Source organism: Acanthaster planci, linkage group LG04 (genome assembly GCF_054643075.1).
Source record: "Acanthaster planci isolate LZ-2023a linkage group LG04, COTS_SCS, whole genome shotgun sequence".
Taxonomy (NCBI): domain Eukaryota; kingdom Metazoa; phylum Echinodermata; class Asteroidea; order Valvatida; family Acanthasteridae; genus Acanthaster; species Acanthaster planci.
Genome location: NC_141780.1, coordinates 23358791 through 23502969, shown reverse-complemented (window position 1 = coordinate 23502969; position 144179 = coordinate 23358791). Strand labels below are relative to the sequence as shown.

General features: G+C 38.5%; 4 protein-coding genes across 18 annotated transcripts in view; 2 read left to right on the top strand and 2 right to left on the bottom strand.

Moving 5' to 3' along the window:
• The window catches only part of LOC110983007 (uncharacterized), a 55497-nt gene extending 32380 nt beyond the window's left edge, over nucleotides 1-23117 (bottom strand). For 3 of the 4 annotated variants that reach the window (XR_015425000.1, XM_022241861.2, XM_087135633.1), the window contains exons 1-24: nucleotides 22902-23117; nucleotides 21475-21644; nucleotides 19960-20358; nucleotides 18871-18959; nucleotides 18339-18508; nucleotides 17917-18210; nucleotides 16592-16832; nucleotides 15454-15637; nucleotides 14443-14651; nucleotides 13872-13995; nucleotides 12890-13047; nucleotides 11693-11864; nucleotides 11100-11229; nucleotides 7888-8140; nucleotides 7312-7436; nucleotides 6887-7090; nucleotides 5301-5494; nucleotides 4680-4805; nucleotides 4204-4360; nucleotides 3633-3776; nucleotides 2927-3224; nucleotides 2346-2484; nucleotides 1188-1362; nucleotides 416-609 (exon numbers count right to left, since the gene is read on the bottom strand). Coding sequence is in view for 3 of the 4 variants with exons in the window: in XM_022241861.2 (XP_022097553.2) it covers nucleotides 416-609; nucleotides 1188-1362; nucleotides 2346-2484; nucleotides 2927-3224; nucleotides 3633-3776; nucleotides 4204-4360; nucleotides 4680-4805; nucleotides 5301-5494; nucleotides 6887-7090; nucleotides 7312-7436; nucleotides 7888-8140; nucleotides 11100-11229; nucleotides 11693-11864; nucleotides 12890-13047; nucleotides 13872-13995; nucleotides 14443-14651; nucleotides 15454-15637; nucleotides 16592-16832; nucleotides 17917-18210; nucleotides 18339-18508; nucleotides 18871-18959; nucleotides 19960-20358; nucleotides 21475-21624 (4329 nt within the window). In the remaining variant the exon portion in view is untranslated. The remainder of the gene's footprint in view (nucleotides 1-415; nucleotides 610-1187; nucleotides 1363-2345; nucleotides 2485-2926; nucleotides 3225-3632; nucleotides 3777-4203; nucleotides 4361-4679; nucleotides 4806-5300; nucleotides 5495-6886; nucleotides 7091-7311; nucleotides 7437-7887; nucleotides 8141-11099; nucleotides 11230-11692; nucleotides 11865-12889; nucleotides 13048-13871; nucleotides 13996-14442; nucleotides 14652-15453; nucleotides 15638-16591; nucleotides 16833-17916; nucleotides 18211-18338; nucleotides 18509-18870; nucleotides 18960-19959; nucleotides 20359-21474; nucleotides 21645-22901) is intronic. The other variant, XM_087135632.1, reaches the window with a different exon arrangement.
• A 2608-nt stretch (nucleotides 23118-25725) lies between these two features.
• Nucleotides 25726-46506, top strand: LOC110983255 (host cell factor 2-like). The gene is made up of 20 exons (XM_022242377.2): nucleotides 25726-25920; nucleotides 27815-28124; nucleotides 28698-28906; nucleotides 29476-29560; nucleotides 29754-29860; nucleotides 31514-31659; nucleotides 32871-32988; nucleotides 33227-33349; nucleotides 33672-33778; nucleotides 34498-34917; nucleotides 35109-35558; nucleotides 35920-36445; nucleotides 36820-37224; nucleotides 37510-37758; nucleotides 38494-38615; nucleotides 39944-40081; nucleotides 40815-41003; nucleotides 41396-41667; nucleotides 41865-41948; nucleotides 42451-46506. The coding sequence occupies exons 1-20, from the start codon at nucleotides 25761-25763 to the stop codon at nucleotides 42521-42523; spliced, it is 4293 nt and encodes a 1430-aa protein (XP_022098069.1). The 5' UTR covers nucleotides 25726-25760; the 3' UTR covers nucleotides 42524-46506.
• A 456-nt stretch (nucleotides 46507-46962) lies between these two features.
• Nucleotides 46963-118084, bottom strand: LOC110983263 (uncharacterized). Of its 9 annotated transcripts, none has more exons than XM_087135511.1 (18): nucleotides 117840-118084; nucleotides 111328-111393; nucleotides 102817-102911; nucleotides 96446-96623; nucleotides 92551-92630; nucleotides 90600-90749; nucleotides 65358-65502; nucleotides 64878-64954; nucleotides 63961-64059; nucleotides 62799-62937; nucleotides 61092-61248; nucleotides 60400-60539; nucleotides 59678-59809; nucleotides 59036-59179; nucleotides 56960-58707; nucleotides 54756-54833; nucleotides 51020-51210; nucleotides 46963-50560 (listed from the first exon to the last, which is right to left on the bottom strand). In XM_087135511.1, the coding sequence occupies exons 2-17, from the start codon at nucleotides 111391-111393 to the stop codon at nucleotides 51063-51065; spliced, it is 3576 nt and encodes a 1191-aa protein (XP_086991637.1). In that variant the 5' UTR covers nucleotides 117840-118084; the 3' UTR covers nucleotides 46963-50560; nucleotides 51020-51062. The 9 variants fall into 9 exon arrangements, with proteins under 9 accessions (XP_086991637.1, XP_022098089.1, XP_086991638.1 ...); XM_022242397.2 differs by lacking the exon at nucleotides 117840-118084 and adding an exon at nucleotides 112965-113280; XM_022242414.2 differs by lacking the exons at nucleotides 46963-50560; nucleotides 117840-118084 and adding exons at nucleotides 53697-53767; nucleotides 112965-113285 and having other exon boundaries at nucleotides 51043-51210.
• A 6135-nt stretch (nucleotides 118085-124219) lies between these two features.
• LOC110983514 (transcription cofactor vestigial-like protein 4) overlaps nucleotides 124220-144179 on the top strand; it is a 27856-nt gene continuing 7896 nt past the window's right edge. The window contains exon 1 of one of the 4 annotated variants that reach the window (XM_022242838.2): nucleotides 124220-124626. In XM_022242838.2, coding sequence (XP_022098530.1) covers nucleotides 124563-124626 — 64 coding nt within the window. In that variant the 5' untranslated portion in view covers nucleotides 124220-124562. Of the gene's footprint in view, nucleotides 124630-133258; nucleotides 133455-137053; nucleotides 137476-144179 lie in introns of those variants that run through there. The other 3 variants (XM_022242830.2, XM_087135520.1, XM_022242822.2) reach the window with 3 other exon arrangements.

Sequence of the window (144179 nt, the reverse complement as noted above, 5' to 3'; positions counted from 1 at the left end):
TTATTTTAATATTACAGAAATTTATTTTAATATTTTGACCTGAAGTGTTGTTTCATTTCACACTCTTTAAATGAATGCTACGTTTAATAAAACTTGCAAGCCAGGAATCAGGCCGGAAATGTAACACACAGCTGTCAGTTAGGACAGCTCCTCATATTCATTATAAATCATTGCTATTGTCAACACTGTATACTCTAAGCAATAACCACAGATGGGAATGTGTAATCACATGAGTAAATTACTTTAGATCTGTTAGTGTTGGATGAGTGTCACCGTATAGATCAATTACAAAACCCTGGAAAATTACCATAATACTCAAAAGATGCAACAGAGACAGCATGACAGAGTTCACTGTTTCTGAGTACTGCACTGGTTAAAATGGTGGCCACATGTCACAAATGAACGAGCTCAATACCTTATCAGGGAGTTGACTAAGCAGAGCTTCACACTCTCTGGCTTGTTGTTGTTGCAGGTCAGCCATGATGGTTACTACCACATCATCCTTGCTTATGGAAGTCCTGGTAGTCTCCTTTTCAAGTATTTTTTTTCGTCCTGCCATCTTCACAATTGATGCTTCACTCAAAATAACTTGATTCTCTTGTTTTTTGCCTGAAAGACCAAATGCCACAGAATAAGATTTCATCGAGATTATCAACAACAAAATGGCTACCAACAAAATGAACACTCCCTATCAACATGGCTCTTTTTTAACTGGTGAGGGGATGCTTCTGCTTAAGATGGACTGAAGACAAACTAGACAAGTTTTTTCAGCCACGATTTTTTGAGCCCGTAATTACTTATTGATTGAGAATGTGTTTTGTATGTGCACTGACGACATGGGGACAGTTATGACTGGCATAACATGAGCATGTGGGTGTTATGAACATGGAATTGATTGCTGTCACTTGACTGCATCATACATCATGACAAAATGTTTTATTAAAAAATTCACAGCATTTTGCTGTTGAAGAAAGAGGCACACAAGTTCAATACATTACTCAAAACCATGAAAACAATCACACTTTCTCAGGCAAAAGATATCTATCCAACGAGTGACTGTGTATGTCCATTGTCCATGCACATAGGAACATCCTGTGCTTTATTGCTTTATGCAAGACAGACATAAGCTGCACTTGACCATTGAAATCAATCAAGGCTCCCCTTGTGAATTGTGAATAATATCCTACCAACATCCATGGCTCGTCTTCTTTCCATTAGTTCTTGTAGGATGTCTTGCCGTTGCTCTTGAGTCATGTGTTCTGCAATCAGAATCTCATCTTCCCCATACTTTGCATGAAGGAGATCATACAGTGTTTCTCTTTCCAGGTTGTGTTTCTTCTCAAGGGTTCTGATTACTGCATCCTGGATACAATTTAAGACATTGGTAAAAGGTATTTTTGTACAGGTACCGAAAACAGTTTTCACACTCATATTTAGATAAATGCAACATGTGGACTAACCCAAGGAGACACTTCTGTGGTAGCACCACACTCACATCAGCATTCTTAAACTAAGGGCACAGATGCATGAGGAAAATCAGAACATCCTTTAAGTCAACAAGGTTTTCAATGGCATTTGTGATGTTGCTACAGTAAAAGCTACTGACTCTGGTTGATATACATGGATAAGCCTACATGTATACTTATGCGCTGAAAAAAGGTTTAATGAAAAACATGTGGAAACTTCTGACTTTAGTTTTTAGCTCCACAGACAACTGTTGTGTCACAAAATGTCTCCTCACACTTAAACTTACTGTGCAATTATTTATATCTTATATTATTTATATCTCTCATGTAATGTATTTTGATGTTTTTAGGTTGTGCCTCTTGTATGTAGTTTGCGTATTTTTGTATGTCTTTTTATCTGGCAAATAAATGAAATTAAATGAACTTCAATTCATTTATTACAGCTTTTGGGGAATATTCACAAATACAAACAAAGAATTGACCTGTAAAATAATGACTTCTTGCTTTGTTTACATGTGCACTTTCCTACGGCAGTGAGGTGGGATGTAATCCATCGTGTTGTCATAGGAAGTGTGCGTATGTAAACAAAGCATGAGATCAATGAGTTACAGGTCTATTAATAAGACAACTTTTAAAAAGATAGAAAACAATTAACTATTATTATTTAAAGGCAACACCAGCACAAAATTATTAGATTTTAAAACGTCAATAATATTAAAAATCAATTCATTTTCAATCATTCAGCTTCCAGCAATGAAAGCAGCAGGATGCTGTGTTAAGAAAAGCCTATATCCATATTAATCGTCTTCATCCTGGATATCGATGGGGGCAGAATGGTTTATCATCCCTTCAACTAATGAACAAACTGAGTTACATTACCTGCATTGAGTTCCTATCGTCATTATCAGTCACTGTATCTTCAGTCTCCTCTTGGATAGTTCCCAAAGCTCGTTTTCTTCTCATGGCTTCAATCCGCTGCTTGGCAAGGGATTCTTGTCGCTGCCTGTCATGCTTAAGTCTAAAAATAATAGCAAGTAAAGCACTTCCTGTGTAATACACTGCACATGATATACTGTACATGCATACGAAGTACTGTACACACTACACTATGTTGCACTTGTATTTATACAAAGATGTTGCAGTTGCACAAAACATTGAAGTACATTGTAACTGGTATTCATGGTGGCTTGTTTTGAAGTGTATTTCAGTACTTAACACAATGTTGTTTTGGGTTCAGGTTTTCTTGAGTGTTGAGTAAATGATTTTGCTCTATGCTGTAGCACTCGCAAAGAGTTTAACACAAAAGTGTAAAAATCAAACTTTTCATGCTCCTCAAAACAGGTTCACACTCAGTCTTCCAGAGTAAAGGAGGGAATCTAATGCAAAGCCAAGCATAGACATGTAGATACTTTTTAATGAGAAATTTTAGTGCAAAATTCATTTTGTAACTAAGAATGAACCTTTGGGATGTGGTTGCTTGGTTGCGTTCAGCGAGCCCCATCACTAGTGCTGCAGCAATGAAGTTGTCCTCTCCTCTTGCTTTACGTAATTCTAGTCTAAGTCGAATCAGTTCTGCCTGTCGTTCCTTCTCACTCATGTATTCAGCCTCTGAACTGTTCAATCTCATGAGAATTGCCTCCCGTTCACTATCATAACGCCTCTGCAGGTCCTCTAGGGGGCTTGAGCCTTTGGAGGAAGAGTCTTGAGAATCACCTTCCTCTTCTGACAGTTCTTCTTCTATGTCATCCAGGTTTCCACCTTCATCAAAAAATAAGATTGTAACTTTGTGCTCACTTTGAAAAATGACGGTTCCAAAACAAAGTATTTTGTTTTAAAAGGCAAGCATGCAGCTAACAAGTCTGAACAGTTACAACACTGAATATGGAAACATTCTGAATATGGAAACATTCTTAATTCACTGCAAATAAAGGGAGCATTTACTGCATACTTTTATGAACAACCTACGGCCAAACAAGACCAATCACGAAAGTATACATGTATTTCTCTACATTTAATCAAATCAGGGAGAGCCATATACATGTATAGCGTAGAATATGCATTGCAATGTATACAACAGGTTGACATCAACCAAGGAGACAAATTGTATTTCTGGTTATTCATTTTTTTAAATATTATTCCAACGTTATAGATGGATATCTTTCTTACCTTCAGCAATTTTCTTTTTCCTTCTCTCAATTCTCATCTTCAGTTTCTCCTGGTAGTCAGTTCGGCTGTCCCCCATCAGTTTCTTAAGGTCTGCCTGCGTCTTGGCATGATTTCCTAGGAGAGCAGCTAGGGCATCCATTTTGCCTAAGGTCAATCAAAAGAACACTATTTAATGTCAAATTAATAATGGATGTTGAACACACAAAATTCATTGAAGTAAGATTGAACCCTGCAAACTTCAAAGCCAAAGGTACTTGTAAAGTTGCTTAACCGCCTGAGCTAACTGTACCAGCCCATTTTTTTGCAGTCTTCAAAGCTGCCAATGTTTTTTTCAAGGAGCACTAGGGAGTACCATTATACTTAACAATTGCTGACTACTGTGATGTGGGAATTCATGTTTTGAACACCTGAGGGACGCATCCTGCTCCAAGGCGAAGCTGAAGATGCTATGCATGCCCCAGGCCACGATTATTTATCACCATAGTCATTTATCCCTTGGATATGGAAGCTCCAACAACAGCAGAATACCTGAACCTACAGTAACTCCTACAGAAAGACATCTGTATGATACCTTCTTTGCGTAGTCTTCTTTCTTCTTGTCTTAGGTCCAAGAGCTTCTTCTGTCTATCTTGCTCCTTCATTCTAGCCCACTCTTTCTCTCCTAAATGACTCCGCAATATGTCAATGAGCAGCTTGTCTTTCAAAGCATCATACTTCTTGTCCAGAGCCTTTAGGGAATGAACAATGAAGGCAACAACAGAAAAGCACACGAATTGTTATTAAAAGAATGCTGACACTATTTCAAAGGAATCTTGAAGCCTGATCCAGAACCAGGCAGTGTTTTAGTGCTCCAAACCAATCCAAATTACAAGTTTTGTGCACTGACAAAATTTGATAAATATGAAACGCAGACTTTCAGACAATGCATGTTTGCATACCATAATTTCACAGGTAATTGCTTTAACAACTGCAAAGCCTCTGTAATGAGGCCTGCCCAGGGATGCATACAGTGTCAATGAAAATTACTGGGTTGATCAAAACTCTAACCTTTAAGATGGCATCGTCTTCAGCTGCTCCTTCATATTGGGTGAAGACATTCAGAACATTCTTGCCAATGCCCATCTTAACCTCCCATATCTGCTTTATACGCATCTTGGACAACTCTTCCTCACTCTACACGAGTATGACCATAAGAACTATAAAATTAAGGTACTGTTTCACAGAAAATAATTTTGGTAAATAAAGAATAAAAAAAGAATACCACATCAAGTATCTGCTGTTTGTAAAAGGTAAAGTGACATTTTGGCTGATCATATGCTGTCCATTAAAATCCTTTCTGTGTTAAGGAAATTGGTATCATACGATGTCCATTCAAAGTGATTCGCAAGTGATTAAACTTTGGAAATATAATATACAATGTGGTTATTCATCTGTTATTCATTGTTTACATGTGGTAATATATCCAACCCTAAACAAGCCCCTTACAGTAAAAACCAGATGCAAAGACAAAATACAACTAAATACCAAACGTACAAATATATGCTGAAGCTGGGGTTCTTGATCAAGTGCAAAATGAGTACCATCTTGTAAAAATGGATATTAACACTTTCATGTCATTATCTATAAATAATACATAATTTGTGCCTTTAACCGGCTTCAGATCTATACCATGGAGACAAGGCCAGCCATAACCACTTCACTCTCTCTTTCTTGTTCCTCTTGGAGGTCAGCTAAAATACTAGCGTGGACTTCATCCATTTCAACCTTTTGACCATGTCTCTTGGTTGTTAGACTTATGGTCCTCAGAATGCTCTTGATGGCACCAGCTTCTTCAAGAATGTCTCGATGACCCTCTTTCTCTTCTGCAATATATTACAAACAGCTGTCACAACAACAAATAGCCTTAATTTGAACAAGTCTAATTCTGTTTGATTTACACTGCATTCACACATGACTATTTCTGGCTGATGTGACTATTTCTGGCTGATGGGACCATTTCTGGTAAATATAAGTTTAGGTTTCCAGCCTACAGTTATTTTTGGCCATACATTTGAGTATGTTGCTTATATTAACATCAGTGCAACACTCAGCACAGTAATGTCAGAGGTATAGACCTCCTAACATTGGCTATTAAGAATTCGGAATCCTTCTCCCCAAAATTCAGAAGTTTTCATGAAGAATCAGAATATTCCCAGTATTACCATGAACAAGTAAAAATCGGTGCTGCATTGTACAAGAGTCCAATCCGTGTCCGTGATGATGTACAGTACCACACGCACTCACCTCTTCCATAAAATTTTGATTTCAACAAGAGTTTACATCATCTGAAATGGTCCACAATAATTTTTCATCTCCTGAATATGTTGATTCACTGCAAAATTCTGTGAAAAATTCACCACGTGGTGCTCGCACACTTGACATGATCATGGTTGATTTCACAGCAGTGCTTAGTCTTGGATCCAACTGTTCTTAGCTGTGGTTCCACGCAAAGCCAGGCACCGCACGACGCATAGAGTGTTAGTTATAATGTAGCTTGTCGATACAGGGTGTTTTTGTCCATGGACAATTTTGGTATCATGTCCATCTTGTTCATGCCTACTACTACAATATTTCTAGAAGTCGATTAAATTTGTGTACTTTGTAAACAGACACTTTTTTCTGTTTGTGAAAATGCTAAAATTGATGTGACTTTTGTCTCTTTGGGAAAACGGCACACATGCCAGGTGCAAATTGTTAATTTGTATAAATTTCCAGTGTCAAATTTGTCTCATCAAAGCAGCGAAGAGACTTTGCCCTTTATTACTAATGCTATATCTATGAAAAACAATTTTGTCTCTCTGTGAAAATGACAAATACTATTTAGTTGAATTTTGCCTCTCAGATATCATCTTTATTTGGCTGATTTCAGTAAATTTGGTAAGAATGATTACACCAAGATGTAGGCATCACATAGCCTAGTTGATTTGGAAAAAAAAAAAAAAAAGGAAATTTGATATAAAAAATTATTTGGGACCACTTTGTCTCTTCCTGAAAATTGTAACAAATTGTACAATGCAACAGATTTATGCATTTCAGATGTGTAATACTCAAGTGAATGCTGTGCCATATTTGAATCAACAAATATCCTCAAATAATACTGGTTACATTACAAAGTATCCTTTTTCGTCCCTCTACCAAGGTTATGGAACACAATCATCACTCTATAGAGTTAACTTCAAAGTGCCTTGGATTCTTTGTTTTGTGATCCACATTACCTTTCTTGTCAGGGTTAAGTTTTTCTGCCTCTTCTTTGAGTTCCTGCAACCTCTCTTGCCTGGCTTTCTGTACCATCTGTCTGGCTGCATCTCTTAACTCCTCACTGCCTTCATCAGTCAGGATAGTCAGTAGAAGTTCCCTCTCCAGGATATGCTTACGGTCCAGCTCCTTGAGGACAGTCTCACGCCAACCATTAATATCACCTGTAATTCCAGTCATATTTTGTGACAGTCTAATATATGTACTCACAAAGAACTGATGGAGTTCTAAAACTTGAATTGTCTTTATTGTAGCTAAATTCCCCGTAAAAGAACTTATTTTCCTCTTTTCATAAGTATAAGCTTCAGGAAGTTCCAAGAAATCCGAAGAAGCAAAATTTTCCTTATAGCTAGCATCTAAAGTTTGAGCTAAATGTTAAATTAACCTTCAGCAGGTACAGAAAGTTCCTCATAGTTGCCAATTTCTTCTTTCCCTTCAGTTCGACGACGCTGACGGTTTCCTAAACGTTCTCTTGCTAACAGCAACTGACGTTCTCGATCAGCTTTCATCCTGAAAGGTTACAATGCAAATATACAATTCACATTAACACATACATGTAGGGGCCTAATGGACTAGAACATCTCTGCATGTATTACATTAGAGTTAAATGGGTAATTAAACCACAGGCTTGTCTAAACATTTAGTTTCTCTACTGGTTATGTGAAAATCAACCCTCAATTTAGTTGGTAAATTTAAAAAGTAAAATATTTGGAATCAAGTTTTGCAATTTCATATTTGAATCTACATAGGTTGCCTGCCATCCTCACTAGTAAGCTTGAGGCTTTGGGCTAGAATCCAACCAGAGAATGCCAATGGTTTTTCTTATGAGATTCCATTGAAGCCCAAAGTATGCATAACTTCTCAGTGAACTGTGACATGCCAGATTACTGTCACAGTGACAGACAAGATTCTTGTCCATAAAACTTGTCATAATTATTGCAGGTTGTACTTCAGTACTAACCTTTCTTCCATATTGAGTTTGTTCCTCTCAGCCAAGCCAAGGAGAAGTGCTGCCTCATCAAAGTTATCCTCCATGGCTGCCCGTCTCTTCTCCCTCCTCAATCGGAGTAGTAATGCCTGTCTCTCCCTTTCACTCATTTCGTTGCCCTGTTGACGTCGCAGCAAAGCCATCAAGGCATCCATGTCTTCATTATAACGAGACTGAAGGTCCAGTAATAAATTATGGCCAGCAGTAGTACCTGCTTCCTCTGAATCTACGTACACAAAGCAAAAATACAAGTTGTTAACATAGATATAATAATAAAGATACATTTAATCAAAAATTTAATCATTGTTTTAATCACTGTTAAACCTGGATGATTAAAAAAATGACATCTTTCTCAACATAGCCACTTGAAAACTGAGCTTCAAAACCGCGATACCTTCAGTGTCTAGTGTCCTTTTCATTTTTTAATAATTCAGTATTCGAATATTTAAAACTGCATTCGACTTATAATGTTCAAATATTTAAAACTCACTGATCATCTTTTTATGCACCAGTTTAAACTGCATACAGTACTAGCTAAAAGTTGCAGGAAAAGCTTGTAAATGTTTTGCAGAGCAATAACTGGTATTACAAAGCACTGGTTGATATTATTCTTCATGTGTATTCGTGGTACAAAGATTATCACAGATACATTGATAAAGTTTTTGCAGGAATTGACTTGCTGGTTTACTACTGTAAATAGTGGCTTTTGATATATTATGCATGTGACTCACTTTTATCACCAGACAGATTTCGATTTTTTTCACAATGTTTCCAATAATGAGATAACTTGAAATTCAGTTGCGAGTGCTTTGGGTAAAGTATTAATATGATAATAAATGTTCACACACTATCGGTGATGAACCATTTCACTCAATGTACCCGCAAATCAATTATTTTCATGTGGCAAGGTTCATGACAGGCCTATAACATTTAGAAACAAAATAAATTTGTAATTTTAAATTACGCGAGCAGGCACAGTTCTCATGGCCGTTAAAAACTGCACCCTTAAGACCAATAACTCATTTTGCTGTTTTTTTCTATAGACAATCCTTCAACACTGAGATCAGCGTAATTCCCTGCAACAAAAGGGGCAAGACAGCTGACTTCTTCATACCAGTTCCCATATAATAAAGAGATCAAAAAATTAGAAAAGGGTTAAAAGAAAGGCAGTAATCTGAAAGAACCCAATATCACGACCCCTGCACCACAATAAAATTCATTCGCTTCCTCCGATACAAGAACACACCCCACATACCTGGTAAGTTAGCTCTTTTCAACCTCTTTTAGTTAGTTTCTAGGAAAGAAAAGGTAGATCTACTCCAGCCCCAAGGTCAAAATAATATCAGAACAATAAATGATCTTTACAGTAGGAACCCAACAGGAACGGATAAACCAATCACTGAATTATTCATATCAAAAAGAATTATTAGTAAAAAAAACACACATGCCTGCCTTCCCACCAATGAGCTTGTGCACTCACATCTACATGCACTCAATACATCTACATTTTGAAGACACAACTATCCAATCACAATGAACCTTTATAACATCGTACTCCTTCAGCAACATCTCATGGGGGTGATAAACTCAAAAATCAATCAATCATGGTTGTTCAACTAATCAAAAATTAAATGCTAGACAGACAGTAAAATAGAAATGAAACAATTTGTACAAGAAAGATTACTAATGGGGGGATTCATTTGACCATGCAGATCAAAATGATGCTTTTATTTCCTTTATTCGTCTCAAATGTACATACATTGAAGTTTATTATTTCAAAGTGTTTACACCGGATTTGATTAATTAAACATAAATATTATATTATATTTTGGCATCATGCACATTCATGTCGGTGCATGTAAAAAATGAGATTTAAGCATCGGAATCCACTGCACTGCGTACACCAAATTATGGTGGAATGGACCTTTTTAATGGGTCCTGTGAATTTGGTAATAAGAAGAGTTAACTATATTTTTTCTCAAATATTCAAACCAGCCCAGCAAATTGCTATTGAATATTTGGTTGGAGATCAAATGTTAGAAACTTTGATTTATTTGAAACAGCATTATCAGAGTCTTGATTGGAATGCAAAACTTCTCCGTTTCAAACGCCGAACAAAACTGGTTACTTCCCATTTCTATCTATGTCAGTTTTTCTGCCATTTTTAGTCTAGGTTCCAGGACCTTTGTGCCTTTTTTATTGCTTTCCCCTTCTTCTCTTCATAAAAGCATAATAGTGTTTGGGCCAACACATCTCTGTAATTCTCTCCCAGTATTCCTGGGGATCAAATCGATACCTAAGTTTGAGCATAATTCGTGTTAGTTTGTGACATCATTCTACCAAAACCAAATGGCATACCAATTCTGAAGTCCAAAATTTTCATTTAAAATGCTGTGTAGTGTTGTAAGATGTCTTTGAGATACACTCACTAGGAAGATCTAACAAAAGAAATATGGTGCAACAACGGGCACTCATTGTAATTGTGCACTGCAGATGTTCATATTGACTGCTACATCATTTTCATCATGACTACTGATCATGTTCAGTTTCTTGGTCAGCATTCACATTTCATTTTCCAGTCAGAGGGAGAAATAGGCCTATAAACCGATTGCACCAGTTACATGTAGATCACATGACCTAAAGTAGGTATCAACCCCAAAGCAACATGTGTTAGAGTGTTGTTTACAAACAATAAAGCCAATTTATAGTACTGTACCTAGCACATCAGTAATCTGAGTGGGGTACCTACTGTCAGCTTTATTTTAGGTAAATGATACTTGTGAAACACTTTAGTTTTGGTGGACTCCCTGTTTGATGATGCATGTAATTAATATCCACTATAGGTCATGTGACTTAGCGGGCGCATTTGGTCTATTCCTAGTGGTAAAGTGAACAGACAAGCAGAGACACTGCACATCAACAAACTGTATTTTGAGTGGCTCACTGCTCACTACAGATACAGGACTCATCATCCTGTAAATTGCGTCCTCTGTCAATTCAAATTCCTTCTCTTAGCACAACAGTGTCAATACATGCACGGGCAATAAAATCAAAGTGGTACCGTCTAGGGCCAAGCTACCATTTTCATCACAGTTTGTGTTGTCCAAAGAGTGCTACAAGAGGAAATTAAAAAAACCACAAAAAGCAAAATGTTATATTAGATACAAACAAAGCATCTCACTAACCTGACTCATCTGATTCATCTGAGTCCAGCCCCATGGCCCGACGACGCTCCCTACGAGCAAGACGTGCAGCTAGTTGTTTCTCATATTCTTCACGGTTTTTTCCCATCAGTTTCTGGAGATGTTTACTATCCTGGTATGAAAATTTCAAATGACTTTATAGAAAAACCTGAAATTTTCAAATTAATATGTAAAGCCTGTACATTTGTAAAATCATTTGCTTAATGAAGGGGAAATCCAAGTCACGTCCCCGAAACTGCAAGTGCTTATGACAAATTGCCCAGTTGTAAAATATTATTAAAAGTCAATAGTTTGACTTGGGTATACCATAAACAATGTAAACAGGTGGCTTGGGGGGGTCGAATGGCAGAATGCAATCGGCTGGTTTAGGAACCAAACTGGGGTTGCAAACAGACTACTAATGTAAAATAAGGATGGTGAAATAAATTACAAATACAAAACTGGATGGTTAAAATAGACAATGAAGAATTACGTTACACTTTGTCACAAGAAAATTCACAAGCTGAAAGTAAACTTACTATATCTTCATAGCATAATTTTGTAAGACAACGTAAATGAAAAATGAATGAACGAACCTTATCAGCACCACTGATGAGACGTGCCAGCTCATCCATTTTGCCTTCTCGTCTAAGCTGCCGCTCTTCCATCTTCTTCTTAATCAGGAGTCGCTGACGCTCCTGCTCAGACATCATCAACCACTGAGACTCTCCAAACTCTCTCATCAGTTGGTCTGTCAGTATTTTCTCCCTGTTCAAACCGATTAAAATTAGTTGTAATCAACATGTGCTTGAGTAGATCAGCAGCAGTCAGGATTTTTTTAGCTGAGGCCAATTGGCTCCAGTACCTTGAAGAGTACTTAAACCACGTACTTAACCACTTGCTGCTGGGTGCTTTTTAAATGCAGTGTACACATACAGGAGATTTTCAAGATTTTCAGTTTTCAAAATTCTCCAAAAATTCATCATTTCATTTAATGGACGTTTACACCCACACAAATGACTGTTTGGTAGCTACTCAAAGCTGACAGGTAACCTTCATTGGCTCCTGAATATTTCAGCCAGGCCTGCCGCCCTGTAAAGAGAGCCCAGAATTGTGAGGTGTTGCATAATTTCCTTTTTCTCCAGTGAATGCGAGTGGTGTCTTTTCAAACATGGCTGAATTAGCATGCAGCAGTGCTGTGTCACTCATCAATGCACTATGCCCAAAACAGTGGTATACTGTTTAAAAAGAGTGACGGATTACCTTCGAAAAATGCAAGCCGAAAAATGATGTCAATTCCCAGCAGCAGGTCTTTTGTTCCAAGTACGGTCTTTAGTTACATGGACCAGCTCTTTTGTCCCATTCCAAGCCCCCCGGCTCCACATATAAGACCATGGTGCTCGAAATGGGGTTCCCCGGCAGCAAGTGGTTAATAGATTACAGGCAACGCAAATTTTCTTAAGTACAATGGGCAATCTCAAGCAATTCGCTCTTTGCCCTGAATTAAAGTATACCTTCAATGGCAAAAAAGGAAGCTGGCAGGAGAGCAATTTTCAAATGTGGTTTGCGCACACACCTGGTGCAAAAGCAAAGACCATACATTCAAACAGAAATTGATCATACCAACTCAACTGTTCCAAGCCAAATGTGCAGGAACCTGTGCTAGCACACATTTAGTTCTGACCAAAAGACAGTCATTTCCAGATAAAAAACGGCCTCTCTCATGTCTGCTTGCAGCAAATAGGGAATCAACTTTGCACGATTTCAAAATCATAAAGTGACTATCCACAAACCTCAAAACATCATATTTTGCCTCCAGTGCTTCTACCAATTCTTTGTCTTCTTCAGTGAGTTCAATTGTTGATAAAATGACAGCTGATACATTGTCCAACCATTCCTCAGTCCTTGAACGGTGTTCACGCCTCCATAATTCCTTCAGAATGTCAGCAGTCTTACAAAGAAAAATGTAGACTAAAGAGTTAGTATATTTAATCACATGAAGCAAGATATGAGACAGACAGGACCCCCCTGCTTTGTGTTCGTCATTGTTTCACTGGAATTTGAGGAATTCTTTTCAAACACTGAGGGGGGATGTGTTTGGTAACAATATTGTATAGTGTGTGTAACAATTGGACATGTTGGGGGTACCCTTCAGTCTCATTTCTTGCTGGATATATATTCAAAAGTGCATAATTGAAACAACATGTGACAGCTTCATGATGCATGAAAATACTTTGTAAGGATTTGTTTTAGCACAAACAAAACTTGTGCAAGTCACTCATTTGATAATCCCCCCCCCACTTTTTATGACAAAAACATCTTTCAGGTAAAAAGGTGGATTATGACTAGTCGATCACAAAGCGAAGTGCTCTTGACAGTGGAGACTCATTATTAAAGTCTCCTGTTTTTTTTTTCCATACTTGTTGAGATTGTTTGATGGCTATTTTTTTGGAATGGCTTCAGATAAACATCAGGATGAGCAGATGTCGCAGTGTGGGCATTTAAAATTACAAAGGTATTTTGGTGCATAAAAGCCTATTCTTTTGGTGGGAATAAAGTACACGTAAGTCTTTGAGATAAAATGAGTTTAGACTTAACCACCTTTGAGTTATCAAAATTTTACTGTATTATAACCAGTTACATACATATTATTTTTAACAATCAATTTGTGCATTGATCCGCCTGCAGAAATTGGACAGATGTTGTCTACACTAAAATCAGCTTTGAAAAAAGGGACAGATTAAATTGCTTGGAGGTCCACAGCATTTATCTCACCATTGTCTGCATCTCTACCACAACCTTCTCTACCTCTTGTGCTTGTTTTTGCTGCAAGTCAGCTAGCACACAGGCAGAGACTTGATTATCAGTGAAGTTGTGCCCTCCACGAATCTCAGTACGTCTGCATATAGAAAGAATAGACCTGAATATCAAGACAACTGACAACTATGTTGATGATTGGTGAGATAAAGACCAATTCAAATACAACTCTCATATCACATAACAAAAGATGTACATTTCAACATCACACAAACTTCTAGGTCTAAAAATACTGCATGCAAGTGCAACAATTACTTACTCTGTAATTCCCATTCAAATTGATAGGAATGGATTAACTTAAGTATAAAGGTGCACATAATGGTTCAGTCACATGTCCACCTCCATTATTGCTCATCAACAATCAGACTTTTTCACAAGATTTTTGTCTACTTCAAACACTGTTTAAGCACTCTGGACTGCTCCTGTCTTTAGCAAGATCATGGCACATGTTAGAAATGAAAACCACTGGAAGAGCCGGAAGATAACTGGAGTGACAACGTGTGATTTGGGGTTCCAATTCACAGTGTACCTGTTTTCATGATAGAGACCTGTGCCTTCTAACAATATCTTGAGATGTACAGTCCTTTTAGAGACCAAGTGCTCTTTGGAGCCTTGACGCCAGTTGGAACGCTGTAGTCGCAACGCTTTTAATCTGTCTTCACGATGTTCCTGGCTCTTCCGTCGGGCAACAGAGAGCCAAGTGGCACTTTCTTTGCCTTGCAGGAGATAGATCATAACCTAAAGACCAATCAAAAATCAACACACTTAAATACATGTATACCAAATAATTATGAATACAATCATAATCTTGGGATTCAGACTGAAGGGGAAATCAATACGTCATAAAAGATTAAATAAGGAAGTTGTAATCACAGCAGCCTTCTTTAAGCTCTCTTTGAATTATCTGCACATCATTAACTCTTGGCAGATTATTCAGAAATGTCTATAAGCGGACTTTGATATTTATGCCTCAGATATCAGGCATACAGGACAGGTTAACATGAAAGGTGTCAGTAAGTTATCAATAATTTTTAAAGCCTAAAATAGATCTTTGAGTCTCAAGTTTGCTCAAAGATAACGGAGGAAATGGTAATGCACGACTGTATAGAAAAGTGAAACTTAATGATGACCATTATCAGCAGAATGCTTTAAAGCAGCAGTTGCTTTGAAGAATTTTCAAGCCTCACTTACATGTAGATGTACACTTGCAAACATAACTTACTTTATACATGTACCATTTTGTATCATTTTGAAGTACATGTATGACATTTTGGTAGGCTCTGTGTGAAAACTATTGGTGACACTGTGTGACCTAATCATGACAGGCAAGCAAAGTAAGGTCAAGATAAATGTAGCAAATGCATCACTGATCGAAAATTACTAATACCCTTACACGTAAAGAAGCATTTGTATCCATACATGTAGATACAAGGTCTTCATGCACACATAACCACAATAACTCATATTCCTTACACACCATCTGCCAACCAAAACACGGTAAGTGATGAGACAATCCAAATTATTATTTCTCGGTCTGTACCTCGCATTCATGGCTGTGTTTCTTCAAGAGTTGTCTGACTACCTCCACCTGCCAGGCTACAATGCCTCGATTCTTGCCTATCAGATGGCCATCATCATCAATCACTTTGGGAGGTCTGCGTCCTTTCATCCGATGCAGTCTCTCCAAAGCAAGCAGCTCATTTAAATCTCGATCGCTGTCAAATCTAAGAGAGCATAATTTCATTCACCATCTTAAGCTCTTTATATATGTCATAAGCAAAAAATTTTCAAAACTGTCTTGATTTGTTCTTAAGCTGCTTCAATGCCAATATGTCTGATCATTATCATCTATTCCAACCCCAAACAAGAACTAATTTGGCAATAAGCAGATAAATTTACTGAAGCCCCAGGTGGGTTAAAGTTTGTTCCTGAGAATGGTGGTGGTAAGTTGGCTAATTGCAGAGGGAGAACAAACCCACAGACTTCCAATAATGCATTTTCAACAGAAAAATCATGAAAAAATTAACATGTTTTTCCTGACTGTTTTTAGTGTTTAGAAAAGAATTATCTGAAATAACTTTTTTATCCTCTGACCCTAGATGAGTTAATTGTATGGGGAAAACAGAACTTTAGAGTTTTATTTTGTAAAATTTTTTTCCGTCCTCAGACCATGCGAAATTTCCTGCTACATGTATGTTCATAATCCAATAAATAACAAAATGCTGTCCAAAAAGCAAGATACATGTACAACTGCAAGACAAGTTACACACTTCCACCTGTTGCAAAATCAGCAAGTTATGTGCACCTAATTTACATCAGTCTCACAAAACATTTTCAACAACATTTAACACACTTTCACACACAAAAACCACAATAGAAAATATAGAAGATAAATCCTATGTGTTAGCTAGGCCACTTTTCCCTCCAACGTGGCTCTACGTGGACTCTATGGCATCTGCCATCAAAAACTTGGATCAAAGGTGAGCGCAAATTCCAATGACTATGGAAGTTTCTTAACATGAGGGAAACCCCAGTGTCGTTACAGAGTAGCAACATTTAAAATTTACAAGCAGCACTTAGCGTAAGTAGACCATTTGCAACTATGCTTCAGAACAGCACTTTTTCAATGACTTTTATTAAGTTCTGCAACTCTGTAAAGATGCTTTACAATAACTCACCCTGGGCACATGTACTGCTGTGGGCGTTCAGCAAGTCCCGTTGCCATTGAAGAATACTCAAATGACTCGCCCTCGTAGGAGGCAATCAGCTGCTGTGCAGCAAGGGATGCATACTCAGTAATCATCTCAGCAGAGGTCAATGCCCTACGGTTCCCCATCTTGAGTACAGACAGAAGAAACTCACGCTCTTTCATGTAGCGCTTGTGAAGATCAATAAGGAGCTGCCCACATGTTGTTACTCCTAACAAAAAAGTGAAATTGCTTTGCTCTAAAGCTTGGTATGTCAAAGGTTTCAGAGGTTTAATCTGAGGTGCAGTAGCCTTGAGGTAGAACAAGTAAACACCACCTGTGACAACATGGTACATAAACATGGAAGTTACTGAAGCCAACACAGTAGTTTTTACAGCATGGGGGCTTGAAAACTACAGAGGCCTACCAGGTAGCTACAGAGACCAATATGGTAGCTATATTTATCTGAAAAGGTAGCTCCAATACCCCAAATGGAGGCTATACAGCAGCCAACATGGTCTCTGCTGTATGTAGGAGCATGGCAGCTCAGTGGCTAGTATGGTAAGAGTAGTAACCAACATGGCGGCTACAGCATTGGGGGGCATAAAAACTGCCGAAGCCAAAATAGAAGCTAGAGTAACCAATACGGTAGTATACAAACACAGCATGGTTTGAGGGGAAGTAGTGGGAATCACTTGTCCCGAGGTGTACGTCAGTTTGACTCCCTCCCTCCGTGAAACTGACTTACACCTCGGGACCAGTAATTCCCACTATTTTCCCAAAATAAACCATGCTGTATTTGTTTTACTACACTTCATAAATAATTCAAACAGAAATCTCACGCCACTGTTTTTTCTTAGCTGCTAAATTTCCATGTAATGATAGTGGAGTGTAGATGTGCATTGAAACAGGACTTCAACAGTCTGGTGCTGACATACGTTTGGGGTCTTTACTGTAATAGTTATTAGGATGCAACTCCAGACTGGTTCCGTAAAGACTACATGACACAGACTACATATATAAGCAGCAGGTTCAAGAGGGATTTTTTGATGCTACCAGAAAAAACTACCGCACAGCAGTGAGGTGGATACTCACCACTATGACGTCACCTAGTCGCGTATCATTCTACTTCCCTGATGCAAGGTGGAATTGGCCAATGACGTGCTCCAATTTGCTCATGAATATTTATGAGGTATAGTAACTACAATTAGCTGCCATGATAGTTACAATAGCTCAGTGGCTAATATGGTAGCTACAGTAAAAAATATAGTAGTTACAGGTACAGTAACAGAAGTGGAAGAAATGTTGATTAATACCTTGCACTCTCTGAGCATACTCATTAGCAAATATCTCGTAAATCTGATCCTCTGTCTTTCCCTCATTCAGCAGTACAGCAACTTTGCTTTGATGGTCCATGGACTGACGTTCAAACTCACTGCGCAGGCATCCTATCATAGCTTCCAGCCTAGAGTCATAATGCTGGTAAGAGATGACCAGGCGTGAGATCTGATCTAGGTCACTGCTTCGTCGCAATTGATGCTCTTTCATCTGGACACGGAGGACTTGTTCCTGCTGCTCTCCCTCTGACATGGAGGACCAAATAGGATCCCCTAGATAAATTTGAAAAAAGGGTAGCATCAAAAACATATTCCAACAAAACAATGAGCTTTTATTGATTTCAATCAGTATTATCATTTTCTAAAACTAAAGTTTACAGTAAAAGATCCTAACTTCTTACCAATATGTTTTTTAACAGCTTCCCAAAGCAGCTTCTCTCTAAGGATATCATATTTTTGTTCCAGTGCCTCTAACAGATCCTGGACAGTAACACGATTCCGCATCCTGTAGTCAACCTCATAGTCCTTGCCATCATCAAAGATCAGTGCCTCCACACCAAGATTTACCCAACTGGGACAAATCAAGCAGAAAAAAATCTTGAAACATCTCATCACCTCCCCTAACACGGAAATATCTAATACATGAGCTATGTATTTTTCTGAGACCTATTCTACCTCCAAAATTTGTTTCTTAGTACTTTTGAGTAATTTTTTAAATTCATAATTTGAAAAACTCTACAATGCCAACCAGAAAAAGTTTAAATTTATAAAAGACACAACTATAACTGAAAAATGGTCAAAAAAGCAAAGTCGTCAAAATAAAACAGATCGTTAGATAAAACAAAACTCCAGGTTGAATAAAAGCAAGTCAAACTACGCAAAAATAGCACTCAAGTTAAGTATAAAAAGGCTTACTTATGATGAAACACTCACCGGTTGAGCTTGCGCTTTGCCTTGCTACGGAATTTATTTTGATAGTACTGTCTATCTTGTGCGTCCACAGTCTGTGACAACTCATCCTCCTGTTGATAAGAATTGTTAAAAACAATCCCCCAAACAACTTTTACAATTAAAAAGTCTGGGTATGCTTCAAAAATGCTTATCTGGGCAACTTCACACAAGATTTTGACAGAAAATGGTGTTTAAGATTTCTCAATAACACTGTACAGTCGACTCTCGTTAACACAAGGCCCTTGGGACTTACTAATTAGCTTGTATTATGGTACCCAACACCAGAACTGCCCTTGTTGCACATAAAAATGTGAGGAAACTAGCTATTGGTGGTGTGTACAGCAGAAGGGCAGTTTTTAGGGCCAGGTGTTTGGTTACAGAACACAATTTTTATTAGTTTCCTGTGGGGACTTTGGTCTTAGGGAATTTTTTAAGGGGTGGGGAAATCAAACAAAAGATTTCTTTTGTTCACCACTATCCTAAATATTGTAGCACTTTTGGGTGGGTACGGGAACTGCAAACGTCCATTGTTCGTCTCTCTTGCAGCACTGGACACAAATGGCTTGATTCAGTGAGGGAAAACCGCAGTGCTGTTCTACTGTATACACATAAATTACGGAAGTGCCTTTCAAAATTGAATGGACTGGCTGATTGACAAGTTGCCTTCAAAAAAGCTTGTGATAAGTAGACAGAAAACAATAGATTTGCACTCAGCTGGTGTGCAAGAAATGCTCCTCTTAACCGAAATTTTGTAACATCCGAGCTTGTATTACACATTTTTTCCCTCACAGGAATGTGCACAATTCAGTCAGGACTGGTAAATATGCTCGTCTAAACCAGAGTCTTGTCTTACCCGAGCTCGTATTACCGAGAGTCGACTGTATTTAAGATGGCTTGATTACTAATAGTTTAGGTAATGTTGCTTCTGGTTGCCAACTCATTATTCCTGTTACAAAGAAATCTGTAATCATTACATGTACCTCTGAGAGCTACCAGCTCCAGGAAAGTCCCTGACAAAGTTACTGGACTAATGCAACTTATCACAGGGTTATGTGTACTGGATAATATTACCTGTAAAACCAAAAACTCCTTATGCTCCTGATAATCCAATGTTCTCTTTTCTCTGTCCAGCTTCTCTCCCTCTGCAGTGATATCTTCCATCTCCCATTCCTCCCCACTTTGTAAAGGAGGATTACAGAGCCACATCCTTATCTCGTTAAAAGTTACATCTTCATTGGCAGATACATCACGAGACTTTAGGAATGCCTGCCAGGTCTGGGTAGTGAAGTGTTCCTGGTGGGTGGCTTTCATCAGGATCAAGGCTTCCCGAGGAGTGATGCGGTGGTTGCCTCGACTATCCAAGGCCTGGAAGTCCCACCATGCCCGCTCTTCCACAGTTCGGCGTCTCTCCAGCTCCAAAAGAACATCAAGGAAACAGAACTTTGGACACCTGTTTCCTCCACTGCACACCTAAGAAATAACATAGTTTATGTGTAGGTATTTTAACAGACATTTGTTTAGCCTATTCACATGTTTTTATTGCCATGTTAATCTATCGTACACCGCTGGTGGTGCTGAGGGCCGCCGGCGGAGTGCCCTGACCTGTTTCTTTTGTACAGGGTGCGCACTGGAAATTGGCTTCTATTTTAGGATGCTTGTGGTTTGGGAGGCGCGGGAGGGAATTAGGCAAAATGTCTAGGCGGCCTAAAGAATTGTTATACAATGTTATACATTGCTTGACATGTGTTTTTTTTTTTTAGAGCTTGAGTGTCATGTACCCAGCTGTTGTTCTGACAGCAGTGCGGAAAGTTGTCCGCTGAGTTTGTGTAGTGAATAAATTCAGTTTTTCTAGTTGGAAAACCTGTGTCTGCTCCCTCTTCCTGTTAAGCAGTCGTGAGGGATAAGAACCAATGAGTCCACGCTACAGTATGTTTCAGAAAGTGTTTTTGTTTTTCAAACTTGTCACAGTCGAAAAGATTACTTTCTTTTATTTATTTATTCATTTACTTATTTATTTACCACATCCAACAGCAGAGGGATCGCCAGTTACAGGAATGGGATAAACATAATATATATAACATTCTAAATCTGTGCATTGATACATTATTCAAAACAAAACAAGAGTTAAATAATATATATATGTACATATATAATCAACAATCAGACAGACTAAAAATTAGATATGTAGATAAAGACAAAATGGAAAAAAGAACTAAATAACAATCAAAACAAGAGTACACACTTGATTGTAAGCATTCAAAAATGAAATAGCACACACTTAATATGAAAAGCAACGTTTACAAAAACAACTACATGTATAACCCACGAGAAAATACAAAAACATACATTGAGACTGGGAACTGACTGAACGGAGTAAGCATAGTGAGACGGTAAGAAAGGAAACCATAAGGATGTAAATGTACATGTACCGATAGAATTCAACCTAAGAGAGCATGGTAAACTTGTTTGCGAAAAGAAGTAAGGGAAGGTGCACCAAACACATCACATTTCCCATGGAAATAGTGTGTAGAAAGATGCAAAAGAAGATAATGAACTTAGAAGCATTATCTAGAACCTTAAGAATACCTGACTGATGGCAGCATCTATTTGATCAGCATTTATTGATGTGTAGTGAAATGCTTTGTGAAACTCCTGCAGTTGGTTTGCATCCACAAAACCCCGGCATGTAGGATCGAGAAGGTCAAAAATGGCCTCAAAGTCTTCTTTCGTCCCCATGGTAATATCTCAGTGGACTTCTGGGAAGGTGAAAAAAAATGTAGCACTTGTTCAGTAAATGCAAACTTATGAAATTTAGATCTGCTAAAATTTAGATCATCAGTAAATGCTATATCATGACATACAAAATAATTTATTTATACCCACTGTAAATATTAAAAGGCCGTGGAAGCAGTTACGCAGTTTAGGTATGGATAGTAGTAACATGATATACATGTACATCTACTGTACATGTATGTACATGTCTACAGGATGTGCCTGCATCTGTTTCCAAGTAACTCATGGGTACCTAGTGGGTTTGTATTTTCAGCTGAAGCAAATTTTTCAAATACAGAAGATTTATAAAAATGTGAATCAACACATTTGAAGCTGAGTCCTTTTGTAACATTTGAAAATGATCATGTTATGTTACAAAAAGGCAAACATAGAATCCTATTTACAATGTATTATACTTGCATTGTAGCTAGTAAAGGTGGTATAGGTCGAGGCCAGCCAAACTGCACTGCTACTATTTGGGGATTGTAAATTTGGGGACCCTGTTCCATAATAGAAGGGAGAGCTACTTTTTAACTTTTGAATTCATCCTGGGAGATGACTGTGAGATCATGCTAAATAACTGTAAGGATATTGTTGTTAAAAAAAGGGTAGGGTTTTGAGTTTTGAGGGAAATTTTGAGGAGAAACTGTGAGTATTTTAACACATGACACATGGATTCAAATTTGCACGGTTAGTTTATCAGTAAGAAAGTCACATTTTCTCACAATTGACAATTCGAAATTTTCCAAAAAATAGGGTCAGCACAATAAACAGAGTGTTGCCTTTTTTTGGGGGGGGACTTACCAGTTTTACAAGATTAAACTGGGGGGTCTCTAAAAAGTCTAAGTAGGCCTATACAATCCCCACGGTTTGGACTGTCCTGGCCTGGATTGAGCGCTCCAGCTACACACGAACATCACTTGTCACACGACAGAGTTCTGTTCAATGTTGAACCGTTATTTTGTTCTAGGGCTAGGCTAAGTTCTGTACCTGTGTCATAAAGTTTGGCAAAGCATCCCGGGAGAAACATCACACCAACCATGCAGCAACTTGTGCATCCCAATAAGAAAGGCCTAATTAAGTTGCCTACTCTGATAAGGCCTGACGTTACTCAATACTCGTTAGTTACTCGTTAGGAACTAGTTACTTGTGTTTTATTCCTCCATGATTCAACAAGTGAAGCCTACGCTTATGTCTGAGTATTCTTCTGACTATCCAGCTGATCAAAATAGATTACTTACCGTTGACCATCATTAGCGTTTTTGGAAAAAGGAACGTGAAGTTGAGACCGCAAATATAGGCATAAGGGGAGTAAAACTAGGGCCTAGCCATACTTATCCCGCGTACAAAGACTGGTAAGTGGTAGCCTGGCCGGGTGGGCTCGCCGCATGTAAAACACGTACCGCGTACCGCGACCATATTACCACTGCACCGTCACGCAATATATTAACAGTGTTCATCAGCTCGCCACTGACAAGGGACTGACGTCATCCTCACCCGGCAACGTTAAACAAATTTATTAATATTGTCCCGATGTTTAGTTGCTCCTCTCTCGGATCGCACTCACGCGGAACTCAAGTTCCAAAACAAAGTTTTTATATTATGCCGCTAAATTGGGTTATCAACGTCTACTTTCCATCAGGCAGAATTACTAAAACAAAGTTCTAAAACTAAACCCCAATCGCTGGTCGAGAACTGATATTAGACCATCCACTGGGGGTTTAAAAAAAACGCGAACCGTCACGGTGACTGAACTGCCGTTCGCTCATATTAACAACGCGCACATCAGTATGCGTTCCACACAATGTCGATGGCACAAATGGTTGGAGGTTAAATAGTACATGATACGCCTCCGATGGAACATTTCACCTCATGGAATTATTCTTACCATTGCAATAAATGTAAAACATTCATAATTTGTTTTATACAATCCTCATCGTTATTATCTTCTCTTAGGAAAACAAACAGTCATTTTCGTCCACAGATTCGAGTCTGCATCGTGCAATGTTAGACTGATTCCGCCCCTACATTATTTTCCTCTTTCTTATGGGCATGAAATAAATTAAATGGGGGGGGGGAAGCAAGTGAAATGAAGTTGTATTCAATGTGTACCGTTGAATAGAATGAATTCAATAAAAGTGTGATTAACCATCCACCAATCAGATGACGAGGATTTCTGGAGGTATTGCTATTACGGGCCTCACCACAGACATCCGTCCGCATCTTAATTGGCCGAGAGCCAGTCACATCATTGTCACAACTTTACCCGTTAAGTTGCAAGCAAAGTGCTTTACCCTTTACTAAGCAACCAACGAACTAAACGCGTGACGACCGACATCGTGTGCAAACTCGCATACTGAAAGCAGAAAACTTATGTGCAAAATGCATACTGGTGTGCGTTGCGAGTCACGCTCATTCCAAAGAGCTAACGCTACTGGGCTCAAACATTAAGATGTACATGTACTTTGAAGTGCTGGAAAATTTTCAACAAATTTCTTATTCAGATTGTATTAAGGTGTTATAAAAAATGGTATAGGGCCTACGTTGCCTGCCGCCAGTCATCCAACTTTGCGATGTAAACCCACCAAAATCAAATTATAGATGTCAATGAGTATGAAGTAAAAAAAAAAGTTAACCGCAGTCACAAATAAAAACACTTCGTGAAGATCTTTAAAGTAATGTTTGAAATAAAACGCTGTCCCTGGCCGTTGGTGGCTTCTGCCTTCCTCATTTCCCGGGCACTGAGTCCGTGGATCCAAGCAGGGTTAGTCCGCTTATAGTGGCCTAGTTTTAGTGTGCAACCTCAGGCCCGGCCTAACCTGCGGCACTGGGATGAATTGACATCTTAATCTTTTAAATTTACGGATTTTACCATTTGTTCAACTTTCCACCCGTCAATTTAATAGAATCTGCATAGTCTAGTGGCGGTGCTATAGCAGGCATGGGAGATATTTTTCCTTCTCTTTCTTTTTGTATCCACCGCCCACACACACCCACACAAAATTAATTAACTTAACTAGCATTAGAATTTCCTATCCGGGTTCAATTGAAATTAACTTCAAAACTAATCATCATAATTTTAACTGAACACGGATAGGAAATTGTAATTCTGTGCACCAGACAAAAAAAACTGCCATGGGTGCCCGCCACTGATGTTCATTGCCCCAAACAAGAAAAATAAAAACAAAAATTTTCTTCACTCCCTCACCCATTGACCCGACTTGTAGCAGGTATCGAGAAGATTGGGTTGTCCACTTTTGTGCTCCATACCGCAGGCTAGTAGATGTACGCCTGTACATGAGTTTTTATAAGTCCAGTCTCGAGTAAATGTCACGCAGTTCATTTGTGGTTTAAAATGACATCCCAGCTGTGCTACATAGAACAAATTAGAAATAGAACATGATCATGAAGCACACACGTACTTCAAATAAACTGTAGGTTATTTCGAAGGAAATTACAATATCATAACGAGGCTTAAGTTACGATCAATATTATATAAATTGCTGTTACCCCTAATACCAATTATAACAACGGAGTTCATTAGTACGTGTTCCCAATAAATTTTTAAAAAAATGTCATTGAGGCGTAAAAATTCTCTGAAACTAACATGTTTTAGTAAGAGGCTCATTTTTTTCTTTTTCCAGTTTTTATCCTTTAATTTTGACCTTTTTGCTTTTCAGTTTGTTTATCCTTAATGTACCAACATCCGTCCCCCTCCAGAGCCACAATGAACTCGCCCAAGTCAATTCGAAGTGCGATTGGCTTTGGGGTTTTTTTTTATTTATTTTGACAGGAGCCCGCGCTCGTCCAAGCTAATTGCACGCACATTTGAAGCTGGTACTCAAAGACGGTTACTGGATACCAGTGACGTAAGTTTCAAATGTAACGACACTAATAAATAGAAAAATTGCTCATATTCTGAGAATAAAAATCTTTTTTTACAACTTTTCAATATGTTTTAATAAATTGCTTTTTTATCTCAATTCTAATATTTGTTAATTACATTTTAAAAAATAAACATACCGAAAGAGGCAATTTTGCACTGTTTACAGCATCCGGGTACTTTCAAGTGAAGTGTGGCATTGTGGGTAAGGGACAAGATGGCGGCACCCATACTAAAGTGGAAGCGTGTAACAGATACGACAGGTCCCTGTCCAAGACCACGACATGGACATCGAGCTGTGGCTATTAAAGACCTTATGGTAGTGTTTGGCGGAGGGAACGAAGGGATTGTGGATGAGTTGCACGTTTACAACACAGGTAAGCTCAGTGTTTTTGACGGGTGTCCGCCAAATCCAAGATGGCGCCCCATTGTTGTCATTTGAAGAAAAAACGACGCTACCTAACTTTCTGGTCGATTTCAGGGACTGTATTGTCGGTCATTAAGTTTGATAGTCTGATTTTGTATCATAGTAGTTGAATATATAACAAATTATCAATTCAAGGTACGTCATTTTGCATTTAAGAATGTTATAAAAATTCAAAATGGCGGCGCCCGTTGTTTATTATAACGTTACATATGCATAGTTGCGCTGTAGAATTATTTTCAGGGGGGAGTAGACTGAAATTAACTCTACAGTTGTTCATCCTATTTACAGCAATAAGTCACCCCTTTACATAATAAAGGTATGTGCTTAATAACATTTGGAATTTTTTGAATTTTGAAAAGCATTGAGGGCAAGGCATGCTAGGCTAAACTGCCAGCATCATGGCCGTGGATCAGGTACATGTACTTGATGCCTCACCATGGTCATGCACTTAATGGGTTTGGATTTAAAAGACTTCACACTTAACACCCTGTGCACAAACACTAAGTTAGGCCTATGAGACTAGTCTGAAAAGGGTAAGACTTCCATGGTCATGCTATTTAGCGTCAAGTAGTGTCAACAAGGTATTCAAGTAGGCCTATGTTTATTAAAAACCACTTATATGTACAATATTAATTGGCAATCTACATATATCTCGTTTATCGAAAATGATATCTGAGTGAGTGAAGAAATTTGAGCAACAAAGTCAATTCTGCTTGTGCAGCCAAACCGGTGCCATATTTTTTTTGCGTGGACGGCAGAGAAAAGAAAGACAGCGGCCCCCTCACATTATGAAAAATTTTCATTTTCCTGCATGAATCTCATTCTGGAAAATTTTAAGTGTTTTCTAAGTAAATGATTTAATACTTTCACAGCTAAAATCAAGTTTTGCGGCATGTTGTCACTTTCTGATGGCTTATAAATGGAAATTCCTCACAAATCACTGCCAGGGAAAATAAGTGATGTCCATATACATGTATGGAACTCTTACTTACAAATTTCACCATCAGTGACCATGAGAAATTTTCATCTGTCATGTTTGTTGTCATTCATTTAATTATACTGCAGAGGCAGAGCCATAAATATCAAAATGAAAATGAAGTATAGGCCTGCCGCAATTCAACTTAAGATTGAGTTACAAACAGTACAGGATAATAAATGGTATTGCAACTTTTAGGGGCAGAAAAACAAAATGGCAACCACTTTGTAGTACCTGTATTTTCAAAATTGACTATACATTTACCACAGGCTCACTCACTTCAAATGATTAGTGATCCCAAATCTGGTTCACACTATCCATTAGGTATGTTAGGCAGGTTCTGGTGTAAGTGAACCAACATAGGATCATTGGTCAAAATCCAGATCCATGTGAAACAAACAGGCTCTATGGTCAGCACAATCTGAAATCTTACGCAAATTTATTTTACTCCATCCTGAATTGATTTGCCTTTTGAAGAAATCCATTTATTGGATAATCATATCATGTGTGAGAACAACAAATATGCATAAGAGTCAAGATTATGCTGATCATCTACCATCAGGAGTGTGATTTCAAGCATACATTTGCATTTTCCCCACCATATTGGCAGCCACAAAGCTACATCGTACAGTACCCTAAAAGATGCATTTGAAATTTGTCTGCAAACTTGTGATGCATGGAATGCTAGGGTGGCACCCATGCATTGCAGTTATTGACCACATGCTGCATCATGATGCTAGTGGTAAACTACATTTTGAAGTTTTTCCTTTTTTCCACAAAAAGTGCAGTCATGCATGTATCCTTTGTGTTCGAAATCAATTAATTGCAGGATTTGTCAATATTTCCCTGATTTTTTCTTCATACACAGCTACCAATCAGTGGTTTGTCCCAGCAGTTCGGGGTGATATTCCACCAGGATGTGCAGCATATGGCTTTGTCTGTGATGGTACCCGCCTGTTTATCTTTGGCGGCATGGTTGAGTATGGGAAATATTCCAACGAGCTGTATGAACTTCAGGCTAGTCGTTGGGAATGGCGGCGGTTGAAACCCAAGCCTCCCAAAAATGCACCACTGCCATGCCCACGACTGGGCCACACTTTCACCTTGCATGGTAGCAAAGCTTACCTCTTTGGTGGATTGGCCAATGATAGTGATGATCCAAAGAACAATATACCCAGGTGAGACAGGGTGGAGATCACAAACCGGTTGAATGAAACTAAGTGGAAAAATTACCAAATCAATGTACACAGTGTCTGTTCTAAAGAGACATACCCTTACAAACTGGGCTGAATCAATGAATAAGGAGTAGGAAATAAATGGAAATTTATCTTTTTTGGGGGGCAACTTTTTTGGTTGACATTAATAGTTACACAGCTCCTGTCATCTTCTTTTCTTTGTGTATTTTTGTATTGCCCTTTGTGATGATGACAAATAAAATAATAATAAAAATAATAATAACAATTCCTTGTTGGTCCCTTCTCATAAAATTTATGGCATAATCTTAACTAAGTTGTAAAAACTCTTGAATAAAATGGACTCTTAATGCTGGAGGGCTGAGGGGCTTAGTACATGTATGTGATAAGTTAAAGATTCTCCTTGACGCCCATGCTGTAAATCTGTTTCTTTTTGGAAAGATCACTCTTCAGATCTGCACACAATCGTTGCCAAATGCAGGATGTGACAGGAATGGAAGGCATCCATGAAGAACCATGTTGAACTTGTGTTTTTCTTTCATTTTACCACTCATGCAGATACCTGAATGACCTGTACTCCTTGGAACTGCGTTCTGGCTACAGCAACATGGTCTGGGAGGTGCCAATTACTTATGGGGCAGCACCCCCACCCCGCGAATCACACACTTGCGTCTCTTATACTGACAGAAAGGGTCATGCTGGACGACTCATTATTTATGGCGGTATGAGTGGCTGTAGGTTAGGTGACCTCTGGCAACTCAGTCTTGGTAGGTAACACTTTTCTGGCCTTGTGTTTAGTAAAAAAAAAGAGCCTTTTTCATTGACTTTTGGAACATTATAAAATCCAACTATATATATCTTTTCCCAAAAACTTGTTTCAGGGTAAATATTAAACCAGTTTAATTTTCAAGGTCTGCTAATTTTTGAAACCTAACATTTCTCCTAGACTCCTACCCTACTCTCAAAAAAGCCCACAAATATAGGAACGCCATGGGATGGAAAAGATAAGGAATTACAAAAAGAAACGAATCATCAGGAATTGTAATGCTGTCTAAGATAATTTAAGTGAGGATCGTAAATGTAAAAAAATAGAACGTAATAATTACCTGGAACAAGGAGAAACAAAAATCTACAATGTTACTCTGATTAATGGATTAATGAGTTAGTGCCTATCAGATGTTTTGGGCACTTGGATAATTTGAATTTAAATAAGGACATGTGAATAAGGTTAAACCAAGAAGTAACAAGTGTATCTTCACTATTACATATAGAATGACCGTCATGCTGTGTTCATATTGATATGATTCACATTAGTTTTGGCCTTCTTTTCTGACAGAAAATATGACCTGGATTAAACCAGAACTGAACGGCCAATGCCCTCTCCCACGGAGTCTGCACTCTGCAACTGTGATTGGCCATAAGTAAGTTCCAATACCATTGTAATGTAAAGTAGGATCCACTTCATTCTAAATTCAAACATTGACATTTAAAGTGTTTAAAATGTAGTCACCTATGCATTACTTTGAACAGTGACTATTTATTTTACCATCCTCCTGAGTGGTTACCTTGTGGGCAAGGTCCTCCTTGACTCGATTTTACCATTTATGTTTGTAGAATGTATGTATTTGGAGGCTGGGTACCTCTTGTGATGGATGACGTCAAAGTGGCTACACATGAAAAAGAGTGGAAGTGCACTAGTACACTGGCTTCTCTTAATCTAGGTAAGAACTTTTTTAAGATAGAAAAAAGCAAGGTAGCCAATTGACAGTAATTTAAATTTACATGCTCTGTGAATTGGAGTTCATTACTGTTGGTGTAGTTTATACAACTGTTATGCCATTTTTTAAGTTGTGTTGCAATTTCTATTGCATTTAGATTTTTTAAATACGTGTACATGTATGTCCTATGTCATGAAGCAAGAAAGCAGCAATCTTTCTTCAGTACCTCATTTCTGGGGTGGATGTCATTTTTGCCAAGTTTAATGTATATTATTTAACATTTAAATGTTGACTTTCTGTTAATTTTACAAGTTTACTTTGTACCACTTGTGGGAATTTACAATCAGTTTTTCCTTGGCCTTGACCTTCTCTCAAAATCTTGGTCCTGTCTTCGTCTCAGACAATCAGCTTTTTTCTTGGCTTTTGCTTTCACTCCTCCAACTCTCTTAGCTCAGTCTTCATCTCAGACATCAAATTGTTGAGTTTTTCTTGTCTTGAAATTTTAGACTAGTGAAAAACTATAATACCCAGTAAATAATCTCATGTGGGATTGGATATGATGACCTACAATTAGTTTAAATCTATTACATTGTGGAACCCGGAGTGCAAAGATTGCTTATAATAAAGAAAAGGGGAGTATTTTCATATATTTTGTACTTTTAATGTTTTTAAATGTTAACTGAATAATAAATATGAGACAGTGTGTTCAAACATGGGAATCATGCAGGCTGCACCAACAGCAGACACTTCTTTTAGCTTATCTATTTAAGTCCCTAAACCAAGGGTTTTTGTGGATGTATGCACTGTTTAACAACTCAGCAAGAGCTTTTAGGAGACTGGTTTGTATTGAGGTCATGTGAGCTGTGTGAGTCAGGCAAAGGAGAGACTTCCTGTTATGGGTGTATTGCATCTTCCTATGAAGAGATCCATGTTTGTGCTCAAGGGAGATGGGGACCTGTGATTAGTTTCCTGTAACTTGCAATGAATTAGAGGATTTTATCATTACAGTTGCTCATTGGTACCAAAAATGCAAATAATGTTTCATTTGTTTATGTTTGCAGATGATAGATTGACTGTGTTTATTCCTAATGAAAAGCATTTTGAAGGGAAGCACAATTGAATTATGTATGACATTTCTATTTTTGAAATGTTAAACTGGAGTTCTGCTTTTTTCTGCTGATGTTTAAAATGGTGTCAAAGTGCAGCTGTATCATGGAAAAACATTTGCATGATAGACACATCTTTACATACACAAATAAGCTTGAATCAGCATTTTTGTTCTTACATGATAATATTTATGTTGACAGCGACAGATATTAAAAATTGTTACATTGTTTACCATCAATCTTAAAACAGGAAGGAATTAAAAACAACTGAAGGGATCTATATATACATGTATGCTGAAGAATTTTTAATATCTAATTAGAGAATGTACATGTACATGCCAGCAATTGTTAGCAGTCATAAATTCTATTTTGAAAAGAGAACATTGAAGATTTTTTGAGTCAAATTCAGCAATGTCTAGACACACATCTGCAATCACATCATGTAATGTATGTCGAAAATTTAAATTTCCACTGCAGAAAATGAATACCAAATGGGCACTATAACAACCATTACATAAATAGTTAGCTTCAGATTTCTCTTCTTTAACAGAGACTATGACATGGGAGCCATTGGCGATGGAGGTGTTTGAGGATAATGTTCCAAGGGCAAGAGCTGGCCACTGCTCTGTAGCAATTCACTCTAGGCTTTATGTGTGGAGTGGTAGGGATGGATATCGCAAAGCTTGGAATAATCAGGTACATACTCCTTTCTAGAATTGGCCAATTTTCACCACTGCGTAGGAACTTAACAGCTCATTCTGTTTACTGAGCAAATAGGAAACATGGCCCTCATGAAGTCATCTTGCTCATCTGTCTAAAGTTAAATCTGTCAAGATCCAGCAAACCAGTTTGTATATTTTGGAGGATAATGGTTAATGTACGATGGGATACTCTAACTTACATAGAAACTTGCAAAGTTAAGGAGAAGTATGACTTTTGGCATACATGTTTAGTACAATGCTGCTGTACCAAACAATTAGGTAAACCAAACATTGCCTTTTGCTCCTGAATTTGGCTTATACTTTTAGCAAACATTGAAAGTTACTTTGCATAAAAGAAATATATTTAGGACTGATGATAGTAATTTGAGAGTTAAGAAAGATGTTACTTATAAAGGAACAAAAACCAAACTCTGTATACATTACATGTATACATGTATTACATGCATATGCAAAGCCAAGTAAACAAGCCCCCAAGTGTATGCAACATGGACCCCTATCTGGAAAATCTTAATAAAAAAAGGGCAAGATTTTTACGCCAAAGAAAAATTCATCGAAACCGACAGTATATAGGCTGACAGACAGATTAATTGATGTGACTAAACTATTAGAAATATTAGTTAAATATTTAGGTAGTTTTGATCATTTTCAGTGATGCTTGTGTGAACTAGCATTTATTAAGTTACTGACTTCAGGCATGAACCATTGCTGCTCCAGTTTGGGTTCCCAGTCCATGTATTATACTTCCAATGTAGTAGTGGGAAGCCCTGTAACCATACTCTGTGTCACATGCAAGTTGGAAGCATTGAGTCAGGGAAAAATTCACTTCACTTTAAGCAGTTGGGCTGCCAGTGATGCCTACCTACAAGGTAAAGTATAGAAACAAGAACAACAAACAAAATGTTTTGTTTCATTTTAAGTTGGAAGTGTAGGCCAAACTTCTTTACACAGACACATTCATAAGGCAGGTTGTGTAAGGAATGGGTACACTGAAAATGACAAATCGCAATACCAAAAGATCATTGTACCAAATAATAGTGGTGTTGTACTGTACTCATTATTTAACTTCATATCATAACAGAAAAAGATTTGCAGTGCCTTGTCCTTGTCAATTTTTGTCTAATATGTTCTTAGAATTTTGTTTCCAGACTCAACAGTTGACAAATACAGTCCTTCATTTTTGCACAGGTGTGTTGCAAAGACTTGTGGTTCTTGGAGACAGAGAAGCCACCTGCCCCTTCCAGAGTCCAACTAGTGCGAGCAAGCACTAACACTCTGGAAGTGTCTTGGGGATCAGTTCCCATTGGTGAGTTAATCATTAATTATTCACAGACACTTGGACTTTATGGAATTGTTGCAGCCGTACCTCTTTTTTTTCCTTTAAAACCTCATCTTATTCAAAATAAAGTGTTAGCCCATATTTAAGTATGCCGTTCCTAACAGCACAATAGTCAAGCTGATCAAGATTAGCCAGACTCAGCAACAGACTTCTGTCTGTAACTAAGATAGCATTTTATATAAAAAACTATGTTCCTCAATTTTAGCGGACGCCTACTTGCTGCAGTTACAGAAGTATGATATGCCCCCAACGCCATCATCCCCTATGACTGGTACGACTACCTCACCCCTACGTGCAGCTATCACAGGGGCTCAGCCGCAGACACAAGGTTGGTCAGATTAGAACAGTAACATTTTACCTTTTCCAATTTGACTACAAATTTTTGCCAATTTTGGTGACAATTCTTTTAGCATGGGAGACTTTTCAGAAGCTTGGTGGAAGCAAACTCAACAGTCCTTTTCTATTTGTCTCATTTGGACTGATGTGCACATGCGCAAAATGACATCAAAAGTAGAAAAGTTCCATTTTATTTGCCGTCATTAAGTATTTTGTTGTCGAAGTACAAGTATTGGACATTTCAAAAGCAAACGGAAGGACTATTTGTATGTTTGTCAGTTTGCCTATATTTTCTATCCCTTCTCACTTGTCAGGACGCTTGACTCCTAAGAGCCCATTGGTTGTCAACACTAGTGGCAGCCCGGTCACTCTCAAGCTAGCCGTGCCGGGAACTACAACATCTAAACTTATTACAACCCAGGTGAGAAAAAAGTTGCATTTGACTTTGTCTTTAGTCAAAGAGCTCTATTTGAGTGGTTATAATATCAGACAACATTTCAATGAGACAGTGGTGATGCACATGAACCAGTGTGATAAAGGTTCCAAGATTACATTTAGTGCCTACTAGTTATCACTACACTGGCGTAACAAAGCAGGAGCCGAGGGGGCAAAATTCAGATTGACAGCAATGACAAAGCATCTTGTTTATGTACGACTGGACGATTTCTTCCAAATGGCAAGATTGATGATGTGCTCTGCTCGTGGAATATCATTGAGTACCTAGGTACAGTCTTCGTAGCGCACAGAACAGGATGATCCTTAGTCATCCCTATCGTAGAACTAAGGCAGCTTTTGGAGACCGTGCATATATTTATGCTGCTCCTAGGCTTTGGAACAACCTGCCCTTTCATGTAAGAAATGCTAAATCTGTCGACACATTCAAGATTGTTCTAAAAACTCATCTCTTTCATGAAACTTTTTCCAACACCTGATTTTCATCTTTGCTAGTGAAGGGTACTGTTATGCGCAGTTGAGTATATTTGTATAGTATCTGTGCAATATAAGTGTTCATTACTATCATTATTATTATATTCCATCATGTGTTAGTCTGATTACTAATGGGAAAGGATAACCAATATGCATGATTGTAAAGGGGGCAATGGTGTAAAGTCTTTCTCTGTATATTTTTGTTTTGTTCAGCCCACAAGTGCTGGATCAGCACTGAGTGGAATTGTGGCACTAGCTGAAGCAGCCTCCGCTACGCAGAAGATGCAGCAGCAACAACGCATGTCACTCAGTGTCACCAGGGGGACTCCCACCACCCCAACCAAGTCCATTTTCTCCCCATTGTCAGGCTCTGGCCTGACCATTGTCTCTCGAGCCCTTACTACCACCTCTGGGGGCGTGGCCACTATCACCCTTCCCCAAGGGATGAAGTTGGCTACTACAGGAGCCCTTGGTCAAGGGTTGAAGGTGGCACCTGGCACCAACATCCTGAAGACACTGACGGCATCTGGTAAGCCCATCATAACCGTGCAGAAGTCTGGAGCAGCAACCCAGAGCGTGGTATCTGCAGTAGTGACTGGCAACTCCAAGACCGTGACTCTTGTCAAAAACACAGTGAGTTTCAGAAATGCCTTGGATTAATACTAAATGATTACTGTGACGTAATGATTTTTGGTTGTGTGTTTTTTAAACTTGACTTTGATTGCACCAAATGATATAACTGAATTAATTCAAGCTGACCTATATCCCTTCACTTTTAGAACCCTGCCCAATTCATTTCTTCATTGTCTTGTTTGCAAATACAGCAAATTCCTAAAGCTACCGTAATCCAAACCAAGCCAGTTCAAACAGTTGCCACGTCAGGAGCTGTCCTGGTCAACACAGCTGGCCAACCCATCTCTAAGTCTGCCATTCCTGGTAGCACCATTGTCAAGCTGATCACAACCAGCCAGGCAGTAGGTAAACCCACAACTATCATCAGTCCCAGTACCCAGGTTGGTGCTGGTGGAGCTAGTGCAGCAGGCAAGGCACAACCCACCATCCTAGGTATCAGCAGCATCACACAGCAAGGCAAGAGTATCATCAAGACTATTCCCATCGCTGGCGTTTCCAAAGTGGGTGGAACGGGTACCATGACAGGCAAGCAGCCTACCATCGTCACAGTGACCAGCAAAGTGCTGGCTGGAAGTACGGGCACCCCAACCAAGTTCATTACAACTGGGGGAGCCAAACCCAAGATCATGCTGACAAATCAGGTGAAGTTGGGCTTTTTCACTTGGTTAAAAGAAGCATCATTTGGAAACATTTGGAAAGGATGCTTTTCAGAGATTTAAAGGATCCAGGAAATAATTTTTTCTTAGAATCACTTTTTGTGTATCTCTGTACTCTTCTTCCATGTATGAATGGAAAATGAAGTTGAAACCCAAAGATGCAATTTCAATGGTTTTTAGTAAAATTTATAAAAATGTTTCTTTTTCCTGGTTCTTTTAATTTTCTCTTTATAAGTATGCATTACAGTAAGTCTTCAAGTTTCAAGGAAGTTGTCTTAAAATTAACATTTGCTAAATGCATTACTTTTGATTCACTCTCTGATTCGATCTTTCCTGGTTATCCTAGGCTGGTCAGGTTATCTCCGGAATCAAAACCTCCATCCCTGGAGGAACACCCTCCTCTCCAATTACCATCATTCGGGCTGTCAACCCTCAAACTGGTCAGATCACTACTCAGAGTGGTAACACTATCCAGATTATTACCAAGTCCAACCTACGACCCAGTGGTAGTAGCACAGCTGGCCAACTAGGAACCACAACCACCACAGTGCTCAAGACTCCAGCTGTAAGTGGCAGTTCTACTGGGGTAGGTGTGGCAGCTAACCCAGGTGTTACCACCAAGTACATCACCATTCCAGTCTCAGCTGCAGGGAATCTATTGAACCTGGCTTCAGGCACTGCTGTGTCCCAGATAGTAGCAAACACAGCCAAGATATCAGCAGTCTCAACAGCAGCAGCAACAGTGGTTCCTGTCCAAGCCCCTGCTCCTACAACCCTAGTGGCTACTACTATGAGCAAACCAGTGCTAAGCACTATGCCATCTGGATCAGGTGACCCCATAACAGCAGCCACCTCAGCAACTATAGTCACAGGTTGGTTTATTTACAGTCCAACATTGGCAGTACTTGTATCAACTAAACCCATCAAAGTATTACTTTTAGAACTTGTTAAATTAAGTGGATAGTTACTGCAGTTACATGTTCTTTATCTTTATGTGTTAGGTTTTGGCAAAATTAAATACGAAGATTTACCATAGAAAATTATTCCCTATCAAGTACAAATGAAAACCAAATTATCAAGTTATGTTACTGTTTATTTCTGTTATGGTTTTTTTTTTGGCTTCATTTTGCTCAAAGCAGCTCATTTTTTTAGTGTTGGAGACTAGTTAGCATGTCTTTGGTGTTAAGAACATCCAAGAGTTTGTTATGTACCAACTCACTCATGTTCTTGAATTGTTTTTCTCCAGCAACCACCACAGCCCCATCCTCATCTGGTGATGCAACACCAGAAGGAGGAGGAGGGGAAGCTGCGGCTGTTAATCCCAATCTTCAAGTAGACCTTCAGCTTCATGACATCCCTGTCAATCCAAATTGCGAAAACCCTCCCTGTGAGAAGTTTGAAACCCCAGCTGTTAATACACCTGCTACTGAATCTACAGCCAGTGGCACTGGAGAGACAACAGAAACCACCTCATCTGTGACAGGGCCCATTTCATCCACAGGAACTGCTGAAGCACCATCGAGCAGCACTGCAGGTGGAGATGAAGGGACTGTAGCACCGGGGGAGAGTTCTAAACTTGGTGAAGCTGAGGCACAACCTGCTGAGGAGGCAGAGTCAAAAACTGCTGATGAATCAACCAAACTTGACACTGGTAAATATGCCTCTGTGTATTAATTTATGTTACAAGACTTCAGGATAGGAAACCAAAGTCCATCAGTAAGCTTTGAAACTTTGCATGGTGGAGGCTAGACTGAGAGGGAGACACTTTCCTGAGAACAACTAGAGCACCCTGGTTGAAATGTCAAGTTCACACTCAGAACCACCACTCTCAGAAAAGAAATTGATTCCACACGCTGTACCCACAAACGTCTTAGCAAAATCCATGATGTCGCTTATTTACTTGTGCTCGCTGACTAATCTATATGAATCATTCCAGAAGCAAAAGAAGAAACCCCAATGGAGACAGAACCAACCTCCTCAGTCGATACAGAGAAACTGTCAACGGAGGGAGAAGCAGTAGATGCTGCAACAGCCAAAGAATCTGAGGCCACACCCACAGAGACTGAACCATCAGAGGAAGCTAAACCTGTTGCTATGGAAACAGGTGAAGCAGAAGGTGAGGCTGCGGTGACAAACGGTGAACCAACTATCAAGGGAGACTTACAAGATGACAAGACCAAAACAGGTGGGTGTATTAACCTTAACTACCCCAAACCTGCCATACTCCAACAGCAGGTTTGTGAGGTTTAGACAGATTTGGTACCGTACCTGATGAACGTGTTGAATTTTGTGAGATTTGGGATGAAAGGCCCAGGGAGATGGTGTTGGATTCTGTGTGAGTTGGGATACACAGGGTTCGTTGTGTACAGTGTCTGCCTTGCTGTGCCAATTGTTGAACAATGCTTGATTTTGTCAGGTTTGGTATTGTTCAGTGCACGTCATCCTATACTGCATAGACCCATCCATACCATATCACTCAAAACTCCAACGAGCTCATTCTGTTTGGTAAAGTGACCCGCATGTACAAATACATAGACAAGTACATGCACCTGTTGGATTTTGTGAGGTTCAGTATACTTTCTAGTGCAGGAGCCTTGGGGGTAGGGTTAAAGATAATGTAGTTAAAAGAAAGATGACAAAGGGACAGCCTCTCCCAAACTTGTCTGGGTGGTAGGAAAGTTGATAGCCTATGTGTTACTCACATTGCTGTGAATGGATGTTTCTTTTTAATTCGGCCATTGGCACTAACAAACATTCTTTTCACAAAAAGTAGCTCTAATTGAATTACTTGACTTTTTAAAAACATGGATGTACACCAGTTGATACATGTACCTGTTAGTTTCTTCTTGTACAACTTTCAAACTTATCCAGGTTTTCATATTTCCCCTGCTGTTTCTGTTGTCCTCTCTGTGAACCCTAGATGTAGATGCCAACTCCATTGCCATGACAATAGCTTCCCTGGCGACCTCTGGCATTCAACCTTCATCTACCTCTAGCAAGCCTGATGCAGTTCCTAATGGCCTGGACACACAAGAACAAAAGGTATGCAAGAGTCTTTACTAAATTAGCTTGTATTATCCAGACCTCGTTTACGTGAAAGCTGCCGTCCTGCTTGATGTATGTATCACCAGTTGACCGTAGGTAAAGCATACGTGTATACAAGTATGCATAGCTTTTTTTTAAATGCATGTTTATCGTTGTATGAATTCGATTTCAAAAAGTTTTTTATGAAAGGGAGATGTATATGTGCAGTGAAATGAGTAAAGGCTTGTAATAAAGAATAATTATAAAATGTAAGAACAGAGGAAGCGGAATTTCCACCAGTCATGTCGATTCGGAGCAATGCTGTACACATGTCCCTGGCCCCGCACGCCGTGATGAGATCCACATGCACACACGTAATGTATTACATTAACATTTTAGTTGGTAACCAACACCAGAGCTGCACTTGTTGCACATAAAAATAGGAAGAAACCAGCTATTGGTGGTGTGCCCAGTAGAGGGCGAATATTGGATTTTACTTTGGAAAGGCGTGTGGGTTTGGTGAAAAATTATTAGCGAGGTATGCACTTTTTCTTCAAAACTTGTGGATGTTATTTTGTTAAATATTTTTGAACTGAAACCCACAGTTTAGAGTTTGTTATTTGAGAATTTGTAACATTTCAAAATCGGATGGGGCAATATTTTGTGTTACTGTGGAGAGCACGTAACTTTTATTGACAGGGGTGGGCATTTTTTGGGGCCGGGTTTTTGGTTATGGAACACAAGTTTCCTGGGGGACTTTGGTCTTAGGGGATTTTTGGGGGGCAGGGAAATCAAACAAAAGATTTCGTTTATTCACCACTGTCCTAAATAAAATATCATAGCACTTTTGGCAGCACTCGCTTGTGTTCAGGCGGCACGAGAGCCGCCACAAAGAATTTCTGTGTTGGGTACAGGAACCACAAACCCCCATTGTTTGTCTCTCTTGCAGCACCGAACACAAACAGCTTGATTCGGTGACGGAAAATTGCAGCGCTGTACTATTTTACTTGAATGAATTACGGAAGCATCTTTCAAAATTGAATGGGCTGGCTGATTGACAAGTTGCCTTCAAAAAAGCTTGTGCTAAATAGACAGATAACAGTAGATTTGCACTCAGCCAGTGCGCAAAAAATGCTAGTCTCAACCGAAATCTCATAACACCAACCTCTTATTACACATTTTTCCCCACAAGGGAATGTGCACAATTCCGTCGGGACTGGCAAAATATGCTCGTCTAAACCAGAGTCTCATCTTATCCAAGCTCGTATTACCGAAAGTCGACTGTACTTCTTCAGAAAGTAATTATTATGGTTTATGCTTTGATTTTTGTTTGATTACTTTCATAGATTAAAACAGCAGCTGCAGTTAAACCAGTGCAGAAGAAAGACATGAACCAGTGGTATGATGTAGGAATCATCAAGGCAACCCACAGTATTGTATCCTACTATTACTTACCATCTGAGGCTGGTCAGAGGACTGAAGATGTAAGTCATGGAGGTGGCATTAGCAAGATTGTACTGTCCAAGCAAATTGCATATTCCTATTGCTCTGAAGCACATGCAGTCTTGAAGTTATCATTACAATGAGTACAAACTGTTATTTTACACAGGAGGATTTTGAATGGTTAATTATTCCAGAAGTGTGGTTTTTACGTAGGGAATAAATACGTACGTTTAAGATCGGCTAAGGAGAATGGATGTGACTAATGCCGAAGAGGACGAGGGCATTATCAGCATTCAGTCTCCTGAGCCAGTCTTAAACGTTAGATTAAGACCAGCCAAGCACATGTTTATTCCCATTCATAAATTCCTTTTTAGTCAGTGTCAAAAGAAGTCAATATATGACGGAATTCCAACAATTTTGTTGCAGAATTTTACTTCTATTTTCCTGAACATCCCTGTTCATTTTATTTTATAGTTGTCCAAAAGAATCTCCATATATGGACTATGTGTGCGTACAGACTCTCAACCAACCAGAATCAATTAAACTGTCTCGTATCCAGGTGCCAGTGCATGATTTACACAGCGGGCATTATCACTTCTCAGCAGGCACTATCAAATGTTAATGCTTAGTCAAGTTGCATGTTGTTGAATAGGGAGATTGTCTGAGGTATTTATGAATTATTTGATGTGGGGAGTCACAGAGGTTCTTAGTTGCTCTCCTGCTCTGTTTGAATCAGTCTTATTTTGCAATTTAATCTGACAACCTCCACCACAGGACATTGATGTTGTCAGCATACCAGATCATAGCATCTTAAAGAAGCAAGATCTCCAGGCAGGCACAGCTTACAAGTTCCGTGTGGCTGGTATCAATGCCTGTGGTAGGGGACCGTGGAGTGAGATCTCTGCATTCAAAACATGCTTGCCAGGCTTCCCTGGTGCCCCATCCGCTATTAGGATCAGCAAGGTAAAGACTTGTTGGTTATGCTTTTGACTTTGAAGTTTTGTGCTTGTGTTTTATTATGAGAGTGTGCAGTACAGTACATAATTTGGCACAAAAGAGGTGAGCTTTTTCAAACAGTCATCCTTCCATTGTAGTATTTTGGTTGTTGTTGATGGATCTTTGATTTTTTTCCTGCAGATTGTGAGTCAGAATCAGGCCAGTGGGATTGCACAACATGTGTCTAATAGATGAAATACTTTGTCCAAGGTTGATTTCCTCCTGTAAATTACAGAGTAGACGTCCTGTGAGAGCAGGGATTGTCATTGACCAGCTAACCAAAGACCTCTCAGATTTACCCTTCGTTTCAGCCTGGTTATCTTTTACTTCTTTCTCCATTTCTTATTGTTAATTTCTAGAGTGCTGAAGGAGCCCATCTGTCTTGGGAGGCACCCACCAACACAGCTGGTGATATCTTGGAGTACTCTGTCTACTTGGCAGTGCGGAGTGGTCTGTCTACAACTAGCTCCGACCAGAAGCCCCAGACACCAGCTCAGCTAGCTTTTGTCCGAGTCTACTGCGGTCCCAAGCCTTCCTGTGTAGTCAGTTCTACCAGCCTAACAACGGCTCACATTGACTACAGCAGCAAGCCTGCCATCATCTTCCGTATCGCTGCCAGGAATGAGAAGGGGTAGGTCAAGCCCACTCAAGGTCACTAAATATGATGCACTCTTACTGTCCATCCTATTTCAATATTTTGAATTATGTTCAAGTTAAGGAGCAGTTTTACTTAATGAGCTCGGAACATACTGATTATTTGAAAATGATTGAAGTACTTGTATAAAATGCATTCCAATTTTGATCACATCCATTGCCTTCCTTACCCAGCTATGGACCTGCCACCCAGGTTAGATGGCTCCAGGATAGTCAGGCCTCATCCAAACTCACAGCTGCCAAGCGTACTGCAGAAGGGTAAGGCACCAGACAAGCAGATAGGAATAAGAGATTGTTTGACTGAAGTCTGTCTATGCCGTTTATCTGACAGCTATGACCTCATCGTTGCCATTCACACTAAGCTATGAGATGTAGAGTAATATCAAATTATGGCCTCGGAACCAGCCCAGTTCTTGTGGAGCAGCTAGCCTAACAAATTGTTTTGTCAGGTTATTTGGCATGATTAGTTTTTTTATATCAGTGGAGCAGCTAGCCTAACAAATTGTTTTGTCAGGTTATTTGGCATGATTAGTTTCTTTATATCAGATCGCTCTGAGGAAACAAGAAAAGGGCAGTTGATGTAATAGAGAGGCATATAAACATAATATGGGGATTGCCGCTTGAACAAGAGAGGCTGGATGCAAAAGAAGATAAACTTCTTATCAGAGACATATATATATTAAACATTGGAGGGAACTAATGGTAAATGAATGTCAGATAAATCCCCATTATTTGGTTTCTTTTTTTTTTTGTTACATAGTCAACAGCCTCCACAATCGGCAGCCAAAAAGGCAAAGTCTGAAGATGGTAGTGACTCCAAATCTGCTGTGTAAGGTCACAGCTAAAGCCATCCTTGCTTCTGACAAACCATGGACAGAAGAATCTTCACCATCCTGTAAGGGTTTGTAAACACTGGGCTGTTTACTACAACCATCAGTCATTTCCTCATGCTGTATTATTGTTATTAATCTGATGTTATTCAACCTTTTTAAGGAGGATTTTTAATGTTTAAAAGAAGTTGACAAATTCTGTACAGTTTTTGACTTTTTTCTTCTTCATTTTGATTTCAGAAGTAAGGAGAGGAGATTACTGTTACTGTTCTGTTATTTATGAGTTGGAGTAGAGTGTAATAGTCCATTGTTGCTTGTGAAGGCTTGATGAGTTTAACATGGATGTTTCAAGTACGATAGGCAAATTAAGATTGGCTTCCACCATTTGTACTTTGGGCACTTACATGATCTTCATCTTAACAGTTTGAAGTAAACATATTGCAGATAATTTGAACATCAGCTTGTCCTGTCAAAACATCCATCATCATCGTCATAGATCTGAATCTTTGTGAGAATATTCCACAACTTCAGATGTTTTTGAGAAGAAAAATAATTCAGAAATCATTTTGAGTACAGACATTCAACTTTGACTTGTACCTATGGATTTACTCTGGACTGTTCACCTTATGCAAAGTATAATTCATCTGATTGTTGCATATGGATAAAGCACCAACTACATGTACATGTGAAAGACATTGCTGTGTAAGTTGCTGTTGGTTGTGGTTTGGCTGTCATAATAGTGGACCTGACAGTGATATTAGATGGAATGACGGTTTTTGGAATTAAGAAGGCTGTATATATAATAAAACAGGTTTATTAGTGAGTGGTTCTCTGATAGACATGTGACTGGCTACAAGACTTCATCACAAACAATTGGAAATTTCATCTGTTCGAACTTTAAGAACAAGTATTAATAGTTTTTGAAAGTGAATGGCTGGAAGGAATCTTGAGTAAGCTGCATATCATCTTCCTGACCTTTACCTTTTTTTACTGTTGACGTAAAGAATTTTTTTGACTCGAGACCAAAGTTGCGCCTGTCTATTGCCAGTATATTTTGTAAGTTGTCAGCTTGAAATGAAAACAAAAGCAGGGTAAACACAGCAATCACATGCTTTTATTGCAAGTTTTAATTAACACATTCAGAAAGGAAGACAATAGAAAAGTGGTGCTGGCAACAGAAGCAAGTGCACAAATTCATAAATAATTTCCCCATTGTGTTACCAATATGGAAAGACAGGTATGATGTTACCGTACCATTACTTTCACATTCTAGGTGTTTCATTGTTCTTATAGTAAAATCTAAAATTAATCTGCCATTTTGTCGAAAAGTAGAGGGTTTTATTCAATTTTTTTTTTTTAATATATTCAAAATGAGGTTATGGGGACTTAACTTTTAATTTAGGCACCGTGCTGTTTGTTGGATTTTATGTGAGACATTTAATGGGAACCTGCAACATGGCAGATGATACATTGTAATGAATGGGTATTTGCATATTGAAATTTCCTGTCACAGAAATGAAATACTTTTTATAAGATGTCAGTGAAACATGTAATCCCTCTTGTGAAGCCGTCAGTCTCAAATGTAAATTTCCTTATTCGTATTGTGCAGTAAAAAAAAAGGAACTTGAAGTAACAATGTCCAGTCTGCCACACTGTATAGAAAATCAAGACAGATTGCATGTGTGCCAAGTTGTTGAGGAAAACTCTCTAGATTTCTATCTTTGTAAGTTTTAGACATGAAAAAATAAAGAATCATAAGGAAAATACTAAGGGTTGTAAGTCTTTTTGTAAAAAAAAGTAAACCAACAACATTGTACAATACCTTTTCCTGTATTTTTGGTTGTGTTTTTGCATGCTGATAGGATCTTTTTTGTGGTATCTAACATCAACTATTGCTCTGTCATAGTTATCTCTGTTGTGGTCATAAAATGATTTTTTTCTTTTTAATGTAGCATAGATTTGGGGAGCTAGTAGTTAGCATTTATAATTTACGAGCTACTGTGAGATTTGTTGCAAAATAATTCAGTATTGAGGTTACTGAATGTCATCAAAAATATATGAGCAAATTGTCATTACATGTATGCCCCCCCACAGGCCAGTCATTGTGTATATCAAGGACGTATTTATTTTTTTATTTTTTTGTTTGCCTTGAAATAAAACTGAAGTTAATGTGATGTGGTAATAGTTACACTCCCCCAAAGCATAATTTGGTGTAGGCTATTTTCCGTGTAACACACAAACTATTAAAAGATAATATAACAAAACACAAGGATGTACATGATAACTGAGAGTACTTGAAATTAGTTATTGGAGCTTCCCATAAATGTTGGCGAAAATTATTTGTTTCAGAAAGTCATAGTTTAAAATGTGATTTATTTACCCCATAGTGCAGTGTAGCCCCCCTCTTAAGCAAGAATAGGATTTATTACAGAAAATGAGATTTAGTCTATGTGTGTTTGTGAGTGGACATATGTAAATAACTCCTGGTTCATTTCTGATAGCTTGTAGTTTCTTTCACATTAAGTGGTTTTCTTTTTTGCCATTTTGAGACAAAAGAACAGGATTTTCTGGGGGGAGGGTTACATTTAGATGATTTAGATTTCTTGTACAAATATGGTCAGGATGAACAAATCAGTGTCACTTTTACATGAATAATGAGAACTGCATACTGTAATTACCAGCTGGGATTCAGGACAAGATATGAACCGATAATATCAGAGTGGTGTTGCGCAACTTGGCTTGGAAAGTAAGTGTTTATTACTAAGACTTAGAAGACAAACAAACAGGCTACAAGGCAGAATAAATTGGAATACTTTTGCCAAATTATACTTTACTTCTTACCACCATTTTCCTAAAATGAAGGGTTGAAGGTTTTCTTTTGTAAGAAACAAACCAGTACTGGGTTACTTGTGGCATGGAATGATAGCTCGTTTGAATGTACATGTACTTTGTTGATAGATGAACACAGTAATTGAACTTGCAAAGTTAGATTGAAATGTCACTGGAATGACATACATTTTCTTAGTACACATCAGCATTGACAGGATTCATTTGCCAAACTTATCATTACAGCAGTGTGTGCAGTTGGGCTCAGTAAAGTACAATACCTGCCATGTTGTTTGCAAATGGTTCTCTGCTTTGCTTAACACAGAATTTTGCTATGCAGTAAGTTCAGCTTTTCTTTTCAATACCCGTTCCACCAAATGAGCTTATTTATGTGACCCACATTGGGTCCTATTTAATACTTCAAGATAGCCTTGGCCAAGTTTTGTAGAGCCTCTAAGGTGAACACATTGCCTAGAAAATTTTCTTTCCCAAGCAAAATATCCGAGAACTAATGACAGTGAACTTCAACTGGCTTGTAGTACTTGTGTTTGAGACATCAACTTTGTGGCAGTGTAGAATAGTGGAGTCAGTGGTGATTTGAAAGGTGTATGTATGCCCTTTTCATAGGTTTTGGTTGCATTACTGAAATTGGCTTCCACATTCACAAATTTAATCTCTTTAGCGAAAGAAATGAAACCCTGATATCTTAGGGCAATGGTGACTATTAAATGTAAGTCTCAAGGGCAAATGCATCTGAGAAAGTAGGCTTAGTATTCCTAATTTCTGCTTTTGTGTGGGCTCATCAGTGAAGACTAGCTGTGTTTTTAAAAATAATGGACTGCTAGTCACGTTACTTTAAAAACTCAATCTTTAAAGTTGCAGAAACAAATGTACTGATGCTGCAAAAGTTATCTGTTTGACTTCACTATGACCAAGAAAGTTGCAGAGAAGTGTAATGCTTTATTTCAAGAACGTTTCTGTTAAAGAATTGAATGGAAAAAGAGTTTTTAATGAGCGATGGAAAAATCCAGGTTTTCTGAATGGGAAGCGTAACTGTAAATTCAGTGTCTCCTATGACCATGCACATTATACATTCTTCGTGATGGTAGAAAATTGATATTGTGTCATCGTAATAAAAACAATGCTTTTTAAACTGTAAAGCATTTCCTCTGTATGATTTGTGCATTTCTGTGTTCACAGACCACAAGTTTTACCCACTTGATGCACAAGTAGAAGTTTTGAACAATTAATAATTATGTACTACTGACAGAGATATATTGCTGTGGAAAGCAATTGATTCTGTCTGTGGCTTACCCAAACATATTTCGAACGCAGTTATCCTTTTTCATCATACAGTCCCAAGCAAGGCCCTTTTAAGAGTCAGGCAACTTTTTACATTGTAAAAGTAGATAAATGCTTGAATTTGTGACACAATCATTTCCTCTGAACAGAGCACGCAAAACACAACGTTGTAAATGATCCTTTCTCTATAATTTATATCACTTGACCATCATGTCACACATACTTATTGTTGAACTTTTATGAAGTGTACTTTGTAGTAGTTAAGCAGTAACGTTATGCAAGATGGAATCAAGAATAAGACAAGGCCCAAACCATTCAGTCAGATCTTTGGATATTTATTCTTAAAATCACATTTAGACAATAAGTTCCAGATTCATTCCCTAGTTTTCAAATATAAAACAAGCTTTTCAATACTTTTTGATATATTAACACCATTCTTATTTCCAGGGATTTGGACAGTCAACAATACTGCAACAAAATCCATAATTAAATTGTTTTAAATTAAACAATGGCATTTTGAATACTTCAAATATGAAAAGTTATGAATCCCACATGGCAATCAACAAACAAACAACTAATGCATTTTTCAAATAGAGCTTAAAATTAATGGACTGAAACAATATCTTGACCTACATGTATGTATACTTAGTGACAACTATGAAGTATGTTATTTGTGGCAGTTCACAATCTGTCAGTCACAGCTATCAATTATTAAGAACCAACTAGTTTGGGAGGAATCTGATGTTTCACTTCATAAAACAATTATTGAAAAAATAAACAGGTAGGGAGGCACTGTAACGCTGGTAACATTCCAAAATTCTTTAATTTTCAACACTTCTGGAAACTACATGTATAAATTTTACTTCTTGTACCTACTACCGAGCAGATACAATTTGTTCTGACAAACATGTCTGAAAACACAAATATTGCACTTGTATTTTTACAGTCAATTTTGTTTTTTGTGGGCCAATCTGTACCCTAGGCTGGCATCCTGGAGTGCATAAAGTTTACTTGTGCCACTACGGTATTTAACTCTCTGTTAACATTTTTATCTCAAAGAATGAAATGTAAAATTAAAGGCAAACATGGTGCTTATTTAAGTACCGGTACAACCACCCTTTACATCAAACTCAAGTTAGATCACGCCATTTTAAACTACTTTTTTCTTTTACTTTTGATCACATACAATCAGTGAACATTATAATCACATCAGTTCTTGGCCACTCATCTTGAGGTGGACACATTTGTTGGTGATCGTGCAGTTTTTAACTGACATAATCACTTTCTATGAGAAAAAGTGGAAACAAAGTCACTTCACACTTTACTGTAAGAGATCAAATTTGACAAAAAGGCACAAATATTTATACTACTGAAAGTTGGATCACCATCATACAACTTTCAATTTTCAATGTTATACATGTACCAGGGTTTGAGGTTAACACCATTTACCAATGACAACATTTTACCTTCAATGAAGTCTTTGAAATCGCTAATGATTTTTGACCGACAAGAACTGTCAAGATCATGGACAAGGTAGGTGAATGGTATATTCATATATTCACATAATAATTGAGTATCAAAGTCTGATAATGAACAATACCCATGACCATTTCGATCACCTCAGTACACAATGTCTGCACTTTTTATCCATCTGGAAAAAAGCTGGCATAAGGTTAGTCCACCAATACAATGCAGTGTACTGTTCCCAGAGTCATCTCAAATGTACATGACGAACAAGTTTGTTGGCTTGTTTCTCTGTGTGGGTTTGGGTAATTCGTGGTTGGGTTTTATCTTTTACCTTTTTTTTATTGTTCATGTGGTCTATTTCATGGACAGGCACTTGCAACCACCTTCAATGGGTTTTTAGCCTATTTTAATAATATGGTTGTTTCTGATCCTTTCTTGTAATGTCTTTTTCTTTTCATTTGTTTTTGCAAATTTGTACTGATGCAGTCGAAGAGCCTCTCGGTAAGCCTTAATTCGGCTTTCTGGGCAATCCTGCGGCCTGCATATGGCACATTTTTGTTGATCTGGGATTGCGCTTTTCGACAGGTTTTCCTAAAGTTTCTCGTCTTTGCTGTATATATTTATATGATTTTGTTTGTGCAGTCTCAAATCGTTGGCTTTATCTTATAATTTGTAATATTTAGAAATGTATTGTCATCTGTCCATGTTTCTTGCCCGAAAAATTATCTAAATAAAATTTAAAAAAAACCTTTCCCACCAGAAGCTTACACTGCACAGTGTACATGAACAAGTACTTCTTACACAATAACTTAAAAAAACAAGACACTAACTAAACCAACACAATGATACTCACTTCTGCAGAACAGGACAGATGATTAATGTCAAAGCATTAGTCCAAAATGTTTACACCCAAAAAATGAAGACTACAAACCTAGAGACCCTTCCTACAAGAGGTACACGTACATGCAGAGTGAGGAGACAAATATCCCTCAATGTGAACATTTCAAGTAGTTAAAGTTTTTGGGACTATTCCTCTGATGTGCAGACACAAATGTGCCTGTTCAAGTGTTAAAATAGACTACCCAAAAGACATGTATATGTACATGTATCATAAAATTCGCCTTCAAAGTTGTAGTTTGGACCAACTGTGCAACCAAGCTACACAAAGGGTCCAAGATAACACGTCACATTCCAGAAAACACTTCAATACATTGCTCAAACCATTTTTGTTTAAGCGAATGGAATTAGAATCAGCCAGTCTAAATCAGAATTATTCATTCTTTGAAATTACGAAATGTAAAAAAAAACTTGATCTGGTCGACTGGTTATTTTTGTGGAATCAGAGAAATGTTTGTTTATTCATTTTAAGATGACAGACCTGACATTGAAACAATTTGCTGAAAAGACAATGTTTTCAGTCTTCAAGCATACAGGTTCACCATCTATTTCTTCTTGTTTATATCAGTTATGATCTAAGTCACTTTCACCTGATTTTACAGCACAGCAAAAACAAGCTAAGAAAATACCTTTCTAGCAAGCATCATCAAAGGTTGATTTAAAGGTCAGCATCAAAGGTCACTCATTGTAGCAATATTTGAAGGATTGATCAAGGCATGGGGGATAAGGAGTTTTGCCATAAAGTCAAACATTCACACAAAGTCAAGTCTACAACTATTGTACACCTGACAAGGACAAATTATCAAGCTCCAAATTCGTAACATTTTCAAAGAGTAATTGTTTTGTTGAAGTAATATCATATGCACCGATGAACTAATAATTTGAGTTAATCATTCCCTGACCGATTTGCATACTCCACTTAGGGGTGTAAGTACATAGGTCATTAAAACACAAACATACCATTAAAATACTTTCAAGGTTCATGACTTAAAGTTACCTGTAACAATTTCAAAACCACTAGATCTGTATTTCAATAAAGGTTCTGTAAAATTATCGATAAAAAGGTTTGTAAATAAGAATGAGAAGAATTGTTGATGTTTTACTTCGAGGGTTTCGGTGAATGTCTGATTTCAAAATTGAAATATTGAAAAAAACTAAAAAATGAGACCAACATACAAATTTCAAACAGATGCAACTTTGGTACGAGTTCAGAAAAACCATACATTCTAAAATCAGCCAATTAAAAAATGCAAAATAGTAAACATAAAAATATAACTTATAGTCATTGTTTATTAACATTTGTTATCCCAACAATTAAATAATACATATGTACAATCTACTTGATAGGACAGTAATAATTTACACAGAGATATTTACAGCTAGCTAAATCATTCACACATTGGTATGGCCACAGACTCATCCATCTTACATTCTGAGCTAAAGTCTAACCAGTCATGGAGTTGTACAAACTGATACCATTCTGCCAGCAGAAATAATCATCATCAGTCAGGAAATGTTGGGAAGCCAGGCCATGAAGGAAGAAACTCTCTGCAAAACAGTAAATAAAATCCTTAGAAGAAAGGTAAGTGAAAGTTGAGAGCATAGAGGATAATCACAATTGAATATCGTACAGCAAGCCAAATGGGGAAAGCATTGTTTGAGTGCCCAGTCAAAAAAAGCATGAAATTGTGCACTTATGTCACTACATTGGGAATTAACAATTCCTCATCACCTGCAAGCAAAAAAATCCAATACTGCACTACCTAACATCCTGGGTATCACTTTTAAATTACTCACATTAATAAGCCAGGACTGGTGAAATGGCTTCTTCACAAGGACAGATAGGCTACGTCTACAAAACTCCAAGTTGTTGAGTTGGCTTCAATGGAGCTGCCCCGGCCAGCAAGGCACAGCCCTTTGACAGCACTAACATTACACTATGCCAATAGTATTTGCCCAATACATGTACTTGTTCCCCTTACCTAAGTCTGATCAATGTTCCCTTACCTCCGTGCATTCAGATTCTGCCCGTCTAGCTGTGATGTCTGTATTAAACTAATGTTCCTGATTGTGGATTTCCCTCATGTTTCTCCAGCCATGTCAACATCTCCTCACTGAAGCTATCTGCCAAAGATTCCCCAGCATCCCCACGATATGTTAAATCTTCTAATGATGCGGAGAAAGAGTCACGTGAAACCCTGTAGAAGGCAATACAAACAGTTGATTATCAAAACACATAATTGACATTTACCTCCCAGCACAAGTCCTTTGTATAAAACTCTTCAGCTGGTTAACTGTAAGTGTTCTTTTGGATAATATTCACTCAACAAAAACATGTATTGCACATTTTCGGCATTGATTACAGAATGTTAAACATATTTGTATTCATATTCTAGCTCTTTCCAACAGTTTCCACTGCCAATGACAGCAGATCAACAGCATGTACATTGTACATGTACTGGTAGAACTGGTAACCTCTTGACTTCTTCAGATATACCTTAGATTTACTGATAAACATGATAAAAATGCCTTGTGCATTGCAGCTGAGTGAAAATGGGTCCATCAAAAAGCCACAAACTATTCAATTCATTTGCAAAGTAAACCATCCATATCAACAAAATTTGGTTAACTTCACAATTTATCAATAACAAATACATGCACTGCTTTCTACATGTATACCAAATTTGACATTTTCCTTAAAACATCTTTAAAACTTTTGTAAAATGCGCTTCGTCTTCTTTGACATTTGTTTCTAGGATGATGAATAACAATGTATATGCATTAGTGCCACACCCTCCTGACAATATAAAGAAGATTGATCGAGAATCCTTGAGCAGTGACTGTGGGAAGGAAACAGTCACTCCAGCCAATCAAATCAGAGAACTGGACCCAGACTGAGATCAATGACCAGACTATCAGCAGGTGTGTGTCTAACATCAAGTCTACTTCTCTTTGTCCACCTGCACCAAGAGGAAATGATTCAGAAGACGCAACATAAACAAGACTATCTCGGGCACAGAAAATGAAATCAGGCCACCTTTTTTTAAGCACCTTATAAGTTGAACACCAAGAAAAGCGAGCGTCAATACAATACTGTGACCTTTAGAAAAGCAACTAAACAAACTCCCATAGGAACCAAAGAGGACGTCATATAAGAGATTTACACAGAAATGAGATGACACACCCAAATATAAAAAATGGAACATGTCGCATACAACAAGGATAAATGCACTGCTTCTCTACCATTCCCTTGCAGCTTTGCAGTGGTCTGCTACAGTGTCTCAATATACATTGTAAATCATGTGTATTTTACTCTTCTACACACAGCAAATGTAATTCACACAGCAAATACACAGGCCAACAGGCGTTTTAGAGGATAGTATCAAATGAATTTATCATGGAAATGATAATGCATTCCACAGCAAATTCCAGTGTACAATCCATCTCGTGAAAACACTCAGAATAACATGTCATTCTCATGAGTAAAATGTTCAAATTTCTCCTGATAATCTTGAAGGTTGCATGAACACCTAAATGAGTGAATTCTAGATGATACACATAGGGATCTCATCAAGTGGACTAAGTAGAATTGTTGAAAGGTATGGATCTACACTTGTCCTTCAGGCTTTTGCACAGATGCTCATCCAACCTACTTGTAGGACATTTAACGCTGCTTGTATCTCCAAATGTGTCACCACAGTATGCTCAAGTTAACTGGTCAAAAGTAATGAAGCTACAAAAACACCTTTCTGTTTTACTGCTGTAACAAAGCCAAATAGGAATACCTAGGACTCAAAAATAAATATTTTAATTCATTACACAAACTTCAATCTCACAGAAACTGGGCTAATCTAACTTCATGGAAGACCTCAGGGAAAGAAAAAGCATTTCCTGCAATTTGTTTGAGTTTGTCCGGTTGATTTAATAAATACATGTACCAATTGTATCCTTGAGCAGTTAAGGGATAAGAATTGTCAGAGATCTAGGGCAATCATTCTGCAGCATTATTTTTTGTGCTTGCGGCCTGAAGATTTCCCTTTCTGGACATTCCCCAATGACGAGGTACATGTAATACATGTACATGTATCTGTCACCTGCCTTAGGTAACCCAAAGGTTTGAAAAGAATGCATAAATACATGTACAGATCCAAAAAAAAAAGGAGAATGCCCAGAGACAAGTCTGGTAGCCAAGTACGACTTTCCTGATACAACCTGAACCAATCACTGCTAAAGCCTGCCGTCGGGATTAAATTTTATTCTCAACAAAACTTCTGGGGAAGAATCCAACTTGAGAGACCATGTTTCGATTTAATCCAGACAGCCAGATTTCTGGGGTCAAATGCAATTAAAGCCATGCACATCCTACCGGCAACAGTCAGCACAAAATGCATTGTGCAGGGTAACTTATGTCATTTCCTCGCACTCATGCTGCAGAGGAAAAACATTATCAAATCTTTCAAGGGTTTTTTAATACAATCAAACCTTTTAAGGTCATGCATCGCAGTAATAACAACAAGCACTGGCAAAGTTCAACAGGCTGTTCTTCCCATCAGTATCTCTTAATTTCATTTTTTTATGATCATGCATCATTTGATTACAGTTAATTCATTTCCATTTGACCATTTCTCTTTTGGAGGTTGGTTACCATGGCAACAAGCTGCAGGCAGAAGGCCAGCCATCTTACCTTGCGCCGTTACCGTGGTGGCACCCTGGCCTAGATCAGTGCAGCGGATTTTCATTCGGACTTGAAAAGGTCTGGTGGAGGATCAACTCAGAGGTCAAGGGTCAAATTCTCGGACAAAGCCCTCTCCAACATATTCAGTTCAAACTGTATCCTCTCAGAGATACCAACAATAGTCCTTCACATGAATGGCTCACTAGTTTTTGGCATAGAAGTTACAGTGCTTCTGAAGCCTGTCTACCGAATTGTTTTCAACAACAACTTGAAATAAAATACAATACATTGACAGCATTTGACCTCAAAACTATGAAAAATTCCAGCAAAAGACATGGTAGACTGAGAAAAAGCAAGAACACCACAACCCTTTTATCACAATGTATCATCCAAAACACCAACAAACAATAACAACTCACAAAGCCATGTATTCATGTGCATGTACATGTACATGGGTAGACAGCACAACAGAACCACTTGGGAGAAATGGGGCAAACAGACACATGTACTGGTGTGTACATTACTACATGTAGCTCTGGTTATTTTGTTAGGCTCAAATTCAATTATGTTGTAATAAGCATCCCAGGGGAAGAGAGTAAATATACATGTCAGTATAATCAAAGCAAAGAAAAAAGAGAGAGTGGTACATGTACATGTACATATGTACCATGTACATGCAGATGTACCGTACATACATGCATATGTTCCCTCAAGGATTGACAATGATATAGGCATGTTTCTTGAAATCAAATTTTTACTGAAGGACAGGAAAGGCTTTGCTACACTTGGAGCCAGAAAACTGGAAGGGAGGCTCACAAAATGGCTTTGCAAAAGCAAATACCAGAATATTTCTAGAATTTGTTTGATTACATTTCCAATTTTTCTGCAATCTCAAAAACTTCAAAATATGCAAAATGACAATAAGATATCTTTGTGTAATCTCCACAAATGGCCAAACAACTAATAGTACCTTATGGCTAAAATTAATTTCTAGCCATGTTGAAAAAAAAATGAATAAATCTGAAAGACAAAACTTGACAAAGTGGGCAAAATGACTGAGATTCTTACTTCTGATATGATGGGGGCCGCTCCTCATGCAGTCGGACCATATGGGATCTACCTTCTAGAGCGGTGAACGAAGGAAGGCTAGATCAGGTGAATGGATAAAAAACAACCAGAAACAAGACAGAGCAACATGCTGTGAGTTCAACAGACAATGTGGGGGGAGGGGGTAAGTGAAGGACAGCGCTGTGGCAAGATGGCATGCAATGGGTTAGTGGCAGCTTTTGGCAATCAATTATAACAAGCTACTGTACATGTGCAAAAAGGGAATGTCTTCTTCTCTCACAAATTAAGAGGTATTTATCAAAAATAAAATAGCGCATTTAAATAGTACAACATGTATAGCATATAGCAAATCACCCATTATTATTTAGGAATGTTACATTTCCATCTTCATAAAAAGCTTTATCTGATTTCTTCGAATGCTTCTGTGACAGTAATTGTAAATCGTAATTTCTCGTAAAGTTGTAACATGTTGACAATGTAAACTGCATGAATGAACATGTACATGTACTTTCAGTATATTTCAGTGTTTTGCACTGTGATGACATGTATGTGTACATTGCACAAGGAATGACTTGACATGAAGATGTTCCCAGAATGCATAATAATATCAAGATAACTGTATGAGGCTGTAATCAGGCAATTTAATGCTAATGTTACCCATATTACTGTACCCTCTGTCACGCTAACCATAGTTTTTGATCAAAGTCAGAGACACTATGACTTTGCATAATTATTTCTTTATGGAAAGAAAACATTAAACATATAAAAGTATACACCCAAACAAAAATGAAGCTCAAAGGATTGGGAATGCTTGAACATATATGTCCATGTATACGATGCTACTAGACAAAAGCAACAATGAAGCTTTTCTTGAAACTGCTAGCATACAGCACTCTCAACACAGTGCAGAAGTGTGAGACATCAACACTGTTTGCACATATAATTAAGGGACATGTACATGTACTTTCCAAAACTGCATCAGTACACATATACTTCTTCTAACGTCAATTATGTTATACATGTAGTTACATGTAGTTAATCTACTGGTGCAGTTGACTGATACTACTAGGCAACAGAATAATAAGCAAAATAACTGGTGTTTTTTTTAATTTCCCTAACCAAGTAAAAAGTGTTTAGGGAGTTACTGCAAATCCCCATTCATGAACGATAACAAAGTGTGTTACTTTTCATGCTGTAACAGTTTCAATATAGACATTGTCTTCACATGCATTCCTCAACATTTTCTGAAAGTTAGTAACTGACTCTGGAGTTAGTAATGTCTAGAAAGGGCAAGGCTGTGTTTTTCTCATTTTGTAAAGGACACTCACATCAGTTTTAGACACAAAAAAGGACACTGCATTCCTAGTGGAGTGACAAGCCAAAATTAGGAGCTACATGTAATGGTAATGAAGCTTTTAAGAAAGAACTTTGCTAAAAATAAATAAATTTTAAACAAAGGAAATAATTTGTTCAGCTACGAATACAGGTTTACAGGTACCGGTACCATGGCAGCATGTGTTGCTTGTGACCAATTCACAGGTATGCTTTGCTTACATGTAGCTGATCAATTTATGCTGTGAAGGTTTCGGAAATGGGAAAAGGGGTGTGAATGCAAGGGTTGCCTCTGCTTTCATGTTATTCTGAAAGTTAATTAAATGAAGTTCTTGAGATGAATTTAAGAAAGAAGAGATGCTTCATGATTACACAGTTTGGAAAAAATACACATCATCAAAGACATGAAACAGACTTGAGCAAATAAAACACAGTTTACGCATGGAAAAAAAGCAGGTGTTAATGTAGCCATTTCAACAACACATGAACAGAACTGGAACAACAAATACCTATTAAACATTTCACACACAATGTTATCATAACTAGAGACAAGATCCTGGATTTTGAAAACTGTTAGAAAAAGTATTGCAAAAACAAAACAGATTTTGTGGTAGAACTCTGAGATTAATTGGTTTTATGCCTTTTGTGTCTTTGTTCAAGAGCAAATCCCTTGTCTGTACAACAGCATTTTAATTTGCAATTGCTCTGCAGACAAGATGATAATTCAACCTTGAAAATGGGAACATGAGAAATAAGAAAGTGTTGTGGTTTCAAATCAAAGTTTTGGCTGTAAGAATCAAATAACTCTGGAAGAAATGCCCTTTTCAGATACCAACTCAGCCCTTCTACTATCAACTTTAAATACTACTCACCTATTAGTTGAAGCAGAATGGGTTGGTTTCTTGTGAAGAGCCACTGGTTCACAGGTCATGGGGGTGACTGGCTGATAATGGACCTTACTGACGGCAATACCTGTACCAAATGTCTGCTGGGGTCTTAAGACCATTGATGATGTAGTGCGGTAGACAGCAGCAGGTTTAGGTTCAGTTCTGTAAGTATCTGCAGGCTGAGGTTCCTGGTATAATGTCATAGACTGTGAATGTGCACTCATGTTGTGACTTGAGACATTTATATTGGAAGGGGTATGTGAGATGGATGCATAGCTGGAGGTATATTCAGAGACATGGGTGTAGACAGGTGTCCGTTGAGAGTGGTATGGGGATCCCCCACTGCCAGGACCTAACTGGATTGCCATAGATGAACTATGGGATGAATGGCTACTAGAGGACTGTTGGGAAGAGATGGAGTGATGACGATTACGAGTTGCTCCAGGCTGGAAGTCACCTACCAGTGAGGAGTGACCAGATCCACGATCTGATGGGACAGGTTGATCAATAGTGAAATCAACCTGATCATGGTAAACAGATTGATTCTGCTGTGGGTCATGTTGGTCCATCTGGGGGTCATATGGTTGATTAATGTAATTGTTGACCTCCTCAAATTCAAACTTCTTTGGGCCCTGCAACCGACTAGCATAGTTTTGGTACTGCTGTGATCGGTACTGCGTCCGACTCCGATACGGAGTATAAGCAGCAGAGTTCTGTTCCTCTATGTCCTGAGGGCCAGGAACACTACCAGATTTCAGATTCAGATTTCCAAGGGAATGGTGCTTCTTTGGTGAAGCAGGCTGGCTAAGGGAAGTTGGTTGTTGGTGATATTCAAGGTCATCATCAAACTCAGGGAGCTCACGGTGTGCTGATGATAACTGCAAGTCATGTAACGATGCAGCATGATGTCCTAAACGTGGGGAGTCGTAATCTCTCCGTGAAGAGCTCAGCTCAGGGGACTCATAGTATCGCCCAGTCCTATTCAGTGATCTACACGCAGTGCTGTTATGATACGATGGCGGTGGCCCCCGTGCTGAGCTACTGCCACTTGATCCAGAGTTTGACGGGTTTCTGTGACGACGTGGTGAATCAGCACCAGAAGTCTCCCCCTGCAAGTTCAATGTGGGTGTGCTCTTGCTAAAAGTGTCTGAATATCCAACAGGAGTCTTCGCGTAGGAGGGTTGCCGCTGATTTTCAACGTAGTCCACAGATCGATGTGAATGATAGCTATCCTTACTACTCATACTATTTGATCGGATTTGGCGAGGTCCATTCATTAAATCACTGCTAGTCTGCAGATTAGTTTCTGACTGGTAAGAACTCACAGGTGGTTTCTTGACACGAGATGACTTCTTAGAATCACTCTTCTTATATGCCTTCGGTGAATCTTTTGGTGGTGTATCTGAATAAATCTCTACTGGTGTCTGACCTTTATCCTTACTTTTTCTGCTCTGCGATGGAGATCTCCAGCCTCCATTCAGCAGTTGGCGCGGAACACTCTTGGAACGTATCCTGGCCCCCTTTTTGTCATCTAAAGTTTTAGTCCTTCCCCGCTCTGACATGAACCCAAAACCCAACCTTGATGTCGGTGGAGTATGGGGCGTGCTAGCTTTGCGGCCTGAGCGGTTCATGCTATTGTACTCTTCCAGTGCTCTTTTCTCAGGAGATGGTTCTGCCAATTCTAGTCCAAGTTTGCGACGGAGGTCAATCAGCTGCACTTCAATACTGTTAAGCTGAAGCATACCAAAAAGATGTTCACTTAGTATGAATTCTTAAAGCAATCTGGATTCAATGTTCACAGATAACGAATGCAACTTTATAACTAGGCATTTAACTTTATCAAACTGATACTGTTCTAGTAATTTCACTTATTAAATTAATTGCAAAAGTCAAAAGACAACTACCAACAGATACAAGAAAACAAACGCCTTATGTTTTATTTGACAAAGAGACTTAGAATGGTTAAAGGTTTTACATAATATCCGACAGAAAAGCTGATTCATCTGGATCTGAGCCAACAATACCACAACATCCTGACCTAGTCTTAAAATTGATACTTACCCTCTGGGCAGACTTCTTGTAGGAATCTCGACGTGTCTTGCGAACCTTCTTACTGATGGTTGGATCATTAGCAAGTTTCATGGCCGCTGTAGTGATTTTAGACTGTATTTCATACTCTCCTTCAAGCCGGGATAAGCCTTCATCCTGAATGCCAACCAAAATGATATCGACCACAGCTTACTCACTTATGGGAATGGACATCAAATATGAGCAGTGTTTATCTCACAAAATGTAGTCACTCAGATACAAAACAATGCTCTTACAAAACATTGTCTGAAACATCAATAGAAACTGAAGTTGACTTCCAGCACAAAACCCTCCAGTAACAACAGTCAAACCAAAAAGGCCAATATCACATGTCAATAGTGTTTCTAATTTTTACTGATCATTATATTTGGGAATCTTGCCCTTTTTCTGAGCTGGGTGAAGCTATGTACATAAATGAGTCACACATTCTTAGTACTGGGTTTTGCTCTACAGAACTCTGACACCAAAATGACAATGTAAGCAAATTCTGACTGAAATGTAATTTTACAGGAAGGTTACTATCTTTATCTGCAGCTGAAGAGAGACGGACAAAAATTACACGCACAACTTCTGCACACAGCTTTTATCAAGTTAACAACATTAAAAGACTCTTACTTCTTCATGACTCTCTGGTGTGTTAACTGTCTTATCTGAGAGAGTGAAGGCTGTTGTAACTCTTGTCTTGGGACGTGGTAGAGGCTCACCAGGTATGCGTGGATACTCAATAGGCAACTCTCCTGTTATCTCCTAATGGAAGAAGAAATACATCTGTCAAATTCTGGGATGGAAATCAAATGTGTACAGCTGGAATTGTACATCAACTTCAGTGGTAAGTGTACATCAAAGAATCCTTGGTAACATCTAAACAAAGAGCCTGAAATTGTCTCACAAAAATCAGGAAATCTGCAATCTTATTTAGCTAAAGAGGGAAGGACAAAATATATAGATTACAGAGATACATGTACTCATCATTGATAATATATCTCAAATGCAATAAGCACTCTTGATGGCTTTGCCAGATGGCTATCAAGATACTGGTAACGGGAAGTGATTGTAACTTAATTAACTGACAAGCCATCAAAGCAGTCTGTTTACAGAGTGAAATTTCACACAGTCCAGCAATGAGGGAAAGATTCCATAAGAATTGACCATTTTATCAGAAAATGAAAATCACTGGAAACATAACTTAAACTTTTGTCATGCTAAAACAATCAACTGCTACTTTGACCAGAGCAACTCACAGAACACTCTAAAACTGATCTGTTCAAGTAATTCTTTGGTATAATTTTGTTAAAGATTACTCAATTAAATTCTAAATTAAGGGCCCTTTAACTCACAGCTTCCTTGAGGCACAGCTGTCTCAAGTTTTCTAGTTTCTCCTGGAGCGTGTCTTGAAGCACCACCTTACGAGCTTTAAGTGCCTCGACCAGTTCCTTACGAGCAACCTCGCCTTCAATGGCCAGCAGCTCTCGAGAGGCTGCCAGGAAAATGAAGAACAAAAATTCAATCACAAATGATTGACAATATGGGAATTAAATGCGTTATGCATCACTGAGGAAGCATTCAGTGTGAAGGGTTGTATGTCAGTCACCACAAATCCTGAAGTGATTAATTTCATCACTCATTAACTCTGGCTGGTGATATTGGAAACCCATGCTTGGGAAGCAGTGTATGGCCATGTATGAATTTTGTGCCTTATGCAATATGTTAAATTTTTAATAAAATTTCATACGTGTGTACGTAAGATTTCTGCAGAATTTGATTCAATCTGAAAGTATTTTAAATTCCTTTACAGCACATTCTGACAAGCTGTTGCAGCCAACAACATTGAGGTACATGTACAATATCTGTGGGCTCGTAACTTTGTAGCACCCCGATCTAGCTTTCAAGTCACAAAATCAATCTTGCTGCTGCATTTTTCATTTTCATTCTTTGCCCAATGCTAATCCATAAGACAGCGCATCATCTATAAGTAACTCTATTACAAAGACTGTTAAGATCTTTCCAGGAGACTCATTCATTGACTCACAAGCTTCCTTTGCATCCTTCAAAAGGGTGATATTAGTGCCCTCTCCCTCTGTCTGCTCCTCGCTCATCTCAGAGGTTTGGGATGGTGTTAAGGAATTGGTACTCGTCGTCAGCTCGTTGGCAATCTGATTGAAGCTCCGTTGTGCTGGGTATCGCTCCTGATTTGGGATAATAGAATGAAAGCCATGAGCAAACCAATCATAAAATGAAAAGATCATCTCACATAAGCAACACCAGTTAGCAGTTGGAAACTGGCAGTCAAATCGAACCTTTTTTTATTTACACCAATTGTTATCAAGCACATTTGAGCTGGATTCCACAGTGCCCATGATTCATCTCAAAGAAGTATCTCAGTCCATGATTAACAGGATCAATTGTAAAGTATAAGTGAATATTTACCAGTATATAGTGCCAAAATCCATCCCAAAGGATGCTCAAAGTGCTTTACAACAATTTTAAAAAGCAAATATACATGTAAACATAAAAAGACAAACATATGAAGTTATGAGGGTCCTAGAGGGGTAGCAATTAACAACTCTGACCACCTTTGGACATTTTAATATGGAGACCACCGGTGACTGGACATCAATAAAACATGGCAGGATTATAGCTGTTGCAATGAATTATTTCAAAGGTGATGATATCTTAAAATACATAATTAAATAGACATCAACCATCAAGCAAGCCAACAGACAGATCTGTGCGTTATTCAACCTACCATACTTGGCAAAACAAGACAACATAATTGAAGGACATGTATTCCATGTATTATGCCATTTACATGTAAGTGGGTTAAATGGTTTGCATTCAGAAAGGAAACTGAGCAAATTTGAAAGAATAATTTAGAAGTAAAGATAATTTCCAGTTTTTAAAAAAGACAGACTTAAAAGATGCGTTATTTTAAAAAAATACCTATTGAAATACAAGTACTCTTTAATGATGAAATCCAGAAAGTGAACAACACAATGACAAAAATGATGAAAACAACTCAAGCAGGGAAACAGACTCAAGACAGCTCAAGAGATGTCTGATATGTCAGACCTAAAACCTTACTTCAAATAACCTTCATATCAAATGTGAGCTTTTAAGAGGCCTTGACTTCAGAAGGGGAACACTGCTTTCAGAAATATTGAAACTCAATACAGAGAAAAAGTTACATCAGAGCATGAACAAAAAGTGAATACAGTCCTGCACACTGGCAACAGACATGACTAGCATTTGCACTTTAATGACATATGATCTTTGTTGAGACAAACAAAATAATTTCTCAGGTCTTCCATGTCCAATAAAATTTTCCAATGCACAAATTGACAGATAAAGCTAGACCATCTAACCTCTTCATGTGGCTTAGTCTTTAATATATATTTGCACATGATAAGAATTTTTCTGTCTGTCTGTTCCAGTCTCTGACTGTGCACACAATGACAAAGCATGTGATTGATTACTTCATTTCCATATCAGAATGATTAATCCAAAACTCTTTCCCCATTCAAGATAGGCACGAGAATGCAAAGTTCTTAATCAGCACACATTACCTCGGGGACTCAATTGTTCCAGCATTTCAAAGATCCAGGCTGTAGGCTGATGTTGATGAAATCTTTCCATGTCTCCAGAGCCAACTTACACTATCCCAAATCTGACCATTATAACCTCCTTCCCTTTAAGTTTCTTACAAACCCTAAACTCCATCCCTTTGTCCAACTCTCACCTTGCTGTGTTTCTTATCCAAGTAAAACTGATGTTGTCTAACTGCCATTGTCCACATGGACTTGACCATTACTGGTGAGCCATACCAGGCATGGATGGTAGAATTAGCAGCACCAAAGGTTCGTTTGCTCACAGAAACTCTGTGCCAAACAAAGAAAACAAATTTGAAGTATTAACCAGTATCCATTGTAAACTTGTATGTAGTTTCCCTTTCATTCAAGCTCCATATTCCCAGAATATCAAATGTCAGGGTTACTGAGCTCAGTATATGAAAATATGCACATGTAGAGCATTTGTTGAAATATAAGTAAATGTACAGTCTATGCTCATTGTTGGAAGTCACTCAATCACCAGCCAAATAAACCAATCAATTAAAAGATCAAACTGACTGTTAATGAATTCTCTGGTTTCTAAGCAATCAAGTTTTCATACAAGAAATAATGAGGATAATGCATCATCAACAGCTTGCATGTACGGTACTATGCAAGCAACTGCTTGGTTCAACCACTCTATAAGACCCACAGCAATGAGTGTGGATTATCTGCCCTCTGACAAGCTCAGAGGCAGGCAACAATCACAAGCTTTAATACCGGCAGCCTGCATGTCAAAGGTGCTTTACAACCGACTGAGCTACATGTACAATGGATAAACCGTTTTGTCAAATGTTTAAGTTTTTTCTTCCTGACACAACAAAGAGAAAAGGTCATAGGTCAATTCTGTCTATTGAACTGTTTTCCTTTTCATGCGAGGTAGCCATAACATTCACTACTGATATGTAATAAATCATGCTTGTCAGGAAACTGAAAGGACTTTCAAAATGAAAAAAAAGAATTAACAAAGCATGAAAAACAATTTGTTTTTGCAGTTTTCTTGAGATCTAAATCCACTTGGACAAATGGATAAATGAGAATACTATGTAGAAAAATTACAATGATCAAAATACATCCCTGTTACTGATCAATATGCCCTGATTAAGTTCATTTTATGCATCTAGACACAACTAAACATTTTTTGGTTTTTTTTTAAACGACTGTTCTCCCCCCCCCTCCTTAATGGTATGACCTTGGTGAGGAAAATGGCCCCAATTTTTCCCATTTTCAACATGTAAACCATGTATTATCCTACATCATCCTGGAAGTACTTTCAGACCCTTAGTCACTTACTGGGTTGTTGGATCCGCAATAGCATCTGACAATTCATCATATATGTCCTCCTCTAATGACTCCTCATACAGGTTCAGATTGCTCAAAGTGTGTACAACTCTGGGGGGGTCAGGTCAGGTTGGGTGAAAGGTCAAGATGCAAATCAAAGAAGGCAACAAATCAAACAAATAAAAATACACATGTATGACAAACTCAACTTACGTACACATACCAGTACATTATACTTCATTCATGCAAATTAATTATTTCAACATTCATGATAAAAATTTAATAATTATCAATTACTTGCATGCACATGTACATTTATGTATATTATGGCAAAATACCTTCAGAAGAGGCCACTTATGACAGAGTTACTGTAAGTAATTGTTCTCTACTTCAATAAAATCACATCAGGAAATCATTAAAAGACAAAAATACATCCCTTTGATGACACAAATAGACTGACTGCATCCACTAAGTCACATGACCTATAGTGGGTATCAAACATCAACAACATGGTGTCCTTCCATAGCAAAGTGTGTCATAAGCATTGTTTGCCAAAAGTAAAGCCAATTTTGGAGTATAATGCTCAACAAATCAGTAGTCTGAGTACCTTACCAATCATCTGCATTATTTTTTGGTAAATGACACTTATGACACACTTTGCCATGCATGGGAGGATGCTATGTTTGCTGGTGTTTGATACCCACCATAGGTCTCGTGATTTAACGGATTGTGACTTAGCAGGTGCAATTGATCTGTTGTTGGTCATTTCATGCATCTTTACTTGTCAACAAAAGAACAGATACCAGTAAAACAACACATGTAAAACAAAATAATGAGTTGCCATGTATGCTCAATCTGGTGACAATATTAGACAAAAAAAATCACTTCATGTCTCACTGAAACACTTTGTTGACTGAAGTTCACCTTACCTTCTTGGGTCTATGACTTCAATGTAAAACTTTCGATCTCGATAGTATATATTTTGTAGCTGTCGCCACTGGAAGACCTAACACAAATGCATAAAGAAAAGTTAAACCATGAAATAAATATATGTATTTCAAAACCAACATACCCATTTGGAATGTTCACAGCTTCGAATGTTATTACAAAAGTGATGCTATATACAATGTACATGCAAGTGATGCATGTAAGGAAGAAATGACATGCTGCATTCCATTTGTTTTCCCCAGCAAACGAATCAAATATGAAACAAAACACTTTCACATTGTTTCAAATTCCGGAATTATCACTTATGGCCATATTTTGTAACTAAAAAAGCAAAGTACATCAACAAACTTGATTCACATTTACAAAAATAGAACGATGAATCAGTGAAACTGAGCATACCGTACATTTACATGCAGCTTGCGTCTAGGATGATAATCCTCTGGCGAGGAAAGAAAGCTTACCTTTCTTGGTGTGAGTCTATCTTTTATATCATACTGGCCAATGCCCTTGTAACTAAGTCCCAACCACCATGGGATACCAGTTTTATCCTTGAGCTCATAGAAGTGCACTCCGTATGTGGGTAGACTCTCCACTAGTTGCATATAACTGCAAGTTCAAGGGAAAATTAAGATTAGATTAGAACAAAACAGAAAAGTTCAAACCTGTAACATACCCTAACCCTATACTGTGTACTCTGTCACGTCCAATGCAATTGCAAGTACTGTAAATGCTATAAATGGTAATAAGGAAGTTTATGAAAAAAAATTCCCCTTCACAGTCCCATTCGTAAGTCATGAAAATTTTTTCACTTGTTTGAAAGGCATGAAACTGTTTTCCTACTTAAAGTACATGTACATGAAGAGTAAAATGAAAATGAAAATCTTTTCCATTGTGTAAAAAGGTATGAAGATGTTGTTACACTTTTGTGAAGGTGTGGAAAATTTTCCCACTTGTCTGAAATGGCATGAAAATGTTTTATCCCCTTTGTGTGAAAAGGTGTGAAATGTGTTCTCACTTAAGTGAAAAGGTGTGAAATGTTTCGCCACCTTGGGAAATACTGGTATTTTCACATTTTGTGAAATGATGATGAATTCCCTGGGAGGAGAAAATGTGACAAGAATGTTCCTTTCCAATGTTAACTTTCAACTGTAATGTACATGTACTGTATACACCCCAAGCAATAAATCCCTATATATAGGGATTTACCAGTACCACATCCAAAGCTACCACACACATGCATTGTATCACGAATAAAAATGAAGTAAATACATGTACAATCTTTATGATTAGAACAAAACACTTTTTGTTCCCTGCTCACATCAGCATATTGCATGCTGGACCTTGTCGGGTTCAGCAGGACCAGGGTTAGATTTACAGTCTCAAAAGGCAATGTAATTTCAACAACATACATGTTATGTACATGTACCGGGTACATGAACGTGTAACGTACATGAACATTGTACAAATGAAAAATTCTGTGGTTCCCCTGTGTTTGTACATATAAATACAGGTACAAATTTAATGTACATGTACATGTACCTGTACGTAGGTTTCAATAAGCTTATACATGTACATAATAAAAGAACTTTGTACAAGAATTGTTCTACCTTCCTGTCCAATTCTTTAGGAATGTGTGCCTAATAAACACTGAGTCACAGCAATTTAACTGTTTACTGAGGGTTTGTTACATGTGCAGTGCACATGTACATGAGCTTAGAATGAAATTCTATTAGCCTACTGGTACGTACATGTACTAGTACTTGTACTAACGGTGCTTACTTAGTACACATAATAAGACTAAAAAAAAGAAAAAGAAAACACCAAGAAAATTTGTGCAAACAGAATTTAAGGAAGACACATATTTTAATAGGATTCTGTGACGTCAAATTGTCACTTGGCAACATGGCACAAGTGGTACAATATAAAGAAGGAGAGATGAAATTTTGAAGGAAATTCACTTTTTTTTTGTCTTTTTACACGCATGGACTATCCTGCCTTGTGAAAAATTGTCCAAGGCAAATTGAAACAGTCGGGCTTGTTCAATGAAGCAAGGCACTGTGGGTGTGAACCGATGAGTCATGCAGCGATAGTTTTACCTGTAGACCATACCAGGTATGTGTACTTGAATGACTTTCAGTGGACTGCTAATGGCTGAAGGTGGGTCCCAGACAGGATCTCCAGTTGGTTTATACGTGTATGTACATGTGCATGTACATGTACATATGGGTGTGTAATGTACGTACATGTACATGTACCCTATTAGGGTACAGCAGGCATGCATTGGTGCAAAAGGCCTATGACAGACATGTCAATATGCACTTAGAAAGTATGTACATCGTACATGTACCCCTCCCAGAATTAACAAGGATTAGTAAATGATACTAAACAGATATACTTTGAGAACAAGGGTTACTACTACACTTTTGGAAGGATTTCAAGCCAGGATTATGAATTACACCAAAAAAGTCACTCAAGCTACACGTACATTTACAAAGCAGGTATGTTAACTGCGTTATCTATCTGCAAATACTAGGTGAAGAGCAATGAAACACACAACCATAAAAACAAATGCCATTCAATGCATACTGCACTGCACTGAACTTGTGTGTGCCGGACTGAGTTTGAAGAATGCTGTGTGACTGATGTCATTTACACATGCAGAGAAATTGTGGAATTCTCCAGCTCTATTCAAGGGACAGTGTTTCCATGTACTAGTACCGGTACACTGTACACCAGATTTTCATGTACATGTACACGTCCGTGTACAAGTGCATTCATTTATACTCAAGCAAGGAACACACATGTACACCCAAATGTACGTAAACACATTATACAACATGTCAATGTACCAGTGAGTATGAAGTTTGTACATACATGTATACATGTGCATGTAGATGAAATTTTACATGTAAATGTGCATTGCTCGGATTTGCATGCATGTCCATTTGCAGTGTACTAATGCACTTGAGTAGTGATGTATGCAAATACTCATCTCATGTACTTCATGTAAAGGTACGTGTACATGTATTTGTTTTGTAATTGATGGCTAAGTACAGCCTGCAGGTAACGTGTGCACCTGTTGGTGCGAGTACATGGAAAGTGTGCCCTTGTACTCAAGAAGAGACACATACCCGTGTAACAGTCTCATTTTTCTGGCATGCTCAGATTTTCAGAACAACACGCCGGATAAATGAGCAGGTTGCCGCAACAATCTCATTTATCCGGTGTGCTGATTTTTCCAGTCACGTACACAGGCCATACGCTTTGGTCCCTCATTTGGCGCAGTCGCTTAGTACGAGGAAATATTATGCAGAAAAGACTGGAAGATCGGGGAATGACTTTGACTTTGCCACTACCATTATTGAATATTCAGCAAGATAGTACTGTAACTTCGCCCCTTGCCAGACCTTTACAAACGAGTGTTTACTTTGGTGATTATTAATTTGTTGGAATTGAGTGTCACCAATGCTGGGGAGTGGGGGCGGGCCTTTATTGAATATCTGTTCCTAATGTACATGTACACCCGCCTTTATGTATGAGGATAGGACTTTCACTTTTAAAAGGCAAAAAAGGAAAAAAGGGCAACAAACCCGTACAGGTGTACACATCATCAATAACATGCCCTGAAGAAACAATGGATAGTGCCTAAAATGCCTTGAGTGATCTTAATTCGAACGCGCACAAAGCCCATGTAGTTGAGGTTGGTAAGTACGTGCAATGATCACCTGATGTAGGAACTCAGCACACCCTTAAAGTGAACAAAATGGGACTTACTGCACATGCCTTCAGCCTCAGGTGCTAGTTCGGGTCGCTCGGCAGTGTTCAGTTAGTGCTCGGAAAACTGAGCTCGTGTGCAGTATGTATGACAATTGATCTAACAAAGTTACATACATTTAGACTAATACCGACAGACTTCTACTCCAAAGCTTTCAAGTACACAAGTGTACATGTACTGGTCCACTTTGCCACTATTGCTCTGTGGCAAGAAGTAGACAATGAAATGTGTTCACAATACATGTTATAATATACATCAGCCCACTGGGGGGACCTGTCCCCTCCTGCCCCCCCTCCCACTTTTTGCAAGTCCTAAAATTAGATGGGGCTCACTGAATCAAGCTATTAATGGCTGATGCCTGATGGTCTAACAACTGGCCCCTCCACTTTGAAAATCATTCCACTGCTGGGGGTGCATCAGCCAAATCCGGACTGAGTGATCTACATGCATGTACATGTATTTCTCATTTCAAGCTAATTTGCTGGACTATTTACCAAATAACTCTATCACCATCAATGGTTAGGGCGGTATTCTTTTATCTTATGACCCTTAGACCCAAGATACATCCACCTGACTCAGGCCCTAACCACTCTCCCATCAAAAGCAATGCACAGTACACACAGATATTTGCACAGGCCAACCAGTCCGCCAGCCATTATTTTCCATTCCCATTATTTTCCATTCCCAGACAAGTGGGCATCTGGAGTGCTTTGTAAAACACCTACAAAAATGTGTCACTCACCAGGAATGTATCCTTGGGGGATAAATTGGTCTGCAGCATACAGACAGGAACCACAAGGTCAACTGCACAGTCTTAAGTCGTTTCCTTGTTCTCTTTTTCAACCAAGTACTACTTAAACAGTGATTCATACTTTGATAGGATTGGTTGTAAACAAATACCTTAGCAGTTAGTGCATGCTTTGTGAAGTTCATATCCATGTACAGGCTCTGTATACCAGTAAGACTGAACTTCTGGATGACCAGAAGAAAATGATTGAAACATCTGTAAAAACTAAAGTGCTCTAAGGTTGTGGCTTCAAGTAGTTATTCTTGCACATGTACATGTACATATTGGCAAGAATAGGAAAAACTAGGAAAGTGAACATTTTTTGGTGTTTGTTGCAAAATGTGACTGATTACTGTTTCTTTTAAGTTACTTATAGCGCTAACAGTCCCAAATCCTCCAATTTCAATATGAGTTTACATATACCCCAACGGGTTTAGGGTTGATAAAATACAAAGAATCTACATTGTTTGTGTTGGTTAATACATGTAGAAAGGTGAATTGCAAATTTACCTATATATAAACACCAAATGTCAAGCACAAAATACATTAAAAAATCAAACACACAAAGGTGAGAATCTGCTAGCAACAGTTTTTCTCTATTTGTTAATTACTCAATTCTTCAACTAATTTGTCATAAATTGGCATGTCTTGCTTATTCAAAATTTTAAAAAGTACAGCTTAAGGAAAACTGGGTTTTGTTTAGTTCCACGATCAACTACCGGTAACATGTCCATGTACAGTTTCATGCAATAGCGATACCATAACTTTGGTACAAACATACCATACCAAACTCGATCAACTGGAACTAACATGCTAAAGAACACAAAATGTTTGCATCAGATGATAGATGAAGTGATTACAAAAGGACAATACATGTATATCATCTGCTTCAATAAAACAATGAAAGTTTTGTCCATGCATGTACTCGTACGATGTACATGTACAATGTAAGTAAACATACAGTACATGTACATGTAAATACCGGGTATCATTAACCCCTTCTATCCGGGAATTAAGAAAAGTGTCATCCGTAAACAGAACTGAACACGTCACCTCTCTCTGCTACTTAAAACCCTAAATGAGCAAAAGACGAAGCACAAAATGTCAACAAAAAAATGAATTTTATTCTATTAGGGTAAGATTGGAGGGAAATTGACTGAGAAATGGTTAAAAAAAGGTTTGATCATGGCCCAACAGTTGTGTATAATCTACATGTACGGTACATGTATGTTTGCTTGAAGGCACCCCTTAAAATACCCATTCCTTGTGTTTTGTATCATCTGTTATGTGTAAGAAAACCAAAACGGTGGACGGGGGACTTTTAGATTTCAAAATACCATACATGTAGTTTGTTTGAAAAATCCTGATGAAAAAACCCCAACAAATCTCACCCCTGAAAATTTCTAGCTTACACGTATGTCTTGCAATGTTTTCAAACACAGAAATTTCATGGAATACCAGTATGCTGACATACACTTGTCAACGGTTAAAAAGCTACTAAAGCATCACAATGTTTTAGTATTTTTTAGGTATAAGCAGTTATTTTGTGCACCGTGCAGGGCAAATATTCCAACTTATAGTATTTTTAACCAAATGCAATGGTGGACTGGTAGTTACAGAATTCTGGCATCAGAATATAGGGGACGAAAAGTGGCCATCTGCCTTTCTGCTATCAGAATAGTAGAAAAGCTGATTATACATCTTTGTAACATGCAATTTATGATTTTTCTACTTTTCTGCTCCCTCAAAAGCAGAATGACCATTTTATTGTAATGCATTTTTCCACTTTTCTGCTACTACAAAAGTAGTTTTACTTTCCTCTTTTTGATGGTGGCCAAAAAGTGGCCATCTGCTTTTTACCTGTCAAACAAGCAGGAAAGTGGATTGAACCATTTTGACGACAACATTGAATTCAACTTTTCTGCTTTTGTGATACCGGAGAAGCGGATTGTACATAGGTGGCCAAAAAGTGGCCATCTGCTTTTCTGTCCTCAATGGGCCGTGAATGGGGTCGTGAACCTCTAGGTTACCACCATTTCCGTTGTGGGGGGAGTGAAGAAGTAAAGAAACCAATGCTTAACCATGTATTCTGCGGACCAATCCCATACGGCAGTATCAGTGTCCCAGTGAGGCAGAGAAAACAGCATCCCAAAGGAAATACAGTTTTACAGCTACATGTATAGACACAAAAGCTTGCTTGGTCCAAGAAAAACATGTGAATCTTTCATAATAAAAGATAGGGTGGACTGTAATTAATGGTTTATACGTCTTCAATCCCCATGAAAGGAAATGGTCATAACCTGAGGTTCACAACCCCGTTCATGATCCCTGGAAGGAAGAAAAGCAGATGGCCACTTTTCGGCCGCCTATGTAAAATTGCTCTTCCGGTATCAAAAAAAGCAAAAAGTAGAATTCACGGTTGTTGTCAAATGTTTGATCCTCATTTTTGCCTGTTCGAAAGAAGAAAAGCAGATGGCCACTTTTCGGCCGTCAGCGAACAAAGAAAAAGTAAAATCTTCTTTTCTGAAGCAGAAAAATAGAAAAATGCATAACCAAACAATGTTTGTTCTGCTTTTTGAGGTGGCAGAAGTCTAAATTGCATGTTACCAGAACATAAAATATGCTTTTCTACTATTCTGATAGCAGAAAAGCAGATGGCCACTTTTCGTCCTCCATAATCAGAAACTGCCGTTAAACACGAGAAGAGCGTAATACAAGTATGTTGTGCACAAACCTATGGAAAACTTGAAACTTTGTATGACTTTTGTACAGCTATTTGCATATCTGCATCTGTATTCTAAAAACAATACTTCACGGTCAACAAAGCCGATACGCAAACAACTTGAATGCACAATCAGTAAATGAGCTCTGCCCCCAAAAAATTGCAAACGCGTGCGCGTGTGTACTGTACATGAATTTTGCCACGACTTTAAATCAGATTTTAAAATAATCAGCTGTGGATGTAAATTTAATATGTGCCACTGCTCTGTACATGCATGCTTCTTAATTCAAAAGTTTCACTGACGTTTGCGTATTGTACTTGCAGGTTGCATTTAGAATGCACCATTCGATGTTAATGCTACCTGATTTTGAATGTTCTACAAGCACGCACATGGATTCAAAATGGCTGCGCCCAGGTAGGCGGAAGATTTTCTCTGCACAGAGAATGAGAAGTTAGCACTCTAGTTTATATACATATAGCTCTACGTGTGACATACATACATAGATCGTTCTGTAAAAGTACATGTACATGCCGGTACCAGTATGCATGTACTGGTAGTATACATGAACTAGTACATGTACGTGGATAGTAAGGTACTGTAACTGTCATGGCACAACAGGTTCTTTCCTGAGTTGTGAGTGAAATCATATGCCAATTCTGCCTTTCATCTTCAAAAATTGAAGCAGGAAGTAAATTTTCATTTTTAATATGCAATGCTCAGAGTACCAGTACATGTACAGTGGAACGCTGCTATACCGAACATTCGGCTGTACCAAACATCGTCCTTGGCTCCCAATATTTTTTGCACAAAACCTACCACACATTATGCAGTTGCAAATCAACCGAAATTCACCACAGCATGCATCAGAGATCGATCCTGAGCAGTGGCTTCACGACTTTTAGGATAAATTAAATATCAATTTTGTAACTCAAGATTTCATGAAAAAACAAAAATAATTAACAGATACATTTCTAGAAACCTCAAACGTAAATGCAATGCCAAAACATCACGAAAACAGCGAATCATATAGTATCACAAGAGGGTGCACTTCAGTTAGACAAGAGAGGGCGCTATTCAACATGGCAACGAAACGTTCGGCAGTTAATTTCGATATACCAAACGACTGCTGTACGGAACATTTGGCGTGGACCCCGTCGTGTTCGTTATAGCGGCGTTCCACTGTACATGTACCTGGTACCAGTATGGTTGACTAGCTTTAAAAACGTGTACATGTATGTTGTGTACAAACATGTTCAACTTCATTTTCTCTATCATTATATACTTTATCTAACTGAGAGTACAAAAAAAAAATTCACTTCTTTTCTAATGGACTGTAAATGTATAATTTTGCAATATATACCGAACATGTACATGTATGTTTACTCTATTCTCTGTGAAAACACACTACATGTACATGTAGTTAACTGAACTCAAACATTCATGTACTACCGCTAGGTACATGTGCCATAACTGAACTCAACTGATATTGCCCTAATTAGGCAGATGGTTACACCCTGGGAGAACACACCTGTAAAAAATCCTGGGGTACCCAATTCCCTTTAATACAGTATATCAAGACCTTTACTGCATGCAGTGCTGGAGATAAGCAAATTATAAATGTACATTTACACAGGATTTACATGTAAAGCACCAGGTATGTACAAGTGTATGGTGTACAGTATGTTGTACAGTGACTTGCTGCAGGGCACCTGGTTTTTAATACAGTGGATCATTGCTGTATGGGTTGATTAGTGAATGAGTCACCAACAAGCCAATAAACAGGGAGGAATTTCTAGAATGTGATCAATCAGGTGTTGGGGATACATGTAGTACAGATTTAGGGGGAAAGAAAATGGTTTCAAACAAAGAAATGGAAATTTGCCTCTGCTCATAATCATTGTCAGGAACACAATCTGAAGTTTTAGACATGTACATGTACAGCGGGTAGTGCATGTACCGGTACATGTATGGGTAGCATACCAGGGATACGGTACATGTACGGGTAGCATACCGGGGATACGGTACATGTACGGGTAGCATACCGGGGATACGGTACATGTATGGGTAGCATACCAGGGATACGGTACATGTACGGGTAGCATACCGGGGATACGGTACATGTACGGGTAGCATACCGGGGATATGGTACATGTACGGGTAGCATACCGGGGATACGGTACATGTACGGGTAGCATACCGGGGATACGGTACATGTGCGGGTAGCATACCGGGGATACGGTACATGTACGGGTAGCATACCGGGGATACGGTACATGTATGGGTAGCATACCAGGGATACGGTACATGTACGGGTAGCATACCGGGGATACGGTACATGTACGGGTAGCATACCGGGGATACGGTACATGTACGGGTAGCATACCGGGGATACGGTACATGTACGGGTAGCATACCGGGGATACGGTACATGTACGGGTAGCATACCGGGGATACGGTACATGTACGGGTAGCATACCGGGGATACGGTACATGTGCGGGTAGCATACCGGGGATACGGTACATGTACGGGTAGCATACCGGGGATACGGTACATGTACGGGTAGCATACCGGGGATACGGTACATGTACAGGTAGCATACCGGGGATACGGTACATGTACGGGTAGCATACCGGGGATACGGTACATGTGCGGGTAGCATACCGGGGATACGGTACATGTGCGGGTAGCATACCGGGGATACGGTACATGTACAGGTAGCATACCGGGGATACGGTACATGTACGGGTAGCGTACTGGGGATACGGTACATGTACGGGTAGCATACCGGGGATACGGTACATGTACGGGTAGCATACCGGGGATACGGTACATGTACGGGTAGCATACCAGGGATACGGTACATGTACGGGTAGCATACCGGGGATACGGTACATGTACGGGTAGCATACCGGGGATACGGTACATGTACGGGTAGCATACCTGGGATACGGTACATGTACGGGTAGCATACCGGGGATACGGTACATGTACGGGTAGCATACCGGGGATACGGTACATGTACGGGTAGCATACCGGGGATACGGTACATGTACGGGTAGCATACCGGGGATACGGTACATGTACGGGTAGCATACCGGGGATACTGTACATGTACGGGTAGCATACTGGGGATACGGTGCATGTACGGGTAGCATACTGGGGATACGGTACATGTACGGGTAGCATACCGGGGATACGGTACATGTACGGGTAGCATACCGGGGATACGGTACATGTACGGGTAGCATACCGGGGATACGGTACATGTACGGGTAGCATACCGGGGATACGGTACATGTACGGGTAGCATACCGGGGATACGGTACATGTACGGGTAGCATACCGGGGATACGGTGCATGTACGGGTAGCGTACTGGGGATACGGTACATGTACCCCAGGTATATACATGTAATTATAAGAAAGTAAAGAAGGGCCAAATGATGTTACAAACAAGGTCTCTCCAATGACTGTCCAAACTCCTGGAAATTCTATTAACTTCTTTCAAATACAAACATTAAAAGATTAAATAAATTAAGAAGTATGACTCTACTTTCAAAGGAAAATACACATGCCAGTTTACAAGTGTAACAAATGTAACTTATTCAGCATCAAAATGTAGTAGTTAAATTTGGACTGGTAACCACCTTGAATGCTCCGCATCTGTTGCATCAACAGTGCGTACATGCACTGTAAATGTAGCATTTCTTAATGCACACGTTAAGACATTTGCAGCTTCCACACCAATATGAAATAGGAAAGCATCTCAGAAATTGGAACTCTTGAACCATTTCCTGTAAAACAATGCTGGATCCAATAGGAAAAGCCTACATGGAAGGCACCTGCAGGTGGTGCTCCTAAAAATGACAATATTATTATTAAAGCACACACCTGAAGAACATTATCATCCTACTTTAACTAACAATGAAAATATAAGTTGCAAATGGCATTACCTCCACAAATCTTTTTTCACATCAAGAGTTCAGTCTTGTTGCCAAGTGATATACGTTCATGAAGCACACATGTACATCCTGAAACAATGTGTATTCTCCATACTGTGCTGAACGTCAGTGTAAACAATCCAATTGATGAGGTATGGTACTGTATACTGGCACATCAAAAGGCACTCTGAATTCAACCTTTCAGTAAAAATCAAACAAACCTGTCTGCTTTCATGTCATATTCCTGCTAAACTGCTCTGAATGGAACAGTACCAGTAAATGGTAAGCTGGAGCATGCTCCAAGCAAGCAACCCAGCCAAGCCAAGCCAAGCACAGCACAGAGTAAACAGACATGTGCACCCAGCTCTCACAGGGAACTGAATAACCACATCCCACTCAGGTACTAGGTATAAACAGCATGACTAATCACAACTCGAAGAATCCACCCACACAAACAATGGACTCATCCAATCCACAATATAAAAGCACAGGGTCGCTGTATTGTATGGGGGATGTTACATGTAAGTTTATTACATGTATAATACCTGGAGGAGAAGATCAAATGGAGGTTGAATGTCATTGATCTCATGGAGGTACATGTAACACAATCAATTTTGTCTACAACAATAACCCTTTTATAGGCTAGAATTAAGGATACATGCTGTAATCGCCTCAATTTTTCATTTGGTTCCCATTAACAAAGATCAGGCCTTCACAACTAGGCCATATACCTGAAGTCAATGTACATGTACAACATGTACATGTACCACTACGTGTACCGTACATGCACACACTCGTACATGTACCGGTAGGTGTATACATGTACACTATGGCTAGATATGGATGTCACCTGTGGTGGTTTGATATGATATTGAAGTGACTTCAGATGTCAAAAAAATTATAATGCAAGAGAAATTTGGCAATTTGAAAACAAAACTGTCAAAGATTCAATAAAACTAACATTATTTTCAATTCAGCTTATTAAAAGGTGCCATCAACTGCTATTTATAGAGGTCTATGTATCGGTACATGTAACCCCTACATTACCAGTAATTACATTTTGGTACATGTAGGTGAACTACGATACTTGTACGTACAATGAGTGATTCTTTACTATAGGTCAAAACTGCTAAATAACATGCACACACAAAAATTGGGATGAAGTCAACATAATGGCATATTATGTATTGTACATGTGTACATTGTACGTATGCAAACATACTGTCTCAAGGACCATACACCAGGTACACAGAATACTATAGTCACCCATGACTGTCAGTAAAGTTTAGCCTCTTAATTTTTGTAATCGTGTTGTCTTCTAACCCAAGAATTAAGTATAATACTTTAACTAGGACATCGTTGTAAAGATATTCTAAGAGGGTGAGTCACCCAAATCCTTTACTAGATCAAGAAGACAAGTCTGAACATTGTCAACTTGGGGTCGCTGCCTGCCTTGTAAAGGTACATGTACATTAGGTGTGTTTTCTGAACCCCCAAAAGAGTACAGCAACTCATTGTAAGTACCACATTTTAAAGAATCAGGCATTTACCAGGTTGAGAGACCAGCATCTATAGGAAAAAGCCATTTGCAAGTTAAATTTGAACAAAATCTGGTGCACTGAGTTACATGTATCTGACTACACATAAACATAACAATTTGAATTCCCCAGACTAAAGACACTGTTGCTTTACCTTGTGATTCGGGGCAAGCTTTCGCATAGCGACCACCATCTCTGGAGTGGACAGGTTCCTTTGTGCCTTATCCATTGAGAACAGTGTATTGTTGCGAGGCCCCTCTCATGTAACTAAGCAAAAGCTTGCCCTAAATCACGAGGTATAGCAACAGTGGTTTTACTAAGGAGAATTCAAGTTGTTGTGTTCACATGAATTTAAAGAACTCAGTTTACCAGATTTGGGTCAAAGTTAACTCGCAAAAGGCTTTTTGGCAACTGCACATGTACCAGTATACAGGTGCAGGTACCGGTAGGTGAAGGGTTGACATCAGTAGGAATAAGTGCTAACATTAGGGATTGATGTCTGGTACATGTATACACTTGACAGTAAACAAAAGGTGCAATTTCCAACAAACAGGATCCATCACAGACTAAGGGCAGTAATTTTCAGTAAAGTAATCCTTGTTATAAAGTGACACATGTGGGTTAGGTTTCAGAATATGGTTTGTTAAAACGAAATGGGGTAGGTATAATTGCTGAAATTAATCCTACTACTAAAAATACTTTACTTACTGAGAAGATCAGACAAAACACTTGTGTGTGGTTTCTTCAAATGACCAGTATATTTAAGAATGACACTCTTCTCCCTTCAACAAAAAATGTTACAGATTCTTGTTAATGTATCCACTCACAACATTGGTGCAGAGTATGGACTGGTTCTCAGACTACCTCCGTGTCAATGGATCACAGTCAACCAGTTATTGCAATTCCCCTTCAAGACACAATTTCTTCCTCTGGTCTACCGGTACCGGCAAATGTGTACACCCACACTGGTTTCCACTAAAAACCCACAATATCCAATATTGTTATTATCATCTTGCAATTTATAAATAAACCTTTGAAATGTTCAAATGCTCACACCCACTCACTGAAAACACAGCATAGAGCAGGCAGACGTAGTAATCTACACTCGGCGTCTTTCCTGACCTGTCATCAGTAACAGCAAGTGTGATATAATTACACAGATTGATAAACCTTTGGAATAGAAAAAGAAGACTAAGCCAGACATGATTGTCTGTGAACAGTCGGGTGATTTTCGTCGCCTTGGGGTGAGCAAGTACCATACTACCGCTGACAGACTGAATTCATTGATTGAGGGGACCTGTGGTTGGGGGGTTTGCCTGGGTTTTTGTGTATGGGGCTGGAGCAGTGAGTCATTCACTAGGAATATTGGCTGAGATAGTTGCATTCTTAGGTGCAGACAGTAACATCAACTTCCTTCCAGCCAAAATGTAATTGATGTCAGGAATTATTACTGTACATGTACTGCAAGGACATATACAGTGTACATGAACGTACAGTATTAGAGAAGCATGTGTTACCCAGGTAGCTGATACATTAACAGCATTATTTTGATACCACAGATCAAAGGGGTAACCATATCCCTCTAAATACCGTACATGGAGGATTGTTTAGAAATGGCCCTACATGTACAACTCTCTCCTTTTGCTTGGATCACAGCAATCTACATGTGTACACTAACGTCTGTACATTCTACACATCCACGCATTGTTTTACACTTGAATTATCAGGTACACATGCACATGTAGCTCATGGCTTGTATGCAGAATGGTACTAAATGGTACATCACAATGCACGTACATTGTATAACACAATGATAATCTAATACTTTTCCACTACTATAATTACATGTACATGAACCAGTGCATAAAGAAGCCTTTAGTGTGGAGTTATTTTCATGGGCAGGTGGTTCTCACACATTACAATCCTCTTCAACCAATAGGGTACTGTGATTTACATTGTACCGGTATTTACTGCATTATGTATGCACACATCAAGCTTAAGGACACACAAGCGAGTGTCCTGCCAGCACAGTTACCAGTACGTCACTGTATGGCATCTCCTCCAATTAGAGTACCAGTATAAGATTAGGGGTTGTCCAAAATTTCAACATTTTCACACTGAACATGTACATGCATGATGCATGTGAACCTTACAGATTTACACTCCATCAGAACCAGCTTTCAGTTCGCTAATGGTGATTACACGTAATGCTTGCTTTTTCTTGATTTTACACTGTTCATTTGTAATGGGGCCTATAATCAAGCACTATTTGAAATAGTGTACATGTATGGTTGTAATGGTTGTACTCTAGTGCCTGTCTGAGATGAAAGTTGCTCAACAACTTTGATTTATCAAACTGGTCTGAGTATTATGTTTTAGCCAAGTGCAGTTAAGGATACTGGTACACCGCACGAATGAAATAGCCTGTGTGACTTCCAGCTGTAACAGGTTTATTTGTTGTGGTGTCATGACATTTAATCTGAAGTTTCCATTGTAAAAATAGCAAATGACATCAACCTACACTGTAAGTCACTACCGACTTCAAAGATCAGAGGTCAGACTTGTTAGCGAAACAGGAAAACTTCTCACGATCGATCCCAAAATACCAACATAACCAAGGTACTTCTCTTCATCATTTGAGCACGTACATGTACTGGTGGATGATCTCTCAATGCTGCAAATTATGGCACAAGACGCTTTTTTGATACTTTCTGCCAAAGGGCAACAGATTCCAACTACATGTAAATGTAGGTGTGAAGACCAAAATCCATGAACAAAGTAATCAAAAATGCCAAAAAAAAGGGACTATCAAAGCTGTCTCCTTCAGAACATACACGTACAATGCAGGATAATGTACTGTACATGTACCTGTACATGTATTTGGATACAGACCAATTTCGAAATTGAAGGGAAAGTGATAAGCAATCCAACAGCAGCACTGTACCAGCAATGCAGCATGAATGAATGAAGATACCTGCTGTTTTTACAAGCTCCACCCTGTGGTCCATCTTAATTTTTTTTGTCAACATGGTTCAATGACATGGTGTTTTTCCTGATGACTGCCTTAACGGAAATTCAACAATTTCATAGGATCCAATTATTTCCTGGGCAAAGGAAGTCATGCTTCCTAATGACTGCTTGCAGGGTATGCTGCCTACTGAATGGAACAAACAGATTGCTGTTTTGAGAAGGACTGGAATGATAAGCACAAAAAAACAGCCCGAGAAATATCAACACATTAACTCAGCTTCATGTACAGTATACCTAAATGTATTCATTCACTTTGTCAATCAACAGGCAATCAGCAGTTCTACTACACTTCTAGACTTCTATACATGGGCACTTATCCACACATGAATCATGAAACAGTCCTCCAGTTCCAATAGAATACCCTGACCATCATACTATAAACTCAGTTACTCTCTCATTCATCATTTTACCTTGGGAAGGCACAAACAGAAAGCTCATACAGCATTCAGAAGAAGTTTTCCTTCAAAGCACCATGTAGTGCACAGTATGTACATAGCTGAGTTTGTTCAGCCTAGCCATGACTCATCAATACAGCTTTGCGGAAGAAAGACCTCCTTGTTTACCAAGCTTCATCATTTGGCACAGTAACTTTTATTTTCCTGGCTGTAATTTTATCACCATGTAGTGAGAATTGACAAAGCAGGTATAGGTGATGATAAATTATAAATTTGAATGTGAAAGCAGCAGTCATTAGAATGAAAGCTATCATTTTACAAAAGAGGTCAATGCAAACTGAGGAGACGTCTTTCACAGCAGAAATCCTTCATGGTCAGAGTTCTCAAGCTTATGGTCCTTTCCTGAAATAAGGAATTAGTCTTGGGGTGTATGGAACAAAACAGGAGACTGGTCACAGGAAAGGAATATTTGCTTTGGACTTGCCTTCTCAGTTACCAGTATTTTCAGACTTCTTATTTGTTGTGGAAACTGATATTTCCAGCATCATCAAATAAGGTAACACACTAGGCCAGTACATGTACTGGGGTACATGTACATGTACTGGTACATGTGTACTTGTTACAAATAATAAAACATTTTGTATTTTGGTAAGATTCCTTCAATACCATCTTCAATTTAAAAAAGAAATTGATAAGAACAAAAGTGCAAATTTCAGGTTTCAATTAAAGCAGAATATGGCCATAATAATGATTTCATGTATAAATTAACTCAAAACTGAAAAGTTCAATATTGCACTCAAAAGGGAATGTTTTTTGAATATTTGTACATGTACCAGTATACGTCTTCTACTGGTGTAACAATTTGAACGAGATATGCCCCGTGTTCAATGGTTGACAATACCACATGTATGAGAATGATCTACTGCTGCATGACTGAATGTTCTAAATCTGCAATCATAAATCAGAGTAACTGTGAGCAGTATTTGATTTGAACTCCAGCTGTCATAGAGCGTAATTAAAAGTAATAAATACAGCATGAAAGAGAGCAATCAGGGAAGGAAATGTCACATTTGATTGAAGGTTAGGATATAAAGCCTTTAACCACAGCTTGTCTTATCTGGGTAAGGATGAAAAATTAGAACACTCATATGGGGGCGTAGGGACCCATTAAATATTCTGGATTTCCAGGCACTCCCAACATCTTAGCATTAGCAAAATCCCAGACGCCACCAGACTCATTAGTGAATACCATAATGTCTTCCTGTCTCCCTGATTTGGCACTGAGAAGGCTTCAATCAACAATGCCTCCATCAACACAGTGCTTTGAATGTCATAGGGTGATTCCAGTTAATATTGAATGCTGAGCAAACACCGTTCAACAAAAAAGTGCACAAACAAGGTTCACAATAAAGCCGATATCAGTTTGACAACCAATGGCTGGCTTTGTTTTGTCTTTCCAAGGTACACTGTACATCAATTTCGTGACTTACAGGTACCAGTAATTGAATTTCACTTGTTAAATGCCTTGTAGGCAGTCTCACTTAGATAAATGGATACATGTATCAGTACATGTACATGTACATAGAACAGTTGCGGTAGGAACAAACTGTACATGTACATGTACAGGTACATTGTAAGCACTAGTACATTCACAGCAGATAGAGTATGGTAGTCGTACATTCAGGTCATTCCATAAAGTTGAATGCTGTGTGACATTCAAATTTTACACATTTCATCTGATGAGGTACATGTACAAAACGGGTCAATCAACTCAATTTTTTTGAATGATATACATGTAGGTTGTGACTATTCTAGTCATTCTGGAATGTTTCAGAGCATCTTGAACTTATTCAACAATACACGATATTTTAAAGAAAAACCGGTTGTAGTTGTGCATTAGCAGGGATACTACCGTACATAATTTTAACCAAGTCTGACCAAAGACCAAAGTTCAATTTTGGTGCAAGTTTCCTTCCAAATAAATACCAGTAGCTTCATGCACATGTAGCGGTACAGAGAACACAACCCATGATTTATGAGCAATATTATCATTCTGTAATTGACAAAACATGTACATCCTCCATGAAATTTGACTGCTGCAAATATTCAAATGTGTATGTACTGTACATGTACCTGTGACCATGCATGTACATGCACCAGACTGTTCCCTGTTTATGATCATACCTTAATTTGTTGATGTTACGATTTCATCCCAAGAGTATTTAAGCCAGTGTTTCCATTCTCACCACAGTGCTAGAACCACACATACAACTAAATAAATAATTCAGACTAGCCGGTTCAATGAATCCAAGGAATCGTATTCACTTTCGGACGTACATGTACATGTATACCCAACACCTTTGTACCGGTACATGTAAATGAACATGTACATGTAGGCTTCTGCTAATGCAACTGGCTAACCTGGACATGACTTAACTGGAACACCCATGCCAACTTCTCACACAGGTTGAGACAGCTACAGTACCGTAACTGCATAAAACACAAAGCAGGCAGGAGATGTTTCTAGGGAAAATATCCATTCTCCTGAAACTGCCACATCTTAGACTGAGGTAGTACATTTTATCAAATTCTGCTGTTTAGTTCTGATATAAACAGGACATGCAGGTTGTCGGGATTGTTATTACAGCTTTTAATTTGTCACATGTTCTCGTTAACACTAATAAGCCTGATTCTGCCCACACTGCAAACTGTCCACTCACTGCTTTAATTTGGCACTTTCACTCAAGTTTAAAGCAACAGCTTGATAATGGGTTGTTGACTCGACTGCAATTGGAAATAGAATCACCTCTCATGCAAATTTTGAAAATGTCATAACCACACAATTTGGTCATTAAATACAATGTACAAGTTTTAATGTTTAAAACTTTCAGGTGGCTTTATAAAGAGTGCTCCATTCACAGGGGATCATAAAAAGATTACCTCACATACTGATACTTTCTGAGATCATCTTTCACACTAAAAAAGGAAGAAGGAAAGCAAATTCTTTCAGTAAAACTGAAATATTCTTACTTCCATGAGATACTTGATGCAGTAATTTCACCTTTAATCATTTTCATAAATCTAAAACCATGACAAGCCCACTGACTCTGGTTGACCACAAAACCACAGGCATACTGAAAGTCATCACCCTTAAAACCTCAGCCTCACAAATCATCAGAATGGTCAGTGGAACACAATTATCACTAACACCACCCTCAAGGATATTGGATTACAGTGGTGTCCTCCATTTTTCATTGTTAGATTTTTTTTTAATTGGCTGATTCAGTCACTGCCCCCCTTCTCTTGATAAAGCAATGTCTACAAGACCTACCCTATAGCCAAAACATGCTCAGCTTTGCAAACCAGTATATTTGTGACAAGTTACATGTACCATACACCATACATGTACCTGATGATGAGTACACTAAATCAAGTTAGATCATTCCTACATGTATGAGCACTTGTACTTTGCCCAACATACAAGTGTATTTTGTAAAAATTATGTATGTATGTACATGGACTTCTTTCTGCAGGATCTAGTGTATCAGTACATGTACGTAAGACGTACATTGTACAGTACATGTACAGTACACTCTAGTTAACACATTTTTTATTTTGGTATATGTACAAAGAACACTAATAAAAGAACATAAAAGAGGAAAAAACTCTACAATACAAGATCTGTAGATGTGTGAATTCCGTCACTGCATGAGAAATGGGAGCAAGGTAAGAAGAGATATGAGCCTGTGTGCTATTTTTGACACAGGATGCATAATAGAATGGTGAAGATCGATGTGTCAGTCAGACGTACGTACATGTACAGTAGTGCATCAGCAGTACATGAGGTACCAAAAATCTTGAAACCTACACTAGCAGACAGGTGCATGTAGATCCAGAACATGTAACAGCACAGCCTTAACAGTTAGAGGCCTGACATTTACAGACCTACATGTATATATATATGTATACAGACCCAGGAAGGATCTGTCTAAAACACACTCAAAAGACAAAAACGGTAGAACTTGGTTTCTCTACACATACACGTACATATACATGCTGTTTGTGCAAAATATGCAATTTGACTAGCCTACATGTTTTTGAAAGGACAAATATTTTTGAAAAAGAAAAGGGAGAGGAGGAAGCATAATCTAAATATTACATTTATGTACACGTACATGTATGTTACATCTCCATGTAATGTGCAGGAATTCAGGCATGTACACGTACATGTATGTTACATCTCCATGTAATGTGCAGGAATTCAGGCATGTACACGTACATGTATGTTACATCTCCATGTAATGTGCAGAAATTCAGGCTTGTACACGTACATGTATGTTACATCTCCATGTAATGTGCAGGAATTCAGGCATGTACACGTACATGTATGTTACATCTCCATGTAATGTGCAGGAATTCAGGCATGTACACGTACATGTATGTTACATCTCCATGTAATGTGCAGGAATTCAGGCTTGTACACGTACATGTATGTTACATCTCCATGTAATGTGCAGGAATTCAGGCATGTACACGTACATGTATGTTACATCTCCATGTAATGTGCAGGAATTCAGGCATGTACACGTACATGTATGTTACATCTCCATGTAATGTGCAGGAATTCAGGCATGTACACGTACATGTATGTTACATCTCCATGTAATGTGCAGGAATTCAGGCATGTACACGTACATGAATGTTACATCTCCATGTAATGTGCAGGAATTCAGGCATGTACACGCACATGTATGTTACATCTCCATGTAATGTGCAGAAATTCAGGCTTGTACACGTACATGTATGTTACATCTCCATGTAATGTGCAGGAATTCAGGCATGTACACGTACATGTATGTTACATCTCCAGTAATGTGCAGGAATTCAGGCATGTACACGTACATGTATGTTACATCTCCATGTAATGTGCAGGAATTCAGGCATGTACACGTACATGTATGTTACATCTCCATGTAATGTGCAGGAATTCAGGCATGTACACGTACATGTATGTTACATCTCCATGTAATGTGCAGAAATTCAGGCTTGTACACGTACATGTATGTTACATCTCCATGTAATGTGCAGGAATTCAGGCATGTACACGTACATGTATGTTACATCTCCATGTAATGTGCAGGAATTCAGGCATGTACACGTACATGTATGTTACATCTCCATGTAATGTGCAGGAATTCAGGCTTGTACACGTACATGTATGTTACATCTCCATGTAATGTGCAGGAATTCAGGCATGTACACGTACATGTATGTTACATCTCCATGTAATGTGCAGGAATTCAGGCATGTACACGTACATGTATGTTACATCTCCATGTAATGTGCAGGAATTCAGGCATGTACACGTACATGTATGTTACATCTCCATGTAATGTGCAGGAATTCAGGCATGTACACGTACATGAATGTTACATCTCCATGTAATGTGCAGGAATTCAGGCATGTACACGTACATGTATGTTACATCTCCATGTAATGTGCAGAAATTCAGGCTTGTACACGTACATGTATGTTACATCTCCATGTAATGTGCAGGAATTCAGGCATGTACACGTACATGTATGTTACATCTCCAGTAATGTGCAGGAATTCAGGCATGTACACGTACATGTATGTTACATCTCCATGTAATGTGCAGGAATTCAGGCATGTACACGTACATGTATGTTACATCTCCAGTAATGTGCAGGAATTCAGGCATGTACACGTACATGTATGTTACATCTCCATGTAATGTGCAGAAATTCAGGCATGTACACGTACATGTATGTTACATCTCCAGTAATGTGCAGGAATTCAGGCTTGTACACGTACATGTATGTTACATCTCCATGTAATGTGCAGGAATTCAGGCATGTACACGTACATGAATGTTACATCTCCATGTAATGTGCAGGAATTCAGGCTTGTACACGTACATGTATGTTACATCTCCATGTAATGTGCAGGAATTCAGGCTTGTACACGTACATGTATGTTATATCTCCATGTAATGTGCAGGAATTCAGGCATGTACACGTACATGTATGTTACATCTCCATGTAATGTGCAGGAATTCAGGCATGTACACGTACATGTATGTTACATCTCCATGTAATGTGCAGGAATTCAGGCATGTACACGTACATGTATGTTACATCTCCATGTAATGTGCAGGAATTCAGGCATGTACACGTACATGTATGTTACATCTCCATGTAATGTGCAGGAATTCAGGCATGTACACGTACATGTATGTTACATCTCCATGTAATGTGCAGGAATTCAGGCATGTACACGTACATGTATGTTACATCTCCATGTAATGTGCAGGAATTCAGGCTTGTACACGTACATGTATGTTACATCTCCATGTAATGTGCAGGAATTCAGGCATGTACACGTACATGTATGTTACATCTCCATGTAATGTGCAGGAATTCAGGCTTGTACACGTACATGTATGTTACATCTCCATGTAATGTGCAGGAATTCAGGCATGTACACGTACATGTATGTTACATCTCCAGTAATGTGCAGAAATTCAGGCTTGTACACGTACATGTATGTTACATCTCCATGTAATGTGCAGGAATTCAGGCATGTACACGTACATGTATGTTACATCTCCATGTAATGTGCAGGAATTCAGGCATGTACACGTACATGTATGTTACATCTCCATGTAATGTGCAGGAATTCAGGCATGTACACGTACATGTATGTTACATCTCCATGTAATGTGCAGGAATTCAGGCATGTACACGTACATGTATGTTACATCTCCATGTAATGTGCAGAAATTCAGGCTTGTACACGTACATGTATGTTACATCTCCATGTAATGTGCAGGAATTCAGGCATGTACACGTACATGTATGTTACATCTCCATGTAATGTGCAGGAATTCAGGCATGTACACGTACATGTATGTTACATCTCCATGTAATGTGCAGGAATTCAGGCATGTACACGTACATGTATGTTACATCTCCATGTAATGTGCAGGAATTCAGGCATGTACACGTACATGTATGTTACATCTCCATGTAATGTGCAGAAATTCAGGCATGTACACGTACATGTATGTTACATCTCCATGTAATGTGCAGGAATTCAGGCTTGTACACGTACATGTATGTTACATCTCCATGTAATGTGCAGAAATTCAGGCATGTACACGTACATGTATGTTACATCTCCATGTAATGTGCAGGAATTCAGGCATGTACACGTACATGTATGTTACATCTCCATGTAATGTGCAGGAATTCAGGCTTTTCAGTAATTCCTGAAAGTTTGAAAATTAAAAATAAAACGAAGAGCTGTGCTTGCAGTCAGCAGAGCATTTTAAAAAAATAACTGATTGACATGCTTTCATTCAAAAGGTACTGTTTTTAACATGTTTCTGCTTTTGCTTTTTTTCTCTCATTTTCTCATTGTGTGTCCAATATCCCACACATGCAGCATCATGTTAGGGAGTGACATCCAGGTAATTTATCTCACACAGTTTGTCTGCATTCTCCATGAAACACTGTCAACAATTCAGGAATAAATTGCCAATCAGTATTTCTCAGTTGGGGTCCTAGGACAACATCCTGTGAGAGCAGGGATATAGCCGTGTATCATACATCCTATGCTAAATGTCATCATTACATTTATCACATATTTTATCCCCTCCTCAAAGTTATCCCTTATATCGATGGCAAGACTGCATTCTTATTCTTAGTTTCTGTTTCTGTTAATAGCTCTGTTCTGTTAACAAATTACAAAATCTTTGCAACGATTTTGACGTATGTCATACTTGATTGTAATGTGCATGTGCATAAATGTGCATATATGCATGTACATGTACTTCCTTTGTATTTTTTTCTATTAAACTACACCTTGACTATTTCTGGCCTCTTTACTGTCTATCCTTACTGTCCTTCATGATGGCCCATGGGACTGTGATTTACATGTATAATAATACATACTTGTACAGTCTGATGGAGGATATGCACACACTTCACAAAGCAGAAAACAAGTGCACATAAGGCCTCTTCACACGAGCGCCGAAAACGAATGTCTGCGACAATCAACGCCACAGCGTCTTGCTATGTGTGAGATTTCTTCGCCGACTTTCACATGGTGCAATGTTTATCACATAGCTGACATTCCTTGTTCTGCCACGATTTGCAACTTCTGACCTGTCTGAAATAGCCGAGCAAAGCAGTGATGGGAACAGCTGAATTCGCATCGCAAAATGCGATATATTTTGTGCAAAAAGCGAGACAAACATGAAAATGAAATTCCCAATATTTGCGAATGGAAATTTCTTTTAAAATCATGCATGCAGCCACGGCGAGCTCGAGGTGCGGATCCGAAACTGGCACCGGCCCAAACTGTACTAGCAACAGTGGCTTCACAGCAAAAATGAAATGTTTGACAAAACAAACTCACCCCCAGTTTCTTGTCTGAGTTTCATGTAGCTCGAGGCCCATGGATCGTGGGGAAACAAGGTTGTTGCAATTTGGTAGGATTATATAGCACGTGTAGTTCTGTACAGTACAGTACGAGGGCACACATGGACATTCAATACGGGACAAGTGGTGCCATGAATTACACGTTGGAACATACACCCCAAGTGCGATACCAGCTTCGCACGTCACTTTGTTTTTCACGGTATTTTGCCAAAATACCGTGAAAAAAACACAGAAAAAAGAAGATTTCCTGGACTTTTGAAGAAACGATGGACATCATTAGGATGATGGCTAGGACCGATATCTAGATAAAATGGAGGGAGCCGTGCACAACCACAAGGTGTATCAACTCACAGGACCCTCGCAACGATCACTCTCTGCATTCGCACGTCCAATCACGGTGATCATAACACAGATTTTGCATCGATGCGAAGTTTTGGAGGAGGTCTCGATTGCTGCGATGATCGCTCAGGACCTGTGTTATAACTGTGCGATTTCGTGACCTAGACTTTCACACTACATGATATCTCTGTGATTTTAACATCAATGTGATTTCATCACACAGGACCTCTGTTATCGGCGCTCGTGTGAATAGGCCTATTCCTTCACAAGCTTATACATGTGTCATTCATGATATGGTTGTTATTTAAGCAGATTAGCCTAGACAAACAAACAACCCCAAATGTTCACAGCACACTCCTTGGTATGTTTAAAAGGAAACTTCTTGAATTCTCGAAATAGCAGGCACACTGCACCCCATGTAAAGTAACAGGAGTCTTCTACATGTACTTGGGTAATTCCAGAAATTAGTGATCCATTTTTTTTGTGTCCCTGTCACATATGACAGATGGTTTTGTAAGTTCAAAACACATTTTCAAATTTCCAAGAGTGACGAATTAAATTAATGCAAAGTACGGTACCTTCCAAAGAAATAGTAATAGTTTGAAATCGATTCCAGTTGATGTTTCCATGTCAAATAACAAAGGTCATATGTAACAGGGACACAAAAAGTTCACACTTTTGGACCCCTAATTTCTGGAATTACCTACTTACCAAATTATTGCCTGTCCTCGACTGAGGCCCTTTAGTTGACGATAATAGAAGATTATCTTCTCCTCGCAATAAGGCAGTGAAGGATGCTCCCTGAGTGTGCTGTGAGGTAGGACTGGGAGCGTCTTCAGATCATTCCTTGCTTTAGCATCACTATAAGATAAGGTAAAGTTAACAGGAAATGGAAGAGATAAATTACTTTGGTCAGGAATTCTTTAACCATAATTTAACTGATCCTTTGACTGAAGGAAATGCAAGCCACATGGTGACACAAGTGCCAAAGTCATTCAAACAAGGTAACGATGGTTGTCTATCAAATCATTCATTGACTGATCACCAATCCCCTGTGCATCATTCAACTAAAAATCATTCAAACAAGGTAACAATGGTTATCTACATGTACATATATCAAATCATTCATTGACCAATCACCAATCCCTTGTGCATCATTCAACTACATGTAAAAATCATTCAAACAAGGTAACGATGGTTATCTATATGTATCAAATCAACAAATCACAAATCCCTTGTGCATCATTCATATCAATTATACTGTCAGAACACAAACACAAAAAGAGAAACTTATTCTTTTGATGTTACATTCATAATATTTATTTCCCATTCCAGGCAAGTTTAACAGCAGATAACATCCAAAGTAATTTTCAAGGTGCTCATGTACATGTAGATGGCATACTGAAATAGTCTCTCTCCATCAGATTCACATTGTGCCTGATTCAGCATCTTTGTCTCTCTCCCAAGTTTTCTCCCCATTCGATATCAAGCCACTGGATTTGAGCCTGGTGCCATGTCTTCAGGTGACATTTATCGTCACTTTCTCAATGTGTCTCTTTGACACATGGAAGCAATCTGCTCTGATTGTTGTTTATATCCAGAGGAGTATCATTAATGCAAAGTTTTAGCATTGTTAGCATTTCAGACGTCCATCTTGAAACAATTTCCATGCATGATAAAGTACTACATAAAATGTACATGTAATAAAATGTACAGTACCGGTACCTGGTCTAACAAGTTAACTTGTTCTAGATTCTCACTGGGCATCTTCACTTTTAATAAACAGAGAATTTTAAGTCTGATCAAGAACTCAAGAGAAATAAATGTTAATTTACTGGGTATATCTAATTTGCTTATGATGGATTTTAGGAGGTACGTGTACTGGTACATGTAGATTTAGTTCGCAATATTTCTGCCTTGTAACTACCCCGGTACCATAACATGTACCCGTACATTGTTAAATGCAAATGAATCTGTGGATAGTGAATCCGGAGGCCTTGGATAACATTTCACATCAACTTGCTAATGATGTGCATGAAAGAAGTCAGCTTGCAGTACATATACACATGTAAATTTCCACAAATATCCATAAAAAGACATTCATGATGTCCAAGAAAAATTTTGAAAATCCTCATAGAATAAATATCTGTACCTCAGACAGTTTTTCTATTCCTATTGATCAAAACGCATCACATAACCATGTATTAACATTTGATAATGCCCGCTGCATAAATCAGGCACTGGCAGATGGATACGAGACAGTTTAATTGGGTCTGATTGGTCAGGAGTCTGTGTGCACGCAAAGTGCCACGCGCGCACTAAGTTCATTGAAGGGGATTCTATTGGACAACTGTCAAAAGGAATATACCATAAAATGGATGGGGGTATTCAAGAAAATGAAAGTAAAATTTTAGAACAAAATCGGTGGAAATCTTTGGAAGACTTCTTTTGACTCACTGAATAATAAGGTACATATACATGTATTTATGAATGGGAATAATGTGTTTGGTACTCAAACAAACTTTTAAGACCTTGCTCAGGAGAACGAACGTTCACCTGCGGCTTCAGAATTAATCAAGTACATTCTTCTGAGCCGGTTTTGAACGCACTTTGTAAGACCAACCGGGCACATTTTTTCCCTTATTAAAACACTAATCCTTACCTTATAAAATCCCCATCTGTAGCTTGTAGTACATAGGCTGCCAACTCAAACACAGTTTCACTGTCTACTTCAATGTCACCCTGGTGATGAGCAAATCAAAGAGATTCTACTGTAAGATTTTAATAACAATGACTAAATTTGGTTTCAACTCAAGACAAATCAAAACCTACATGTATTCTCCAAGGTTCTTTGATGGAAGAAACAAGAGTTCTTTATACAACATTGTAACTAATAAATTTAGGGGAAAACATGCATGCATTCAACCATCAAAATTCTCAAGGTTCTCTCGAATTTGACGTGCATGCATGAAACAAAAAAGAAAGATTTTCATGTACATGTAACTGGAATTATTTTAGTTGAACAGAAATTTGAAATACATGTACATGTGTATTGTACCCCTTTTACAATTATATGTACTATAATGACCAGCAGCTGTACTGTACACATGGTACATGTACATGTATGTACGTGGACGTGCATGCTACCAGTAGGAAGAAGATGGTTTTTATCCCAGTTTAAGTATTGATTTTGAAGACTAGAAAAGAAACAGGAGCATATACATGTACCGTTAAAACAAAATTAAAAATCATTTCAGAGTGGACTACTCATATCTTTATATACATGTACCGGTATTTATCGATCTGCGCTTGATATGCAAGACATCCAGCATCAAAAGATATTTACCAGTATCTGTTCTCTGGTGCGTGGAAACTTGACGTGATCTACCGATACAGTACTAATAAAAGCTTGCATATACATCTACATGTACTGATAATTTGACAGTCTTTATTTTCTGCCTGAGCATAAGATCTGTTCAGGTCATTTTGAGGGGAACACTCAAAACATACCAGCATCCCCTGAAAAAAATTCCCACATGTACAGTATTGTAAAGATAGAAGGGTAGGCTACCCGGTAGAATTGTTTACCTGTGGCAGAATTTTTTTCAAAATTTGTTACTGTTTCCCATTCTTCTTGTGAGAGAGACTTTTTGTGGGGATAGATACCATACAGGTTCCGGTAGATGTACAAGACAAAACTTGAGAACTGCTGTAGTACACCTGCCTAAGATGACCTCAGACCAACCTTGCCTGAATCAACTCCACTGAGAGAAGTCAGACTCAATTAATACAAGGCCAGAGGGATTTGTTGCTTCAGGAAGAGAAGGCCCTCAGCAGAACCCACCTGCTCTTAATTAGCACTCATAGTACCTGTACATGCAGGACCAACTGCTGATACCAAATAAAGGTACATGTACACATGTAGGCCTGCAGTGCATGTACATTTACATCTTGAATGAATGGTACATGTACATGTGTCCTGTACATGTACATGTAGGGTACTATACTCATAGGCTGGCCCCCATAACAGTAGAAACTGACTCCAACATGCTTGTTCTAAGCAATATAAACGGTTACCCAGTAACTCTGTACCATAATCAATCCATAATTACCACAAGTTTCTTGATACTTACATGTACATGTACTGTACAGTGTACATGTACAATGTAGCCTACACACATGTACATGTACAGTGTACATGCACCGGTATGCCAACTTGTAAAACATACCGGTACATGTGTACATGTACACTGTAAATGTACATGTGCATGTACTTGTGTACATGTACATTTACACATGTAATGTACTGTTACATATAAGATGACAAATGGGATTCTGCAAGCTTTACAATCCATCAAAACAGACACCTTTCATTTTGTGTTAATCCTTTCTAACAACAGATGTGAACACAAAGTAAAAGTTTGAATTACTTGAAATGTACAGTACTATGTACCAACAATGTCTCATTTCTCACAATACGGTTCCCAGGACCCTGTCTCCAGGGAACCCCCATGACCTGTTTTGGGCCTAAAAGCCCCAGTCGCGGGGTGGCCTCTCCCCGGCCCCCCACAGCCCCCCCCCCTACCTTGGGCCGAAGTTGGGGGGGTTGGGACGGGGCAAACTTACTGGCGACTTGCCGCACACACAGTCTCTCGGTTACTGGGCCACCAGTTGAAGGTTCAGCGTCTCTTGCCCGTTATGTTTCTGTTACAGAATCTAGGCGTCTCTTGCCCATTACACATGCATCACAAAATCCAGTGTTTCTTGCCTGTTACTTATGCGTTATTAAATCCGGCATCATCAGAGAAGTTCTTTTGTGATAGTGGTGCTACCGGTACATGTATGTTGTTAGCACTGTGTACTGAACTAATAATTACATTGTTGTCTTTACATGTGTATGATTCAAGATGATTCTGGTGCCCCATAGCAATATCTGTAAATCTACCAGTATAACATTTTGCATTTGTTATCTCAAGTTGTGGCTGCAAAAAACAATCGGCGAGGAAGGGTCAAAGCATACCCAAAATCTGTGTTCCCATGTCCTCTCAACTTCTCTGGGCCAAAATTCTGACAAGCATTTGTTTTAGAAAAAGTTGTCTGCCTTGTATCAATAAATCAGTCTCAGAAATCCATCTTGCCTTGGGTTACACACAGGCTTCAAAAAAAAGCTTAGAGGACATTCACTTTTTAATGCTGCTGGGCCTTATTACAGAATTCATTGTGCATGTACACATGTGAGTTCTGTCTCATATTGCATTGTGTGGGCTCTCTCTGCCCATACAAAGTTTGCTTTCTTTCCCAAACCAAGAATGTTTCAATTTGTTCCCAGCGTTTGACCAAACAACCAGAAAATTCCAATTTCTTTTACCCAATATTTACTCACTAAATAATAAGGTGCAAGCACAATACACATGCAGTGGTACTGGCTTTATTCAAGGTTTCAATGCTTTTGATATGCATGGGTTTTTTTCTTGGACAAAGGTTGCATACACATACATGTACATGTAGTGCTGGATTGGACACAGCACAAATTCTCTAGAGTCCATACTCTCATTTGTAATAATGTAAAATGAATGTTTTTTTACCACTACATGTAAGTTTGCAGATATTCACATTTAACAATTTCAACAAGGGTATCGGTACATCTTTTCCTTCCTTCATGGTACAATGAATCGTTACCAAGAAAGCAAAAGTCCAAACTTTCAATAAAGAACTTTCTACAAGGAATCTTGTACAGTAAACTTTATTATCGGGAACATGGAACATTATACATGCATGTAGAGGGAACTTCATACAGGGAACAGAGAACTTAATATAGGGTTTTCTCTGTGTTTCCTTCTTTCACCCTTTATACATGTATTCAGATTTGTTTTTCTTTCTCTTTTGAATTTCTTGCTGTTTTTCAATGTACCGGTATATGTAGACCTTATTATTTTCTTAAATGCACATGTATCAGTGGTTATGTGCTTTTATTTTCACATCTGAAAGTGTTGAAGACATCTGTTATTTGTGTGTAATTTGCTGTCATTCTTGTCTTGACATTTGAAGACCTCAACCTCCCCCCTTCCCCATGGTTTTACACGTACCGGTACAATGTCAATACTGTTTTTAGACAGCTCTGGGTACAGAGTATTATTACTGAATTTAGTGCCTTACATGTACATGTAGGTTAAGTATGGTACCTGTATCTTACAGTACATGTCATGTATACACATGTAAATAGCTGAACATCCTGCTTTTCTTTGAAGCAAAAATGTTTATAAACTGTACAGGAATACCAAGTTGTCATTTTGAAGTCAATTTTCCAGGTTTGGAACAAGTACAAATGTACACTGTAAATGTACTACATGTACATGTATTCACTGTCAATACAGGCACAGGTACAATGTACCGGTACACTGCAAAACACTGGGGCATATCCTCATGTAAAGCTTGAGGTTGGTCTCCAGAATCCAGAATCCCTTTATTACATGTACATGTACCTACAACAAAGCCTAATAGTGGACTAAAGTTGAAGAAAAAGTAAATCACGCATGCATTAACAAACATGCACTCACCTTGAAGATAGAATTCTTTGCCTGAAGATAAAATAGTTCAATAGTGATGCTATCCCTGAGATGTGCTATACTCTCACAAAAGAACTGAACTTGAAAGTAAAGGATGAGGGTTCCGGTTCTTGGCAGGAACTCGTGGTCTAGAACCTTGCGGTCAAGCTGTAACCAGTTGTAATGACCTCTGAAATAAGAGAAACAACAATGCTTAAATTTTTGTTAAAAGGAACATTTACAGGTACAAAGTGCAGTACATGTATGATGTAAGAGCTCATACAGTACATGTACCTGTGCATGCAATGGCTGCCTCTATGACTTTTATACCTAGCAAGAAATGAGACCGAGGGGTACCCCCCAACATGTCCAATCCCTATACACATTCCAGACTATTGTTACTTAACACATCCCCCCCCCAAGATGTCTGAAAGGAATTCCCCAGATTCCTGCGAGACAATGACCAACACAAAGCAGGGGGGGTTCTCTCCATCTCATACCTTGCTACATATGTATAGACTTCTGTTGAGTGTTGAGCTTGTGAAAAAAAGTATATACAATGTATTTTAAATATCTGTCGAGTTGCTGGTTTGTAGAAATAAATATAGGCGAACCGGTACTATTCTCATTCTATAAAAATTGTTTCATCTTTCTGGAAAATATGATAGGCCTACCAGTACACGTACATATCGGAATATACATGTACCGTACCACTACCAGTACATGTACATGTAGGTAATTTAAACCTTCAAAAGATCATCTTGCACAAATAACCTTTACAAGTTAGGAAATGTGAGCATTGAATCTAATATTATACACACACAATACAAGGGTATAGCATGCGAGGCACAAAACACCTAAAACAACACAACAGCTGCACCATACGGACTCAGCCAGCATACATACACAGTGTAACCATGGCTTTGCTAAAATATGCTAAACACAGGGCAGGATACCAGGCCTACATATTGATCATGATTGAATGGAAACTGTTTGACATTTACTCAGAAATCAAAGCACACTAAGTCTACCGTAGTCATCTGGGGAAATACCATAAAGAATAGATGAAACACCTCACAAAATCTTGCATTTAAATAAAAAGAGTATGGTATACATGTACCGTATGTACATCTACGTGCAAAAGCTGCCGCCTGTGCACCGTGGCTCATACATGTACAATTACATGTACCGTAAATGTTCTGTTTTATTCGTGGATGCACTGTACCGGTATGTAAATGCACTGTACTCCAGTATGGTACATGTACATGTACATGTACAATGTAAAAACTGTTGGAAAAATATAAAAAATTTCACCTTCACAGTACATGTGCCAGTATATGTGTACATGTACAAACAAGTTTACATGTATGTACATGTATGCTAATGGCATGTACAATGTACATGTACCTGGGAAACAACTATCAAAATAATAAACAAGGCAGATGGTTCAGGCATGGAGGAATACATGTAGTTCAGGTGAAACACACTCAGGTACTAGTACCCGTACACATGTAAAATGTACCCGGTACCCTGTAGGGATAGTGTACGTACAGGTATGTGTACAAATATACTGTACAGTACACATACATGTACACGTACACTACATAGTGGTACATGATTATTTAATAACTTTCGAATGTGGCACTGTCAACAGAGGGCACCATACAAGTACACAGTAATTACTACATGTACCAATACATGTACATGTACGGTTAACAGAGATAATAGCAAATCAGACTTGACTTTAACAACAGAGGGCTCACTTCTAACTGTGCATCATGTCCACAGACACACACGAGTAGACTGCCAGGTCCTATTCAAAACCACAGGGAGTTTTCATGATCTCCACAGCGCCCGACTAAATCAAAACTATGGGCAAATTCACCCCTCAATATAAGGAATTTACCCACAGTTGAAGAATTCCATCCATAAAAGTCAACAAAGCCATTTTTTGATTGTAAAAAATCCTCTATTTACTTTATCTGGCCCTTAGGGATTTGAAACAATGTGGTTGCAACATTTGAAGGAAGAGAGATAGCAGTACCAAAGACCAAAAGAGCGAACGTATTTTGGGAGCACATGTAAACAAATACAGGCAAAGTACCAGTAAGTGCGTTGTGTGTAATGCGCACTGAATGCGCTGCCATCCTTAGCTTCGCTCATTGTTTTGCCCATATTGGTACTTTTCAAAATGATACCGGTAGTTTTACGAGCAAGACGGGCAGATCATGTCACATCCCTTTCTTGCATGTCCTCTGTTCTTATATTAGAGTGTTCAGAAGCAGACATCAAACAAACATGTTTTAAATAAACAAGAATATCAAATGTACATGTACAAGTCTCAAGAATATCAAATGTTTAAATGCAAACAAAACCGTATCCCTGTCAATTGTTCTCATTTGCCATTTTTCTCATTCCAGTGACAATGGCATATTAAAGTAAACCTATTAAAGGGTTAAGGTTACATCAATTTCAAAGGATGTTTCAAGTCTAAGCAAATGATACAATATGACATTGTATAATTTGTAAACTTGTACATATTGTACTGTACTCATGAAGTTTGTTTTGGGATAATTGCAAGTAATCCTTTGACCTTCAATATTAACATTTATGAAAACCAACTACCAGTATGCACTGGGCAAAAAAAATTACTCAAATAATAATTCTTAATTCAAGGGTTGTGGCATTTATGTATTTTGATAGTTTCCAGAAAAATGTATTTGTTTTAATGGAAAAATATTTTGTTTTACGGTACCTACATGTATTCTTTTCAAAGAAATCTGACAAAATACGATATGAGTTTTAAAAGATTTTTTCAAATCACAAAATTAACAGTTGAGGCAATTCTTGGCATTTTTACGTGTACTTGGCACAACATGTGAGTTCCAATTTTGATTTAGGAACTTCAAGGCAGTAAAAAATAAGCAAACAGTCTGTGGACTGTTCAGTTAAACGAGAATGGCTTCTCCATCCAACCACGATCAAACAGATGAGACCACAAATCATCAAGACCCTCTGTTCTCTTCAGCTACAAGTACCATAGTCCCATACGATATACCGGTTGGCAGAGCAACTGCTTGTGTAAATGAGATGCTGAAACTGATTGATGTCCTGAAACTTGTGAAGATGTACATGTAAATAGCCATTCGGAATAACTCTAAGGAAACAGAAGTGGCAATGAGGAGGAAGGGGAGTCCGGTGGCCAAATATAAACAAGGACGGACTGCCAGGCTTCAGATTAGTGACCAGTGAAGCAGGCCTAAGCAGTCTGAGTCATGTACAGGCTCAATGACACATGGGACAAAATCACTGATGAGCAATATGGTCAAGTATCAGTGGTGACTGGATGACTTCATGACGATCACTGCATTGTTAAGATTTTAAAAAGCAGTTACCGGGTTGGAAGAAAGGCTTTTACAGGTGTTAATACCGTACAGGTACATGTACCATACATGTACATGTACAGTATTAACATACATGTACACTTCCTTACTATCCCTATGGAAGCAAAATACTAGTTCAGAGACAATAAAAAAACAAAAATGCAAGTGTAATACTTGCAGATTTGCACCGGTATTTTTAATGCTGAGTTTGGGATAATGACGATCTTTATGTACATGTATACAGTTGGGGCAAAAAGTGTACCAGTACAAAAACTTGGGAGAAAAAAGGTTTTCCTCAATCGTTCGCTGTTTGAAATAATTTTGCCTACTTTTCTGTGTGACGTCAGACAAACTGTATCTCAAGTTAATGTTCATAGTGTGTATTTCTCAATACTCAGAGACATTTATCGGGTATTATAGTTCAAAATATTAATATTTCTGAAAAATCATTTAGTGAAAATTTACATCTACCCCCTTATTGTCATTTAATAACACTTCAGAAAGTGGTCCACTGCGACTATGACATGTGACAAAAAATACAGAAAGTGGCACTTAATATCAGGGTTGGAGTACATGTATACATGTACATGTAAAAGTTTGATTTCTTGTAATATAAATATGAATCATGTGTCTCTGGGAGTTTTCTATGATGCATATGCAGCATACCCTGTACATTAAGTAGAGACCCATTTTGTTTGTCCTCCTGAAATGAGTGAAGTTGTGAAATTCGAGGAAAACTATTTTTGTTCCACCAGGTGTATGTAAAATTTTGCCTCAACTGATGTGTAATTCTTATGGGTTGTACAGGAGTTTTCTTGAGATTGCATTCCTCCCCATCTATCAGTCTCTACTGGTACACTGTACATGTACATGTATCTACAATGTATGTAGCTTCAACCCTTTTACTCCAAAATCAGCTTAAACAAATACATATCGTAGCCCTTACATGCACATACCGGTATGATACAGTACATATACCAACAAGTACCGGTACATGTACGTACATGTATCTCCAAAAAGTTCAAAATATGTTGACCCATTCCAGTACTGGTCCATGAAATTAATTTGACAAAATATTGATTCTTCAGTAACAACTTCCGGTACATGTAATTCTTTCACAGCTGGAGGGGGGAATTGGATAATATGGCAATGATAATATAACAGGAAAATGATTTACATGTAGCGGTAGTGTAGCTTACATGTCCTGTGTGATACCATACTTGAGCCTTAAACAGGTTTTGTTCCAATTAAAACAGCAAAGCTGTTTATACACAAGAACTGTACACAAATGTACACACAACTTATGGCGTTTGATAGGAATTATGAACAGTTTTCTTTATTTTGTTTTGAAATGGACACTATTTTGAGCCAATTATGAAAGCAATCACTTGCATGTAAGTTTTTGCACAACTTTGTCTAGGTTTCCTGAAAATACATGTACGTTTCAATATCACTGGTATCAGAAATTCAGAATGCTACAGGTACATACATGTACATGTACCGGTACATGTACGCCTACATGTACAATGTACATGTATACATGCATCGGTACTTCAAAAAAGAATTTTCAAACAAAAAAGTTTCTATTTTGAGATGAAACACAAGCTACAGTACCAAAATTAAAGTTGGGCTACCAGTAACAGAACTACATGTACATGTAAAGCAAGTCAAAAATATTAAACTAATCGAGAGCAGAGTCACTTCAATCAATGTACGGTACATGTACATGCACACATACTCAGCACAGTTGATCCCCATGAATGACAAGTTGTCAGCAATGTTCATTTGCACCCTTCCTTTAATCAACAATTTTGGAACAAACATCTAAATGTTAAAGCTTAAACACCAGATGTCTAACCTCAGCGAATCAGATTCTTCTAAATTGAACCAGGTCTTGCTGAGGACTCTCAGAAAATATGCACCCTTTTGCTCGTATTGCCTTCGGCCAAGTGAATAAGGAGAGTAACATTATATTCTCATTTATTTAGATGACATGCATTTATTCCTCAAGTTACTGAGAGCAGTTGGCACTGTAATTGTCTGGCTTCATGTACAGGTGAAGTCTAGCATACTGAAAGAGGTATTAGTTTACACTTTACACAAATTACAGTACAACTGCTTAAACCTTACTTTTTCCTTGTTTTTACTTGGTGAATTTCAATGCAACTGAGCACTAACACACTATAATCATGCATGTACCGGTACCTTTCTGTGCTATATACATGTACACGAACACGTGTGATCCAGTAGGTACATGTACATTTCTATAGCTGGTTTTTATCATAGATTTACCAGTAAAACTGAGAATTTATAGTCACTTGCATATACAAAACTATAGCCACTAATCACTATACATGTACATGTACATGTACCGATATGTATGTACATGTACATGCACATTGTGTGTATGGTACAGTACATGTACATGTACATCTGAATGAAGTCTTTGCAAGTGTTTGATATATTGAAGTGTACATATACATGTACATACTGGAAAATATGTAGTTTATACGAGATAGGACTGAACACATGAAACTGATTTCTCACACATAAAGGTGCATTTATACATTGTACATGTATGTACATGTACAGTACATGTACCTGCACATGTAGCCAAGGTCTCAGAAAATCAGAATCAGTGATAGACACAACGTATCAGTTTACACCAATAATGATCTAGTTGTCTCAAACCAAAAGTTTTAATTATCTGTCTCAAACCACAAGACTGATCAAGACTGTCAAAAGGGTTCTCAATTTCAGCCAAGAAAACAAAAAATCAATCCTCCAATTTTCCTGACTATACACGCTCTAGTATGTACATGTACATTACATTTTCCTGTTCATACTAAAATTACTCACGATACACATGTACCAGTGTACTGGTATACACCGTATTCAATATAACAGAATATGAAAATACTATCAGTTCCAATTTACATGTAATTGATTCCATTCTAAACATGATGTGTGTCTTCTCCACATGTACAAACTTGTACTTACATTTCATCAGCACAGGCAAGGCCAAAGTATTCCTTCTCTTTCAGACTGAAGTAGGAGACAACAAGGTCAAGGAGGTCCCCAGCCAACAGTTTGGACTGCACACAGAAAAAGGGCAAGGAAAAAGTTCCAAAACCACTTAAATTCTCAAAAATACACTGACAGTAAAAAAAAAATTGGCAGTCGGCACACTGTACCGTGTACAGGTAGGCATGTTTAAAATAAAGGTAGCAGTGTAACTTTGGAACATCAAACAAATGATCTCATTTAAATTGAGCAAACTCTCCCTCCCCCCCAAGAAAAATTAAAGACAATTGCACTGCAGAGAAATTCACAACACAGTACATGTATGCCTACAAGTACCAACATGTCTCAATGTAGACTCTTGATGAAGAGGATCTGCATCCTTCAACTTGGGCTGTGTACACAATGTACATGTACCGGTATGCACCTTGTACCAGTAAATAAACTCTTCTATTTTCAAAGGAGAAAAAGTAACCCACGAATGTAAGAAAACCAAACTTTTGCCAGGTACTTGTGGATGTACAGTGTACCAATACAAGTGCACACGTGTACAAAATAAATGTACGTGCACCGGTAGATGTACATGTATTGTACATGTACATGTATACATGTTAGTATATGTACCGATACATGAACCATGCACAGTATGTACATGTACAATGTGTGCATGTACCGGTATGGTACTGTACTGTACACTGCACATGTACAGTCTAAACTTTCCAGACAGTCTCATAATGGCACCGTGGTACATGTTCATACATGTACATGTACATACTGCAGAAAAGTAATGTACACAGTGCAGGGGCATCGTTCTGGTACCGATACATGTATTGGGGATCTACAACTTCGTCAGACATGCAACAGTTTTATCTCATCAAACTACTACAAGTACCGCCTGTTGACAACTTTATCAGACATGCAAGAATTTCATCTTATCAATTTTAGATACCGTTAGCATGTACACATACATGTACATTCTTTCAATGTCACACACCATCATCTTCAGCAATGTCAAAATGCCAGTAGATTCATGGAATCACAGTATGCCGTATTTTACAGGCACTGTACTTCAGAAGTATGTATCATGGCACATGTCCTTAGCCAAAAATTTGCCAATTTGTGCATTAGTCCATCCTGCACCACTAGATACTGTACATGTAATGTAATCCAGTACCAGGTTACTATTCTGCTCACCATATCATTGAGAATATTCCTGATGATTTCACAGCCATCAGTGGTAAGGCTACATGTACCGGGTACAATTTCACTTTGTCAGTAATGCACTCTCCTTGAGTGCACTTTGGTAATGAATACCTAAACAATGCCATAGACCAAGAATTGGGAAAGTCGTATCCCATGTACATGTAATGCTACTGGATAATGGATCTTCACAACTGATATAAACACCTGTTAATCAGTAACACTACAGTTCAGCCCACAACAGGCAGGATCAACATAAATTTGATATTTTATTCACATTGTTCTAACAATTTGGACCTACCGTTGCACATGTTTGTAAATGTACAAGCACATGCAACTGAGCCATACAATTTTTGTTTTTTATACAATGTACTTGATACCTTTGTCTTTCAAATTACACGTATATGTACACTTGCATACAAGTGCTACACATTTTCGTACAACGTACATGTAGCAGACATGTCATCGCTATTGGTAAGAAATTCTACATGTGTCTGTACATGTACACACTCAATTTGAACGTAAACAATTTGATAAAGAGAATACAATTTCAAATCTCAACACAAAGTTCCTGCAAAACACAACACATCAGAAAAAATGCTGAAGGCATGTTGAAAAAGAGAGAGATTGAAAATTGAAACTACCGGTATTATCAATAATTAATGTAGTACATGTTTATGGTAAGTGCAGGTAGGGGACTGTTGTCAAATCCCTTAGAGCTATCTGTATCAATATTAAAAATCTTTGGGAATTCTCCAAATGCTGTGAGGCAGGACGTGTTTCAGGTGACAGCATATGGTGAGCCAAGAAAGCATGCCAGCAGGAGGAAAGCAAGAAGTAGAAGAGAATTTCATTAAATTAGAAAATATTCCCCATGGCTTGTCATATACAGTATTGCTCAAGCAAGTGGATTCTTTTAGAGGAACTTGGAGTCTGATGGCTCTTCAATGGAGAGCTGTTAACTTAAGGTACATGTACGTACTCGTACGGTATGTGTATCAGTACTTGTACATGTACCAGAACAAATACATGTACGTACACATACATAACGTACTTTCATGTAATGTACATGTATGTTATAGATAATCACATCTGGCTGCGGTACATAATCCGAGATCTTGACACTGACACTGTATTCAAATAAGAGTTTTGGATGCTATTCACATCAGCAGCTTTTCATTATGTGAATGGATTGGCAGTGATGTGAAATATGCCCCTGCAAACACTGTACATGTACATGTACATACATGTACATCAGGCCTCGACATTAACAGTTGTCCAATTGCCAGGGACAAGTAATCTCTTCTTTTGGGCAAGTAAATATTAAGGACAAATTGCCCTTTGAAGGCCGGAAGTTCGAAGACTGTTTTACATGTGGCTGTGACTTCAAAATTAGTGAATTTTCCCTGGTACTTGTGTGTGCACTTTTTGCATATACATGTATGACACCAGGCAAAATCGTAAAGTGGTAAAGACAGAGCCGTTGCCTGGACTTTTACATGTATGTATAATGCATCAGAGTCCCATTGGGAGTGATGTGTACATTCATGTCAAGTGGTTGGCATAGCAATTTCATCAATGGTGACTGGTTGAAGGAAGGAACTCTCTGAGGAAGCAATGAGCAACTAAACCAGGGTTTGGGCAAATCAAATCTTACCTTGGGCAAGTAAATTTTCAATGCTACTTGCCCAATGGACAAGTACATGTAGTTAAAAAACTTAATGTTGAGGCCTGACGTACATGTATTTGTACTGTACATTGTACACATATACTGTGACAGGTTATGAAGAGTTTTCTTTGTGCATGCATGCAACCTTGGAATTTGATAAGTTTGACTGACAGCAATTCACTGTCACAAGATTTCCCCACACTGGCACTGCGTTCTACAGGTACATTGTACATTTGTGTACACAGTGATATTGTAAAGAACTCACGTCACACTTTACCATGTTCTTGTCCACTGTACATGTAATGTGATATTGATAGTTTCCTTTTGTACATGACGAATGTACAGGGCTTACACATGTACATGTACACACCTACAAATATGTGATTCAAACATCAATCAGAAGTCACTAACAGTCTGTCATATTCATCTCCAGACGAACAAAAAAGTACACTGATGACAAACGGCACTGTCAATAACGTACCTGTATCAGTATGACAGCCAGGCTAATAACCACACATAATTGGAAATCCTACTGCTATGCTAGCCAGTAACTGGATTTGGATCATTTGGACTGGATGCACTTGTACAGAAAGCAGCCTAGCACCTCCAGAGACTTGGCCAAGGAATACATGTACAGTGTATTCCAAGCATATGGGGCCACAACTCATTCATACGACAGCATACGTACATGCACATATCCAGTATGTACATGTGCTCCAGTTTATTCTGGTAATTAATTACAGGATTTCTTAAAGGGGTCTTAGGCATTGTACCCGGTAGCTTGTACATGTACATGTAAGCTTGAAGAAACCTGTAGAGAGGAGACATTAAGAAGTTACAGTTTTATTGTGTCAAATGTGAAAATTTGAAAGGAATCCTGTATACAGGTCTGCAAAATAAAAAACATGACTGATTGAATTTTGCCGGACTGCCTCCATGGAAGTGTAAATAACTTGTACTGTGTAGGCCAATGCCAGTGATCTATTCCTAAGATTAACCTCTTATGCCAGAGGCCATGGTAAAGAAATAACCTTCCAAAGGGACAGTCAGAAATGATTCTATCTGTGGCCCTCAGGCACTGATCTATTTTTCACAACTGAATAGGGAGAAGAAATACAGTGAGTGGATAATAATCAGGGCCAACTGTATAGGAATGTGTGGCTGTCTGTCAAACTTAAGCAGTTATAAATCTCTTTCATCTTTTGTTACTCACTCTTGAAATGATTATATTTGTACAGTTGGTCGTTTAGCATTCTTGCTGCTGTTACTGAAAGACGTTTACATGTACTTTGTTTTTTACAGTATGCAGTACAGCAAACTTCAATAGATTTGTGATTCGCAACACATGCAAACTGCAAACTTATACCGGTAGTATATTTTGTTAGTTGTAAGAAAGAAAAATGGATGATTAGAATTCAAAGCCAAGATTCATTCTTCCTAAGACATGAAAAATCTTGCTTTTATTTTATGTACATGTACTGTATATGAACCACATGTACGGTACTGTTCACTCTACAAGTACAATTTCAATTTTACTGTATTCTAAAATACCAGGTACCGGTATATCAAGGCATGTAATTCTACAGGAGAGCCGGGGGGGTTTATAAAATTGCAAATGGGAAAATTGCAAATTTTAGGGACTGATGAACTGTGTACTATAACGGCAGTACATGTACCAGTACATGTAGGTACCAGTACCGTAACTGGGCATTCAATCCTGGAGTGTAGTCTACGAAAGTACTTACAAAGTATTTTGATGGCATGTGCCCATACATGTACATGTGCACGCATACATACTGTACACATTGTACTTGTACCCAGTATATACATGTACCAGTATGTACCCTGTAGGCTGTATATGTACATGTACATACCAGTACACGAACGTACATGTAATTGTACCCAGTACATATTGTACATACATGTACATGTACCGGTATGTACATGTAGATACACTGGCTGTGTCTGTGCTAGTCTCAACTCTCCAACTATGTTATTGCACAGATACATGTATGTGCACCTGAACTGACAGAGATTGAGTTAGCCAAGGATGCCACTGGTATTACGACAGACATGAACAAATAGGATCACACCCTGGTGCAAATAACCCTAGACAGAAAGTACCATCAATCAAACAGACTGCAGTGTAGAACTGACAGGGCGTCTGCTGGTACAATGCAGCGTTGGCTTTGGACTTGGCATTGTTGATATTAACAACTTGCACCGGAACAAACACATCTGGCTACAATGTGCACAGTTGTTTCTAAATTGTGCACTGACAATGACAGGAAATTTTGAAGTACATGTACTGTACTCTACAGTATGTGTATAATGTGACCTGCTCTGCAAAAAAGGATATTACATGTAGGCCTATAAGTCGGGCAATGCTAAAACATGTAATGGCCTGTTCTATTTGGAGAGGGCAAAATTTCTTCAAAATGTGATTTTTGTGTTTTTTTCCTTTAATTGCTTCTATTTATATTTTCAGAATTTGTGACTACAAACATGGATACATGTACTGATGATAAAGACGAAAAATGGATCATTCAGTAAGAAATCCTATATAGCATTGTGTTTTCAAGCACTACACTTTATGAGCTTTTTCTCGAAAAGTGCTTTTATTGAATCCAAAAATGTGGATGTACAAATGTCTATAAACATGTACCGTTATCTCTGGAACACACCGCACTACAGGGGCCATTCATATATCAAATTGTAGCTTTTGATGTATAGAATCCAGCCACATCAAAACTCATGACCTGAATCTGGTGACTTACATGTACATGTATTACTCATTTTTCTAGAGCTGGTCACAACTCCTACAAAGTGCTACTGAAGTTACTGGTACAGTGTACCATGTGTGCTTACTCGGAAGAGAACTGCATCAACTACATGTGTATATAACTGCATGAAACAATGAAAATCAAATTTACCCTGAAAACTTAAGGAGTAGGCCTACATGTACATGTACCGGTATATATACATGTACATGTACTATATGTTTACATACATGTATACAGACCTGTCTACTACAAGAATCAATTTGTACGGGAAATACTGTACTACTGTAGTTTTCACTACAGTACATGATATTGAACAGAAATACAGGTACCATGTATATCTACACACAGCACATGTACTGTGTGTACATGTACAAGTATGGATGTACATGCACATGCGGCAGGATTGTGCATGCACACAGTACCATAGTATGTACATGTACCAATACATGTACCGGTAGGTTTTGTAAGTGCATGTAAACGTACCGGTATATGTGTACATGTACATGTGCATCATGTAAAATGTATGTACATGTATGTGATGCATTCAATAAAGCAGAGTTCATTTCTTCCCTTATTTCTTAGGCAAACAGACATCTAGAAACATTGCCTGTAACTGAATAAAATATGATGATTAACTCTGTGTCAGTGCATGACACCAAACGTACATGTACATTAGTGTCTTTATTATCCAGTCAAAACTCATAATTTATAATATTCAGTGTAAATGTACCATCAAGCTACAATAAATTCTTGAGATTCCTTAAGTTTTCACCAAATGCTGCAGGATCATATACAATTTACATGTACACATGTATAGACCGGTACTGCATACATGTACATATATACATGTACCAGTTGTTCAGCAATACCCGGATGATTTGAAAACTCCATGAACATTTTTGACATTTTTATAAACAATTTATCTGCTATACTGGCATTTTGCCAAATAAAATTGTAGCTGTAGACTCCAGCTTAATAATGTTTGGGGTAACGATGATGCCCCCAACCCTAAGTAAAACTATTGCCAGCATGATCAGTTTCATAACCTATTTGAAGACTGATTTATTGATGTACAAGTTGTGTGACATGTGTGAGTCCCCAGTGAGGAATCAACAGGGGTACTGGGATACAAATGTGCAGACAAACATGTTCTCTAGAGGTACAATAATTGTTTCTTGTAGATTTACATGAACACATGTAGACCAGTGTGCATACATGTACATGTATTTAACAAATACATGTACTCCGGCAACGTATATGTACATGTACAGTACTTGTGGGGACATACACACACGTTGTGGGGAGTCAAAAATGTCCCTACAACTCGGTTTGAATTTCCCTAACAAAAGAACTTGTCCCCTGAAAACGGTGAATGCCTACCATGTACGACACACACAATGGTTTTTGATCTGTAGCTGTGGGGACATACATGTACGAGTACTTTATGTACTTTATTTTGTGGGGACCAAAGACGTTATATGGGACAGAAAAAACATTTCCACAATTCAGTCCTAATTTGTCTTGCAAAAGAAATGTTCCCCTTAACACAGTGAAAGCCCACCCATACAGTACACGTGCACTACCGGCACCATAATACACATGTACACGTACTGTACAAATGTACATCTGTAGACCAACTGTATTGAAGACAACCTTCCAACTGACAGTTGCACTAACATGAGGTCCTGATATTTGTGTAATGGATGAACAATCCCCTGTGGGAACATAACGGTACATACATGTAAGCCCACATGTACAATGTGCCCTAGTACATGTACATGTACCGGTACAATGTACATGTATGTACCATACTAGTACAAGTAGGGGTGTGCATTTCCAGATATTTCTGGAACTGGGTACCCCTTTTTTTGCCAACATCGGGTACCCGGGTACCTGGAAAAGAGATCACTTAATAACAAATGGCATTGCGCGCAATCCCGGTGGGCCATGTGCCCAAAACAGCCCTTTTTTCGTACATAGGAAGCAAGCAGCACATTGTTCTAAACGTCAGAGTTAATCTCTCCTACATGTACATGTACCTTTTTATCAATCAAAATTGTTACTTTTGTGAACTAGAAAAATTCCAGAACTACGAAAACGACTGCAGTACAACGGGGGAGTGCATAACAAAAGTACATGTAGCTGTCAATCTCCAAACTGAAGTTTCATATATGACCGCGGGACCGGTTTTTAGCGGCATGGTGATTTTTCAGGAAGTCTGCCCTTCAGTATGAAATTTCACAGACATTTTACATGTATACATGGATTTTTGTTCCCAATTTATGAATTATAATTTTTAAGGGTACCCGGCCTGGAAAAATGGAACCAGGTTTGATATCGACGGGTGAGTACCTGGGCACAGGGCTAAGTACATGTACAATGTATCGGTATGTACAGCAGCTGTAGAGCATTCAGGTATTGTGTTAGACATACATATACATGTACATGGAGCAGAAGAAAGGCCTTAACTACATTAACACAAAATGAACACATCCTGGACTGGTTTACATTAGTTGCTCAAATTGTTTCTGATGTGAGATGATTCATTTTCTTAAAAACACAGTTCCCTCTATTAGTTGAATGGGCTATTTCATCTAACCCTCATATCCCATCCCGATTATAATACCCAACCAAAAACAAAATACCAAAGAGACTCTTCACAAAGATAACATTACAGGTGCATGTACACCAACTTCCAAGCCAGTCAGCTGGTTTTCCCCCTCTGCAATTTCTAACCAATCCAGGTGTAGTTTAGTAAGACTGAATAATAGCAGCCATTTAGACTACTGTAAAAGCCATTACATATTACAATGTTTACTTTGGAATTAAGCAGCATACCTGAACAACAAGGTCCACACGTTTGTCATCCAGCAGCACAACCTGGGTCCGTCGTCCGTCAGTCATCTGAAACCAAACAAAAATTTCCAAATTCCATGAAATAACATGTAATCCTTACACTGTACATACATGTATGATATTGTGAATTTCTTTGGGCTACGCAAGTTAACCAGTCATCTTGAAAGATTTAAATGAAATCTCCAGCTGTTAACAGTAACTTTTTTGTAACGTACCGTACATTGTAACATACACGTACATAATCCACGCATGCATGTAACAGCCTCAAAGCTCTTGTTGTACATTATTGGTCCACCCATCCTTACACAACTGTACTTGTGGGTTATTCCCTTTGTTCTTGTGTAAAAAACTCCCACACAACACACACAAAATTTCAAATCACTCCAATTTAAACCAAATTCAGTTTCCTGGGTTGAAATTTCGACCGTATGTCCCTTGCATGTATATAAAACACTTCAATTTGCAATGGGTTTTACCCATCAAAAATTTTCCCTTTCTGAGTTATTTCCAAATATCAGCTTCCTGAAATTCTTGTGGGGTACCAATTTTGGTACCCTACAAAGTAAAAACTGGCCTTGTGAGGTACTTCCCATTGTTCCGGTACCCCACAAGGCCCCATGTATAAGCGCACCCATGTGTACATGTATGCATGTACATGTACAGTACTTGATCTCCATGCACCACGGCTTATACATTGATTCTCATGCTGTCCCTGCGGCTTATACGCCGGTCGGCTTACAAATGAATACAGTAAACTTTGAAGGATAAAATCAGTCACAAAAGCCGCAGCCGGGCCTCGCGTACCATGTGCAGGTGGTGTAGTCATGTTTTCATTGGTTGCCTTTTACATCTGAAAACTCAGAGAACAAATAAAAACTTGAGTTGTCCAGATTTGACAAGAGTCTAAAGACATGCTTCTGTAAGTGTAATCTGTATCAAGCGCACGTACACATGACTGACACTTGTATTGTGGATAAAATAACGCACTGCAACGTTTTTGAGACACACAAGTCCAGTTGGATTGTTCTTAATATACAATGTACCAGTACATGTACTGTGCATGTACATGTGTGCATACACATGTAGAGGCAAATTTTATCCTTGTGAATTTAGAAAACACACAAATACTCATCCCAATCTGCATAAAACATGCAGTATTGATTCTTGTGAATGCAACAGCTGTGAGTCATGTACAGTGTACTGTAGTCTATGGATGCTGTATTGTCAGAATGCAAATTTGTATTGACAAAAATTGAGCAACAATTTTCAAGCCATGCTAACAGGTCCAAGAATTAAATGAAGGTTTTTTATGCCATATCAGTGCGTATACACAAGCAGTAGAGTTCATCACAAAACAAACAGGACAATTAAGTACTCTAATTAGGCCTCATGTGTAATGAAACTCATGGAATGTACTCTACATGTACAAGTTTGTACACATGCACATGTACAGTACAATGATCATACCGATGCAGCATAAACCTTAAAGCTACAAAACTACATGAACATGTACACTGTGCATGCATCGATAATGTGCACTATGCACATGCATACATGTACATGTACATGTACTTAACTAGTACATTTTTTGAAGCTGAATAATGGCATGATAAACTTACATGTACATTGAGCAGAGGACCAAGCATATCATGTTCCATGCTGTGGTTGTCAAACAAACAGATTCAAGTTGAAGGACATTCAAACACACAGAGTTTGTGTGAACAATATTCTGTGCAATCAGTCTCACCAAAAGAGTGGCTATGCAAGGTAACTGAGAAGGTATTTAAGTCACAGCCACAGAACCACTTACAGGTACATGTACAACCACATAATGATCAAATACCACACATTAATTTAATTTCCACTGTACGCATACTATACATCATAAATGATAGAAAACAGCCGCCAAACTTCAACTAGCCAAACAAAGTTCACACCGTCACTGATACAGTAACTACTGCAAGTGTCAAAAAGATTGGAATGTCAGGTAATGTACACAGACCAAGAACATTTCTGTGTGTTCAGGAAAAACAAACAAGCTCCTTGACGCCAGAAAGGCTGACCAGAAATGGAAAAGGGAGTGATCCCTTTACAATATCAAGCAGAATACACAGTCAACACTGTGCTCAATAAAATATTGTGGCCTTATCTAAATACACAAAATCACAGCTGGCCAAGGTACAGGTACATATAATCACTGAGTGCTGCAAATATAAACTGTGACTAGTTCTGTAAACAATAAAATTAATAACTAACACTAAAGTGCTTGTTTTGGAATGAGTGGGCTGCTCTGTGTTTCAGGAAATTATTTGATGAGTTCATTTTTCTGCTTTCACTGTAATCATTATTACGCTTCCATTAACATGTACATGATCTGTGCGGTTTCATGAACATTCACAAAGTCCAGCTGTTTAATTTCAATTGCACATAAACAAAAGAAGTGAAAGAATCAAAAGGAACTGTCATGTAACATACAATTATACTTTAGATAACACTAATATTTACTCACCTTACGGTTTGAAGCGATTATTGTCAATTCCTTACACCTGTGCTTTATCTACTCCATGTGTACATATACAAGTACACCCGTACATGTACTGTACCGTATCTAGGACAGTTTCCATTTTTTAAGAATCAGTTCCATCTTGCTACATCTACAGTACGAGGTACATGTACCAGTAAGAACACACATTTTTCCCCTGTAATTTTGTTTATTTTATTCTCGGACAAGATCTGTCCAGAATTTCATTTACATGTAATAGTGTCGGACTGTACACTCACACAGCAGAAATGGCAGCATATATATTCAAGCTACAACTAAACCTTCAAAATGCCACAATATGCAAGGTCAATAGAATGCACAATCCATGTGTGTGTGACAAGCAGAGACACCAGGCCAACTCATCCTATCATCAACAAGCATCTTAGTCTCTAATCTTGGCTATGACACCTTGGCTATGACACCTTGGCGTTAAAATTGTCAAGCAAACATGTATGTCATCATGTCATGAAGGAGATATCAAAGGAGTTACATTTCCTCTGCATCATCACTCTGTACACATATATGCACACATGATGTACATGTACCACACTGTACAATGTACATGTACATGTACCACACTGTACAATGTACATGTACCACATGTAGTATAGCAATGTTGCATTCTCAAATAGTGGCAGGGCTTGAAAACTTTGAAAAACTACACTTTATCTATAAGTTGGTTGGATTTTAATTTGGTGAATACTTGTACAGTTTACAAAACAGTAGACTGTCCAGCCGTTTGGTCATGAGTGTAACGCACCAATGCCAAAATCACTGACCTCGGTCCACTAGTCCAACACAATTTTGATTCCTGGTTCACTTGACTTAAACATAAAGACTGTCACAAATGTAAATTCACAATGGCCTTGAACTCAGAACCTTACATGTACATGTACAACTTAGGCATCAGCTTCTCAGGACTGTTTGTAACAGGCACATGCAATTTTAACTAACTGAATAACATGTTTTAGTATAAACTTTGTATAACATCATACATGGCACCAGAAAATAGTTCAAAAGACAAACTTGAAAATGGTTTATACTGCATATGCTGACCAATGATGAATTGCAATCAATCACTCTTCTTTAGTTCTGGGAACTAAAAAAGTAAGATCCCTAGAAAGTCGGAAACACAAGTTGGAACTTCCCAACATGCAGACAATAGATCCAATCAGGCAAGAAATGCCTGTGGGTAGGACTACTCCAGTTTATGAATGAAGAACTCAGCTGAATGAAGCCAGTTTCTGCTTTCCTATTCTCAGCAGAAAATGGGCCATTGTCTACAAGGTTGGTTACACGAATACGAACCTGTACCACCAGACATGACAAAGGGCAACCACCAACAGAAAGTCACAAGATTTGTAATGTAATTCATAAATTACCATCTCAAAAACTTGACTTCCAAACACTGACAGCCTGTGAACTTACAGTGCAAATTTTACCCGGCACATTGTTTGTCTAACCAATACTCGTCCAACTGATGGTAAGAACCATACACAGTGTACATAAGGAAAAGCATGCCTGCCCATAGATCAGCACTGTCAAAATTCAATTAAATTATTAACCCATATGGATACCATACATGTACATGTACCCGTATACAATACAGTTAATATGTGCACGCTTCATCATAAATAAGGTTTTGTAATGAAACATACCAGTGAATGGGCTACATGATACACAAGGTTTCAACATTTGTGCCATCCTTATTTCAGTCTTCAAATGAGCCAAGCATATTGTGTCAAGATGATAATTCATTTTTCTTTTTTAATTTTTTCTCTTTTTTTTCAATTATGGGTGCTGAGAAACGTACATGCATATACTCAACACTTCTATGCTCGGTGTTGTCCACGGGCTTGTGAAAAAATTCACAAGCTTAATACTCGGATGAGACTCGAACCCACAACCTCTATCAAACAATAAAATATTAACTGTGGGTTTTCCAATAGCCCTACTGGTATTTATAGACACAGGCTCTACATGTAGCCATGCTTTATATGATATATAAAGCCATTTAAATTTCATTATGAGATTTATATGTCATATGATTTTTTTTTCCATTTTATATTGTTTAAAAGTGTTTTTATTATATAAATCTTTTTCCAAACACACATGTAAGTACACTGCATCTCATTAAATCAGCAAAAAACAGTCATGTTGTCTTCATACAAACAGCAAAACAAACTTAAAGCGTTTTGTGTGCAGAACCTAAAACTATAATGTGCGGCACATTGCTTATAGCACACATGTATCAAAGTGTAGTCGGGGACCATGTTGGGTTATGTGGTATCGATATGACAACGCTCTAGGCACCAGACACTACCACTGGAATGAGTCCCATATACATGTACGGACAACACTAATTTTCCAATAACAAGTAATAATGAGTATTATAACAGCCATCAGAAAGTGAAAACGTCATTAAAAATGGAATTTACTGGTAGCTAAGAAAATTCTGAAGCATTTACTTGGAAAAACAGGGTTTTTTGCAGACAAGTCTCACACGTTTGTCCACAAGGTCATCATCTGTTGTCCATATACATGTATGGAACTCTTTCCTTACTAGTTAAACTAAAAGAGAACTAATAAGCAGTACATAAAACAATTACCTTATTTCAAAACTAATACCTATTTATATCATCAGTACATGTATAGGCCTATCACTAAGCAAAACTCAAATATGGGAACGAACAAATGGGTTCTGTAAAAAAAACACTGCCCAAGACTGCACTGTTTTGGAGGTTTCATGTCATTTATTATTTCTCAGGACAACAAAACCATAGTGGACAAACAGAAAATACAAAGACAGTTTACAAATACAGGACCACCCACGAAGGATTACCAACAGCAAACCTAATCACAGTCAAGTGGCTCTCCTTGTTGTACCACATGAAACAAAACATAGACATAAATATAATGATAAAAACCAGCTAAAATATTACATGTGTAAATTAAAAATAATGTAGACAAAATAAATAAGAGATTGTACAGTCAAGACTAGTATAAAGAATTACTGTAAAAAATTTGCATTCAGATATGGAGCAGTCACAGGAAAATAGATTACAGGTGAGACAAATAATGAAATATATCAATTAAGAAATTGTGAAATAAGATAATATTGAGATTTAAAAAAATAGCTGACTCTATGGAGGATACTGTTGGTGGTTTCAGTTTTCAGCCTTCAGGAGGTCGACCCCTTTTGTAAGAATGATAAAAACAAAGAGGGTCCCAAAATTTACAAACCCCGTAAGTACATTGTACTACATGTATGAGGTTATTCCTTGCCAATCTCATTGGGCTACTTTGAAAGTAATGTTAGCCTTTGAAGTATGAACCAAAACATCATGTAGGCCTACATCATGTCATGACCATGACCAACATTGCTTGGCGACAAGAAAATTAAGTATGTTTCATAACATGGTTAGGAGGGGAGTCAGAGTTCCATATACAGATGTCTGTAATTATTTCCCTACAGAAACCTATTTCTATTTAGCCGTCAGAATGCAAACACATGTCCAGAACAATTAAATTTAATAGGGAAAAAATCAATTTGTTTACTGAGATAACACTGAGAATTTTTCAAATTAACCTCACAGAGTTTGTGCACAGGGTGTCAAGCGGCGCCTGTTTTTAGGCCTACAATCACATGTACATGTACTTAGAGAACTCTCTAAGTCACTACTCCGTCATTAGATCATACTCCGTGTGACGGACATGACGCCGGAGTAGTGACTTATAGTTCTCGAAGTAGGCCTACATGATGGAACTCTTTCCTTTTTAGAGGAAGAATTAATATTAGTCAAACGTCTTGCACACAAAACATACTCCATCATGTCAATATCCACGACATCCAACCACGCAGTGCTGGTTTGCTGTTGGGCTTTCAAAAACAGAAGGAAATCCTGGTGTTGGCGCTAGGCCTACAAAACTTCAAAAGCTATTGTGGACTCACCTTGCTTGACAGCTAGTTTGAAGTTTCAGTTGAAGACTGGCTAATTGAAATAAATGTTCTTCCCATTATCCCTAAAGCAAGACATTTCGGAAGTTTCTCATCGCCAAGTTAAGAACAAGCATGACAAGTGTTAGTGTTGCCGTTGGTGTGGGTACATCGCAAGTGGAGGAAAGCTTGATTTTTATCCGCATACCAACCCGATGATGCCGTCCATTGTGGTGTGTGCGGGAAGTTTATCGACGTACGTGTGAGCGCTGGTACACGTAACATGACAGCATTATCGTAATGAAAAGGGCTAGAATACCAGTGGGTTTTAAAAACGGCTGTCAAAATATTGGTCAACAGAGGACGCTGTTTCATTAGCTTGGCTTGAGAGCTCATTTCATTATTACATGTAGAGAGTCCTGAGAGGGAATTGATGGCACTGAACCCCTGGCCTGGACTCAGGGTTTCCAATTCCGAGCAATTAGGATGCAATTTGATCCGAAAGTGGCACTATTTATCCGTTTTGCAGAGGGATGCATTTTCAAAATGGCTGCTTTTCCGGGCAGTGAAATTTCCTTCATTTTAGGGGTGGTCCACTTTGGGTGAGAATTTCTTTTAAAAAATTCATCGGTCAACCCACTAAAAACTTAAAGGAAAATGAAAGAAGACATGTCAAGCATAATCTTTCTGTCCAGCCTGGACACCTGTGAATATTTTAAAAAATAATTTTGAAATATAAGGATTTATCATCGGTGTCTATGGGATTTTATCTTTAGGGGTGCACCCCAGTTATCATAGTAAAGCTGTAAGAGTACGCTCATATGGGTGCGCTAATCCAAGTTTGCCCAAGACCAGCAGGGCGACATGATAATCTACACACTGCCATTTAAACGATCACGTAGTTATGGAATTCCATATCTGCCGTCGTGCGTCGTGCGTCGCCCATCAAATGAGTTGCATAGGACCTGCAAAAGCCGGGGTTTAACAAATGACGATGTGATGATTCCATTCCCCTTTAAAGATCTTTTCCGAATAAGGCAAGTACAAATCCCACCCGCAAAGCATATACTAGTCACATAATTAATTCCAATAATGCTAGACTATCCCTGCCCCTTGACAAGAAAATATCACCTCTCGGAGAATTCAACCAAGTGTTTTTGGGGGGGGGGAAATATTTTCAGCAAAAATGTTCCGGCCAACTTATCCACAGTGTTGTTCTAATTTGCATAGTGTAAAAATGTGCCGACTTCTTTGCATCAAATTCCAAGAAGAAATCTGCCAACCGATACAGATATTCCATCTTGTCCTCTCAATTTCACCTTGAAATCCAGAAATGCTAGACGTGCTGTGGATAACAAACTGTTTATTAAATGTATTGTTATGGGGCAATACCACTTGGTTTAAGTTTCTGAAAATATGACGTGTTGGTTTTTGTGGGTGTGTATGCCATGGTGGATAGACCAATGAGAACAGGTTGTCCAGCACATCAGCATTATTTACAGGCTAACAAGTAACGTTACTGTTTAAATTAAAATACTTCTGTGAGCCAACCTGCAACTAAAGTCTTATCTAATTTGGAGTATACAGCAGATTTCATTATAGGTATACCCGCCCTCAAAATAATGTTGAATCAGTTCGTCTCTTATGAAAACTATTAAGGAATCAAATATTGTAAATAATCTATTATTTACATTCCGTTCTGTGGGATATCGTGCAGGGGCAGACAGAAATATTACATAGGCTATAGACCTAAAGTCAGGCTGTTAATGAGTAAAGTTACGTCTAGAGTAACTAAGTTATCGAGAAAAAACAATCTACCCTAACAAAAGTCTATTTTGTTAGTTTATTTATGTAACCAAAATGGTATTATTTCATATAAACGTTACTTAACAGATGTCAGGATATTATTTCTTCTTTCAATTGGAGTTTGGCGAAACTGCAAAAAGGAATACATGTACATCTTCTAGTTCTATTGCTAAAATGAGAGTCAGGCATGGTGGATCGATCGAACAAGGACATGTACATGTGAAACGATCAAGGGTCAAATTTAAAAATACCACTGCGCAATCGTGACAAAAAAAAACACGGGAGACGTACGACGGGCGACGCACGACGGAAAATGGCATGTTTGGAACAGGTAAATGGCAGAATTGAGACACAACAAAAAGCAAAATGCGACGCACGACGGGCGACGGGCGACGGCAAATATAGAATTCCATAAAATATGGAAGGGCTGCGTAGCACCGTGATCAGAATATTGACAAGAATATAATATAAAATCAGTGCGTTGAAACATGAGAGCACTGATTTTATATCATTCTTGTCAAAATACGAAAAAACACGCCCTCTTTTGTTCCCGTCGGAGCGGATAATGGAGATCAATGCTCACCCCATTGGTGCGCCATTAGGCGCGCAAGCATATGCGCGTTTGGCACGAAGCACGCTGAGTATACGCGTCACTAATTTATTCTGGCATGTATGGTCTTTGGCCGAGTTCGGGCGGCTTGTTCTCGTTTGTTCACGAACAGCTCGATTTGTTGTTCGTGGGTCGGTCGCTCGAACGCCAGGAATGTACAACCGGTAATTACTGCTAGTAGTTATTTGTGGCAAGCAACATGCACCATGGCAGCGTCCTTGTGCATTCTTCGAGAGTTAATGTTGGATAACTGGGCTTACTTCTTTTCCATTCAAAAAATTCATTTCTGTCATGGTCATATTAATTTTGCAAAACTTTCCATTGTCTTCGGCTTTTTAAAGCCATATCGGTACTTTTTGCGGCTGTTCAAAAATCAAATCTCACGAGTTTTTCCGTGTATTCGTGTGAAATCCTGACGAGGAGGTGGTGTGTGATCCTGTTCGGAGAACAGTGTTCTTTGGTCGTGTTCCCGCCGTTCGAGCGCGAGAACACGAAACCCGTGTCAAGAACGGACCGCCCGAACTCGACCTCTGTGTACACGCAGAACGCGTGCAAGAACCCGCTTGTAACCAAAGACTGTATAGCGCCGATGCCCGGCGCTATTGTAACCACTTGTCTTTGTTTCCCCGACTTGGGGTGCAGTTCAGCTTCGGGGTAGATTCACAGTGAAGTTCTCCTTCTAGCACCGCTACACTATAAAATCTTTGCTAAAAAGATTGTTCGTCATGATCAAGTTAAATACAAGTCACGTTTCATGCGCTCGTGCGCGTTTCATGGCACGCGTCAACGCGGTTCCAAGTTGTTCGTGTGTAATAGGAAGGTGCCTTTCCTCATGCAAGTTAACACATGTGCATGTGTGTATCCGTCAAAATCGCTCCCGATGCGATTTTGACGGCCGAACGCAACGTACATGTGTGTTGTGTTCATGGAGTCGATTTGAATGTCCGTGAAATTAAAACGCATGAACGCAACGTACATATGGAAAAGCCGCCTTTATACGTGCCTGGCGTCCCCTTTAGTTCTACTTATTATGATTGGCTTGTACATACCACAGCAGCTAGCTGCAGTTTGTTTTCTTGTGGTAGCCCCTTGAAAATATGCGTGCACCCCAGGTGCCCCCTCCCCGGGGACGTTTAACCAAAGTTACGCTGCTGTCTCGATAGCATAATGTTTCTGTCCGTGATGTTCAGTAGTGTTGCTTAAAGGCGCGTACTGGATCGCACAGTGGTTTTTACTGATTGGCTCCAGCCGGAGATGGTTGACCTTTAATAATGTGTGCATTTTTCTTCTTGGTGGTCATTAATACAAAAGGCTGACTTCGATGTTCCACAGAGCGCCAGAGATTTTGTTTCAATCAAAATGCAAGAAAGGACTCAGGGTGAATTACGTACATGTGAGTCCAAACACCACTGAAACTGTCCAACTTCGACGAGATACTGGCTTACATGAATAAGATCATCTTGTATCATACACAAAGGGTGCCTACACCAGACGAAACAGATCTGTCACTTTCCTTCACAATTCTGTCATTGAGAACTGATTGCTTACAACAATTTTTTCCCTTTGAAATTGAAAACACTGTTGTAACCAACCCCAATCATCACTTTAATTAATTAATAGTAATCAGAGCCGCAACGCCAAAAAAGAGGGACCTTTCCTCCACGGGGAGAAAATCATCATCACATCATTTCCCGGAGTTCCCAGTCATGCCTGGACCTGGACGACTGTTTTATGGTTGTCAATACGTCACTCAGGTCCCCTCTCTAACTACATTTCATTATGCTGCAGTGGAATTAGAATTGTAGCTGCAAGGTGGATTTTTTGTTACTACCAGGTTATTTTCCCGGTCATGGGCGTCTTGGAAATACTAATCTTTCAAAACTTCTTACTCTGTAGTGGTTGGGGTCAGACCAATGGGAGTCTAAGGCTTGTGGTGTGTGACTGGGGTGAGGACTACATGAAATCTTTGCCAAATTGGCACACTGAGAGAAGAAAAAATTATGACCATATTAGTTAATATGTGGATACTTCCATAACCGGGGGTTGCCACCAGGGTAGGGATTTATCTACCTTTCGAAATACAAGCGAGAGAGAGAGAGAGAGAGAGAGAGAGAGAGAGAGAGAGAGAGACACGTAGGCCTATGGGGTTTTTCTTAGACCTTGGGCCTGTTTCAAGTATTTTCCCTTCTAGATCTGAGTTATATTCCATCTGATAAGTTACCCATCAATAGTATGCAAATAACGAATGGTAAGAATAATTTCATGAGGTGACAGAAGTATTCTTACCGTTACCGATTTTTTGTATCTGCCAACAAATAGAGCTGAAAAAAGCACTCATTAATTCCTAAATACACCCGTCTAGACACATTGAAACAAAAGTGTGAACCTGAACAATCAATTACACGTATACGCAGCTTTTAAAGTGGCGAGGGGGCACTTGTGAGACCATCAGACATCAGCCATTAAAAGCCTGAACCCTTGGCCCCGCCTTATTAGGCCTGAAAAAAGTGGGGAGGGGGTTGGCCCCCATCGAAAGAGAGAACCCCCCCTTCACAGTCAGTGGGATTAAGGACTAATTGCTAGCGTGTTCCTACGGGAAGTGGATAACGGATATCGAGCCTACAGATGGGAAAAACATCTAACATCTTTTTTTGTTTTAAAGCAAACCCTTTGCCTTTTGACCTGTGCTGAAAGTCGGAGTGGCGCCGTTTGCCATCCACTTGGATCCGTCAACGGTGCAGGACGAATGGCTGGAAAGAAAAGGGGATAAAATTTTACTCCGGCAAGCTCTGTGCTATCGTACAACACAAGAGCGCCCTCGTTCGGGGCAGGAAGAATTTGTGACCCTACCCATTGAGGCGCGTGACTCCTGCCTAGAGTTTTGGTATACCATTGCATAATAGAATCATCTTTTATTTTACCATCGCCACCCTGTTTCCATGTCTGCTACTTTCAGTTTTTGCCCAGTCACAATATTTTTACTGCAGTCATACCAGGAACTATGGTAATATTTTTGCATAGGAAACAAAACTGAGTGTGATTCATAGGTAGGGAATGGGTTTAAATAGAGGGAATCGCAAACGTACCCAACTATCAAATAACCGAGATGGTAAAGGGAATAGCATGGAGGTTGTTTGATTCATTGTTGAATTAAAGACCATGCAGTTAACTGTCGCAGGCAGACCTGAAAAATAAACTTCAAACTAGTAAACAGCAAAGAAAATACTGATGAGCTTGTTCCGTGACCTTGTTTATATAATTAATATTGTTACACAACACTCTTCCGAAATAAAAAAGGAAATACTCATGAAGAAAAGTCATTAAAAACTGCTGAAATTAGTAAATGATAAAGGTTTATTTTGCTTAGGGGTGGGCAGAAAGTATCCACTCTAGTAGAACTGCTTGGCGATCAACTTACTCGCGAGACTTTAAGCAGTTAACACTGGCTATTAGTACTAGTTGTTCAAAGCAAACTAGATCACGATGCAAGTGCTTCAGTTGCATACGTAATTAATATATTTTTAAAGGGTACACCGTAATTTGAACATTCTGCCTCTGAAAACCAGCAGTGGAAGAGAGCCCGTAGTGGATTAGGACAGGTGCACTGCACGCGTTGGGTCAATACAAAAGTTCAGCATTGGAATTTTTTTCTTTCGGGAGGCCCTTGTGATTTACCCTTCGCTCTTTTTTCAACAGCCACAAGCCCATACCATTCTGGAATGGAATGGTTGTCGTTTTCAGGGTTTTAATCGTAATTATTCCGGTTTTCCATGCTGCAATAAATACTTTAATATACAAACAAATATAGACCAGTCATTAATAATATTGACTGAATTAGGTTTGGAATCTATTTATTTTGTGTGTAACTGTATCACATGCAGTGTTTATTATTAAACATGATGTCCCTCAAAGCTTTTCAGACCAGGGATCCCCGCGTGGAATAGAACGTTCCACCTGAGGTGCATACCTTCATTCCTAACATATTTTCCATTCATTGCAACTTGTTTGATCGGCGCATGAGGCGATCGAATCCGCTACTGGAGCGCAGAAACTGCCAAATTTTTCCAGGACGAACGGTAGTAAAAACGCCTATCGGCGGCAAGCTTGGAAGGATACATCTGTGGAATTGATTTCTTTATCAATTGGCTGCATTTTGCTGGGTTGCAGGGGTCAGTTTCATGATCGGTTTTGGTGGTGAAATGTTTGAGTGAACTGACACCTTGCGTTGCTGTGGATTTTCGGTAACCAACGCTTGTTCACGTACTACTGCTACTGCTGGAGATTCTAATCGATTCACAAACCGCCCACAAAATTCCCGCAGCATGGAAACCCCATTGGATGTGCTTTCTCGTGCAGCAACCATGGTAGAAACAGACCGGCCTGCAGGTAGTGAGTAGAATTTTTATGTCCATTTTTTCTTCACTTGGTGTCTTATACACAACGACATAACAACGAGACATGTGCTTCAAGGTACTGTACATGCACGCTCGGCCGGATTGCCATTGTGAATTAAAAAAGCGCTTACGATACGCAGACAAATGACATACCGTTGCTATTGTGTCTCGGTGATAGCATTCAGTCCTGTAGGCTATAGGCCTTGAGTTGAGATAATTTATTTAACATAGTCCTACCATGGTCCTACGACGTCAATAAAATAACATTCCTCATCACTGTTCATGCCTGGCATAATTGTATCAGGCTACCACTCAGAATGGAATGCAACTATTCTATCATGGGGCCTACGTGTACACCTGGAGTTTTTCTAGACTACATACGCCTAGCTACGGTGTACGTAGGCCTATTAGTTTTTTGTTGGAAGTATTTGCCTTGATACCACAGGAGAAAGAACGTTACATCCTGCCTCCACTTTTTCATCATATATCATCTCAATAAAGGCCAGTCATTGCAGAAATGCAAAAAAGACACAAATCTGAGACTGAGAAATTTTTTTTATTTTGTAAGGAAACAAAATTTTTGTGACTGACTCCTCATAGACCTTGTACACAACCACTGAAGTGGGAATCAGCATTCTGTCCCGCAGTAGGTTTTTTACATTAATAATTATCTGTATGCTGTGGAAATTTTACTTCGTTGAACATTGGAGCTACTGGTATTTTTGTAGCTGCATGGTTAAATTGCATAATACGATGTAAAGTGGCTCACCAGTTCCCTAATCCAGGCAAATTCCTTGAGTAGACTGAAGACAGACCAAGAGATAACACTTTTTAAGACTTTGTTGTTTTCTGTGCCATAGGTGTCTTTCTTTGTTGACATTCCATGTAGTTTTATGTTAGCAGAATCTTGAAACCAGTACATGTACATGTATGTATGTTCAAAGGTCGTTATCGCTTTGATTATTCAAGAAGGAAACAACATCAGTGCTGTCTCAGGAGTAAGTTCATTTCCAAGATGTTTCCTCTGTCAATATAAATTTATGTTGATATTTGGACAATGGTTATGCAATTAAAAAGCCACAATTTTACAGGGTGATAAATGTACATATGCATGGACAGATGTTATAATGGAATACAGACATAATGTAGTAATGTTGTTGCTGCATACATGTACCGGTAGGAGATGAAATGAAGTCAACTACATGTAATCCGAATATCCATTTGCTTAATTGTAGGTCACAGCATACAGTACTGTACATGTGTAATTTACATACATGTACATGTACATTTTGTTCACCCCACTGAAGTACACTGCATAACATTTACATGTATTAGAGTAAAGATCAAGTACATGTATACTGAAGGTACTGTGTTCATGCATTGTATACTAGCTAGTAATGGTAGCAAAATCCATTCATCACATACAGTGTACAGTATGAACATAGAGGAAGGAAATACAGTCTTTCTTTATATGGTTTGAGTAAATTACAGTATGTTGAAATATGCTATTCGTGCTGCGTACCCATTGTCATGTAGTGGTGGATGTACATGTACACTGTACGTAACAAAGAGTTGATTGTGCTGGTTTGTTATACTCGGCTAGATGTTGTTTTCAACTGACTGAAGAGTGCTACAGTGATTAACGTGGTACATGATGTGAGTACATCTATAGCACTAGTATACATGCATTTCATGTGAAATATTTACACCTTGATAGAACGATTAACACAGACCTGGTTTGTACATTATGAAGTGAAAGCAAGTGTAAGATCTTTCATGCAAACACCCTCTTTGGAAGGTTTCATGCTCAGGCTGTCATTTACTAAATTGTGTATGACTATGAGTCATTGTTATTTTGATCATAGAGCAAGGACACAGGTTTTGATGTTTCACTTTTTGAGGGGTTATGAATTCACTCTCCAACTTTGATTGGAAAGCAGCCAATCTAGCCGCTGAACATCATTAATATCATATTACCACCTGCCAAATATCCGAAACGAGAAACTCAGTTTGAAACTTGTGTCCTAAAAAGAACTACTGACTTAGCACATTGGAAAATCTTACAATTCCTTTACTGTTCAGATACTCCAGTTACAGATGTTTTTCTAAGAACCTTGTTACCTCAAAAAGTGATATTTTGTCAGTGAGTGCAATTCCTTCGTGAATTGGCTGTGTCATCACCCCAGTCACAATTCGTTGGTTGTTATGGGCAAGCTGTCAATTTGGTTTTTTCATTAAGGCGGCATGGCTCCAAAATCTTCATTTACACAGATATTTGAAGAGATGCCAAGTGTGGGAACTTCAGAGACCTGGATGGTAATGGTATTCAAGTGAATTTTCAGGATCCTTACTGTGTGTGCATGAAATGTCATGAGAAAAGGGTAAAACATGTACATGTGACAGAATAGGGAACAAACTTGAGATATTGCTACATGTAGATCCTAAAGATGGTGAAAACCATGATGAATACAGGTTGACTGTTGTGAAATCACTTTGCGACCATAACTGCACCTAATCAGTCCAGCAGCTGCCTTTGTATTATCTGCAGACTGGCTCAGTTTTGGGCAGTTGAAGGAAAATTAGACTCAACAGCTTTATCGCACAAGTTCCAGTCAGCAAATATTAAAAGGACAAGCCTCATGAGAAGAAAAGATTCACTATCAGGTAAAAGAGATTTGGTTCAATGGGAGTCATTTGATAATTCAGCCCCATGTTGATGGAAAGTTAATCAATGGGTTGAACATTTTCTTTGCAGTGAGATAGTAAATGAAGCTCTGAAGTCCCATGCATCGTTGCATGGTTGCAGCAACCAAACTACCAGTAATATCCAAATACAAATGAAGAATGTTTATAATTGCTTGCAGTGGTCATAACAATTCTTGTCATTGCATGATTGCTTAAATGATATACCCCAGTATGTACATGTACATGTACTTAACAGTGTTGTTTTATTCAATGGAAATCTATGCCTGAATAAATGTTTGCGCTACCTACCCATCACAAGTTCAGAAATTTTGTGCTGTCATCCATTACATGTTATGTACTGTATTCTACCTAATGCATACCATGGATTAGAACTTTTCATTTTTGTGCTTTGGCTTTGATACATGTACATGTATACGATTATGCCTTGCATTCAAACAATGTGTAATTAAATGACACACAATCTGACTGACCAATTAGATGACAGGGTTTATTCTGGCAAGTGCATTTATAACAAGAAATACATGTGCACATAGTATTGGACGTTGCTCTTAGCAGTGAATAAATTTTTCTCTTGCCGGATTTGGCAGACTTTACACCTCTACTTTTATTGGATTATTATCAGCCGTTGGAGTCCAGTCCACAACCTTCAGGCTAAGGCCGAGTCCAAGTCCAGGGTCTCCGAGGCCAAGGCCAAGACTGAATCTCTGCTATTCGAGGCTGAGACCACAGTCTCCAAGACCAGTTATCACACCAATACATGTATAACAAAACTACTTTGGCACTGTTGGCTGGCACACAAGATTCATCTACATGTAGATCCACAAAAAAACTGTTGTACACGACATGACAATACCCCCAATTATTTTGTCTAAGAAAAATAACTAAGTGCTATGTTTTATTGATTAGTTACTTTCAGTTTAACACTAAACAACCTAATAAACAAATCCAAATGGGCATAATTACCTCTTGTTTGGCAGGTTTTGCAAAGTTCAATTTTTATACTTCTTTCAACAAAGTAAGAGTATGGAGTCCCCCCGCCATCACAAATGTGAAAATTATAAAAAGTTTAATTGCTCTCAATACATAAAATTCCCCACAAAATAATTTTCTTAATATTTTCAGTTGTAAAAGCAAGATCGCAAGAAGTAAGGCTTAAATGCGGGCTATTAATCCCCAAACAAAATCAAATAAGACAGTTGGAAGTTCACAGATACAATGTAGTTGCACAGTTGCCCAAAAAGTCCTGCAGTGGAACCAAATAAATTTGTGAGTGAATGTAACCATTTTTCAATGAGAAATGAAAGAAAAAATCAGGAGTGCTTCCGAAAATGATAATCAGTCGTTTTACTAGTTCCAGATCACGCTAATTATTCAGTCAGATTGCAGCTACAAAAAATCCTCACATTTCGGTAAAATGTGGTCTGTAGTCCACTTTGTGTGTCTTAGAAATACTACCGAATTGTTTTCAAAATCTTAGCTTTAAATTTGGACTCACAGGATCGACGAAAGTGACAAGGACACTTTTCCTTGTTCTGGATCAGTTTAACCAGTTCTGAATCGCTATTAAAACTTCTTCACAAATAAATAGTAACTGTGCGAGAAATCCATTTTGCTGCCAGAACCACTTTAAGAAGCTGAGTTTCTTATGAAGAATTTCTTAATTCAGAGAAAATGTTTCATAAATAAGAATTCCAATGAATTACAAAGTAGAACTCGCGTAAATTTTGACTTGACTTTTCCAGTTGTGGAGTGAGTATCAACGATACTATCCTTGCACTGCACAGTTAATGAACCCATTACGTCACATACATTTCTAGTTTGTCCATGTACATGTTGTTGAGTTCGCAACTTATTTGCGTGTAAATAATGTGCGATCTGAAACTATAAAGAAAAAATATGTGTTCAGGTTTTTGGCCAATTTTAACCAAATGGAAACTCTAAAAGTCATTTTGATTAAACAGACATTACGTGTAAATGCAAAGGTTTATGTGACTGTTGTGTTGAAGTATGACGAAAGTATTTCGAATCACACATAGTGAATGACCTATCTCCCTGTAAAGTTTTGTCAATTTTTTGCTTCTGTGATAAACTGTTAAAAATGTCAAAGTGTGAATCAGAAATCTGACCAAATTTCTTCGCTACAGAAAAGCTATCCTTTTTGCTTTTTGCACAATAATCAATGAAAATAAGTATGTTTTCTGGGGATAAAAAACTATTTAGCTGCATTGCATCATTAGGGAGTCTATGTTCCGTACCATGTGGTTGTACACAATCATGATCCGTGCCCTCAGCACATGCATGTTGCAAGTTCTTTGCCATTATAATATTTGGGGGGGGGGAGTAAAAGCTAAGAAAACTGACTCAAAACGGGCGGCCTCGAACTGGCCTCGACTGGTTCTTCGAGTCCAGAGGGTGCCAAGGCAACACCAAAACCGAGTCATTGCGTAGGGAGGCCAAGACCAAAGTTTTGAAAAACCGGCCTCAAGGTTGAGGCCCACCTCGAGACCTTCAGCACTGATTATTATATTGGATTAATAACAATAAAAAGGAGGGAAAATGCCTTGAAAAAAGCCAAAGATAATCAAATCCTTTGATCCATGAGGGCACATTGGCACGTGGGCATCACTTCATCATTTAAATGAAAAAAGTCTTGCTGAGCGTGCTCCTGTGTTGGAAGTAATAGCTTAAGGAATTAAGGGTTTAGAGCAGAACTTACAGTATCTGAGATCACACCAATTGGGCAATCCAGGAAGCTGATTCACTGCAGTGTTACACTCTGCCAATCCTTCATTAAGTCTGGTGTCTGGACAGATACATGTACATGTAGGTACTGCACAATAAAACATTGGATTGTCAGTGACCTTTAAGCACACAAATAACACATTGCTACCAGTATGTGTACTGTTTTGGATCATTGCCAAAATTTAAAGCCTTCAAGCAGACTTTGGTTAACATGCTGCTTGAAATTTCTCACATTTACAATGTACATGTAATTTCTCAATATCACTCACATAAGGTCTGCGTTAATTTACATGTAGGTAGTATATTTTTTTTCATGACAAAAATTATGATTTATTGGAATGAAAAGCATCAGCCAAGACACCCCCCTCCTGAAGAAAAGAAAAATACATATGCAAAGAGTTTCTGAATGGTTGAGTCAAGTACTCCCACCAACCCTGGCCGCTGCTACTTAAAAGTATTGGTTTTTAATTGCAACGTGGACAAGACATCACGACTTCAAGGCCCCTCTGTCTGGCTGGGTGTGTAGACACTTGCTGGCGCCCCTGTCGCCGTGGGAAGGAAGCCATATTACAACCCATTACCACCCAAGTTGACGCCCTTGTCTAGATATCAGGGAGTTGTTGACCCAGTACACCTGACCCTCTTCCCCCTCCATTCTCCACCCCACGCCTTCCCCACCCTCTCTCCTAAAAGCTGTGTCTGTGTAATGTGTGTTGGTACATATACCTGCACTTGAAGGAAGATGTACACTTTGAATAGACTGGGTAAATTTACTATGTAGTTTTGGTTGGGTTATGCATTGCGTTATGGGGGGGGTGGGAAACAGATACCCATAGAGCAGGTGTACAAGATTAAAATTATTAAAGCTTATGATCCTTTACATGTACCAGTACTACATGTCCACTTCTTGTCAGTGTAATACTGTTTGAACTCATTGTACATAAATCAGTGTACATTTGTGTGCATCTGTGTTAGGCTGGTTTTTACCGGTAGGTTTTCTACAGTTTCAAATGCAAGTTCATACCCCAAGTCGTCAATCAACAAACTACTTGCACAGTACAACACGTCAGGTGTGCCTTTGAATTCCATAATTTCCATTTCACTTCTCTCTTTGTCATATTAATCTGTTATTTGGAAATGGAAATAGAAATTAAACACATTTGGTAAAAATTTGAGAGAGTTTCCTCTTTTTTAAATCCCATTTTAAAGCATAAATAGAAAAAAGGCTACTCTGCAACTTGGCACAGTGAAGATCAATTTATTGGTTTTTTAAATTTCAAACTGATACCCCTTCACCAAGTCTCTGACCTATACTGCATCTATTGTTGGTTTGACCAACCTAATCTGTGAGGAATATTGCCAATTACTGTGCTGTGTGACGTACCCAATTGTATCAATAATAAGGGTAATTGAATTAATCTTTTAATGCCATTTTCAAGACAGGCTGTTTCCACACAGAATTTATTTCCAGGTTTTGAATGACAAAATAACTGCAGTTGAAGTTTAGAGTTTGAAAAAAATGCAGATCCTTCCCGTAACATGAAATTAATCATTAACACCAGCATTGAGTGAATATGCTTAAAAAAATTAGACTACATCTACATTTGATATCAGCATTTGATCTGTGGCAGAATAATGAATTTAGCATGTTAATGACAGAATGAATGTGAATGTACATGTAACATTTCAGCCATTCATTAGTGGTCAAACTCCAGTATTTCTGTTTGTTAAAAAGAAAATATATTGCTATTCCTGACAATAGGTAATGGGTGCCCCTGTTCAGCTGTTGGTATGTGAGGTATGAGTGGGGTCAATAGGGGTCAAGTTGTTAGCCATAGGATGTACATGCAGTTATGCACTATTGGCGTCCCTGGATGTGAACCACAGGTCCTGTGTACATGTACATGTACCTTCTACATGTACCTGTATGGCTCATGTATAAGAGAGGCATCTTCTGCTAGTTTGGCATACCGCCCTCTGTTGATGAAAGAACATTGTACAGCTTTCATTCCCTATGCAGCTGGACTCTGATTTGACAGAGAGTGTTGGTCTGTTATATTTGTGTCAGTACCATTTACATGTATACCAGTGATATGGATTGGTCAGTGACCACGGGCTTACATTCAGTACATGTATCGGTACATGTACACTATTTATGTACGGTACCACTGCATACGTGAACATGTATACCGTACATGCTGGCGCCTCTTGGCATTGAATTTTTAGGACCTACTACTATGAATACACATGTTTTTAAAACCACTATGTACAGTTGAACTTCCCCCATCAAACAAATGAATCGGTGTCTTTGGGAATTGGTTCTGAAACTAAAACCCTATGCAATCAGGTTCTGTAAATCAATACAACCTATGTACAATAATAATAATAATAATAAAGCATTTATAAGGCGCACTATATCTGCAAAGCATTCAGAGGCGCCTGTCTAGGTGGAAAAATGAAAAACTCAATTGTGCATTCACAGTGAAAAAGCTTGTGAGAAGAAGAATGTTTTGAGATGATGCTGAAATTGCTTGATGTCATGTTCTTGTCTCAGATGATCCGGGAGTGAGTTCCATAAGCGTGGTGCAATTGTAGAAAAAGCCCTGTCTTGGCCAGCCGAGTCCAGGGAACAACTAGGGTATTACTTGTTGACCTCAGACCCGGCCTGACAGAGCGGAGTTGCAGCATGTTTGCAAGATAAAGGGGACTAGAGCCATGGAGTGTCTTGAATGTGAGAAGGAGGATCTTGAACTGAATTCTGTATTTGATGGGTAACCAATGTAGTTTGTTGAGAATGGGAGTTATGTGAGCTGTACAAGAATCGTGTGGAATCTTTGGAATGGTTGGGGTTAAGAACTTGCAGTTTTGATGAATGAAGAGACAAATGGATGTTATTTGGAGATTCCAGAAGTCATTGCCAGGGTTTTGGTTATTCAAAGCCATTATCTTCTCTTTATGTAAAAGTCTTGCATATTCCTTTTTTTTAGGGGGGGGGCTAACTATGAACTTTAATATGTTACAGAATGAATTCATGCATTTTATTCCTCCCTCTGTATGGTGTCCATTCCCATCCCCAAAAGAAATGAAATCCTTGTGACATGTACATGTACCTGACTGCATTCATTACATGTAATTACACCAAACAAGAAAAAACCCTAGGTCTGGTTTGATTTTTTCCTCAGACTCAGACAGTGATATTGCAATTTCAAGGGAAACATTGATGATTTTGTAGTAGCCGTGGAATGTAATGAAATGTCTGGACAAAGGACTCCGCCCATGGTGCCTGTAGACTGCTAAACTCTGGATGGGAGCACCAGTATATGAAGGCCAACTCGAGACAGCTCATACATGTACCGGTAGTATTGTATATGGGTATGTATGTAAGTACCGGGGTACCTGTAGATAGAGTTGGGGTCTCTTAACTCTTAGAACCACTCCAGAGGGATACAACAGCGTAACAAGTTCGGCAAAGTTACTCGTTTTGTGTATCATTGATACACAGTACATGTACATGTGCTGTAATAATGGCTGAAATGTTGGTCTGCCTTGTAGCGGTGAACAACACCTCATATTTGTAGCACTCATTACCTACCGCAACCTTCATGTACATGTACATGGATATGAAATTTACAAGTAAACAATCCACACACTGTAAATGACTACATGTATGTGTGTACTGATACAAGCACGTTCTCCTTTAAATGTGATAAAAACTACATGCTATGTACAACAGTAATCAGCTCCAATTGTATACTTTCTGTGCATGTGTTTGTAAATTAAGTAGCATTTGCGTATGTACATGTACTCAAAGTTTGCCTTAAGAGTCCATATTTATAGCAAATTTCTATCCTTTGGACAGTTGTGATATGAGTTTCCCTTCTGCCACCTCAGTTAAAACTGAGAGATTGTGATGTCATTCCTTTATGGAACAAGTTGAAGGGTATTCCTCACATGCCAGCGGTGCACAGAATTATATTCATTCTGACAAGGTCTTATTTGGTATGATGCATTGAAGGTTTTGTAGTACACATCTTTGACAAAATATATGAAAGAAAAAAGACATTCAAATTTCTGTCATTCTTTGGAGTTTCTTTCATTAAAATATATGTTGTACGTACATTGTACCTTTTTCATTTGAGCAGTGCTTAGCCTGTTGAACTTGAAAACAACTTACGAAGCTGTCACTTAGCCACTGTTGCTACATGTATGTACATGTATGTCAGTGCATGTACCGGTACATTGTAGATCCCATGATGTTTTAATTTTGTTGAAGTACAGTACAAAGTACTGTTATTTACAAACCACAGAGATTATATCATTATCAAGGTACCCGATACTGTACAGTGTAGAATCTCGGCCACTTCAGGACAATTCTTGTTCCAAATTTATGAATTTGCTGTCACAAGTTCTTTTGTTCAAGAACATGTACATGTATGTTATAATTATGTAAATGAGCATATTTTTGTGTGTATTTAATAAATTAATTAAATTAAGTTGAAATAAGTGTGGTTGTGTGTATTGTTAGAATAATTTGCTCTGTTGCACCGGTACTGTAGAATTGCACTTGTACTCTGTACAAGTAGCCCTTTCATTTTATCTGATGATGAACACCTATTTGAATGAGGCAATTTGCATTCTGTGGCTGAGAATGACATACATTGTAAAATGAAAGTCAAACATGACAAACTACATGTAGCATGCGGATATCTCCTTGATTTATGAGCTAACCAGAATATAGCACAGTCTTCTCTTTGTTATACCACATATACAAGTACCATACACTTTGTGCTTCACCAAGTACATGTACATATATGTAGGCTTATCTACAGTTTGTATTTTATTGTTCCAAAATATGCACCTGAAAATTCTGGATTTGGTTCTGAGCATACATGTAATTTGTCTCCAAGGTGAAGGCACAGCGGATTACTTTTTGATTTCCATGCCACTGAAAGGTTTGATAAGACTAGTAACACGGTGCATGTTTGTGTGTACCGGTATGTGTACATGTAATTAACTGCAAGAAAGTTGTTCTTTTCAACAACATATATTTCTTTTCTTTACCTTTCTGGTGTGTTACATTGTGTCAAATGTTGCATCATGGAGAGGAACACACCAGAGTGTTGTTGGGGGAGGGTCAGGCCCTTCTTTTTGTCTCTTATTGTACTTAATTCCAAGGTGTTAAACCAAGCTTGCTACCGGTAAAGCAACAAAATATTGTTTGTTTGGTTCACACATTGAGTCATTGCCTAGTGCCTACCGCCCAATGGTGATCAGAATGGGAATATGCTTCACTAATATGAACATAACATGTACCTTTCATGTACACGTGAATATGTACATAGTGCCAGAAGGATCTGCAAATATCCATTTTAAACATATTATCAATTGACTAAAAATTGACAAAATTTTGAATAAAGAAAACATTGCCAGAGACAAACTTACAAAAAATGTAGTTTGTCTGCATGTCGGCATTGTACAATGTACACGTACATGTATGTATTCAGTCACAATTCACATCACAGTGGCATTCTGCCAAGTTCTGACAAGCCTACATGTATAAGATAGATGATATGGCATCTTATGTCCCAGTACATGTACATGTTCACATGTTGTGCAAATAGGATGGAATATTTGGAAGGCCTCAGATTTTCCCTTAATGAACCAGTAGTCAGGGATAGCCAGCTGTATCTGAATGGACTCGTCGATGTTTGGTTGGGGGCATTGAGAGAAGGCTTTAGGGGCATATGTGAGCTGTAAAAGCTATATCTAGTACCTTACAAAATCATGGAGCTTACATGGAATTATGCTTACGTTGTGATGTTAATGACTAATCCCTTTACCTATCAGTATACGGTCTGAAATGTAATTTTGTACCATGGATGGATGGAGCATTAATTGATCCATTTGTACTGGTAATGTAATGTACCGGTACATGTACCTGCAGATTGGAATGTTCCACTTGTGTGTACTGCAGTTAAGATGAGTAACTCATGCCACATGATCAACAATCCACCAATCAGATGATGGGGATTTATTTAGATGTACATTCCAGTATAATCCCTGAGAATCAGGGTAGCATAAAAAGAAATATGACTCTTTTATCCGCCCTGAGTTGAAGTGCACCCTCACCAGTGATAGAAAGACCTGTGTCAAATTCATTGCACATACTCAGCGTGCTCCGTGCCAAATTTGTGCGCCTATGCGCTGAGTTACCGTTGTACCAAAGGACTGTTAATGTTTTTTTAAAAACATGCCTTCTTTTGTTCCCGCTGGGAGTGGATGGTACATGTACTTCAAATGTTAATCTATTTGCACAGTACGAGTACACACCACACATGCTGTGTGTGTAACTGTCAGACAATTTTTGTGATTGACCCTTTATAAGAAACATTAATGAACACATACATGTACCGGTACTTGTAGACATGGGTGTATACATGTACGTGTATACTGTACAATGCATCACAAAAAGCTTTACCACAAACCAGGTGGCAGGTGCAATCATAGAACAACAGTGAAAATTCCCCTACTAGTACATGTACATGTACGGTACTACAGAGCTAAAATGAAGCTCTGTGGTAAGACCAAAACATGTGTTGTCACTATAGTGAAATGCATACTATTGTACTATGTACATGGACTTGGTCTGCGCTGATATGTACTGGTACATGTAGTAAGGTTCTCTATAAATGAGCTAGCTAACAACACAAAAAATGGAAATCACAACCTCAAAGCCAAGTTTCACTTTTAGAAAAATCTTTTCATTATTTTTCCCATTATTTCTTCAGCAGCTTGCAATGAACAAAATTCCCCCAGGGTTGACTGAAAACCCAGGCTAATTGATATGCCTCACACACCCTAGGCTACATAGCTGACATTCCACAGATACCAATTTGCATAGTTATCCAAACAAGCCCCAGAGTAGGGTTGATAGGGACCTCATCATTGGCTGGCACAAATGGTTGGTGGTATGTTTGCCGAGACTGGATTGGTCAAGGTAGTTAGGTTGGTTTGGACATGGTTGGGAGAAGCATGCTCCAGGAGGAAATGGAGGCTTTTATTGCATCAACAACCTGTATGACCACAGATTGGATGGGTTAGTGAGGCAAGTGTGCACTGTACTTGGAGCATACTTGAGGTTGAATTGAAGGGTGGCTTGTCATTTGCTGCCACATGATTTTTGGAGCCTGTCCTTGATAATTCAGCAGTTTGTCTCCTTGCAAGTTAATAACAGGTTTAGAATTCTCAGGCTAGCCTTGGAAGCTAATAACTCTTTGGAATCATCTTGTCAACATTGGTTCTTGGATGTTTTTGCAAAGTCTGAGGATGGAAACACTGACCTACACTCAGCTGTTGCCGTGTTTTGATCCAATGAGGCTGGCATTTTATGAAGGTAGGATAACAAAGAAATGTGATATCATCATTTGGATACATGTATGTATATGTGTTTTGATCGACATAGGTTCAAGTTATTCAGACCATGTTCAGATGGGGGAAAATTTCTCAATGTAAGTTTTAACACAGAAAATGCTCCTATCTAAAGAATTACAGGGCAGCAGGGCCTGATGTTTCAACCCTATTCTTAAGCAAAATCTTCAGACCCATGTTCATGTCCATATTTAAGATTTACATGTACCATATGTGTAGGTCACTATAGTCAGTAGTTTGCTGCATTGTATTATGTACATGTACATTTCAATGTATAATTACCAATTGTATAACATTTTGGACATGTCAGATCACATGATTCTGGGAACTACCGGTACTTAGAAGCCTTTTTTGCCTAATTGGGTATGGGATGATCACAAATAATGTACCCTCAGAACTGTGGGGTCCGATGTCCACCCCACTCCCCTTAGTGGATGATGGATCCCACAGTTCTGGGGGTAAGAATGATGACTTTTCAATTAGCAGATTAAATTACACCCGTCTTTGGTGTGTGAGCCTACAGGTCCAGGACACTGAAATCCTATGTTTATTGGAGTGTAGTCCAGTATCCATATTTTAACTCAGACATGATCGAGAGAAGCAGAGAATGAACTGTTGCTGTGAATTTTCTGGAACTGAGATGCTGCAGTGTAGACGACTGGTACACTTTATTTTGTATGTACATTGTACCATACATAAATCCGTGGGTGCATTCTTCTCAAAAGAGAAGATGTACCGGTAGGTCTATTTTGTTTATGGTCACCTATTTCATTGAAAATTGGCAAAATGAGTGAGAAGGACATCGTTGTTTGCCCGTCATGCATCATGCCAGTGTGCATGTACAGTACATATGGGCCTTTTCTGGTGACTGCAGTGCAGAGTCAGCAAAGTTGAACCTGATCCAACTTTACCGACTGCCTGCGTCTTTGTGGCTCGTCATGATAAAGTGTTCCATATGATTATGTATTGTTGGGACTGATCGGCAATGCTCTCTACATACATGTATGTATGGAAGCTAGGCTTTACCTTCTTTGTGTTCGCTGGGAAAGAGCCAAGCAATGACTTATTTTATTCACCATTTCCCAGCTCGTTATCTCTTCTTTTTTTCACGAAGCAGCACACACTTGAGCTCTGAGGACTCAGGAAATATTGCACAGCATCCCATCTCAGCAGGTTGTTCTTTGTTCAATGGTCCAACCAAAATGCCTGGGATTTATTTCAAGGGCCACCTGTCAGAGGAGGAAGTAATTCATAGCATGATAATTTGACTCATTGAAAATTGGTTTTGTGGCCCCAGCATGCAATATGTAGAAGACATTTTTAACATATTTGGTACAGGGAAGGTGTGTTTCAGATGAAGAACAGTAATACATGTACATGTTGGATTATTCATTTCCAAATTTGTTTTCTCCCTAAAATTGTTCCCTTTTTGATGTCTGGAAAGTCCAACAGCTTGGATGAGTAGTTAAACAAGCTATTTGGTATAATTTATAGTTAATAGTGTGGATCATGCAGGTTGATCTGTAGATCAAAGAACCCCCCCCCAAAAATGCAGTTTTTCACAGCTTGGAGTAGTGGTCAGCAAATTTACCATATGAGTTTGTGTCTCATCCTTCAACTATGAACGCTGTGGACTCATCAAATAAACATACATGTAACTTCATCGCGCAGTAAAGTGACTTCAGTCATTGCATCATGGCAGTATGCATGCATGACCATACCGGTACTGTAACATGCACGTTGGTCAAAAACTGTCCAAAAACATCAATGCACAACATGAACACTTATCGCTATGTACATGTACATAAATTGACAAATGTGGTACCTGTCTTTGCATGATGGGTGAAAAAGTTGTTGTGATTGGAAAAATGTGAGGTTGAATGACTAAAAATTGCCTGTTCTGTTCAAGAATACAGGCTTTGCCACAGAGCTGTAAAAGGAGGAGCCAAGTTGTCCAGTGCTGCTACATGTAGCTCACTTTGAACCATACCAAATAGTGTGATGGTGATATTTTTGCCTGAGGTAAACTGCCTCTTAGAAAAAAAAATTCATTTCAAACCAATCCAAATTCTCCTTTAGCCTATCAATTTTCTTAGTGTGTTTGGGTGTACATACATGTATGTGCGTCTAAGTATGAACATTACAATTAAAAGGCATGTTACATGTAGCAGCATTTATTGTTACAAGTACCTGTTCATACCGGTAGCTACCGTACATGTACATGGACCTGTAGACTCCTGCAACAGCTGCATACGAACCACACCCACATGTACTGTAAATGTACATGTACAGAACATGTTCATTGCCCATTGGCATGTACAAGTGCAAATGTTGCAATGTACTGCGTGCTACATGTACATGTATGTGAAAATAGAATTTTTGATGTAAACTGTTTACATCAAACTGTATTTTCCAATGATTGTATGATTGTCAGAAAAAGTACACTGCAAAGTCTCTTTTTGTCGAAATCATACCGGTAAAAACCAGGTAACAGTGTAGTGTGAGATGGAAAGATTCACAGTCTTGTTTTTAAGATTTTGCAGGTCACCAGGGGTGTAGTAATGCCCTTAAGGCATGCTATGGTACATGTACATGTAGGTCTGTGTGAGTCTCTTCGTGTACATGTAAACCATGAACAGTTTTGCCTGTAAACATTTGCTGTATGATTTGGATATCCTTCAGTTTGCAGCAGATGGACTGAACAAACTTTAAGTGATGTGTTTTCTCATTGTCTGGTGAACTGTCGAATAATAAGCATACATGTACATACATGTAATGCATTTCCACTGAATGACTAATGTCATTTTTCCAGTGTCTCTCAGTGTACATATAATGTAGCTTTATTCTCAGTTACCAGTAGCTAACAAGCTGCTTTGAATCACTGAATGCCTTGTGAAGTTCCGTCTCATGTACAAGCAGAGAGAGTCTGTGATGACGACTTCTTAAAGCACAGAGTTGTGGGAGGGTGTTCAGAAGTTTCAGACTATCTTGCCTAAATCCCCATAGTGTCCCAAAAAAATCCTGCTGAGAATTTTCCAGCCCTGGAGAGGGAGAGAGGTGTGCATGCAATGCATACCATGCCTCAAGTGGTCTGACCAGCTGCCAAACACTTGGTCTTCAGTCGAAGGAGTGGTCTCCCCAATCAAATCAATCCTTGAGCATGTTAAGCCATCATACTCTGCATAGCAAGCATAGCAGGACTATGCTTGCCACAGCGTGGGAAATTGCCTGAGACTAGTTCTCCTTCTCCGATTGTCCCCTGTCACAAACACTGTATGGGCTATGGACTGGATTAGATATTACAACTTGGAAACCAAACAGGTTAACTATATGTATATACAAGCATGGCACATGTCCAAATCATCAACAAGGATGTAATTCGTCGTAAACATGTTGCTAACCAATACTAAATCAATATGATAAAATGTTTTTAAAAGTCTGTAATTTTTGCAACAAAGTGTGATTTGTTTGGGTGGATTTCTGTTTTCTTCCTGTTCTTGTTGAGTATGCTCAAGTACATTGTCAAGCCATGTGGTTGTTTGAATTGCTAATCAGATAAAAAATGCCTTCCACCATCAGATGACATGATATTGGTTTATATACATGTATGTGTACATGTATACGTGTATAGTTATGTGCTTGTGCATGGATTTTAAAAGCCGATGCATGTACATGTACTGGTAATTCTGCAATCAAAGTGGGAGGGATTTTAACATCCACACTTTTGTTCATCACCCATTAAGAATTCTAAATGTCATGTAGTTTTTAATGTTTAGGATGTTTCTAGTTTTGAAACATTGATAAAAATGTATGCAAATATTGCAGTTTCCATTGAAGAATAACTTCAGAAGCATGTCAGACCAAGAGGTTTCTTGAGGATATTTGACTGTATAGAAATGTTTATTGCATGTAATCACCCAAAGTAATCTACGAACGTGACATGTTGCCTTTAAAATGCAGTTCTGTGTTTCTGATGCAGTTTCTTTGGCTTGAATCCAGCTCATCTTAATGTCATTTGAAATATGTAGGTTGAAGTTTAATCAGTGTCTGAGCTACATTAGAGAGGAGACTTGAAGTTCAAACATAGTTCATCAAGGTATTATTTTCCAATTGCCTCATAGTGGAGTGATCCCCTGTGACCATTCAACTAAAAACAGCCTGTCTGAAACTATCAAAACAAAAGAATTATAGGATGAGTCATGTTTTAGGTGTAGAGCCTATAGGATTTCTGTGGTTCAAGATAAAGGGCCATCCAAAGATTTCAACAATTTCACAGTCGTACAATTTACAAAGCATACAAAGGGGTTTGTGGGCTGTATACCACATTTTGGATCCTCTAAAATGTTGATTTTTCAGAAGTATTCTGATTCAAATCTAAAATATGAAAATTCAAGAAAAAGATACAATGTAGCATTTACATAATCACTAATTGCGTGCTGAAAGCTGGCTCTGATGGAGAGTAAAATCCGGAAGGTTTGCATGCATCGTGCCCATGGCCACCCGCACCACCGCCCACTGCAGCCTGGTGATTCAACCATGGAGTTCTACATACAATGCACGTACATGTAGTGTACCTACACGAGCCCAGCCAATCAGCACGATCATGTCTCTCAGCTCAGTACACACAGCGTGACAAGCCAGCAGTACAGGCCGTTTTCAAATACTTGACTCTGGAACCGTATGAGGCTTCAACTATTTTTCCTACATGATTTCCTCACGGTTCTTTTCAGAACCATACAGACTCACATAGAGATCGTATCCTTGCATGGTGCTACCGCAAGCTTTCCACCTTAGTTGTCTGTCACCATGAATAGCTTGAAATCCCATATGATTTGGAATTGTAAGCACATTAATAAGTTTGATAGTGCCACAAAACAGTAAATAAGATTCAAGAGTCAAACCTTACATTACTTTGACTTTATTTCAACACTTCAGGCCCACAATTGTGGCTTGATTTTGGATATGAAGCCTCAAACGTAGACGAAGAAGAGTATTGGAAAACGGCCGACTATATAACCTTTGACATTGTGACACGTCGTTCCCGTTTAACAACATAATTTTATTTAGATTTGATTTGATTTATTTATTGCCAGATATGATTGGAGTGTAATTTTTCTACCTGTAGTAATTTTTAGTACCTGTACATTAGTCTTCAACCATTTCAATAAAACTAGTCAGTTGAATTTTTAAGAAACCCATTTCTACATTACTTTTCTTTAAAGGATCCAGGAAATGAATTTTTCTTAGAATCACTTTTTGTGTATCTCTGTACTCTTCTCCCATGTGTGAAGACTGTTTGACATCTTTTTTGAGTTAACGTGAACTGAACAGTGCACTTTTTCAAACATTGAAAATTGACCAAGCATTCCTGGACAAATGAGGGCGCTTTTGCTTTGATGTAAATCCAGGAAGACATACATGTAGTTCAGGTTGCATGTTTAAATATTTCAAATTCCTGGTTCCTTTAAGTGAAACCATAGTGGAAGGAAAAACCTCCATGGTGAAACTGACACATTTGCTTATTAAACATCTTTAGATTTCAGAATTTTCACTCTGCAATTGATGATTAAACATGAATGAGAAAAACATTAAATAATATGTTCAAATATTTTTTTTTACATATTTGACCTTATAATTTTTAGTACATAAAGGTTTTCAAAAGTGCACCTACATGTATATGTATATGGTTATGGGTTGTGGTACTTTCCAGCAATGTTATGCCTAGGGGACATCATCAGTATTTCAAGATCTGGAAAAATATTGATACATGTACATGTAAGTACTATTTTGGGGGTGCTGAAAAGTAGTGCTCTGTGTACTACTGTGAAAATGTTGAAAACTTTGGATGGCCCCTAATAAAATACATTTGTGCAGGCAGGATTTGTATATGGCACGTCTGCACAGTTCAGAGTGGAATGCTCCATGTGGACACAGATAAAACAATTGACTTTGAAAACCTTTACAGGGGCTAAAAGATCAGTGTACATGTACTGATATCTCAAATAATTGTGAGTGTTTAGTCATTAAGATGAAGATTTGTGGGTTATTGAAGGTCACTACCTTCAATAGTTTTTGCTATACAGGTACCAGGAATGTACCTGTACAGATGTAGACCTACAGTACAATGCAGTTGAAAGTTAACACTGGGAAGTAGAGTGGGAAATTTTATGGGGAAAAAGTCCCTTTTACATTCTCACATGATTTCCAACATCCAAGAAAATGTGTGAAAATCCTTCCATACCTGTGTAAAAATCTATGGAAATTCTTTTCTCAGCTTGGAAAAATCTTTCCCTCTTGTGGAAAAATCTGTGAAAATGTTGCCCACTTTTGGAAAAACTGTGAAAATCTTTTCACACTTGGGTAAAGATCTGTGACAATCTTGTGCCATTTTGGGAAAAGTTTTCACATTTTATGAAATGAAAATAAATTCCCTGGGTAGAGAAAAAGTGTCACGAATTTCCCCTTCTTAGGTTACTGCAACTTTCAATTTCAATGTACTGTACATGTACATGTACATGTACAGTATGTGTGCAAAGGGTCTATAGTGAGAAGATGGACCTGATGATCGTTGGTCTTGATGAATATGCCCATTGTTACTATACCTCTATCAGTCCATAGCTTTCTAGAAAAGGCAGAGGTGTAGATTTGAGAATTGTGAAACACAATTTC

Coding starts and splice junctions, on each gene's coding strand:
- LOC110983263 (XM_022242397.2), bottom strand. CDS start 113,003: ATGGAACATGATATGCTTGGTCCTCTGCTCAATGTACAT. Junction 96,624..102,816: donor CTTGCCTGTGCTGATGAAAT/GTAAGTACAAGT, acceptor CTCTTATTTCAG/AGGTCATTACAACTGGTTAC. Junction 51,211..54,755: donor CGGCCCCCATCATATCAGAA/GTAAGAATCTCA, acceptor TGCCTTCTACAG/GGTTTCACGTGACTCTTTCT.
- LOC110983255 (XM_022242377.2), top strand. CDS start 25,761: ATGGCGGCACCCATACTAAAGTGGAAGCGTGTAACAGATACGACAGGT. Junction 29,861..31,513: donor ACTGGCTTCTCTTAATCTAG/GTAAGAACTTTT, acceptor CTTCTTTAACAG/AGACTATGACATGGGAGCCA. Junction 34,918..35,108: donor TGACTCTTGTCAAAAACACA/GTGAGTTTCAGA, acceptor TTGCAAATACAG/CAAATTCCTAAAGCTACCGT.